The sequence below is a fragment of the Oncorhynchus clarkii genome, chromosome 3 (assembly GCF_045791955.1).
Source record: "Oncorhynchus clarkii lewisi isolate Uvic-CL-2024 chromosome 3, UVic_Ocla_1.0, whole genome shotgun sequence".
NCBI lineage: Eukaryota > Metazoa > Chordata > Actinopteri > Salmoniformes > Salmonidae > Oncorhynchus > Oncorhynchus clarkii.
The window spans coordinates 33688200-33826554 of record NC_092149.1 but is presented as its reverse complement, the minus strand read 5'-3'; the positions used below and the strand labels follow the sequence as shown (position 1 = coordinate 33826554).

The following is a 138355-nucleotide window of genomic DNA, read 5'->3' as shown; positions in this document are numbered from 1 at the left end:
GTACATCCAACCGGTCTCACAACCGCAGACCACGTGTATGGCGTTGTGTGGGCGAGCGGTTTGCTGAACAGAGTGCCCCATGGTGGCTGGTGTGGTTATGGTATGGGCAGGCATAAGCTATGGACAATGAACACAAGTGCATTTTATCGAGGGCCATTTGAATGCACAGAGATACCGTGAAAAGATCCCGAGGCCCATTGTCATGCCATTCATCCACCGCCATCACCTCGTGTTTCAGCATAATAATGCACGCCCCCATGTCGTAAGGATCAATACACAAATGTCCGTTCTTCCATGGCCTGCATACTCACCAGTCATGTCACCCACTGAGCACGTTAGGGATGCTCTGGATCAACGTGTACGACAGCATGTTCCAGTTCCCGCCAATATCCATCAACTTCGCACATCCATTGAAAAGGAATGGGACAACATTCCACAGGCCACAATTAACAGCCTGATCAACTCTATGCGAAGGAGATGTGTTGTGCTGAATGAGGCAAATGGTGGTCACACCCGATACTGATTGGTTTTCTGATGTCACGTTCTGACCTCTATTTCCTTTGTTTTTGTATTTATTTAGTATGGTCAGGGCGTGAGTTGGGTGGGCAGTCTATGTTTGTTTTTCTATGTTTTGGGTCAGTTCTATGTTTTCGGCCTAGTATGGTTCTCAATCAGAGGCAGGTGTCATTAGTTGTCTCTGATTGAGAATCATACTTAGGTAGCCTGGGTTTCACTGTTTGTTTGTGGGTGATTGTTCCTGTTTTTGTGTTTTGCACCAGACAGGGCTGTTTTGAGTTCTCACGTTTCTTGTTTTGTTTTCGTTAGTTTGTTCATGTATAGTTTCGTCAATAAATACAATGAACAACCACCACGCTGCGCTTTGGTCCGCCTTTACTTCACAAGAGGAGAACCGTTACAGAATCACCCACCGCAACAGGACCAAGCGGCGTGGTAACGGGCAACAGCGGCACAAGGAGGAATGGACTTGGGATGATGTGTTGGACGGCAAGGGTTGCTACACATGGGAGGAGATCCTGGCGGGAAAGGATCGCCTTCCATGGGAACAGGTGGAGGCAGCGAGGAGAGCAGAGGCAGCCGGAGAGAGGAGCCGGCGATATGAGGGAACACGGTTGGCAAGGAAGCCCGGGAGTCAGCCCCAAAAATTTCTTGGGGGGGGGCTAACAGGGAGTATGGCTACGCCAGGTAGGAGACCTGAGCCAACTTCCTGTGGTTACCGGGGGGCTAGAGAGACCGGGCAGGCACCGTGTTATGCTGTGGAGCGCACGGTGTCCCCAGTGCGGGTGCACAGCCCGGTGCGGTACATTCCAGCTCCGCGTATCGGCCGGGCTAGAGTGGGCATCGAGCCAAGTGCCATGAAGCCGGCTCTACGCATCTGGTCTCCAGTGCGTCTCCTTGGGCCGGCTTACATGGCACCAGCCTTGCGCACGGTGTCCCCGGTTCGCCTGCATAGCCCAGTGCGGGCTATTCCACCTCGCCGCACTGGCAGGGCGACCGGGACCATTCAACCGGGTAAGGTTGGGCAGGCTCGGTGCTCAAGAGCTCCAGTGCGCCTGCACGGCCCGGTCTATCCAGTACCACCTCCACACCCCAGCCCTCCGGTAGCAGCTCCCCGCACAAGGCTTCCTGTGCGTGTCCTCGGCCCAGTACCACCAGTGCCAGCACCACGCATCAGGCCTACAGTGCGCCTCGCCTGTCCAGCACTACCAGAGCCTTCCTCCTCTCCAGCGCTGCCGGAGTCTCCTGCCTGTTCGGCGCTAGGAGAGCTACTCAGCCCAGCGCCGCCAGCGCCGCCCGTCTGCCCAGCGCCATCTGAGCCGCCCGTCTGCCCAGCGCCGCCCGTCTGCCCAACGCCGCCAGCGCCGCCCGTCTGCCCAGCGCCGCCAGTGCCGCCCGTCTGCCCAGCGCCGCCAGTGCCGCCCGTCTACCCAGCGCCGCCAGTGCCGCCCGTCTGCCCAGCGCCGCCAGTGCCGCCCGTCTGCCCAGCGCCGCCAGTGCCGCCCGTCTGCCCAGCGCCGCCAGTGCCGCCCGTCTGCCCAGCGCCGCCAGTGCCGCCCGTCTGCCCAGCGCCGCCAGTGCCGCCCGTCTGCCCAGCGCCGCCAGTGCCGCCCGTCTGCCAGGAGCCGCCAATGCCGCCCGTCAGCCAGGGGCCGCCAGTGCCGCCCGTCAGCCAGGGGCCGCCAGTGCCGCCAGTCAGCCAGGGGCCGCCAGTGCCGCCAGTCAGCCAGGGGCCGCCAGTGCCGCCAGTCAACCAGGGGCCGCCAGTGCCGCCCGTCAGCCAGGGGCCGCCAGTGCCGCCAGTGCCGCCAGCCAGGGGCCGCCAGTGCCGCCAGTCAGCCAGGGGCCGCCAGTGCCGCCAGTCAACCAGGGGCCGCCAGTGCCGCCAGTCAGCCAGGGGCCGCCAGTGCCGCCAGTCAGCCAGGGGCCGCCAGTGCCGCCAGTCAGCCAGGGGCCGCTAGAGCCCCTCCGCCCGGAGCAGCTGCCCCTCTGTCCCGAGCAGCTGCCCCTCTGTCCCGATCAGCTGTCCCTCTGTCTCGAGCAGCTGTCCCTCTGTCCCGAGCAGCTGTCCCTCTGTCCCGAGCAGCTGTCCCTCTGTCCCGAGCAGCTGCTTCACCTCTGTCCCGAGCTGCCCCTCTGTCCCAAGCAGCCCCTCTGTCCAGTGGGGTCATTGAGAGGGGTGGGCATGGTGAGTAAGCCACGGAGGCGGACAATAAGGCGGACTGAGACAATGGTGAAGTGGGGTCCGCGTCCCGCGCCAGAGCCGCCACCGCGGACAGACGCCCACCCAGACCCTCCCCTATAGGTCAAGGTTTTGCGGCCGGAGTCCGCACCTTTGGGGGGGGGTACTGTCACGTTCTGACCTCTATTTCCTTTGTTTTTGTATTTATTTAGTATGGTCAGGGCGTGAGTTGGGTGGGCAGTCTATGTTTGTTTTTCTATGTTTTGGGTCAGTTCTATGTTTTCGGCCTAGTATGGTTCTCAATCAGAGGCAGGTGTCATTAGTTGTCTCTGATTGAGAATCATACTTAGGTAGCCTGGGTTTCACTGTTTGTTTGTGGGTGATTGTTCCTGTTTTTGTGTTTTGCACCAGACAGGGCTGTTTTGAGTTCTCACGTTTCTTGTTTTGTTTTCGTTAGTTTGTTCATGTATAGTTTCGTCAATAAATACAATGAACAACCACCACGCTGCGCTTTGGTCCGCCTTTACTTCACAAGAGGAGAACCGTTACATCTGATCCATGCCCCTACCTTTTTTTAAAGATATATGTGACCAACAGATGCATATCTGTGTTCCCTGTCATTTGAAATCCATAGATTAAGAGCTTAATGAATTTATTTAAATTGACTGATTTCCTTACATGAACTGTAAAATCTTTGAAATTGCTACATGTTGCGTTTATATTTTTGTTCAGTATAGTTACACTAGCAAAATGTTTTCTACTTATTCCGCAACTGCGTGTTACACTGTAACAAAGTCCACCACAGTTGTTACATTTTTGCAGTCACTACAGCTCTTCTGCAGAAATGTCATTGGTCATGTACGCTGCATACACAGTATAAGAAAGAATCTAAGGCAGGCGAGAGGACTTATAGACATGTTCCATAATTTGTCGCTGTATTACAGCAAGTTATTTCTGTCCTGGCATAAATTGGACAGGAGGATGATGATGAAGACTGAAATGATGACGGTGGCATGAACCTTGCACAAATCTTTCAATATCTACCGTGCGTGATCGACATATTCATTTATCAACGGACCTGAGTGCTTGGACCAAATGGATGCACTGACAGTTCAGGTCCTGGGGTTACAGTGACATTGCCTTGAGCTGTGTAATTGCATGGCAAATATTGGCACATATGTTAGGATGAATCAAGCTAACACAGTCTCGAAAGACAGTGAACTAACAAGCCCTTAGGCAAAATTCTGTTGAGTAGTATTGAGCCCATTCAAATTGCAAGAACCACAAGCCCAACTATTGACGTATATTACCAGGGGACACTACCTTTTAATCTTTGCTTTTTATCTTGACGTAGACCAGATAGAATGTACATAGTGATAATTTTCCCATGCCATGTAGGCCTACAGCTTTCCAGAGGTACGCCTACAAGTGACCCACAAGTAACCTAAAAATAAACCCTTGCGTAGACACAACTAGAAGACAATACCCAAATATTAACTAGCCAGTGGTGGAATAAGTACCCAATTGTCATATCTGAGCAAAAGTAAAGATACATTAATAATAATAAAGAATGACTAAAGTAAAAGTGAATATCACCCAGTAAAATACTACTTGAGTAAAAGTAAAACAATATTTGGTTTTAAAGATAAGTCTAAAAACTACATTGAATTGCTCAAATATACGTAAGTATCACAAGCAAAAGTTTATGCTATATTAAACAAACCAGACAGCACAGTGTTGTCACGACTTCCACCGAAGTCGGCTCCTCTCCTTGTTCGGGCAGCGTTCGGGGATCGACGTCACCGGCTTTCTAGCCATCGCCGCTCCATTTCTCATATTCCATTGGTTTTGTCTTGTTCCATTACACACCTGGTTTTCATTCCATAATTACTGCATGTATTTAGTCCTCTGTTCCCCTCAATTGTCTTTGTTTGTAATTGTTTGTTTGTTATGTGGATTATTGTCAGGCGCTTTACTTTTGCAATGTTCTGTGTTTTTGGCACGTTATTGTTTTTATGTGCTGAAATTTTTGGAACGGAAATAAAGTGCGCCTGTTCACTACACTCTGCTCTACTGCACCCGACTTCGCCTCCCGTACACACCCTTGACAAGTGTTCTTGTTTTTTTAATTGACGGATAGCCAGGGGCACACTCCAACACTCAGACATCATTTACAAATAAAGTATTTGTGTTATTGAGTTTGCCAGATCAGAGGCAGTGGAGGCAGAGGACATGGTTCCACATGTCACATGTCACCAGAGGGTGGCAGAGACTGTCCTCGAGAGATTAACGACACTCAGGTGTCCTATTTACTTATTATTATTTCTCTGTTAAAAGAAGTGTGTTTTTGGTTGTCCTTTGCTGAAGCTTGCCGTGTGCGATTGACTTCTGAGTGAGTTTTCGATACTTAATGTTTGTTGTTTTCCCAGTGATACTGAGATCCTTCCGTTACCGTTTCTCAGTAAAGTGTTATGTTTATCCTTAACCGCTGATTCCTTGTCTGGTCTCTTCTCTGAACCTGGGTCCAGATGCAGAGGAAACAGATACAGTAGTATCTATATCCACAGTTAAACGAGTCCTATATCGACATAACCTGACAGGCCGCTCAGCAAGGAAGAAGCCACTGCTCCAAAACCGCCATAAAAAAGTCTACGGTTTACAACTGCACATGGGGACAAAGATTGTACTTTTTGGAGAAATGTCCTCTGGTCTGGTGAAACAAAAATATAACTGTTTGGCCATAATGGCCATCGTTATGTTAGGAAGAAAAAGGGGGAGGCTTGCAAGCCGAAGAACACCATTCCAACCGTGAAGTACAGGGGTGGCAGCATCATGTTGTGGGGGTGATTTGCTGCAGGAGGGACTGGTGCACTTCACAAAATAGATGGCATCATGAGCCCTGACCTCAATCCTATAGAACATTTGTGGGCACAACTGAAAAAGCATGTGCGAGCAAGGAGGCCTACAAACCTGACTCAGTTACACCAGCTCTGTCAGGAGGAATGGGCCAAAATGTACCCAACTCATAGTGGGAAGCTTGTGGAATGGTTACTTTTTAAAAATGGTATAGAATCATCTTGATCCCCTCTGTTGAAGATGCTTGGACCTTCGTTTTTATATTTTCAGTGATATTGTTAACAAACACGCCCCCAATAAAGAAAATGATAATTAAAAACAGGTTCAGCCCCTGGTTCGACAATGATCTCACAGAGTTACTCCACCTCAAGAATTGCATTTGGCAAAAGCCTCGGCACACGCATAATCAGGCTGAGTGGCTATTGTTTAGGCACATGAGAAATAAGTGCACTCAGGCTTTCCGGAAGGCCAAAGTTAGTTACTTTAAGGAGCAGTTATCTCTCTGTGGGTCTAAGCCCAAGAAGTTCTGGAAAATAGTTAAATACCTAGAGAATAAACCCTACTCCTCACAGCTGCCCATGTCCCTTAATGTTGATGATGTGGTTGTTACTGACAAGAAGCACATGGCTGAGCTCTTTAATCACCACCTCATTAAGTCAGGATTCCTATTTGACTCAGCCACGCCTCCTTTCCCGTCCAACATTTCCTCATCTCCCATTCCTTCTAATGCGACTATCCCCGATGATTCTCCCTCTTTTTCCCCTGCCCCGCTACAATGTTTCTCCCTGCAGGCAGTCACTGAGTCCGAGGTACTAAAGGAGCTCTTTAAACTTGACCTCAAATAACCATTTGGGTCAGATGGGTTAGACACTTTCTTCTTTAAGTTTGCTTCCCCCTATCATTGCCAAGCCTATCTCCAACCTTTTTAACTTGTCTCTCCTTTCTGGGGAGGTTCCCATTGCTTGGAAGGCAGCCACTTTTTTTAAAGGGGGAGATCAAGCTGATCCAAACTGTTGTATGCCTATTTCTATTTTGTCCTGTTTATCAAAAGTGTTGGAAAAACTTGTCAATAATCAACTGACTGGCATTCTTGATGTCTATACTATTCTCTTGGGTATGCAATCTGGTTTCCCCTCAGGTTATGGATGTGTCACTGCAACCTTAAAGGTCCTCAATGATGTCACCATTGCCCTTGACTCTAAGCAATATTGTGCTGCTATTTATTGACTTAGCCAAAGCTTTTGATACAATGGACCATTCCATACTTGTGGGCCTGCTAAGCAGTATTGGTGTCTCTGAGGGGTCTTTGGCCTGGTTTGCTAACCACCTCCCTCAAAGAGTGCAGTGTATAAAGTCAGAAAATGTGCTGTCTCAGCCACTGCCTGTCACCAAGGTAGTACCCCAAGGATTGATCCTTGGCCCCCGCTCTTCTCAATTTACATCTACAACATAGCTCAAGCAGTAGGAAGCTCTCTCTCATCCATTTATATGCAGATGATAAAGTCTTATACTCAGCTAGACCCTCCCCGGATTTGGTGTTAAATGCTCTACAACAGTGTTAAATGCTCTACAACAAAGCTTTCTTAGTGTGCAACAAGCTTTCTCTGTCCTTAACCTTGTTCCGAACCTCTCCAAAACAAAGGTAATGTGGTTTGGTAAGAAGAACCCACAGGTGTTATTACTACCAAGTACTTGGGAGTATGGCTAGTTGATAAACTGTCCTTCTCTAAGCACATATCAAATCTAAATCTATAGTTAAATCTATACTTGGTTTCCTCTATCATAATCGCTCCTCTTTCACCCCAGCTGCCAAACTAACCCTGATTCAGGTGACCATCCTACCCATGCTAGACTACGGAGACGTAATTTATAGATCGGCATGTAAGGGTGCTCTCGAGCGGCTTGATGTTCTTTACCATTTGGTCATCAGATTTGCTACCAATGCTCCTTATAGGACACATCACTGCACTCAATACTCCTCTCTAAACTCGTCATCTCCTCTCTAAACTCGCAAGACCCACTGGTTGATGCTTATTTATTAAACCCTCTTAGGCCTCACTCCCCCCTATCTGAGATATCTACTGCAGCCCTCATCCTCCACATAAAACACCTGTTCTGCCAGTCACATTCTGTTAAAGGTCCCCAAAGCACACACATTCCTGGGTCGCTCCTCTTTTCAGCTTGCGGCAGCTAGCAACTGGAACGAGCTACAACAAACACTCAAACTGGACAGTTTTGTCTCAATCTCTTCATTCAAAGACTCAATCATGGACACTGTTACTGACAGTTGTGGCTGCTTTGTGTGATGCATTGTTGTCTCTACCTTCTTGCCCTTTGTGCTGTTGTCTGTGCCCAATAATGGTTGTACCATGTTTTGTGCTGCTACCATGTTGTGTTGCTACCAGGTTGTTGTTATGTTGTGTTGCTACCATGCTGTGTAGTCATGTGTTGCTGCCTTGCTATGTTGTTGTCTTAGGTCTCTATGTAGTGTTGCGTTGTCTCTCTTGTTGTGATGTGTGTTTTGTTCTATATTTATAATGTTTTTATTTTACATTTTTAATCCCAGGCCTCCGTCCCTTTTGGTAGGTCGTCACTGTAAATAGGAATTTGTTCTTAACTGACTTGCCAAGTTAAATAAAGGTTAATAAAATGAAATAAAAATCTTTACACCACTGTAACTAGCAAAGGGAAGTTAGACTTTTCCACTCAGCTTTGTTCTCAAGACGCAACACAGCCTATAACAGTGCCTGCTGGCAAATCACCTAAAGACAGTTCTTGCGTTTGTCTTTAAGTAAGTGTAATACTTGTTCTGTCAAGTAGGAAAACTCATTGTGGGACAACCGCATTGAGTGAAAGAGAAAAACGTATCTGACGACAAAATTACACTAAGCTCCTCGTGAAGCTTAGTGTAGCGTTACTGGCATGTGTGGCATGTCGTCATCAATATTTAAAGAGTAGGGGGCCTGTATTCATGAATCCTCTCAGGGTGGTAGTGCAGATCTAGGTTCAGATCCCCATGTCCATGTAATGTTACTCATTGTGATTTTGAATGTAAAATGCATCCTACATCAGCACTCCTACTCTGAGATGCTTTGGGAATATGGGCCCTGGTCCCAAAATCCTTGTGTAAGATAAAAGAAAAGTAGAGGCCTTTGAAGGTTTAAACCTTGAAACAGCCTTCCACTTGTGCCAGAAACTTGGACAGCGATGATGAACCTATTTTGCATGGTAAAGACAAATTTCTATAACCAAATGTGTGGCACAAATCCATCTCAAAACAAATAGTGCTATCTGAGAGCTTATTTGATTAATTTAAAGCAGGAAGCCAAAAGCAAACGCCTACAGTACATTGTTTACCTCATGAGTAGATGTGAGAGCAGGCAAAGTAGGGGTCAGTGGTTGTAAAGTGGTTAAAGTATCAAAGAGAGTTGTCTCTCCATCAAGCAGGGGTTGTTTTGCAGTGTTTATGGAGTTCGCATTGTAAGGGGTCACCAAAAGGCCTCAGTATCGTACTCTTTATCCACAGAAATAATTTAGCTGCAATACTTTTATTGAATACACTGTACCAGCTGTGAAGTATTTTAAGAGTTCTTCACATTTGAAGACATAAATAGAGAAAGATTTGTCTTTATTATGAATTAATTAATAGTTATCCAGTGATATATATCGATTCCAAGGATATTTGGGTTCTCTTCGACTGAATAGCCCATTCCAAACACAGGCCACATTGTCGGTGTGTGTTTGTGTGTATGTGTGTGAACTAAAGAGTGGTTTTGCATTAACACTTACAGTTGAATAGTTGCCCCCTGAGTCACGCCCCTCATGGACTTCCCCACCTACCCCATTAGCCCTGGACTGTGACCCACAGAATTGGTATAACCCACGAGTGTACAGACAGCAGGGAGGTTTATTTTTGGGCGACCCATCTGACACCACTTTCTCCATCTGTGCCTGGATAAACGAGGTCTCACTCCCCCACATACTGCCCACCTGTTGGAGCCGTTTTCTCCCTAACTGACAGGTCAGGACACACAGGTCTTTACCACATCCAATCTAACTTCCAGAAAACCGCCTTCATCTGCAGGGGTACACAGACAGTGTAGTTTCATAGTAAAGAATAACATAAGATACTGAAGCAGGAGATGCTTATCGACGACAAGCACAGACTCAACCAACACCTAATGTGAACCTCAAAGAGAAACAAAATCTAAACTCTACTGATTGAGACCAATGATTAACCAATACCTTACTAGGGATCAAGGACACACTTGAAATAGAAAGTGACGTGTTTGGCAGGCTGTGTGATTTCCCAACATCGATGTGTGAGCACAAATATCACAAATGGGCATGCAGTCTGAAACAGACATGTTTTCTCAGAAGCACTTCTGAACTTGACTATTTTCTCTGTGTCTCCGTGCCAGTATCTTTGCATGATATTGTTTTAAAGCCTTTGACCATCTGTTAATGGTTACCACAGCGTGGAGGGATCTACAGTTTAACAATACAGTTGGTCATGTGTCGATTATTGAACTACGAAGCATTGTGATGACATGAAGGCATTGTAGATTTATTTATTGAATTTATTTAAACAACATTTTCAAGATTCAGATCAATATCTCTGTAATGCTCAGACTATGTACGTGATGCACAGAGCAGTGATACATAGAGCACGTAGTGGTGCACACTTTCGCCGTTTCCTGCCCGGTAACAGCGGTGCGGGGAGACGGGGTTGGTTGGAGCCAAGACGCCATGCTATCGTCATATCCCACGTCAACTCCCAAATCCAGCCTCTACTCACTTTCCTACTCCACGCTGACACAACCGTGGCACCTGTTCCACGCTCTACAAAGCACTGCTATTCAATTACAGGCCTTTTTTTTTATGTGAGCCTCTTCCAACTACCCAGCTACAAAGGATCCCAGAAAGGTCAGCTTCAAAGAAGAGGCCTGTGAATTTAGATTGGATTTAAAGGATTCGAGTTGAGGACCCATAAAGGTCTAATTTTTCACCTAAGTATAGAGGCCTTTAACCTTTCTAACCGAATTTAAGGAGTTTATTGATTGCCCTGATTTAGGTGGGGAAATCCATAGATTTCACAATGTCCCATACAAATCATTAAGAGAAAACAAATAAATGAAACAACAGTTCAATGTCCATTACCCTCTGTTGACTGTCACTACTATTCAGCCCCCAAACTGCATTTGATTATGCTTGTCCGATCTGTTGTTGTTTGTGATGCATTGAAGGATGGGTTCTTTTTGTGCCACAAGGCTAAAATTAGCGACTTCAAGAATATAAAATGCCAGTGTGTAGTACATTTCACCATTTCAGTTGTAAATCCCTAAAGCCACAGACTGCCATCAGATGTGTTAACAATCTTTATATTTCAGGATGGTAGTGTTAGTTAGATGTCACATTTATTCATAATGAGTCCAGTAAATTGATATGCGATGTCTCTACCATCTGGCCAGTCCTATCGTAGTCCACAATCAGTCTGGACATCTCAAACTTTACCAAGTCGGGCTCCATGTGTCTCTCAGTCTCTTCGTCCCCTCTTCTTTGAAAGACAGGCCGGGGCTGACCTGAGGTTGGGTTGAGAGGATGAAACCGTTTGTGGGGGGCAGCTGCCCATGACTCCAGTCTGACTCCAGAGGGGCTGTCACCCAGCTGTTCGGAACCTCTTATCACCTCCCTGTTTCCAGGGACCTGAGGGCTCGGACCTCCTCAGACCACACCGCTCCGTGTCAGTGCTCAAAGGAGACGAGGGTCGGAACCCAAGAAGGTGCCATCTGATCTAAGATTTTATCGACCGTGTCATTAAAATCAACAGTCCAAATTTGCTGAGCAGACATATGACACGTAAAGTTGACACACAGATTTACGATCATCTTAATTGATGCAGTTCTTTGCCATTACATATCAAGAAATGTAGCACAGAAATGAAACCTACACCCTGGTAATGCTCCCAAACTGTTAGTTTAATCAGAAAAAAAATTTGACCGCAACTGGGTCTGCACTAGCATAAACCATCAAAGTGCTTAATTATTTAAAACAGTACATTACATACAGAGCATTCGGAAAGTATTCAGACCTTTTCACTTCTTCCACATGTATTTAGTTCCTCATCAATCTACACACAATCTACACCCATAATGACAAAGCAAAAACAGGTTTTTAGAAATGTTTGCAAATTTATTAAAAACAAATTACAGAAATACCTTATTTACATAAGTATTCAAACCCTTTGCTATGAGACTCGAAATTGAGCTCAGGTGCTTCCTGTTTCCATTGATCATCTTTCAGATGTTTCTACAATTTACAGCTCCAAGACAGGATACATTTTTTTGTAATTCATTATTTATTTAGTCTTTATGTAACTAGGCAAGTCAATTAAGACCAAATTCTCATTTACAATGACAGCCTACCGGGGAACAGTGGGTTAAGTGCCTTGTTCAGGGGGAGAACAACAGATTTTTACCTTGTCAGCTCGGGGATTCAATCCAGGAACCTTTCGGTTACTGGTCCAATGCTCTAACCACTAGGCTACCTGCCGCCCCTGATTTGTGTCAAGACACAGATCTGGGGGAGGGTCCCAAAAAATGCCTGCAGCATTGGCCTCCATCAAGAACACAGTGGCCTCCATCATTCTTAAATGGAAGAAGTTTGGAACCACCAAGACTCTTCCTAGAGCTGGCCGCCCGGCCAAAACTGAGTAATCGGGTGAAAAGTGCCTTGGTCATGGAGGGCAATGTTTTGCAAGACCAGCTCGACCAGCATAGACCAGCATAAACCAGTTTTGTCATATCAGCATGCCAGCATAAACTGGTCACCAGCATCACCAGCCTGACCAGCTGGTCGGCCAGCTTAACCAGCTAGACCAGGGGTGTCAAAGTCAAATGGACGGAGGGCCAAATAAAAAAATCAGCTACAAGACGAGGGCCGGACTGTTCGAATGTTCATTGAAAATTTTTTAAATGACGCATATAGTCTAGTGAACCTAATTGAACCTACTGAAAACCTAACAAATATATTACAATATGATCAGATAAATAAAGCAATATTTTCTTATGGCTCTGTCAGTAATCTTTAATTTTCAACAGACACAAAAGACAAATTTCCTTTATATAAATATCCCCATAACATGAACATTAAATGAAAGAAACCGGTATTCAAGGCACCATCAGTAGACTATATTTTCTATTTTAGCAAAAGTGGGCTAAATTTACTTCAAAGAAAAAACAATAATAGCAATTTTCTATCATCCACTCAACTGAAATATTTTTAAAATATAATTGGATTGAAATACAAAAAAATAAAGTGCAAAAATCTATTAATCAAAAACAACACTTTGTTTAAGGAGAAGTAACATGCAGTGAAAACAAATATTAAATTTTAACTTTTAAACTTGAACTGAGTAAAAACTCTAAATATGTGATTGCACAGTAATGTTCACTTGTTTGAGGTTGAGGGTGATACTTGGTGGTGTCCCATCTTTTCCACAAGTTCATCAATGTTCGGGGTAAGGCTCTGAGCTGAAGAAATCCTCAGAATTGAGTGGAGGTGTTCAGCAGTAAGTCGACTTCTGTGTGATGTTTTGTTCAGGTTCATCAAAGAAAACAGTTGTTCACACAGGTATGTGCTGCCAAACATAGACAACGTTTGAGCAGCCTGGATGCGCAGCTGGGGCATTGTGCCGGGGAGGAAACGGGCGAACTCCGCAGCACCCACTGCCGCATATTTTGCCCTCAGTGCATCATTGCATTGGAGGTCAATCAACTCCATTTGGAGGTTTGGTGGTGAGCTTTCCACGTCAACAGCAAATGGGTTACCGAGCAGTTCCAACCTGCTTTTTTGTGCTTCAAAGTCAGCAAATCGGCGTCGAAAGTCAGCGGCAAGCATACCTATTTTATCAGCCAACTGTGTGCTCGGGAACGCACTGGTAGAGAGCTTCTCTTTCATGGTCTGGCAGCTGGGAAAGTGGCTCAAATTTTCTTTCCGCATCTGCGTCTCCCACAGAGTCAGTTTGGTTTTAAATGCCTTCACTGTACTGTACATATCAGAGATGACACGATCCCGACCCTGCAGCTGCAAGTTTATTGCATTCAGATGACTCGTAATGTCACACAGAAAAGCCATTTCACACAGAAACATTTCGTCTCGGAGTTGTGTTGTGTCTTTCCCTTTGCTGTCCAAGAACAGACAAATCTCCTCACGAAGCTCGAAACATCTTTGAAGCACCTTTCCCTGGCTTAGCCATCGCACCTCTGTGTGATAAGGCAAATCACCATGCTCCGTTTCTAACTCCGTCAGAAATGCCTTGAACTGGCGGTGATTCAAACCTTTGGCTCTGATAAAGTTAACTGTGCGCGTGATGATGCTCATTACATGCTCCATTTTCAAGGCTTTACCGCACAACGCTTCCTGGTGTATGATACAATGATAAGCTGTCAGCTCACCTGTCGCGTTTTCCTCTTGCATCTTTTCCCGTATCTTCGCCACCAGTCCGCTCCTGTGTCCACACATCGCAGGTGCTCCGTCGGTTGTCAAACCCACGAGTTTTTCCCAAGGCAGCTCCATCTCATTTACACATCTTGACACCTCTTCATACAAATCATGCCCCGTAGTTGTGCCATGCATAGGACGTAAAGCCAAAAACTCCTCTGTCACGCTTAGGTTGGAGTCCACTCCGCGGATGAAAATTGACAACTGGGCAATGTCAGAAATGTCGGTGCTCTCATCCACAGCCAAGGAATATGCAATAAAATCTTTTCCCTTTTTCACAAGCTGCTCTTTTAGATTGATGGACAACTGGTCTACTCTCTCGGCAATGGTGTTTCTGCTCAGACTCACATTTAAAAAGAGTTGCCTTTTTTCTGGGCAAACTTCGTCACAAACTTTAATCATGCAGTTTTTGATGAAATCCCCCTCCGTAAATGGCCGGGCTGATTTAGCGATCTCTTCTGCCAAAATAAAACTGGCCTTGACAGCAGCCTGGCCTTGTGATTTGGCTTTTTTGAACAGAGCCTGTCGAGATTTGAGGCCTCGTTTTAATTCCTCTGCCTTTTGTAGCCTTTGTTCCATGTCCATATTCTTGTTTTTGTCCGCGTGTTTCGTTTCATAATGTCGTCTCAGATTATACTCTTTCAGTACCGCCACACTTTCTCCACACAGAAGACACACAGGTTTTCCAGCTACCTTCGTGAACATATACTCCGACTCCCACCTTGTTTGAAACCCCCGGTTCTCAGTATCCACCTTCCGTTTTGCCATTTTTGATGGGTATCTGAAAGTTAATTTTACTGTGATGCTGACGACTGCTGTGCCAATAAATATTGAAATGAAGCAGCCTACTGCTCGGTGCGTCACCTTTGCATTGTGGGAAATGTAGTATTGGTGCGTGTAAAAGATCTGCGGGCTGCCGGCTTGCTGCGGGCCGGTTCTAATAATAAATCAAGATCATCCCAGGGGCCGTAAAAAACCTTCTTGCGGGCCGGATGTGGCCCGCGGGCCTTGACTCTGACATATGTGAGCTAGACTATGCTAGTCAGACCAGCTTGACCAGCATAGACCATTATGAACCAGCATAGACCAGCTTGACATTTAGGATGGTCTATGTAGTTTTTTTCGCCAGGGAAGTCTGTCTCAGGTAGTAGTAGTGAGTTTGTTATTGTTCCGTCGCTGGCATTACTATGGTTCAGATTCCCAAAACTGCCCAAATATCATACATCTGGATTCAATTTGCAGAGCACGAGATTAAATATGAGTCTCCATTAACATGGCTAGCCTTTTCCTGAAAGCTAATTTAGGAGTCCATAGGTGAATGTAATGTTTTTATTTGATTTGATCCAGGGACTATAGTGATGCCTTTTGCATAGAGATGCACTGCCTGAAACCGCTGTGCCACTCGGCTGCCAAATGGCTTACATTTTTACTGTGCTACACTTGTCAAACTACTCTGAATTGTTTTTGCGGAATCTGTGCCTGACAGACATAATCGCTGTTACAATAGAATTGTTCCAATTTCATACATTCAAGGTGTACAGTAAGATGAGTAAAACTCAGCTATAATGGCATATGAATGATACCAAGTCTGCTAATTGTGTAAATGGTTATATGCAGTAGAAACAAAAAAGAAAGGTATAGTACTGTCTGTATGTACAGTTGTGAGGCAGTTTTGGCCAGTCATTAGATGGATGGACTGCCTGAGGATAATTTCATCCAGACACTAGGTGTACTTTAGAGCCTTGTCACTAACAGGATGCATTTTTTAAATTGTATATATTTTGATTATGTAGCTTCATTCTTTTCCTTATGTCAATTAGGTTAATATTGTGGAGTGACTACAATGTTGTTAGTCCATCCTCAGTTTTCTCCTACCACAGCCATTAAACTCTGTAACTGTTTTAATGTCATCATTGGCCTTGTGGTGAAATCTCTGATCAGTTTCCTTCCTCTCCGGCAACTGTATCTTTGTAGGGACTGGGTGTATTAATACACCATCCAAAGTGTAGTTAAGAGCTCCTTTGCCATAACAAAGGAGTTGAATACTTATTTACTCAAGACATTTCAGCTTTTCATTTGTAATTAATTTGTAAAAAAAAAAAAAAAAAAAAAGGAAAAACATAATACGACTTTGACATTTGCAGGCCAATGACAAAAAACTCTAAATTTAATCGATTTTAAATTCAGGCTGTAACGCAACAAAAAAACTGAAGTGGTTTGACAAATGTGATAGAAGATGTCAGCAGAAACGAAAACAAAGGACGAGACTGTATTTAACTGGGCCAAGGACAGTGGATACAGGATTAGCACTGGTTTCACTATTTATTCCCTCATGAGAATAATTAACCAACATACCAAGCATTTCTGGTCTTTAGAACTCTGGTGGAACAAACATAAATGAATGATGTAGCTGTCTCGTATTATGACTGGGAGGAACAGGACTAATACAGTGTAAGTAAACAGCGTCATTAGAAAAATAAGAAGAAGTCCACACAAGGAAGCTAATGTGTTTTCCAAAATACACCCTTTGCGTTGGAAACACGTATTTATGGGAAAGATGTTTGAAAATGGTATTTTGTTCTTAAATGATATTGTAAATGGTAATGGTAGAGTTATGTCCTTTATGGAGTTATCAGAATTGTACGGGAAGGTCTGCTCAATCCAAGAGTACAACCAATTGATTAGAGCATTGCCCCAAAAATGGAGGAGGCGGGTGGCAGCGGGAGGAGGTAGGGAACTGGTCTGTCTGCCCAATATAAAGGATCAAAACTGGTGGAGGAATTAACATAGCATAAATAGGAAAGTATACCAGTTTCATTTGAAGACCAGGATGTTGACAACTGTGCCATACAGATTGCAAAATAGTTGGGAAGGGATATTTGATGTACCAATTCCATGGTAAAGGGTGTATGAGTTGATATATATTTGTGCTTTTCAGCTAAAATTATTTTATAGAATTCTTGCCACCAACAAAATGTTGAATATTTGGGGCATACAATCATGGAAGCTCTGCAGATTTTGTTGTGAGGATACAGAATCAATAGACCATTTATTTTGGCATTGCCCTCAGGTAGCCTGTTTCTGGTCTCAGGTTCAGGAATGGCTGAAAATGCATAGCATTGATCTAAAATTGACAATGGAAATAGTACTGTTAGGAGATCTGGAGAGACCGGGTCAGTCAATTACTAATATACTAATACTCTTAGTAAAAGTATTTATCTTCAACACACAATCTGTAGATTCTATTCGATTAGATAGATTGAAATTGTACGTTAAACATCATAGCATAGTTGAAAGATATGTGTTGCGTAGAAACATGAAGTGGATGGTCAGCAGAGATAGATGGGATGGGCTGTGGGAAGCTGAGGGTTGGTATGTGGAATTGGAGACAAGTGGGAGTGGAGTTGCTGTGTGAGAGAGAGAATGATGGTCAAAAGATAAAGGGAAAAAAAGTCAAAATAAAACATAAAAAAGTACATTTGAATGACACTAAGTGGCAGTGTTTTTACAACTAATGCCAGTTTGCCTGAGGCTGATGCCATGCAGGTGTTTGTACACATGCCCATACACACACTCTCATTCAAATAAACACATACAAGAACACACACATACTGTGCATGTAATAGTGCAAGACATGCACATAAACACATATAGTTGGCATTGCTGTTATTATTTCAGTAGTCCTTGACGTCCTTTGTTTTAAATGTATTATTTTGCTAAAAATAATTGCATTGTTGTCTGCTGTTTTCTTCTGTCTATTCCTTTTTTCTCTTTAGTTTATTATATTGGTGCATTGGGGGGTTCTTGGGGGTGGGGAATAGAATTAATTGTATTTTTTCGAGTTTCACAAGATTGTGACCATGAAAAAGGAAACTGTGACATAGATTTTATATTACTATCATGCACGTGCACCATCACACATAAGGATGGCTCTGTTGCGGAAAGACTGATACATGTTTGATAGTGTCTTGATGCTGTATTGTTTGTCCTTCATGTTCTAATACTTTAATGATACCCCTTCCTTGTGTTTTTTTGTAATAAATAATACAACAACAAAAAAATACAAAAAAATAATAATAATGTTTTTGAACAGAACTGGCCAAAGCATAATAAGACAGTATGTAATTTCCTCTGTAGACTAGACCCACACAGTTTGGATTTCAGACTTAGAAAAGAGACTTTGTCATGTTGAACCTGAGCTACAGTGCCTTCAGAAAATATTCATACCCCTTGACTACTTCCACATTTTGTTGTGTTACAGCCTGAAATCAAAGTGTATTAAATGTGTTTGTTTTTTCTCACCCATATACACACAATAACCCATAATGACAAAGTGAAAACATGTTTTTAGACATTTTGCAAATGTATTGAAAATGTCATATCTAATTTACAAAAGTATTCACATCCCTGATGTGAATACTTTTGTAGAAGTACCTTTGGCAGCGAATACAGCCGTGAGACTTTCTGGGTAAATTTTTTAAGAGCTTTCCACACCTGAATTTGCCCATTATTCTTTAAAAAATTCTTCAAGCTCTGTCAAATTCATTGTTGATTATTGCTATAAAACCATTTTCAAGTAGATTTTAGTCAAAACTGTAACTCGGTCACTCCGGAACATTCGGTCCATAACGATTACAAGAATACCCATAACATGATGCAGCCACCACTATGCTTGAAAAGATGAAGAGTGGTAGTCAGTAATGTGTTGTATTGGATTTGTCCCAAATATAACAGTTTGTAATCAGGACAAAAAGTAAATTGCTTTGCAACATTTTTAATAGTATTACTTTAGAGCCTTGTTACAAACAGGATGCATTTTTGTTGTTGAATATTTTGATTATGTAGAGGCTTCCTTCTTTTTCTTATGTCAATTAGGTTAATATTGTGGAGTAACTACAATGTTTTTGGTCCATCCTCAGTTTTGTCCTACCACAGCCATTAAACTCTGTAACTGTTTTAATGTCATCATTGGCCTTTTGGTGAAATCTCTGATCGGTTTCCTTCCTCTCCGGCAAATGTATCTTTGTAGTGACTGGGTGTATTAATACACCATCCAAAGTGTAGTTAAGAACTCCACCATGCTGAAAGGGATATTCAATGTCAGCTTTTTACAATTTTTACCCATCTACCAATAGATCCCCTTTTTTTGCCAGGCATTGAAAAACCTCCCCGGTCTTTGTAGCTGAATCTGTGTTTGAAATTCACTGCTTGACTTAGGGACCTTACAGATAATTGTATGTGTGGGGTACAGAGATGAGGTAGTCATTCAAAAGTCATGTGAAACACTATTGTCTATGCAACTTATTATGTGACTTGTTAACAAACATATTTAGGTTTGCCATAACAAAGGAGTTGAATACTTATTTACTCAAGACATTTCAGCTTTTCATTTGTAATTAATTTGTAAAAAAATATATATATATGGAAAAACATAATACGACTTTGACATTATAGGGTATTGTTTGTAGGTCAATGACAAAAAACTCTAAATTTAATCGATTTTCAATTCAGGCTGTAACACAGCAAAAAAAACTCAAGTGGTTTGACAAATGTGATAGAAGCTGTCAGCAGAACTCTGGTGGAACAAACATAAATGAATGATGTTTCTGTCTCGTATTATGACTGGGAGGAACAGGACTAATACAGTGTAAGTAAACAGCGTCATTAGAAAAATAAGAAGAAGTCCACACAAGGAAGCTAATGTGTTTTCCAAAATACACCCTTTGCGTTGGAAACACGTGGGAGAAAATGAAAAACTAATAATGTTTTTGAAGAGAATCGGCCAACGCATTTGAGAACCGCATAAGACAGTATTTCATTTCCTCTGTAGACTAGACCCACACAGTTTGGATTTCAGACTTAGAAAAGAGACTTTGTCATGTTGAACCTGAGCTACAGTGCCTTCAGAAAGTATTCATACCCCTTGACTTCTTCCACATTTTGTTTTGCTACAGCCTGAATTCAAAGTGTATTAAATTTGTTTTGTTTTTTCACCCATCTACACACAATACCCCATAACGACAAAGTGAAAACATGCTTTTAGACATTTTTGCAAATCTATTGAAAATGTAATAACTAATTTACAAAAGTTTTCACATTGTCACGCCAAACAAAATGTTAACACTCTAGAGACCAATTTGACTGGTTAACTTCTCCCATTGCTCCAATTGCTCTGGGGCCTCACATGGGCTCTATCGTGGCTTTTTATTGCAGAATGTAGAACAATACTTGACATGGCAGCAGCAGAGAGCTCTGTAACATGGCTCAGCCATGTTATGCTTATCCACATTCCAGGAGGTGGCTTTGACACAGCTGAAATAGGCCTTTGAGAACAATACTTCAAGTCTGCTGGTATAAAGCTTCATTACTTGTATGAGCTTTCATAACCGCTTCATAATGGCTTCATAATGCCTTATACTTGAATGTTTCGGTAAAGTGTTATCGGGCCTTTTTGTGCATAGAGTCAATGGCTTGAGAAGGCTTAGCAACATAGGAGATTCTCTCTCTCTCCTGGCCCAGGCCTTCCTCATCTAAGTTTGGTTCTTAAGCCCCTACTTAGAGGTCACTGCCAAGAGCCCAGACCTAAATAGACTTCCCCTGTTATAATGCACTGCGGTGCACTCATAAAATAGGAACTCTCCCCGCGTGTGGCTCACACACAGCAGCTGGGTCAGTTGGAGTTACTGCTAAAGAGCAGTCTTTACGTCAAGCAGGGGAGGAGGGGAGTGGTGGTATTTGGGGGTACAACCATTTTCCACCTGGGGGACTTAAGAGGGAAAGCCTTGAGCTAAAATTGAATGGCAAAATATTTGACCTATATGAACCCCCCTGGGTGGAAAGGCCTGTGGGCGGGTTGGGTGGAACAAGCGGGAGGCGGATTTTGCCCTAATATGATTAGATTTATGTTGTTTATGGCTTTGTCCATAGCTGTAGTCGTAACTCATCTCAACGGAAAGGAACCGGCATCTGGCAAAGCCATTCAAACCTCTCCACCGACAACCAATACATGCTCAGAAAGTGAACTCAGAGGGGTCCAAGGCCACATGACACCTCTTGTGGTGGATTCTCCCCAAAGTAATTAATGAGATGTGAAATGAAAACCTGCTGTCAGGTTGTCCAACTTGCCTTTCATTGCCTTTGCAATGGAGTTCCTCCAATTTGATAGATCCTCGACCATGGAATACCAGACAGAGTAGCGTCACCCCATGATCAACTGGAATGTTCATCTTCAGACCCCAAATTCATGGGAGCACTTTGGCATGTTCCGGGCCTTCTTCCATGTAAGGACCAGGTAATGTGGCACAGATGTGAAGCATGATATCACACAAGTAGCAGCTGACACATGACATTTCCATCTACTATGTGCTGATAAAAGACATTTTCTTCATTGCGTTCACTGGGGTTTATATAAAACCCAGCTGATCCATATTAAACTCAGATCAGACTAAATGGAATGGGATTAGACATACTTCTGTAATTGACGGAATGCTTCTGCAACAGCCTCCTTCAACAACTAATAAGGCTTCAGCTTCTTCATAGCCAATATCTAAGTTTCTGTTGAACATTTCAGAGCTAGTCCTGGAGAGTTTGTGTGTAGAGAGAAAGAGAACAACACACACATCCGGCATGGAGCCGACATTATGCAAATGGTTGTGCGTTTGTGAAGCTCATTTCTCTGAGGACTGTGATAGTGTTGTAAACAATACAGGTGGTGCCACACAAAATACACAGTGTTCCTGTTAGGCAGGTTGTGTGTACGTGTGTGCGTGCATGCACGCGAGTGTGTGTTTGTAAGGAAGCATGGTATAGTACAAACCAGCTGCCTTCCCAAACTCTTAGGAAGAGCTAGAGACCCTAGGCCAGAGGGATGCCCAGAGGAGCAGATTTTATTGGGGGGGGGGGGGGGGGGGGGTTAGCTGAGACCTTGATTCTCGAAGGTTAACAAACTGAACCGTTTGCTCCATAGCGATAGGCTCAATCCCATGGTGGGAAGGTTGTGATCTGTTATTTCAATAAAGAAGTATACAAGCAGGCTCTATGGTCTGATACTGTAAACAGGTTTCTTTTCGCTTGAGGTGAAACATCACAAACACGTCCCTGATGGAACCCCATCTGCCTACACATTACACATGCACACGCACACACACGCACACATGCACTTGCACGCAAACACTCCACACAGACCCTTACCACAGGTGCACCCCAATTCCCCATCCCGCCACCACCCATGCACGATTGGGTAAAATGAGTGCCCGCGCAAATCCTACCATACCTCGGACACCCTATCTCCCAGGCCTGTCTGTCAACATTGCAGGCTATTAACGATCTCGCTTACCGTTAGCGTTACAGAGTATCACTGGTAACCGGAGATCGTGGGTGAGGGATGGGGCGACAGTGAACGCTCCTACGGTTTCCATCATAAAACGTTCATATGGCCTTTGCTGACACCCGAGAGTCCAGTTTGCTTTTTTTCTGGGAGGCTTGAGAATCATATAGCACATTGCTAATGCACCTCTAACACACACAGAGAGAGGTTCAAGGGGAGTTCATTTAAACTTAGTTTGATAATCATTTGGTCTGTGAATCTACTCCCACATCCCAAGTCATTTTGTTTTCTCTTTGGGTCCCCTCTGCCCTTTAGAAGTGCCCCCAGAAGCCAATCAATCAATCTCTCTCTCTCTCTCTCTCTTGCACTCTCTCTCTCGCTCTCTCATTCTCTCTCTCGCTCTCTCGCTCTCTCGCTCTCTCTCTTTCAACAGAAAACATTCTGCTCTTTTCTTGTAACGTTGAAACTGATTCGGCGGGGTGGGCATGCAATTAATCATGTTTATTTGTTAGTCTTTTCCCTCTCTCATTTATGAGACGGCATATTTTCAAAAGGCCATCTCCTTTGCCGTAACTTAATCGCAGCAATCAATGGCTGTACTTTATTTATGCCAGTCTCTAGGAGCTGAGGGCCTAGGCCCCAAGGTCCTTAGTCATGGCCTGACAAGCTCCACACCAGCACATAGACAGAGCCTCACAATCTCAGGGAAAGCTACAGTAATAACCTAACAGCTCAACTGCCGCGAAACGCATCAAACACAACACGTATTCAGCACCACTATTGCTGAAAGTTACAAAGGCATTGAAAGGGACCTAAAAACTCAATCCCTATAAGAAATATGTTCTGCTGTGTGTGAAGACATTAGCTGCTCTGCTACTCTAGCAGACCCGCTTTGGAGATGTGATCAGTCTGAAGAAGCAACCAAATACATGACAGCCACATTTTGACATATGCAGTCTTGAAAAAAAGGTGCTAAATAGAACCATATAGGGTTCTTTGGTTTGTCCCCATAGGGGAACCTTTTTTGAACCCTCTGTGAATGGTTCTACCTGGAACCCTATTAATGGTTTGCACCTGACGTCATAAACAGTGGTGCCTGCCGTGGTGCCCTCAATACTGCTGCCCAACTCGTTAGCATCATTCCATTAAAATCAGTTGCGAAGCGTTAGCATTAACACTATTTTCCTCAATAGTTCGCTGAATTAGCCAACATGCCTGTAATATGTTGTGCTGTCGAGTGTAACAATTGCACCGTAATGGAAAGGGTTATCTTCCATCGTATCCCAACCGATTTAGACCATCAGCAATGGTGACTTGCTGCCTTACGGATGGATGAATGGACTCCCACAAAGCACTCTCAGCTGTGCGGTGCACTTTTCATGTCTGGTAAGTCTTGTCACAGTTTGCGACCTAGCTATGTTTTCTGTTGTAAATCATCAACTTCATTAAATTCAACTTGTTCAGCATTGTTACTGTCATCAGTTAGCCACAATTGCTTTCTGATCACCTACCTAACATTAGCCAGCTAGCCATCTTTACATGACGACGGACACCTGAGGAAAGCATGAGGGAATGACGACAAAAGCTTCACACTGGCTACAGCCAAAATGAGGGCCATCCATATGTTTTTATCTACTATATATTTGCATTTTAATGAAATAACCTGCTAATCTATCTCTATTTTAAGAGTGGAGATTGGAGTTGATCTTTTGATTTCACTGCGAGCCTGCTAGCTACAGCAGTCTTGCAACTATTAAACTTACTCTGAACTAATTGCTATAAGAATAACAGGAAGCAGACTACATTTAGCTGATGCCAACTTCTGAATCTTTTCACAGGGAAAAGTGCCATCTACGTGCCATCTGTCTTCGCCCACCTTACATCCCATTAGAAAGACACCTGTGACTACATCCTAAACAAATTTGAAACCAGACAGGAGATGAAGAGGAAAACGAAAAGGGTAAAGGCTCCACTAGAGGCAGAGGAGGAGGCAGACGTCACAGGAGATCGACGTGGAGGCGAGTGTCACAACAATGCCCGCGGATTTGGGTAGACAGGGAGCTTGGAGGAAGAGGTTGTTAAACCCCAAACCTCGAGCAAAACTACTCCAATGACAAACATCACAACACAGGGAAGTACTTCATCTCTATCACCCCACTGGGAGTAATCTCTTTTGTTTGCAGAGGTGGAGTGGAAGGACCAGCGGCTAACAAATAACTGAGAACTCTGGGTTTATTGACAAACTGTCCCCAGAAGATGTTGTGCTGGCAGACAAAAGGCTTCACTGTGAGGGATTCAGTGGGTTTGGTAAATGCCCATCTAAAGATACCTGCCCATCTAAAGTCACAACTGTTTCCTGCAGAAGTGGAATTCACCAGGGTGTCTTGCTGCTGTTAGAATACATGCGGAGAGAGTGATAGGACTTGTGAGGAACAAGTACACAATCCTCCAAGGAACGACGCCAATTTTAACCTGGACAAGATTGTTCAGGTGTGTTTAAATCAAATTGTATTGGTCGCGTACACAGTTTAGCAGGTGTTACGGCGGGTGAAGAGAAATGCTGATGTTCCTAGTTCCTATCAATCAATGCACTAAATGTCAACAAGCATGTAATAATCGAAAATATTTTAGTACAGAATAGATATACTGAGAGCACAAAACATTAAAAGCCTCAATTCGTCGGGGCATGGACTCTACAAGGTGTTGAAAGCGTTCCACAGGGATGCTGGCCCATGTTGACTCCAATTTATTTATTTATTTATTTTACCTTTATTTAACTAGGCGAGTCACTTAAGAACAAATTCTTATTTACAATGACAGCCTACCAAAAGGCAAAAGGCCTCCTGCAGGGACGCAAGCTTGTATTTTTTGTTTTAAAGAACAAAAATAAAATATAGGACAAAACATTCATCATGACAAGAGAAACAACAGAACACTACATAAAAAGAGACCTAAAACAAGACAGCATGGCAGCAACACAACATCACAACATGGTAGAAACACAACATGGTAGCAGCACACCATGGTAGCAGCACAAAACACCATACACAAAACATTATTGGGCACAGACAACACCACAAAGGGCAAGAAGGTGGAGACAACAATACATCACGCAAAGCAGCCACAACTGTCAGTAAGTGTCCATAATTGAGTCTTTGAAGGAAGAGATTGAGATAAAACTGTCCAGTTTGAGTGTTTGTTGCAACTCGTTCCAGTTGCTAGCTGCAGTGAACTGAAAAGAGGAGCGACCCAGGGATGTGTGTGCTTTGGGGACCTTTAACAGAATGTGACTGGCAGAACAGGTGTTGTATGTGGAGGATGAGGGGTGCAGTAAATATCTCAGATAGGGGGAGTGAGGCCTAAGAGGGTTTTATAAATAAGCATCAACCAGTGGGTCTTGCGACGGGTGTACAGAGATGATGAGTCTAGAGTGGAGTATAGAGTGCAGTGATGTGTCCTATAAGGAGCATTGGTGGCAAATCTGATGGCTGAACGGTAAAGAACATCTAGCCGCTTAAAAGCACCCTCACCTGCCGATCTATGAATTACGTCTCTGTAATCTAGCATGGGTAGGATGGTCATCTGAATCAGGGTTAGTTTGGCAGCTGGGGGGAAAGAGGAGCGATTATGACAGAGGAAAACAAGTCTAGATTTAACCTTAGCTTGCAGCTTTGTGCTGAGAGAAGGACATTGTACCATCTAGCCATTCTCCCAAGGACTTGTATGAGGTGACTACCTCAAGCTCTAAACCCTTAGAGGTAGTAATCACACCAGTGGGGAGAGGGGAATTCTTCTTACCGAACCACATGATCTTTATTTTGGAGGTGTTGAGAACAAGGTTAAGGGCAGAGAAAGCTTGTTGGACAGTAAAAAAAACCTTGTTGTGGAGCGTTTAACACCAAATCCAGGGAGGGGCCAGTTGAGTATAAGACTGTATCATCTGCATATAAATGGATCAGAGATCTTCCTACTGCCTGAGCTATGTTGAGCATACTGAGCTATACTGAGCTATGTTGCTGATGTAAATTGAGAAGAGCGTGGGGCCTAGGATTGAGCCTTGGGGTACACTGCACTCTTTGCGAGAGGTAGTTAGCGAAAGCAGGCCAAAGACCCCGCAGGGATACCAATACTCCTTAGCCGGCCCACAAGAATGGAATGGTCTACCGTATCAAAAGCTTTGGCCAGGTCAATAAAAATAGCAGCACAACATTGCTTAGAATCAAGGGCAATGGTGACATCACTGAGGACCTTTAAGGTTGCAGTGACACATCCATAACCTGAGCCGAAACCAGATTGCATACCAGAGAGAATACTATAGACATCAAGAAAGCCAGTCAGTTGATTATTGACAAATTTTACCAACACTTTTGATTAACAGGGCAAAATAGAAATGTGCCTACAACAGTTAGGATCAGCTTGATCTCCCCATTTAAATAGCAGATGAGCTGTGGCTGCCTTCCAAGCAATGGGAACCTCCCCAGAGAGGAGAGACAGGTTAAAAAGGTCAGAGATATGCTTGGCGATGACAGCGAGCAGTAAACATAAAGAAGAAAGGGTCAAGTTTAAGGAGCTCCATTATTACCTCGGACTCAGTGAACACCTGCAGGGAGAAACTTTGTAGCGGGGCAGGGGGAAAAGCAGCATTGGGGCTAGTCGCATTAGAAGTGGTGGGAGATGAGGTAATGTTGGACAGGCAAGGAGGCATGGCTGAGTGAAATAGGAATCCTGACTTAATAAAGTGGTGATTAAAGAGCTCAGCCATGTGCTTCTTGACAGTAACAACCACATCATCAACATTAATCAAGGGACATGGGCAGCTGTGAAGAGGGGGGTTTATTCTCCAGGTCTTTAACCATTTCCAGAACTTCTTGGGGTTAGACCCACAGAGAGAGAACTGCTAGCCTTCCCGGATGAGAGGCTGCTGAGCCTTTTGCCAAATGCAATTCTTGAGGTGGAGAAACTCTGCAAGATCACAGTCAAAAATTTACATTTTCTTTATGGGGGGTGTGTTTGTTAACAATATAACAAAAGAAAGCCCAAGCGTCTTCAACAGAGGGGATCAAGCTTAATCTATACCAATTTAAGGAGGCCATGTAATGAAGGAAGGCTTGCTCATTAAAGTTTTTTAGCAATCATCTGTGACAAATCTGGACATGTCATTTCACTGAGCAGCCATTACGAACACAGGCTGTAAAACAGTGATCACTAAGGTCATTACAGAAAACACCAGACTGATACCTACCAGGATTATTTCTGAGGATAACATCCAGAAGAGTAGCCTTTTCTGGGTGTTTGGAGTCATACCTTGTGGGATTGGTAATAATCTGAGAAAGATTTATGGAGTCCCATTGCTTTAGGACTTTGTCAGGTGGTTTAAGCATGTGCCAGTTAAGGTCACCAAGCAGGACAAATTCATATTTAGTGTAATGGGCCAGGAGAGAGCTTAGGGCAGGTAGGGTACAGGCCGGTGCTGATGGAGGACAATAACACCCAGCAACAGTCAAAAAATAGCAATTTGAAAGTTTAATGCTTATAACCAGCAAATCAAATTGTTTGGGGACGTACTTGGTGGAGACAACCAAGCACTGAAGGTGATCCTTGGTAAAGATTGCCACTTACCCACCTTTGGAAGATCTGTCTTGCCGAAAAAGGTTATAACCAGAAAGGTTCAAATCAGTATTCAAAATACTCTTCCTTATCCACATAATCTGTAATGACCAACACATCTGATTTATGGCTGTGAACCCACACTTTCAATTGATCCATTTAAGGTAATACGCTTCTAGTGTTAACGTGCAGAAAATCCCGGGTTTTTACGAGAGCAGAAATCAGTGAAGCAGATATCAGAGCACAAGTCGGAGTTGGGGCTAGCAACAGTAGATGGGCCAGGGTGTACATGCACATTTCCAGATATCATCAGCATTAATACAATGAAGGCATGGCAGAGGACAGAGAGAGCTCAGCGCTGTTGATTTTTGACATTTGAATGTGCATTAGATGGCAATAAGATCATATTGTACAGCAATTTCATCAGATAACATGAATACAAAGCTGTGTGAAGTTGGCTGGATGTCCTTTGGGTGGTAGACTATTCATGACACACAGGAAAATGTTGACGTGAACAACCCAGCAGCATTGCAGTTCAGTCTATGTCATGGATAAAGCAGGCATTCATAATCTTTTGTACACTCAGGGTATAAATAGTATGTAAACATTATTAAAGTAACCAGCGGCCAATAACTATGTACATTACGTAGGGCATCAGTCCCTAAGGACACATCACTGCACTCTATACTCCTCTGTAAACTGGTCATCTCTGTATACCCATCGCAAGACCCACTGGTTGATGCTTATTTATAAAACCCTCTTAGGCCTCACTCCCTCCTATCTGAGATATCTACTGCAGCACTCATCCTCCACATACAACACCTGTTCTGCCAGTCACATTTTGTTAAAGGTCCCCAAAGCACACACATTCCTGGGTCGCTCCCCTTTTCAGTCCGCTGCAGCTAGCAACTGGAACGAGCTGCAACAAACACTCAAACTGGACAGTTTTATCTCAATCTCTTCATTCAAAGACTCAATCATGGACACTCTTACTGAAAGTTGTGGCTGTTTTGTGTGATGTATTGTTGTCTCCACCTTCTTGACCTTTGTGCTGTTGACTGTGCCCAATAATGTTTGTACCATGTTTTGTGCTGTTACCATGTTGTGTTGCTACCAAGTACTGTATTTAAGAATATTTATAAGTATAAATTAATTGTCTGTAAATAGTTTTGTTGCATCTTTCCTATATATATACATATACTGTATATAAATAACTATTTGTAATATCTTATGTTTTTCTTGTCTATTACTGTTCTGTACTTTGTCATGTATTTGTACGTTTTATGTGTACTAATAAACTAACCTAAACTAAACTTGGCAGATGGCAGGGTACTGGGCAGAGGCCATCTGGTGGTGGCTGTTTAACAGTCTGAATCCCTGGGAATAGAAGCTGTTTATCAGTCTTTCGGTTTGCGGATGGTGCAATTGACGTACCAGCCCAACAGGATGCTCTCAATGGTGCATCTGTAGTTCGTGAGGGTCTTAGGGTCCAAGACAAATTTCTTCAGCTTCCTGAGGCTGAGCTTCTTCATTTTGTTGACGTTGAGGGAGAGGTTATTTTCCTGGCACCACTCTGCCAAGGCACTCACATCCTCCCTGTGGGCTGTCTGTTGGAGATGTGCGTGGCCACACAGTCATGGTTGAACAGGGAGTACAGGACGGTGCTGAGCAAGCACCCCCGTGTTGAGGATCAGAGTGGCAGAGGTGTTGGTGCCTACCTTCAACACCTGTGGTCAGCCTGTCAGGAATACCAGGACCCAGTTGCACAGGGAGGGGTTCAGACCCTGAGCCCTGAGCTTAGGGATGAGCTTGGAGGGCACTATGGTGTTGAAGGCTGAGCTGTAGACGATGAACAGCATTCTTACATAGGTTTTCCTCTTGTCCAGGTGGGATAGGGCAGTGTGCAGTGCAATGGCGATTGCGTCGTCTGTGGATCTGTTGGGGCTATATGCAAATTGTAGTGGGTCTAGGGCAGTGGTTCCCAAACGTTTTGTTGTCCCGTACTCCTTCAAACATTCAACCTCCAGCTGCGTACCCCCTCTAGCACTTGGGTCAGCACACTCTCAAATGTTTGTTTTTTTACAATACATTTACTAAACATAAGAATGAGTGTGAGTTTGTGTCACAACCCGCCGCATGGGAAGTGACAAAGAGCTCTTATAGGACCAGGGCACAAATAATAATAGAATAATAATTTTGCTCTTTATTTAGCCATCTTACATATAAAACCTTATTTGTTCATCAAAAAATGTGAATAACTCACCACAGGCTAATGAGGAGGGTGTGTTTGAAAGGATGCACATAACTCTGTAATGTTGGGTTGTATTGGAGAGAGTCTCAGTCTTAAATCATTTTCCACACACAGTCTGTGTCTGTATTTAGTTTTCATGCTAGTGAGGGCCGAGAATCCACTCTCACATAGATATGTGGCTGCAAAGGGCATCAGTGTCTTAACAGCTCGATTTTCCAAGGCAGGATACTCTGAGCGCAGCCCAATCCAGAAATCTGGCAGTGGCTTCTGATTAAATACAAATTTCACAGAACCGCTTCTTGCAATTTCGAAAAAGAAAAAAAAAATCATGCAATGATGGAAAGACCTGTGTGTTGTCCTTGTTAATGCAGACAGAGAAGAGCTCCAACTTCTTAATCATAGCCTCATTTTTGTCCCGCACATTGAATATAGTTGCGGAGAGTCCCTGTAGTCCTAGATTCAGATCATTCAGGCGAGAAAAAACATCACCCAGATAGGCCAGTCGTGTGAGAAACGTGTCATCATACAAGCGGTCAGACAAGTGAAAATTATGGTCAGCAAAGAAAACTTTAAGCTCGTCTCTCAATTTGCCCCTTGACAACCAGCACACTTCTGTATTTTGTAAAAGCGTTAAATGGTTGCTGCCAATATCATTGCATATAGTAATGCAGAAAATACACGTGAGTTCAGCGGCCTTGCTTTCACAAAGTGAACCATTTTCACTGTAGTGTCCAAACCGTCTTTCAAGCTGTCAGGCATTCCCTTGGCAGCAAGAGCCACTCGGTGGATGCTGCAGTTTACCGGGAGCAACTGCTTACACGCGCGATACCACTCCACTATGTCTCCCTGCCATGGCTTTTGCACCATCATTGCACCATCAGTACATATAGCTTTGATGTTACAAAGCTGTCAAGTACTTAAAAAATATCCTCTCCTGTTGTCCTGGTTCCCAATGGTTTGCAGAAGAGGATGTCTTCCTTAATTGACCCCCCGTAAACGTAACGGACATAAACCAGGAGCTGTGCCAGGCCCGCCACGTCTGTTGATTCTTCCAGCTGTAACGCATACAATTCACTTCCTTGTATGCGAATCAGTAATTGTTTCAAAACATCTCCTGCCATGTTACTGATGCGTCGTGAAACAGTGTTGTTTGATGAAGTCATTGTCTGTATAGTTTTTTGGGCCTTTCCCCCCAGCATTGTTCCAGCTATATACGCGGCAGCAGGAAGAATTAAGCTCACCATATAAGACTCTTCTATCCCCTTCTCATTAATGGTATCTGTTGCTTTTATACATGCCTTACTACTTGAAAACATCTTAATTCTCGCTCCAAAAACACATTTTTCTAATTGGCATGTTTTATTTATAAATGTCTGCACAAGAGTGAAGGTTTCCCGCAAGAGAGTAACGGTTAATGTGATTGGATGTTAATGTTGGATATTGTTATTTCACTGAACACTAGATGGTAAAATTTTATTTTTGGCAGTGAAACGAGGCTACACAGGTGAGGAAAAAAAACATCACCCAAATGTATAGCGCCATTGTAAAATTGAAATGGACTGTTTGAAAATGTGAATCACATTTTTATTTGGCGTACCTCCGACAGTATTGCGCGTACCCCTGTTTGGGGATAGCTGGTCTAGGGTATGAAGTTGGTATGGTATAGCTGGGAATTGGTATAGCCTCTCAAAGCACATTATGATTAGTAATTTAGTTCAGTTACCTTGCTTTAATTCGGGGCCGGCAGCCTTGCGAGGTTTATCGAGCTTAAATGTCTTATTCACACCGGCCATGGAGATCGGGAGCACGCTGTCCTCATAAGCGGAGGGGGCCCACATCAGTGGCTCTGTGTCATTTTCCTCAAACCAGATTCTGTGCGGACAAATTACTTACTGTAATAAATTGTTGTAACAAAATCATCTACCTGTGTGTTACATAATTTTTTTATGCCATGTTCACATTTTTGTTATTTAGCAGGCAGTCTTACCAGAGTGCCTAGGGTTAAGTGCCTTGCTCAAGGGAACATTGGCAGATGTTGTCACCTAGTGGACTTGAACCAGCAACCTTTCAGTTACTAGCACAACGCTCTTAACCGCTAGACTACCTGCCACCCTTGTCTTGTGCTAGCAGATTTCATGCTGTAGGCTTCCTAATTTCCCATCATAAATCCGAAAATGTAAGAAATATGGCTGATTAACCTTTTCCATGTGGAAATAGTCCCATTATTTCGAGTTAATCGAGTAGAAAGATAACGTTTTAGTCAAATGCCAACTCTGGAAAGGCAACATTGATCTGTTTGTCCAGAAACACCACATCAAACATGAAAAGGCATCTGAAGGTTGTGCACAAAGGCACAAAGCTAGTTGCCAAAAGCTAGTTGCCAAATCCATGAAAGAGTAGAAATCTATACACATTTGTGAAAATAAACAGAAGCATCAATAATATTTCCAAGTGTAATTAAAAACGGCAATAATTCACATACTCTGAGTGTTCAAAGCACTAGGAACACCTGTGAAAGGTACGATCCCTCATTGATGTTGCTTGTTACATCCACTTCAATCAGTGTAGTTGAAGTGGAGGAGACAGGTTAAAGAATTTTAAGCCTTGAGACAATTGAGACTGGGTTTTTCATGCTCATCGGTGCCCCCTGTGTATCAAGAACAGTCCACCACCCAACTTTCAACACCTTGTCGAGTCCATGCCCCGATTAATTAAGGTTGTTCTGAGGGCTAAAGGGGGGGGGGTGTGCAACTTGGTATTAGGAAGGGGTTCCTAATAGTTGGGCAAGTGAATGGGCAACTGAATGTGAATGTGTAAAATAGTGAATGGGAAAGACAAAATATTTACAAGGCATTATTTTATGCATGATCAGAGATGGAAAGAGAGAAAAATAACCCATGGCGCCCAAAGCGTTTGGGGGAGAGAGAGAAAGAAAGCGAAAGAGAGAGAGTGACCACAGCAGGTCAGGAACAATTAAAGAGTGAGAGACAATCAACCCTTTTATATCCATTTGACCAGGTTTACATTCTAGATCTGAGCTGTTGCATTACTGTTAACTTCCAATCAGACATCAGACCTACGGGATGTTATCACAACAGAGATAGCACAGAGAGAATTCCTGAGAAGACAATTAAACCTCTTGCATAGAGTGTAGATAAGAGTCACTTCCAACATTAGACAACTATACAGATAGCCCTTACATTGCTGAAATAAGTCAATAAAATCAATGATGAGAGAATAGTCAGATTAACTAATGCCTGACATGAACATGGTCATGGTCATGTAGCAGGAAGATTGGAGTACTGTGAACTAAGAAGTTGTGAGTTCAAATCCCAGGGGGAGACATGTTGAATAATAATTACTGAATAAATGAACATGCACAATGTAGTCAAGGTGTGTCAAATATGTAAAGTAAGTTGAAATCACTGTGTGCGTGAGTATTTCTAATCTTGCCAACAGACAAAGAGCTATCAATGGTTCACCAATCAGGGCCTTTATTGGCTTGGCAACAGTAACAAGACTTGATGTGTAAAGTTGTTTTTTACACATAAATGTTCTTGTAACGTTCCAATGAAACATGTCTTGAACATTTTATGTTCCATGTATGTTTGGTGGGACGTTGATGGAATATTCTCCTAACCCACGGAAAACTGGACAGATTAAGGTTTTTCCCATGAAACATGTCTAGAACATTAATATCTTATATTCAGAGAACATGGTAACCACGCTCTGGGTAAATTCTATTTGAAATTAGTGAACGGTCTCTTAGAGACATGCCCTACACATCACAGGAACATTCCTATGAAAACGTTAGTTAATGACCTAATGAGAATCTTAAGGGAACGCTCTCTAAAGTTGTGGGAACGTTTGTTGTTAACTGGGGAGAGAGCCGTAAAGAAACTTTGTCTCATGAAGATGATACAGCTGCCCACAGGGTTCTATCACACCGCTTAACCACTTAACATCAGGAAACAAACAGAATAAAGGATCAAATAAAATAGCAAAGCTCACAAACAAACAACCAAAACACAGAGAAATAAATATTCCAAAAACAAAAAATCAGATTCAGCTGTGTTTAACAATCGTTGGCATAAAACATACACTGGTTGATATATGCCTACCGCATTGAGAAATAGCTTTTATGATATCCAAAACCTTGCTTCAGTGGTTTTCCTCTCTCGAAAGTGTGTGGCTTTTGGAGGAAAACAAAATGGCCACTCCCTCCAGGAGACATAGGGTCAGAGAGGAATGCTCTTCGGAAACCACAATGTGAGTCCCTTCTAGAATGCTCCAGGGCTGAATCTCATTTTCAAAGAGAGAAAGAGAGACAGAGAAACAACAAAATGTAAAAGATGTTTGGTTCTGATTATGCCACACTCCCGGTCCCATTCTTGCAGGTCATGGGATGGGATTTAGAGGTGGGCATGCACAGAAATTAAACATTGGCGTCAGTCACGGCACTGGAAATAGCATCTGGAGGATGGCCAGACCATTCCAGTATCTGCTGGTGTGGATCCATTTAGGCTTTAGCCGGTGGTCAAACTTGTGGGAAGAACACAATGGATTTTGGAATATTTCAAGTTCAACATTGAAGTCATGCCATGTTTCCTCCAATGATGGATAAACAATATTTGTATATCTATGGTTTTCTCTGTTAAGGCACCCAATGGCTCTCTTGGGCCTCACAGTGGCTGATAAATCAAATCAAATCAAATGTTATTTGTCACATGCGCCAAATACAACAGGTGTAGTAGACCTTACGTGAAATGCTGATTGAGTCTGTAATACCAACATGTTTCAAGCAGACCACCATAGTCCCTGTACCCAATAACACAAAGGCAACCTGTAGCACTCACGTCTGTAGCCATGAAGTGCTTTAAAAGGCCGGATAATGGCTCACATCAACACCATTATCCCAGAAACCCAAGACCCACTCCAATTTGCATACCGCCCAAACAGATCCACAGATGATGCAATCTCTATTGCACTCCACACTGCCCTTTCCCACCTGGACAAAAGGAACACTTATGTGAGAATGCTATTCATTGAGTACAGCTCAGCGTTCAACACCATAGTACCCACAAAGCTCATCACTAAGCCTTGGATCCTGGGGTAAAACACCTCCCTCTGCAACTGGATCCTGGACTTCCAGGGCCGCCCCCAGGTGGTGAGGGTAGGTAGCAACACATCTGCCACGCTGATCCTCAACACTGGAGCCCCCCAGGGGTACGTGCTCAGTCCCCTCGTGTACTCCCTGTTCACCCATGACTGCATGGCCAGGCATGACTCCAACACCATCATTAAGTTTGCAGACGACACAACAGTGGTAGGCCTGATCACCAACAGTGACGAGACAGCCTATAGGAAGGAGGTCAGAGACCTGGCCAGGTGGCGGCAGAATAACAACCTGTCCCTCAATGTAACTAAGACTAAGGAGATGAATGTGGATTACAGGAAAAGGAGGACCGTGCCCATTCTCATCGACGGGGCTGTAGTGGAGCAGGTTGAGAGCTTAAATTTCCTTGGTGTCCACATCACCAACATACTAGAATGGTCCAAACACACTAAGACAGTCGTGAAGATGGCACGACAAAGCCTATTCCTCCTCAGGAAACTAAAAGGATTTGGCATGGGTCCTGAGATCCTCAAAAGGTTCTACAGTTCCAACATCTAGAGCATCCTGACTGGTTGCATCACTGCCTGGAACGGCAATTGCTCGACCTCCGACAGCAAGGCACTACAGAGGGTAGTGCGTACGGCCTATTACATGACTGGGGCTAAGCTGACTACCACCCAGGACCTCTATACCAGGCGGTGTCAGAGGAAGGCCCTAAAAATTGTCAAAGACCCCAGCCACCCCAGTCATAGACTTTTCTCTCTACTACCGCATGGCAAGCGGTACTGGAGTGCCAAGTCTAGGACAAAAAGGCTTCTCAACAGTTTTTACCCACAAGCCATAAGACTCCTGAACAGGTAATCAAATGGCTTCCCGGACTATTTGCATTGTGTGCCCCCCCAAACCCCTCTTTTACACTGCTGCTACTCTCTGTTTATCATATATTCATAGTAACTTTAACTATACATTCATGTACATATGTACATACTACCTCAATTGGCCCGACCAACCAGTGCTCCAACCAGAAAGGCACGACATTCGCCCTCAGTTTAATGCCACCTGAGTCAGCTCTCCGTACTCGTCCTGAGGAGCGTGCTAGCCGTCTGGTGAAGACTGTACCGGCTCCATGCACCAGGTCTCCAGTACGCTTCCCCAGCCCTGTACGTCCTGTGCCAGCTCTCCGCACTCGCTTTGAGGAGCGTGTTATCGTTCCGGTACAATGTGTGCCGGTTCTAAGCACCGTGTCTCCAGTGCGCCTCCACAGCCCGGTACGTCCTGTGCCAGCTCCCCGCACTTGCCATGCGAAGGTTGTCATCTGTCCAGGACACGTTGTGCCAGCTACACGCTCCAGGCCTCCTGTGCGTCTCCCCAGCCATGTACGTCCTGCGCCAGCTCCACACACCAGGCCTCCTGTGCGTCTCCCCAGCCCGGTACGTCCTGTGCCAGCTCCACGCACCAGGCCTCCAGCAACGGTCTGCAGTCCAGAGCCTCCAGCGACAGTCTGCGGCCCGAGCCTCCAGTGATGATCTATGTCCCGAAGCCTCCAGTGATGATCCATGGCCCGAAGCCTCCAGTGATGATACATGGCCCGAAGCCTCCAGTGATGATCCATGGCCCGAAGCCTCCAGTGATGATCCATGGCCCGGCGACGATCTACGGTCCGGAGTCCCCGGTGACGATCTACGGTCCGGTGTCCCCGTCAACAATCTACGGTCCAGTTCCTACGGCGACGATCCACGGTCCGGAATCCCCGGCGACAATACAGGGTCCGGTTCCTCCGGCTACGATCCCCGCACCAGAGGCACCACCGAAGCTGGTAGATCCGCGAGCGGAGCGCGGTCTACGTCCCACACCGGAGCCGCCACCGAGGCTAGATGCCCACCCGGACCCTCCCCCATTGAGTCAGGTTTTGCGGCCGGAGTCCACAGATTTGGGGGGGTACTGTCACACCCTGACCTTAGAGAACCTTTTATTTCTCTAGTTTTGGTTAGGTCAGGGTGTGACTAGGGTGGGTAGTCTAGTTTTTTATTTTCTATGTTGGCCTGGTATTGTTCCCAATCAGAGGCAGCTGTCTATCGTTGTCTCTGATTGGGGATCATATTTAGGCAGCCTTTTCCCACCTGTTGTTTGTGGGATCTTGATTTTGTATGGTTGCTTTTTAGCCCTACAAAGCTGTACGTTTAGTTTGTTACTCTTTCTTGTTTTGTGCCGGTTATCATAAATAAAAAATTATTAACCTACCCCACGCTGCATCTTGGTCCGATCATCCTTCCAACAGCGATCGTGACACAATGTGTGGGGGCACCAGTGTCGAGGTAATTGAGGTAATATGTACATGTAGGTAGAGGTATTAAAATGACTATGCAGATAATAGTCAGATAATAACAGAGAATAGCAGCAGCATAGAAGGAGGGGGGGGGGGTAATGCAAATAGTCTGGGTAGCCATTTGATTATCTGTTGAAGACTAGTATGGCCTGGGGGTAGAAGCTGTTTAGAAGACTCTTGGACCTAGACTTGGCACTCCAGTACCACTTGCTGTGTGGTAGCAGAGAGAACAGTCCATGAATAGGGTGGCTGGAGTCTTTGACAATTTTTAGGGCCTTCCTGACACCCCCTGGTATAGAGGTCCTGGATGGCAGGAAGCTTGGCACCGGTGATGCACTGGGCCGTACGCACTACCCTCTGTAGTGCCTTGAGGTCAGAGGCCGAGCAGTTGCCATACCAGGCAGTGATGCAACCCGTCAGGATGCTCTTGATGGTGCAGCTGTAAAACCTTTTGAGGATCTGAGGACCTATGCCAAATCTTCCCTTTGTAGTCTGTAATAGTTTGCAAGCCCTGCCACATCTGACGAGCGTCAGAGCTATGGTAGTACCATTCAATCTTAGTCCTGTACTGACGCTTTGCCTGATTGATGGTTCGTTGTTGTGTAGACCCCAGATGTGTAGGGCTCTGAGCCTATTCTTACCAAACCAAATCATTCTGAATCTGATCAGTGCTAAATTAGTCCAATTGGAGAGCAGAAAAATGGTGGATGAAAGAGGCCAAAGCCAGAGACCACAACCTCAATGAGGAGGGAGGAGGTCACATTTCTGGGTCTCAAGTCAACATGATAAGAAATTGGAGGAAGAAAAATCATCCTAAAAAATTTGATGAAAGATGAATCTTCCTTCAACTATTAAAAACCTCAGTTCACAGTGATATAATATTGCAGTAAAATGCTGCTTTTCCTCTGATAATCCAAGGTCTATTTTCCATCCTAATGTTAGGTCTTATAAAATGTTGTAAAAGTGACACCTCTTCAATTCACACTCTATAAAGATAACTGAATAGATCAATGGACACTACTGTGTGGTCCTGTAGTTTACGGAGTGGCGCTCGACCTGCAACTGTAACCAAGGAGACATTAGTTTCAGCTGACTGGAGTTGTTTACAGTAGTTGCCCCAGGCCTCTCCATGGCACTAAGTGGAAACTGTCGTCCTTGAAGTGAGACATTGCTCTCCCTATCTCTTTCTTGCCTGAGGCAACCGAGGTGCACCCCCTGAAGACTTCTTCAGCATTTGATAGGTCACATTTTCCTAACTGAACTACAGGGTATTAACAAAATACAGATGCCTATTTGAGAGAGGAAGAGTGTAAGGCAAAAAGATCATGACACTGCAGAACATTTTCCAAAGTGCTTTCAGTTGGTATGAAAAAAATAGAAGATCTGTTATGAATGAGGATGTTGGACTAGGTAGACCAATTGTGTTCCCATTTCATTTTGAATGCAACTTGCTGTGACTTGATGACTGAATCAAAATGTGCTGCGTTGTTTAATGGGGTAATTGAAATCTGTAAGACAAAAAGCTATTGCGTAAGTGTGAATTTGTTTACATCTGAAATACAGGCATTTTGCCTACAGTTAGCCTGCAAAAAAACTTTTAATAGAAATTGGCTGCAAAAGTACATTGTGTTTGTGATCCTTCTAGTATTGCACGCAGAGGATTAAAATTCAACACAATACCATGTAGCTTATCAGAATAATGTGTACTATACACTCGCATTAAACACACTCAAAAAAGACTTCAGCACACTCACACACAAGCCATTTCTGTTGGCTGGTGAAGAGAAAATAAACAGGATGGTTGTGGTTTGTAATTGTCAAGCAGCAAAACAATAGCATTAATAAACCTCATATTTCTGAGTGGGACAGGAAAGACAGAAAAGAATCAGCAGGGAGCAGCAGTGATTCATACACTCTGAAAGTACAAAAACGCACATTTACATCTGCTATTTCTACATTCATTTCAAGATATTTGTCATGCCCTGACCTTAGAGATCCTTTTTATTTCTCTATTTTGGTTTGGTCAGGGCGTGGGTTGGGGTGGGCATTCTATGTTGTTTTTCTATGTTTTCTTTTCTATGCGTTTGGCCTGCTATGGTTCCCAATCAGAGGCAGCTGTCTATCGTTGTCTCTGATTGAGAACCATACTTAGGTAGCCTTTTCCCACCTGGTGTTTGTGGGTAATTGTTTTCTGTTTTTGTGTCTGCGCCAGACAGAACTGTTTTGGTATCATTTCGGTCTCTTTGTTGTTTTTGTCATTCAGTGTTCTGTTCTATTAAATAATCATGGACACTTACCACGCTGCGTTTTGGTCCGATCCTTCCTACTCCTCATCCGATGAAGACAAAAATTGTTACAATATTCCAGATATAGTATACAAATTGATTATGGAAGAATATAACTTATACATGACTCAGGAGCTTAGTTCAACTGTCTTACCCCACCAGAATGCAAAATATAAGCTTGTAAACAAATAAATCGTTAACAAACCCTGCATAGCCTAAAAATATAGTTTAAACTATAATTTTGATCTTATGGATGGTCAGTCCTTGCATCCATAGCTCTGTCTATGAATTTGAGAGTGGTTACATTTCTCCAGCCCCATCCCTAAGCTATTTACCAGATCAGTGGTGGAGTAACTGCTTTGTTAATGTTGCAACTGCAGATTGCTTTAAATTTTGGCAAAAAACAATTACATCGATTTTGTGATTGTTGATGGCACTACAAGCTCTTGACCAGTATAGCTGATAGAGATAGCATTCTAGTCTGGGGATTGACTAAAAAAACACTGTATATCTTTTCAGGTGCACAAGGGTCTTTAATGACAGCAGGGTAGGGGAACGTAAAGTGAAAGAGAAATTCGCTTTGGTTAGGAATTCTCATGAACAATCACCGGACGCAAAGCCAGTTCCTGTCTAGGTAGCTGTCGATATGGAGCAGCTACCTCTAATCCTGGAGGTCGTCTGACCCTGTGCCGCGAGAGCCAAAGCAACCCATCTGGCTTTGATTCCGCACCACATTTGGTTACTTAAGACAAACATTATGAATAGGATCAGCAGATACACTCCTAACACCTGACGTGAGGTCAGTTTTGCATTTTCTCGCCCTAATGGTGAAGGTTAGAATTGTGGGAGTGTAAGCTGATCCTAGACCTCACTGGTGGCTACTTACTTCTATGGGACTTTCTGTCAGTTTTCATCAGCCAACCATCTTAACTTCCATCAACAAATTCCTAATCCTCTAGACCAGGGATTCCCAAACACTCAGGCACCCCTTCCAGAAAAATGTGCAGGTTTAAAGCTTATTTCTTGCAAATCTACACGTTTTGTCAATGGGTGCAGAGAAATTGTTGCTGTTTTAAAGCTCATTCTTGCAATGCCATGTCTTACACTTATGTATGTGACTCAAACATTACAACAAAATTGATGGGCAAAAAAAAATAGCAAAAAATTATACTATTACAACTTTCAATAGTAAGTCGAAAGCCTGACTGAGTTCCTAAAGTTTGCGAACCACTGCTTTAGACAGCTGAACCACACCACACACAACTGTCCTGAAATGAAATCTAGCTGTGGGCCATCTGTTGAAAGTCTTTTGCAGAGTAGTATTCATACTCAGAAGAGGCCATGCCGCTTACATACCCTGCAGTCTACACCATATCTCACACTGATGCATCACCATCGCTGCTTCCACTAAATCCCATTCAGTTATGCAAGAAATTTGGAGAAGGAACCAAAAGTATTCACTTTGGTGATCTATTCTTTTAATCCTGGAGGTCGTCCGACCCTGGACCGCGAGAGCCAAAGCAACCCATCTGGCTTTGATTCCGCACCACATTTGGTTACTTAACTAAAGATAATCATATAATTATTTCCCACAGGCCTGCAGCTCAGAATAGAGCCTGTACTAAAAACCTAATAAGGTAGTCATTCGCATCAGATTTTGTGTTATTAACATCCCCCGCCCCCCCATCTGTCCGTCAAAGTGGTCCGATCCAATTATCACCTCGTTTGGCAGTTGATGCTGTGGAGGCCATAGAGCCTTGGCGTTCAGGGTTTGATGAGTGCATTCAAAATGTTCAGTTCAGAGTCTTAGCTACAGTGTGTACCAGTGCGGTTGTACCAAACAACCGGCTGTTTCTCTACACATGGCCAGCGATAGGGAGGGAGGGATGGAGCAGAGGGATGGGGGTCAAAGGGGAATCAGACTCATAGGAAGGGATTTATTCTTCCACTCCGCTACCCAGATGAAAACAGTTCATGTTTCCTGCACTTCTGAAATGAAACAACCCAACGAGAAGCGAATAAGGCTCACGGTGCTATTTGCGTACAACCGAAAAAGAGACCAACATTTTTCTCTCTCTCTTGTCCCCATAGCTACACCATTGCCGTGAGGTGAAACTGAACTGTAAGACACAATAACCACTGCTGTGCTGCTGTTTTGGAAAGGAAAATACTTTCTTTGCCATTTTTTTAAATTTTCGCTTGATGTTTTTTGACTGTGGAAAAAAAATGGTGGTCTCATTTTATACAATTTCCGAACACTGCCAGGAGAAATGCTTGGTTTGAATAGACCCACTGTTCTGCTCTGCTTGGCTCTGTTCTGTGCACATTTTCACTCCCACTAGGAGTCTGTGATGCTGGCTCCATGAGCTCTACTCTTGTGGCTCTTGGGCGCAGTCCAAAGTTAAGTTAAGCAGCATTACCCCCTTTCCTCACCTCTGCTCCATGGTGTAGACACATGTACTGTAAATGCACTCTCCGTGACACACATTCTGTATAGTGCAGACAGAAATGTTCACATGCACACACACTCACTACCCCTACACGTACGTGCATACCCACACCCAAATGCGTGCACATGCAAGTAAGCGCGAATGCACACACAGACAGAGACAGATAGGCAGACACACATACACACATTACAGACACACATATTCAAGTTTACCCTCACTATATACATTTGCATGTAAACTCAATTCCACACACTTAAAAACATAGTTTTGACAGCTCCAATCATTAGACGGGCGACCATCCAGGAGCCAGATTGAGAGGGCAAGTTTTCTATCAACGAGACAGAGGGCTCAAAGACTCTTGGCCTTCATAAAGTAGCTGTGCCGACGTGACACCGTTGTAAACTCGCCAGGCACTCTTAAAATCTTCCCTCTCATAAGTGGCTTTTAAGGTCTGAACGATGAAATAGTATACTCTACATCTGGTTCAATCTAAGGCCAGATATACAGTATTTTATCTCTTTTAATTTGTCTCTATCACATACTCATACGCTGGCGCGCACACACACACACACACACTGCTTTCCTTTTCAATCCCATATCTACATCCCATACCTTTGAGTCATCATGGCCATTGTATATTATATTAATTCAACCACACAGTCAAGCCTTGGTTCTTTATAGACTACCACACACAATCATGCACTGAACCACACACAGTACTCTTTGTCAGCAACATCCCACACATGCAACTAACTACCCACTAACAACATCTGCACTCCACAGCTGAGTCATATTGCTAGCTTAACCATCTGAGTAGAACTGAAAGATCTGGCAACGAAGATGTTGAAGAACACAACACTACATGAATCTGCTCTTCCTCCAGTTTGCATAATGTTAGACTAATGTTACCCCAGTCCCTTGATCCTACTAAAAGACAAGATGTTGCGCAAGTTGGACATCTCTCTGGTTTCACAATCATCTTTATGCAGGCTGATTCCTTACACTAGTGATATGGAGAGTTTTACTACCATCATGTGCAAAGATGTTTGGCTTTGCATGGGTATGTTGTATGACAGATGTAGGATATTCATTTGATCACCCTTTGCAGGAGAACTTTCATGCGATGCAGGAAATGTAAAGCTTGTATTGTAATTGACGTTTAAAAATACTTCCAAAGTGTGTAATTTCCACTTTGAAATTTCAGACTTGATTTTCCCTTACGAAAAATGTATCAACCCCTACAAAAATTTCCATTAATTATAATCCACATAATAATTCACATTTCCAAGGGCTGCAGGATTCTTTTCCTGCTGTTGCTAACTGGCTCAAATTAAGATCCTACATCTGTATTATGTGACTGTCCTGGAAATACAGTAGGTGGACTTGTAGATTACGGGCCGGTTCTCATCCAGTCTCTCCAGTCTGACTTCCTGAGTCCCAATGCCTGTGGAGATTGCCTCTCCCTATAGAATACTGATTTGGTGCCTCTCACACCAGATGAGGAACACATGTCTAGAAATCCGGTCGTTCTCTCTTCCCAGTTCTTTTCTCCCTATCTTTTTATGGAAAAGACAAACAGATGACAGAACAGAACAAATATATTTTGTGCAGAGGAAGGAGAATTCTCCCATGGTCATTTAAATAGGCTCCTGGACAGAATGAGGCCCATGAACTTAAACTTGAGCAGGTTTTATTGATTTTGGTACAAGCTGTCATGTGAGTGGCAATGGCCTGAAATGGCCTGCTCTTAGTTTTGCCCTGCTGAGCCTGGTCCTTTAGAATGACAAATGGCCTTAAGACTTCCAGTACTGTGGTCCTTGTTGACCTTTTTACGTGCAGTAAAGTCTATTGCCACAAGATATTCTCACCAGTACCTTTATTTAGCCAGGGGAGTTGGTTAAATATTTTTTTTTTAAGTTAAAGGGATACTTCAGAATTTTGGCAATGAGGCCTTTTATCTAATTCCCTAGAGTCAGATGAACTCGTGGATACCATTTTTATGTCTCTGTGTGCAGTTTGAAGGAAGATGCTAACTACAGCTAGCACAATTGCTAACTAGCATTAGCACAATGACTGGAGGTCTATGGGTATATGCTAGCATGCTAGTAGATACCCATAGACTTTCCGTTTTATGCTAACGGTAGTTAGCATTGGATCGCAAAACTACCTCTAACTTCATACTGGACACAGAGACGTAAAACTCTGGGGAAGTAGATAAAAGGCCAAAATCCTGAAGTATCCCTTTAAGTCGATCAAAAAGCATCGATGATGTTTGGGTGGTAGATCAAGAAGTGAGACGTTTCCAAGAAGGCAGAGGGATGGGGAGAGTGGAATACTGTGACCCAACGTAGACGGTTTGTGTGCTATGTCTTTCCATGATTGTAGGTTAGGTGGACAGTGCCATGTGGTGTGAAACAAATTCTTATTTACAATGACAAAAGCAGAATGCGACACAGCCGAGACAACAACACTCTCATAACCTATAATCAAACCCCCTCTGTTTTCTCCAGATTGATCTCTTTTGTTATTCAGTTGGTGTTTGCTACATAAGGGGAACCAGATCCACTTGGGAACACATTGTACTGCTCCTCTGTATGTCTGATGTGAACTGCCCCACTTCTCCTGAACAGTGTGTCCTATCCGCTTACAACCCTCCTTTACTATATTTACAGATGATCTTCCTAACATCAAGACCAATAGGCCATGCCAAAGGCCACATGTGTGAATGTGTGTGTTCTATATGTGTATCAGTGGAGGCTGGTGCGCGGAGCTATGGGAGGATGGGCTCATTGTAATGGCTGAAATGGAATCCAAGCTGGAATGAAGTCAAACGTGGTTTCAATATGTTTGATATCGTTCCTTTCATTCCATTCCAGCTAATACACTGAGTATGTCCTCCGATAGCGCCTCCCACCAGCCTCCACTGGTGTGTATGTGTGTGTATGTCTGTTCATATGTGAATGCATGACGCAGCGTGTATGTGTGTGTGCATGTGAGTATGAATGTGTGTATTTGTATCCCATCCTTCCGTGCTTATCACCCGGCTTGGCAGCACAAGAGGCTTCTAGACGATTAAATTGAACTAAATCAAGTCCAGACAGCCAGGCAGCAAGAGGGTCCACGATATCCAATGCCAACCAAACTGCTTTATTCACGCCAACCATCGGCAGCTATTTATTAGCTTGGCAAAATTTAGCAGTAGAACAGCTCCACTTTAAACCATAGGAGTCTGGAGCCTATTTGTGATGCAAATGTTCTGCTCACAACTTCTAGGAAGTGTACAGCATCCGTATTAGGGTCCCTGTATTGCTTCCAATGTGGGTGTACAAAAGAAGTCAGTTGGAATATTTTGAACCTGTAAGTACATCTGTGATATTATTGAGCCAGACACAACAAACTGAGAAAATAAAATGGAGGGTGGTGCTGACAGAAGTAGGGGGGAAATAGCTGAAATATGGGGGGTTGCTGACTACTAATGGCATTTCTATGAAAACACAAGCTTCATCCAATGTATACTTTTCCCAATGTATACTTACTAGTGTATCCGAAAGAAGAACACCTTCAGTTCTTAGCCCTGTGGGGAAACTTGACTTCTGTCCCCAGGACTCGCCACCTCTGGGAGTGTACAACCTGCCCTGAAATGGTTCATTTTTAATTAAGTGGGGCCCTCCAACTTGGGGGAGTAAAATGGACCAAGGGGTACTGTCTAGATATGGATGGGATCCATTGACAAGCTTTACTAGGTTGCCATGAGGTTATCTGAGGCACTTTGGTGGTTCAATTCTCTACCATTGGATTTGGACTCCACCTCATAGATTTAAAAGCATTGGAATGATCTGAGCATGGGTTAGAGGGAGTTTCCACCATATTTCCTACACCAATCGCATGCATTTAAATCTATGAGATGGAGTGAACGAATGCACTCCATTCAAACCGCAACCAGTGTTTAGACGTTTAGTGCCAAAGGTTTACCTGATAAGGACACTCAGCAGCTGGACCCTAATGAGAGATAGATGGGAGAACTGGGGGAAACCAGCATAAGACACCATGTGTTTGCATGTGAAAATTCCACTCTGCACTGTGTCTAGGGGATGTGGGATGTGTTCATATACGGTAATGTTAGAGTTTGCTACATTTTAAGTCCATTTGGGTTAAATTGTCACGCGCTGACCTGAGAGAGACGTTTTATGTCTCTATTTTGGTTTGGTCAGGGTGTGATTTGGGTGGGCATTCTATGTTTTGTTTTCAATGTTTCTTTATTTCTAAGTTTTGGCCTGGTATGGTTCTCAATCAGGGACAGCTGTCTATCGTTGTCTCTGATTGGGAATCATACTTAGGTAGCCCTTTTTTCCCCTCCTTCAGTGTGGGTAGTTGAGTTTGTTAGAGGCCTTATAGCTGAAGTTAAGCGTCACGGCCGTGTCCTTGGTTTGCTGGCTACATTTTCTATAAATAAAAGGAATATGTACCCACCACGCTGCACTTTGGTCCACTTTATACGACACCCATGACATCAATGTGAGGGAACTAGGGTGCTGTATTTTTTACTTTAAGGAGTGAGGTTAATCCTAAATTCAAACTCATACTACTTATAGTATTATTACCCTGACCTGCTGCAGACATACAGTGTATCTGCCAGTCATTTATTCCAGTTGGCAAAGCAAATTAAGATACAGGAGAAACATGCACTGTATATTTTTCCAGTTATGTAGCGTTACCAAAAATGGATGTTGCATCAGAGGCCAATCAGAGAGGCCAATCAGAGAGGCCAATCAGAGAGGCCAATCTGTGAAGCAGGATGCCCCAGAATCAGATACAGTAGTGCAGCTCATTGAGGTTGTGCAATATAACACTCTGGTTACTGATATGAAACATGATATACTATATGCTTGAGAGAGTTCTCACTGCACATTTCTGTCACACTAATCCCATTCACTCTTAATAACCTCTTAAAATGGTAATAACATACCGTACATTAAGAAGATCAAATGCAAATTAATCTAATTGAAAGAAATTGACCGGTCTGCAATCTAGAGACACTTTCATGTCCAGATTTGGCCAAAGAAGGACAATGTGGCAGTCAGTGACAATAAATATTTTTCTGTACGAAGGCCATATGTAAGGACGGCCATGTCACACCAAATACCCAGACCAGCAGACAGCCAGCCCATGTCTCTTTGGTGAGATGACTCCCTTTCCAATCACACGTCAGAGAGAGAGAGAGAGAGCGAGAGAGAGAGAGAGAGAGAGAGAGAGAGAGAGAGAGAGAGAGAGAGAGAGAGAGAGAGAGAGAGAGAGAGAGAGAGAGAGAGAGAGAGAGAGAGAGAGAATGCAAGGGGCACTATCCATTTTTAAGAGCTAGAACCATCTGTGTCTCACTTCCCTTTGGGAGACAGTGCAGACCGTAAATTACGAAGGAGAGAGAGGGGAGAAAGACTTTTCCATGGACCAGTGGAGAAAATTACAGGCCGGGGGAGGAGTCTTTCTGATTTTTTACCCTGAATGTCCCTCTTTTGTTTCTGTTTTTATGGAAATGTATTCCTATGGAAATGCATCCACATTGGACAACAACAACCAATGAAACATTGAACTGAATGGACGAACATACAAATACACTGATTTGGTGACTGAGTTTATCAGGAAGTGTATAGGAGATGTTGTACCCACTGTGACAATTAAAACCTACCCTAACAAGAAACCGTGGATAGATGGTAGCATTCGCGCAAAACAGAAAGTGCGAACCACAGCATTTAACCATGCAAGGTGACTGGGAATATGGTAGAATACAAACAGTGTAGTTATTCCCTCAGCAAGGCAATCAAACAGGCAAAACGTCTGTATAGAGACAAAGTGGAGTCGCAATTCAACGGCTCAGACACGAAACGTTTGTGGCAGGGTCTACCGACAATCACAGACAACAAAGAGAAAATCAGCCACGTCACAGACACCGACGTCTTGCTTCCAGACAAGCTAAACACTTTCTTTGCAGGCTTTGAGGATAACACAGTGCCACCGACGCGGCCCTCTACCAAGGACTGTGGGCTCTCCTTCTCCTTGGCCGATGTGAGTAAGACATTTAAGCGTGTTAACCCTCGCAAGGCTGGACACCACTGTTCCTGTACCCAAGAAAACAAAGTTAACTGAACTAAATGACTATTGCCCCGTAGCACTCATGAAATGCTTTGAGAGACTAGTCAAGGATCATATCACTTCTACCTTACCTGTCACCCTAGACCCACTTCAATTTACTTACTGCCCCAATAGATCCACATATGATGCAATCGCCATCACACTTCACACTGCCCTATCCCATCTAGACAAGAGGAATACATATGTAAGAATGCTGTTCATTAACTATAGTTCAGCATTCAACACCATAGTAACCTCCAAGCTCATTAAAATTGAAGCCCTGGGACTGAACCCCACCCTGTGCAACTGGGTCCTGGACTTCCTGACGGCCTGCCCCAAGGTGCTGAAGGTAGGAAACAACACTTCTACTTCGCTGATCCTCAACACTGGCGTCCCACAAGGGTGTGTGCTCAGTCCCCTTCTGTACTCCCTGTTCACCCATGACTGCGTAGCCAAGCACACCTCCAACTCAATCATCAAGTTTGCAGATGACACAACAGTAGTAGGCTTGATGACCAACAATGATGAGACAGCCTACAGGGAGGAGGTGAGGGCTCTGGGAGAGTGGTACCAGGAAAACATCAAGAAAACAAAGGAGATGATTGTTGACATCAGGAAACAGCAGAGGGCGCACCCCCCTATCCACATCGAAGGGACCGCAGTGTAGAAGATGCAAAGCTTCAAGTTCCTTGGCGTACACATCACTGACAAACTGAAATGGTCCACTCACACAGAAAGGAGGCTGAAGAAATGTGGCTTGTCAAATCAAATCAAATCAATCAAATTTTATTGGTCACAAACACATGGTTAGCAGATGTTAATGCGAGTGTAGCGAAATGCTTGTGCATTTCTGACAAAGTTCCGACCGTGCAGTAATATCTAACAAGTAATCTAACAATTTCACAACAACTACCTTATACACACAAGTGTAAAGGAATGAATAAGAATATGTACATATAAATATATGGATGAGCGATGGCCGAACGGCATAGGCAAGATGCAGTAGATGGTATAGAGTACAGTATATACATATGAGATGACTAATGTAGGGTATGTAAACATTATATAAAGTGGCATTGTTTAAAGTGACTCGTGATACATTTATTACATCCAATTTTGAATTATTAAAGTGGCTAGAGATTTTGAGTCAGTATGTTGGCAGCAGCCACTCAATGTTAGTGATGGCTGTTTTAACAGTCTGATGGCCTTGAGATAGAAGCTGTTCTTCAGTCTCGCAGTCCCAGCTTTGATGCACCTGTACTGACCTCACCTTCTGGATGATAGCAGGGTGAACAGGCAGAGTGGTTGTTGTCCTTGATGATCTTTTTAGCCTTCATGTGACATCGGGTGGTGTAGGTGTCCTGGAGAGCAGGTAGTTTACCCCCGGTGATGCGTTGTGCAGACCTCACTACCCTCTGGAGAGCCTTACGGTTGTGGGCGGCTCAGTTGCTGTACCAGGCGGTGATACAGCCCGCTGTTGCGCCTTCTTCACCATGCTGTCTGTGTGGGTGGACCGTTTCAGTTGCACTGTCTGAGCTAGAAGCACAAGCATTTCGCTACACCCGCAACAACATCTGCTAAGCACGTGTATGTGACCAATAACATTTGATTTTTTAAAATTTTGAAACAGGAATTACATTAAACCTAGGATGACTCTTTGCAATGAACAATTTTCCAATGTCAGTGGGTGATATAAACAGTTAAAGATGTGATGTAGAGATACCAGTAGTTGCAGAGGAGGTTTTTCGATAATCTTTTAAACTCCATAATCTGTCCCTGTCGCTGTCCTATGGTCACTGTCCAGGATAGTTTAATGATTACAGTAGACCAGGCCCTGCCAGTGCCAGAGGTGAAAAGGTGATGGTGGCATAGCGTGTGTGTTTGTTGTTCTTCTCGTCATTGACCTAGATAGAAGGCTACTTTGGGCCCATTGCAATGAAAAGGCAGAATTTAACACTCAGCTGTATGTTAGCGCTGCATTTCTTAAAAGGTAGGGTGCATTTGTTTCAGCTGGCGTTAGCTACTAGCCATGCAAGCATTTAATAACATTCCAAACCAAGTGTTGACCAAGTGAACCATTTCACCGACTCTCCCTGATCGGTGAAACGGCTTCTCCGTCTGAAGGCCTTTCCATGGCTCTTTTTTGACAGTGGTAGCTAACTCAGCCGCCAATCGCTCAGTCTCCGCTCTCTCTACTTTATATCTGCTGGCTTTTTTTGTTGTGTTATGTGTGTTCCTGCCTGTGCTAGATTAGTTCTCTGGTTAGATGGCGTTATGTATTTCCAAATCTTTGGTTTACTTTAATGTAAGCTAAGTGTTGATGGCAACTGGCTGACTCACGCGGTGCTAATGTAATGTTAACAAGCGGGTAGGGCTAATGTTAGCAGGCTAGTCGGGTTACCATTAGCAGGCGTTGGTAGATAACTCAGCCTTCAATCAGTAAGACTCCACACTCTACTTTATATCTGCTGGATTTTTTTGTTTGTTCTGTGGGTTCCTGCCTGTGCTAGACTAGTTGTTCTCTGGCTTACTACTGAGCTATGTCAACTGTGGTGGTTGGCTAGCTAGGCTAGTTAGCTATCAAGGCTAGCTAGTAGGCTAAAATAACTAACTTTAGCTGGCTGGCTAAAATAACTGCATATTCCAGTAAGATTATTTTTTAACTGCTTAGATGGCATTATGTGTTTCCAAAACGTTGGTGAACAGGCAGCTGCTCGAGTGGTTGTTGTCCTTGATGATCTTTTTGGCCTTCCTGTGACATCGGATGGGGTAGGTGTCCTGGAGAGCAGGTAGTTTACCCCCGGTGATGCTGCGTTGTGCAGACCTCACTACCCTCTGGAGAGCCTTACGGTTGTGGGCGGCTCAGTTGCTGTACCAGGCGGTGATACAGCCCGCTGTTGTGCCTTCTTCAACCTAGGATGACTCTTTGCAATGAACAATTTAGCTATGTCAACTGTGGTGGTTGGCTAGCTAGGCTAGTTAGCTATCAAGGCTAAAATAACTAACTTTAGCTGGCTGGCTAAAATAACTGCATATTCAGGTAAGATTATTTTTTAACTGCTTAGATGGTGTTATGTGTTTCCAAAACGTTGGTTTACTTTAAGCTTGTTGTTGATAGCAACTGGCCGACTAACTTAGTGCTAACTTAGTGCTAACGTAATGTTAGCAGGCTGGTAGGTCTAACGTTAGCAGGCTAGTAGGGCTAATGATAGCAGGCTTTGGGCCCTACTTTGGGCCCATCCATACAGTGCCTTGCGAAAGTATTCACCCCCCCTTGACATTTTTCCTATTTTGTTGCCTTACAACCTGGAATTAAAATAGATTTTGGGGGGGTTTATATCATTTGATTTACACAACATGCCTACCACTTTGAAGATGCAAAATATTTTTTATTGTGAAACGAACAAGAAATAAAACTTGAGTGTGCATAACCATTCACCCCCCAAAAGTCAATACTTTGTAGAGCCACCTGTTGCAGCAATTACTGCTGCAAGTCTCTTGGGGTGTGTCTCCATAAGCTTGGCACATCTAGCAACTGGGATTTTTGCCCATTCTTCAAGGCAAAACTGCTCCAGCTCCTTCAAGTTGGATGAGTTCCTGCTAGTGTACAGCAATCTTTAGGTCATACCACAGATTCTCATTTGGATTGAGGTCTGGGCTTTGACTAGGCCATTCCAAGACATTTAAATGTTTCCCCTTAAAGCACTCAAGTTTGGCTTTAGCAGTATGCTTAGGGTCATTGTTCTGCTGGAAGGTCAACCTCTGTCCAAGTCTCAAATCTCTGGAAGTCTGAAGCAGGTTTCCCTCAAGAATTTCCCTGTATTGGCCTCCCGGGTGGCGCAGTGGTTAAGGGCGCTGTACTGCAGCGCCAGCTGTGCCATCAGAGTCCCTGGGTTTGCGCCCAGGGACTCCGGCCGCGACCGGGAGGTCCGTGGGGCGATGCACAATTGGCCTAGCGTCGTCCGGGTTAGGGAGGGCTTGGTTGGTAGGGATGTCCTTGTCTCATCGCGCACCAGCGACTCCTGTGGCGGGTGCAGTGCGTGCTAACCAAGGTTGCCAGGTGCACGGTGTAGCCTCCGTCACATTGGTGCGGCTGGCTTCCGGGTTGGATGCGCGCTGTGTTAAGAAGCAGTGCGGCTGGTTGGGTTGTGTATCGGAGGACGCATGACTTTCAACCTTCGTCTCTCCCGAGCCCGTACGGGAGTTGTAGCAATGAGACAAGATAGTAGCTACTACAACAATTGGATACCATGAAAAAGGGGTAAAAAATCAAATTAAATAAAAATTCCCTGTATTTAGCGCCATCCATTTTTCCTTAAATTCTGACCGGTTTCCCTGCCGATGAAGAACATCCCCACAGCATGATGCTGCCACCACCATGCTTCACTGTGGTGTTCTCGGAGTGATGAGAGGTGTTGGGTTTGCGCCAGACATAGCGTTTTCCTTGATGGCCAAAAAGCTCAATTTTAGTCTCATCTGACCAGAGAATCTTCTTCCATATGTTTGGGGAGTCTCCCATTTTCCTTTTGTTCAACACCAAACATATTTGCTTTTTTTTTCTTCAAGCAATGGCTTTTTTTCTAGTCACTCTTCCGTAAAGCCCAGCTCTGTGGAGTGTATGGCTTAAAGTGGTCCCTATGGACAGATACTCCAATCTCCACTGTGGAGCTTTGCAGCTCCTTCAGGGTTATCTTTTGTCTCTTTGTTGCCTCTCTGATTAATACCCTTCTTGCCTGGTCTGTGAGTTTTGGTGGGCGACCCCTCTTGGCAAGTTTGTTGTGGCGCCATATTCTTTCCATGTTTTAATAATGGATTTAATGGTGCTCCGTGGGATGTTCAAAGTTTCTGATATTTTTTTAGAACCCAAGCCTGATCTGTACTTCTCCACAACTTTGCCCATGACCTGTTTGGAGTGCTCCTTGGTCTTCAGGGTGAATACTTTTGCAAGGCACTATTTTACATGTAGTTATGTTTATGCTCCCTACCGTTTAAATTGCTACTAAAAGAAAATGACAAACTTGCTTGCAACAACAAACCCACATGCCTTCTCAAACAGCTACAACTGTACATTAAGTCTTCTCTTGAGTTGGGCACGGGGATGGAACTGTTGAACATTTGATCTTGTGGACGTTTGTGTGTGTGTGTGTGTGAGTGTGTGTGTGTGTGTGTGTGTGTGTGTGTGTGTGTGTGTGTGTGTGTGTGTGTGTGTGTGTGTGTGTGTATTCCACATTGTTGCTATGGGGTAATTATGTTAGGGACAATAGAGGATGAATCACAATAATAGTTTTTTCCAAATAATAATAAATAATGTACATTTTGTAATGCCAATCCTGGTTATAGGTAACAATCCTTTGCAGGAACTGCCTATATATTTACACATATTACTCATTAAATGTGGAAATAAATTAAGATATGCATTATTTTTCATTATATACTGAACAAAAATATATACGCAACATGTAAAGTGTTGGTCCCATGTTTCATGAGCTGAAATAAAAGATCCCAGAACTGTTTCATACGCACAAAAGCTTAATTCTCTCAATTGTTGTGCATAAGTTTGTTTACATCCCTGTGAGTGAACATTTTTCCTTTGGCTAGATAATCCATCCACCTGACAGGTGCGACATATCAAGAAGCTGATTAAACAGCATGATCATTACACAGGTGCACCTTGTGCTGGCGACGATAAAAGGCCACTCTAAAATGTGCAGTTTTGTCACACAACACAATTACCACATATGTCTCAAGTTTTGAGGGAGTGTGCAATTGGTATGCTGACTGCAGGAATGTCCACCAGAGCTGTTGCCAGATAATTTAATATTCATTTCTCTACCATAAGCCGCCTCCAATGTTGTTTTAGAGAATATAGCAGTATGCCCAACCGTCCTCACAAACGCAGACCATGTGTAACAATGCCAGCCTAGGACCTCCACATCCAGCTTCTTCACCTGCGGGATCGTCTGAGAACAGCCACCCGGACAGCTTCTGTTCTGTGGGTGGCACTGTGTTCTCTTTTTAAAGGCCCTAGGATACTGGTGGACAGGGGTGATCTGCCAGTCACTGGGACGACAATCCAACTTGGGATGGTGGGAGGTTTTAGCTGGCGGAATAGTGGAGAACAATTGGAGGTTTACTCAGCAGCAGTGCAAATAACATGACACAGCTATATGGACAATCATTGTGGTACTTTTTAATTGTACGTTTCTAAACTTACAATTTGATAAATAGAGTTGAAACTTGTATCTCATTATGGTAAATGGTGAAGTAGTATAGCCAGTTATAACTGTAATGACTTAGCAGATAATAAGAAAAGACTATCAGTATTTACCCGGCTAAAAGAGGAGGAATATAATTTGTATTGTCTCATGGATTGACAAATACCGCTGTACTGTAGCTCGGCCACCTTCCACCACAGATATCTCTAGCTTTAACAGACGGATTTTGATTGGGATTGTTTTATTATGCCATTTAGTTTTCCACAGGGCCACAGGAATTGACTCAAGAGGGTTAAGGGAGCAGGACATTTTGGAAGCAATTGAGAACATCTGTGTTGTTGATCTTAATACCTATTGATGGTTTAAAGATGCACTATGTAGAAATCGCTCCTCCATTTCCTGGTTGCTAAAATTCGAATAGTTTGCCTAATTTGAGTTTGTGACAAAACAAGCAAGTATAGCATAGAGAATCATTGCACCATCTAAATGTATTTTCCATAACCAAACATATTGTATTTTCAGCTGTTTTAAGCTGGTGTTCAAAACCTAAAGTAAGATACAAAACTTAAGCACAGGAAGCATAAAAATAGCGCACATTGAACAGATCTACCGCTTCTTAGAATTGCTTTCAATGAGAATGACAGATCTATAACTCACACTTCTATGTGGATTTGGTCACATATTAACTTACATAATGCATCCCCCTCAAACAATTGAGTCTACTAATGAAACCAAGCATCAATTAATGAACCCAACATAATAAAGAAATCAAAATCAAAATCTGTCAGTTTATACTAGAGATATCTGCATCGAATGCGTCTCAATCCTATGGCGGCCTTACCCATCTGCGGTGGAAGGTGGCCAAGCTACAGTGGTGTTTGTCAGACCCTGAGACACCCCAACCCAAAAAATAGTTTTTTTCCCACAAAATGTCTGTAGCGTCTTAACAGTTTGGCCTACAAACTAATATGATCACTCTCTGGAATGATGAGACTCTCATGAACACAATTAATTTTGCGGTACCAGTTAAACAAATGAATGGAAGTATGGAGGTAGATTTGTGCCTACCCAATAAAAGGGGTTAAATACGTATCTTCTAGAGTTTTACAGTGCCTTGCGAAAGTATTCGGCCCCCTTGAACTTTGCAACCTTTTGCCACATTTCAGGCTTCAAACATAAAGATATAAAACTGTATTTTTTTGTGAAGAATCAACAACAAGTGGGACACAATCATGAAGTGGAACGACATTTATTGGATATTTCAAACTTTTTTAACAAATCAAAAACTGAAAAATTGGGCGTGCAAAATTATTCAGCCCCCTTAAGTTAATACTTTGTAGCGCCACCTTTTGCTGCGATTACAGCTGTAAGTCAATTGGGGTATGTCTCTATCAGTTTTGCACATCGAGAGACTGAAATTTTGTCCCATTCCTACTTGCAAAACAGCTCGAGGTCAGTGAGGTTGGATGGAGAGCATTTGTGAACAGCAGTTTTCAGTTCTTTCCACAGATTCTCGATTGGATTCAGGTCTGGACTTTGACTTGGCCATTCTAACACCTGGATATGTTTATTTTTGAACCATTCCATTGTAGATTTTGCATTATGTTTTGGATCATTGTCTTGTTGGAAGACAAATCTCCGTCCCAGTCTCAGGTCTTTTGCAGACTCCATCAGGTTTTCTTCCAGAATGGTCCTGTATTTGGCTCCATCCATCTTCCCATCAATTTTAACCATCTTCCCTGTCCCTGCTGAAGAAAAGCAGGCCAAAACCATGATGCTGCCACCACCATGTTTGACAGTGGGGATGGTGTGTTCAGCTGTGTTGCTTTTACGCCAAACATAACGTTTTGCATTGTTGCCAAAAAGTTCAATTTTGGTTTCATCTGACCAGAGCACCTTCTTCCACATGTTTGGTGTGTCTCCCAGGTGGCTTGTGGCAAACTTTAAACGACACTTTTTATGGATATCTTTAAGAAATAGCTTTCTTCTTGCCACTCTTCCATAAAGGCCAGATTTGTGCAATATACGACTGATTGTTGTCCTATGGACAGAGTCTCCCACCTCAGCTGTAGATCTCTGCAGTTCATCCAGAGTGATCATGGGCCTCTTGGCTGCATCTCTGATCAGTCTTCTCCTTGTATGAGCTGAAAGTTTAGAGGGACGGCCAGGTCTTGGTAGATTTGCAGTGGTCTGATACTCCTTCCATTTCAATATTATCGCTTGTACAGTGCTCCTTGGGATGTTTAAAGCTTGGGAAATCTTTTTGTATCCAAATCCGGCTTTAAACTTCTTCACAACAGTATCTCGGACCTGCCTGGTGTGTTCCTTGTTCTTCATGATGCTCTCTGCGCTTTTAACGGACCTCTGAGACTATCACAGTGCAGGTGCATTTATACGGAGACTTGATTACACACAGGTGGATTGTATTTATCATCATTAGTCATTTAGGTCAACATTGGATCATTCAGAGATCCTCAAAGAACTTCTGGAGAGAGTTTGCTGCACTGAAAGTAAAGGGGCTGATTAATTTTGCACGCCCAATTTTTCAGTTTTTGATTTGTTAAAAAAGTTTGAAATATCCAATAAATGTCGTTCCACTTCATGATTGTGTCCCACTTGTTGTTGATTCTTCACAAAAAAATACAGTTTTATATCTTTATGTTTGAAGCCTGAAATGTGGCAAAAGGTCGCAAAGTTCAAGGGGGCCGAATACTTTCGCAAGGCACTGTAAGAAATGGGCTATAGTAGTAAAGGCCCAATTCAATATTTTATCAAGTAATTCATTTAAAAAACTAATTATATCTAAAGGGGTCCTAAATTTTAAAAGCTATATAAGAAAGCTTTTTTTAAATACATATTTAAACCCATTTTTGGGGTCGGCACAGAACCAACTCTATACTTCCATACATTTTTTAAACTGGTACCGGTCACCTTCAGACGAGTCCCGTGATACTTGTCGCAGAGCAAAACAGAGACCACCGTCTTGTTCGTGAGAGTCTCATCTTTCCATAGAGACAGATACTTCAAAACCTTATTCCTTATGATACAATGTTTTACTGTCTTTTTTGCCATTTATAAATGTGTTATTCAATTCGTTTCTATGAGCTATAGTAGTAAAGGCCCCCCCCAACGGCTTAGACTTTTAGAGGTTAACGAGAGATCACCTCAAGATAGAACTGTGGCTAACATAAGCCCTTCATGTTTTTGGTTCTTGATTTGAAACAGGCCTTCTGAAGGCTGTAACTTTGGCAAACATGGAGTCCAACTAAAATAGACTGACATTTAAACGGGTATGCTTCGTGAAACAATGAGTTTCAGGCTACTAACAGCCCATCTATTTGCAAAAATGTCTAAAAACATGTTTTCACCATGTCATTATGGGGTATTGTGTTTAGATGGGTGAGAATTGTATTTTTTTCATTTAGGCTGTAACGCAACAAAATATGGAATAAGTCAAGGGGTATGAATACTTTCTGAAGGCACGGTAGTTAATTATTGTAGCCTTGGTGAGTAACCCCCACACATCAGACTTTGCCATATAATCCACCCACCCACCCCATCCCTGTCCTTGTCACGATCAAATGGTCCCTGTATAGGATCGCTTAATTATTACATTAGACAAAACCCTGCTAGTCCCAGCGGTGAAAAGGTGACGTTGACACAGTGTGTGTGGTTACGGTTCATTTCGCCATTGACAGGAATAGGTATATCAGTTTGGCCTGTTAACAAACACAGGCTGACCCAAATATAGGGTCCACCTAAGGTTGCCGTTTTTTGGGGTAATGTGCTATGTAGGCCTTACAAAATTATGCAAGCACTTGACTGTGCAGATAATGGGGTAAACATGGCAGTTTGGTAATACGGGACAGTTGGTGATCAGTAAATAGGTACATTATTTCGGCTTGTTTTCAGCTATTTGTTCAGCGTTAGTTGATTGCAATATACTAATGACTGACTGAGGGTGTGTGTGTGTGCGTGTGCGTATGTGCGCATGCGTGTGCGCACAGTGAGATGCACTGAGCTGTCTATTGTAATGGGGGTGTTGATGTTGTGCTGACTCACACGACTCATGAGATGCACTGAGCTGTCTATTGTAATGGGGGTGTTGATGTTGTGTTGACTCACACCGACTCATTATGAGATGCACTGAGCTGTCTATTGTAATGGGGGTGTTGATATTGTGTTGACTCACACCGACTCATTATGAGATGCACTGAGCTGTCTATTGTAATGGGGGTGTTGATGTTGTGCTGACTCACACCGACTCATTATGAGATGCACTGAGCTGTCTATTGTAATGTGGGTGTTGCTGTTGTGTTGACTCACACTGACTCATTATGAGATTCACTGAGCTGTCTATTGTAATGGGGGTGTTGATGTTGTGCTGACTCACACCGACTCATTATGAGATGCACTGAGCTGTCTATTGTAATGTGGGTGTTGATGTTGTGTTGACACACACCGACTCATTATGAGAGCTCTCCTTGGCATTCATGGCGTTTCTGTTGTTTCAACAGTGACTGTATCATACATGACCTGCTGACTTGTCTTGAGACCAGATCTGAGCTAATGGAGTTAGTTAGCTTCGGATTTGGTAATAGCACTTCCAGGTCCATTTGCTGATTAATAATATAACTTTTTTAGCAATTTTGTTTTATTAAGTTGTTTGTTTCAGTGTTTTAACATAAATCACAGAGGTTCCACAGGTCCAGTACATTTCCAGCCTGTATATCTCTCTGATTGATTTTGTGCTGTTTGTTTTGCTTAACAGTGAACTTTCCAACTAGCATTATCAGGACCGCTGGTTTCCCAACTCTACTGCTGGGAAGTAACACACCCCCTGGGGGAGTCACCACCGGAACCCCTCCCACAGAATGTGCTAAGCCTAGAGAGGATAAAAGCCAAGGTTGGAGAGTGAAGGCACTATCACAGACCCAAAATCAGTGGTGGAGATGTGGGTCGGCAACTTGCTGTGTCAGGCCGCTCTGGTTGTAGCCCTCTCCTTACCCACCTTATCTGATGGAGCTGCTCTACAAGTGTTGTCAGCTCCTAACCTGCTTCGTGTTGGCAGTAATGAGAACATCTTTGTGGAGTCTCAAGACCATACAGGAGGTCCCCTGAATGTTAAGATCATGGTGAAAAACCACCCTACGCAGAGCAAAGAGCTGGTCTCTAAATTAGTGGTTCTGGATCAAGCAAACAACTTTCAGGCTATGACACAACTGGTCATCCCAGAGGGGGACCACTTTGTGGATGACCCCAAGCAGAAGCAGTATGTGGTCCTGCAGGCCCAGTTCCCTGACCGCCTCCTGGAGAAGGTTGTCCTGGTCTCCTTCCAGTCTGGATACATCTTCATCCAGACTGACAAGACCATTTACACACCGGCCAGCCCCGTCTACTACAGAGTGTTCTCTATGACTCCTGGCCTGGAGCCTCTGACCAGGGAGATATTTGAGGACAAAGAAGTTGCCAAGAACAAAGAGATCGCAGTCTCTGTGGAGATCATGACTCCTGAAAACATCACCATCTTCAGGGAGATCGTCAACCCAGATAAGGGAGTCAAATCTGGACAGTTCATTCTCCCTGCGATCGTCAGTTTCGGGACATGGCATGTGGTCACGAGGTTCCAAAGCACTCCTCAGATGACCTTCTCATCTGACTTTGAGGTCAAGGAGTATGTTCTGCCCAGCTTCGAAGTTAGTCTGACCCCAGGTAAAGCCTTCTTCTACATCGACGACAAAGACTTGACCGTTGACATCACTGCCAGGTATCTATATGGTAAGGAAGTGACAGGGACAGGCTATGTGGTGTTTGGTGTCATCACAACAGAGAATGAAAAAAAGAGCTTCCCCGCCTCTCTGCAGAGAGTAGAGATCAGAGAAGGTAAAGGAGTGGCTTGTCTGAAAAAGGAACACATCACACAGACTTTCGAAAACATCCATAATCTGGTCAAACAATCCATCTTTGTATCAGTCAGCGTGTTAACAGAGGGTGGGGGTGAGATGGTAGAGGCAGAGAAGAGAGGGATCCAGATCGTCACTTCGCCATACACCATCCTCTTCAAGAGAACTCCCAAATACTTCAAACCTGGCATGCCCTTTGATGTCTCGGTTTACATTACGAATCCCGACAACTCTCCAGCCAATGGAGTGGAGATTGAGGTGGCTCCAGATAATGCTAAAGGGGTGACCAGGGCTAATGGCTTTGCCAAAGTTACACTTAACACCATGGCATCAGCCAAAGAGCTGCCAATCACTGTGAAGACCAAGGTCCGGGGTATCCTCCACACCAGACAGGCGGAGGCCACCATGAAGGCTCTCCCCTACAGGACTTCCACCGGGAACTTCCTCCATGTTGGGGTTGACTCTAATGAGCTGAAAATAGGAGACCCCATTAAGATCAATCTGAACCTGGGACCCCTCACCATACAAAACCATGACCTTACATACATGTTCCTGAGTAGAGGTCAGCTGGTGAAAGTGGGCAGATTCAGAAGACAGGGCAATGCGCTGGTGACACTGTCAGTGCCCGTCTCCAAGGAAATGCTTCCGTCGTTCCGCATTATAGCGTACTACCATGTGGGAACAGATGACCTGGTGGCAGACTCTGTCTGGGTTGACGTCAAGGTCTCTTGCATGGGCTCGCTGAAAGTGACGTCGACCAGGCCCAAGGCATCCTATGAGCCTCGTAAGGCTTTCAGTCTGACCATCACTGGAGACCCGGGAGCTAAAGTAGGACTGGTGGCTGTTGACAAGGGAGTCTACGTTCTCAACAACAAACACCGTCTCACACAGACCAAGATCTGGGACACCATAGAGAAGCATGATACAGGATGTACAGCTGGAGGGGGAGCAGACAATATGGGGGTGTTCTACGATGCTGGTCTGGTATTTGAGACCAACACCGCTAAAGGGACTGGGATCAGAACAGACCCCAGCTGTCCTGTTAGTTCCAGGCGGAGACGAGCAGTGACCATCAGTGACGTCATCACTACTATGGCCAGTAAGTACAATGGTCTGGCCAAGGAGTGTTGTGTGGATGGGATGAGGGACAATACCATGATGTACACCTGTGACAGACGGGCCCAGTACATCATAGATGGGGATGTCTGCATCCAAGCCTTCCTCGTCTGCTGCAATGAGATGGCCACAAAAAAGGATGAATTCAAACAGGATTCACTGCTGCTCTCACGCAGTGAAGAGGAGGATGATGATGCTTTCATGCGGTCTGAAGACATTGTGTCTCGTAGTCAGTTCCCTGAGAGCTGGATGTGGGAAGACACCAATCTTCCTGAATGCACCGCCCAAGATAAGCACTGTGAGACCACGTCTATAACAAAGAACAACTTCCTGAAAGATTCCATCACAACCTGGCAGATAACAGCCATCAGCCTGTCTAAAACTCATAGCATCTGTGTGGCAGATCCGTTTGAGATGATAGTTCGAAAGGATTTCTTTATTGACCTAAAGCTGCCCTACTCAGCTGTCCGCAACGAACAGCTGGAGGTCAAAGCAATCCTCCACAACTACAGCGAAGACCCCATCACTGTGCGTGTTGAGCTGATGGAGAATGGCGAGGTGTGCAGCTCGGCAAGCAAGAAGGGTAAGTACAGGCAGGAAGTGAACATGGACGCCATGTCCACCCGGGTTGTCCCCTATGTCATCATCCCTATGAAGCTGGGCCTGCACTCCATTGAGGTCAAGGCATCAGTGAAAAACTCTGGCAGCAATGACGGTGTGAAGAGGGACCTGCGCGTTGTGGCTGAGGGAGTGCTGGTCAAGAAGGAAAACAACGTACACCTGAACCCGGTTAAACATGGTGGTGAGCAGACGGCACACATACCCAGTGGAGTGCCCCGGAACCAGGTGCCAAACTCTGATGCTGACACACTGATCAGTGTGACAGGTGGAGAGCAGACCAGTGTGCTGGTGGAGCAGGCCATCAGTGGAGACTCTCTGGGCAATCTGATAGTTCAGCCAGTCGGATGTGGGGAACAGAACATGATCTACATGACCTTGCCTGTCATTGCTACACACTACTTGGACAACACCAAAAAGTGGGAGGATATTGGCCTGGACAGAAGGAACACAGCCATCAAGTACATCACCATTGGTTACCAACGTGAGCTGGCCTACCGTAAAGAAGATGGCTCCTACGCTGCCTGGATCCACACAAAGAGCAGCACCTGGCTGACAGCGTATGTAGTCAAGGTGTTTGCCATGTCCAGTACATTGATCAGTGTTCAGGAAAATGTGCTATGTAGTGCTGTCAAGTGGCTGATCTTGAACACACAACAGCCAGACGGCATCTTCAATGAGTTTGCTCCTGTCTACCACTCAGAGATGACGGGTAACGTGAGGGGTTCGGACAGTGATGCATCTATGACAGCCTTTGTTCTCATCGCCATGCAGGAAGCAAGCTCACTGTGTGAGAAGTCTGTCAACAGCCTACCAGGCAGTATGGATAAGGCAGTAGTGTATCTCGAGAAGCGTCTTCCGCACCTCACGAACCCCTATGCTGTAGCTATGACTTCCTATGCTCTGGCCAATGCAGGGAAACTCAAAAAGGAGACCCTACTGAAGTTCGCCTCTCCACAGCTGGACCACTGGCCAGTCCCAGGTGGTCACCAGTACACGCTGGAGGCCACTTCGTATGCCCTGCTTGCCCTGGTCAAGGTGAAGGCCTTCGAAGAGGCCGGCCCAATAGTCAGGTGGCTTAACAATCAGAAGAAAGTGGGAGGGGGATACGGATCCACACAGTCCACCATCATGGTGTTCCAGGCTGTGGCTGAGTATTGGAGCAACGTGAAGGACCTGAAAGACATTGACTTGAACATCAACCTAGAGGTGGCCGGCAGGGCATCAGTCACCAAGTGGTCCATCAACAACAAGAACCAGTTCCACACTCGTACAGACAAGGTCAACTCCATAGACAAGGACTTGACAGTAAAAGCCTCAGGAAATGGTGAGGCGACCTTGTCGGTGGTGACACTGTACTATGCCCTGCCAGAAGAGAAGGCCAGTGACTGTGAAAACTTTAACCTCTATGTCCTCCTCACTAAGATGGACAAAACAAGCCACGAGGATGCCATGGAGTCGTTTATGCTCACTGTTGAGGTGTTGTATCGTAACTCAGAGAGAGATGCGACCATGTCTATCCTGGACATCGGCTTGCTGACCGGCTTCATCGTAGACATAGGTGATCTGAAAAGGTTGTCCAAGGGGAGGGAGCGCTACATAGAGAAGTTTGAGATGGACAAAGTTCTGTCTGAAAGAGGATCTCTCATCCTCTATTTGGACAAGGTGTCCCATAAGTTAGCAGACAGAATATCCTTCAAGATTCACAGAGTACAGGAAGTAGGAGTTCTACAGCCTGCTGCCATCTCTGTATACGAATACTACAACCAAAAGCACTGTGTCAAGTTCTACCACCCACAGAGGGAGGGTGGAACTCTGAGCAGACTGTGTCTTGGAGACGTGTGCACGTGTGCTGAAGAGAGCTGCAGTATGCAGAAGAAAGATGAGCCTGATGTCAACCGCATAGACAAAGCCTGCGGCGCGGGACTGGATTATGTTTACAAAGCTACGGTGGTGCACTCTAAGCTGACGACACACGCAGATACATACACCATGAAGATCGATGACGTCGTCAAGCCAGGTACTGATGAGGTAATAGCGGGAAGGAATCGTGACTTCATGGGGCTATCTTACTGTAGAGAGGCTCTGGGTCTAAAGCAGGGGAAAACATACATGATTATGGGGAAGTCTGAAGACCTGCACAGAGTGGAGGAAAATGGACTGTTGCAGTACAAGTATGTCCTAGGAGAACAGACATGGGTAGAGTACTGGCCCTCACAACAAGAGTGCACGTCCAGAGACTACAGAATAGTCTGTCTGGGCATCGATGAGTTCATTAACCAGATCACAACGTTCGGCTGCCCTGTTTAGTTTCTCTTCTTGTTTTGTTAAATTTACATTTTTGTAACATTTCAATCCAGGTTGCATGCCCTGTCATAACTCATTGTAACCTTGAGAGTGTATGACGATGAGTTTGACCACTTTGAATATATTCTGAAGCTGACCCGTAAATGATGTACACTGTGCACAATAAAGCTGTTTGGGAAATAAAATGAAAAAAGTTAACCTATGATGATGACGACTGCAAATGGCACACTTACACTTCCATTTATATGTGCCATTTGCAGTCATCATCGTCATAGATTACTATGCCATAGCTACATTTTCTATGCCTTTATTTTAGCACTAAAATTACCCCTGCCTGCTATAATAAGCATGAAAGAAATGCATTAAAAAAAACGTTGTCTCATTCCTTTGTGTGCGTACCACCAGTCATTTTGTGGATTTAATTGTTTATTGGTTTTAAACACCAATCAAAGACTACTTCAGTTTAAAGTTGAGTGGGATGATAACTGTTTTTGTTCTCATTCTGGTCCATATGGTAAATCAGTACTATGCATCTTTCAACACTTCATCATTGTTTTTACCAAATGCGATCAGGATTAGCAAACATTTTCTCCTGCCCCATACGTTACTCAGCAAATAAGATGCACTGTATACAAGTCAGTCAGGGTAATAGACACTTTGATCACTGCTTTTACCTATGTGGAGACTTGTTTATAGAAACAAGATGATTTATAATCAGGGGTTAATTTATTATGAGCAATGTAAGCCTTGGGGATGACACAGCCGGAGTGTTTGAAGGACATTGCAGTCTCAATCAGTGAAGATTAAAGACAAAAATATCAATATTCACCCCACATTAACCATAGCCCAACATCCTCACTTCCTGAACCCAGATGACAAAGCCTGGTGCTAACATGCGTCCTTTGTCCTGATCTTGTCAACATTCTGATTGTGTCCACATTTTTTGACAGGTGTAGACAATCAAAATACACATTGTGAACTAATTGTAATCAGATCTTTCTGACCACATCCGGAGGTAGTCAGGCAGGCAGGAATTTAATTTGTATTTATTTTATTTAACATTTACATAACTAGGCAAGTCAGTTAAGAACCAATTCTTATTTACAATGACAGCCTACACTGCATTGTATATTACAAGTGTACAGATCTGGTTGGTGAAACAATTTAACTCATCATTATAGCCAAAGTAAAATGATTGACTAAGGATGACATTATTTTGAAACAATATCTCTCTTTAATACATGGAAGGACTAGGAAATATCGGCACAATGCTGAGAGAATGGACAGATAACACATTTTAATACCATTTAATATTTTAACAAACCTAACGCAATGGTCAATCTAAGCGCAGGCAATAGTGCTATTAGTTCAAGGTCCCTCACTGGCCAATCAGAACGTGCTCCAAGGCGAAATATGTAGTTGCTTCCGGTTGAGTATTTACAGTTTTTTATGTATTGCCTTGGAATCAACTCCAATTCCAATGTTAGTCCATCGTAGTCTGTTAAATGGCTTACAGAAATGAAATAACAAACTATAGACCTATCCCATCTTTGCTAAATAGGCTAACTTGAACCCATTTGCAGTCCACATTGTTCTAAATAATTGCATGGCCTCAATCTCATTCACACTGATATAGGGGCTAGGCCTAGTGTAAATTGCGTTATGGCGGCGCATGGACATGCCAAACATTGTCAATAGGCAAGATTAAATTCATTATTGATAAGGCCTAAAAAGAGAACAAATAATTCTAATCAAATTCTAAATAAAAGGAAACAAATGGTTTTAAATAGGAAAATGGTATGTTTGAATCAATGTTATTGTTTCGACGTCATAGACTAAGTCAAATAACATACAGTCCCAGTCAAAGGTTTGGACACACCTACTCATTCAAGGGTTTTTCTTTATTTGTACTATTTTCTACATTGTAGAATAATAGTGAAGACATCAAAACTATGAAATAACACATATGGAATCATGTTGTAAGCAAAAAAGTTTTAAACAAATCCAAATATATTTTATATTTGAGATTCTTCAAAGTAGCCACCATTTGCCTTGATGACAGCTTTGCACGCTCTTGGCATTCTCTCAACCAGCTTCACCTGGATTGCATTTCAAATAACAGGTGTGCCTTGTTAAAAGTTAATTTGTGGAATGTATTTATTTCATTATGCATTTGAGCCAATCAGTTGTGTTGTGACAAGGTAGGGTTGGTATACAGAAGATAGCCCTATTTGGAAAAAGAACAAGTCAATATTATGGAAGAACAGTTCAAATAAGCAAAGAGAAACGACAGTCTATCATTACTTTAAGACATGAAGGTCAGTCAATCCGGAAAATGTCAAGAACTTTGTGTTGTCGCAAAAACCATCAAGCCCTATGATGAAACTGGCTCTCATGAAGACCGCCACAGGAAAGGAAGACCCAGAGTTACCTCTGCTGCAGAGGATAAGGTCATTAGAGTTACCAGGCTCCGAAATTCCAGCCCAAATAGTTCAACACATCTCAACATTAACTGTTCAGAGGAGACTACGGGAATCAGGCCTTTATGGCTGAATTGCTGCAAAGAAACCACTACTAAAGGACACCAGTAAGAAGAAGAGACTTGCTTGGGCCAAGAAACACGAGCAATGGACATTAGACCAAATTTGAGATTTTTGGTTCCAACCACCGTGTCTTTGTGAGACGCAGAGTAGGTGAACTGATGATCTGTGCATCTATGGTTACCACCGTGAAGAATGGAGGAGGAGGTGTGATGGTGTGGGAGTGCTTTGTTGGTGACACTGTCAGTGATTTATTTAGAATTCAAGGCACACTTAACCAGCGTGGCTACCACAGCATTCCGCAGCGATAGACCATCCCATCTGTTTTGCGCTTTGTGGGACTATCATTTGTTTTTCAATAGGACAATGACCCAACACACCTCCAGGCAGAGTAAGGGATATTTGACGAAGAAGGAGAGTGATGGAGTGCTGCATCAGATGACCTGGACTCCACAATCACCCGACCTTGTTACACAGGCCAGGGGGAGCTTGGGCAGGTAAGCAGGTCCAAAGCGGAATCCAAGGAAGCAGTAGGGCGGGGGTCCAGGGAAGCAGGACTGACGAGGTGAGGGACTGACAACAGGGACCAGAGTCAGAGCAGACGGAATGAGCAGAGACTACAATCTGGCAGTGTGGAAGTGGCAGGGCTGAGTATTTGTAGAGGTCTTGATTATGGAACAGGTTGCAGCTGGTGGGGATCTGCTCTGACTCCAGCACACCTGTCTCCACTCACACAATCAGATACACCCATACAGAGAGAGGAATGGAGAGAGCAATGGGGGAGTGGCAGAAGGTTAGGGAGACACAGGATGAGAAGTAGAGGGTGTGGCAGGGGCAGATGTAACATACCTCAACCCAATTGAGATGGTTTGGGATGAGTTGGACCGCAGGGTAAAGGAAAAGCAGACAAGTGCTCAGCATATGTGGGAACTCCTTCAAGACTGTTGGAAAAGCATTCCATGTGAAGCTGGTTGAGAGAATTCCAAGAGTGTACAAATCAATATATTTAGATTTTTTTTAAACACTTTACTTTTTAAACACGTTACTATACGATTCCATGTGTGTTATTTCATAGTTTATGTCTTCACTATTAATCTACAATGTAGAAAAAAAAGTAAAAATAAAGACAAACCCTTAAATGAGTAAGTGGGTCCAAACTTTTGACTTGTACTGTATGTCTAATTAAATATTAAATTCAGCATAATTTCAACCACCATACACTGAGCATACCAAACATTAGGAACACCTTCCTAATGTTGAGTTGCACCCTCCCATTTTGCCCTCAAAACAGCCTCAGTTTGTTGGAGCATGGACTCTACAAGGTGTCGAAAGAGTTCCAAAGGAATGCTGGCCCAAGTTGACTCCAATGCTTTCCACAGTTGTGTCAAGTTGTCTGGATATCCTTTGGGTGGTGGACTATTCTTGATACACACAGGAAACTGTTGAGCGTGAAAAACCCAGCAGCGTTGCAACTCTTGACACAAACTGGTGCACCTGGCACCTTCTACCATACCCTGTTAAAAGGCACTTAAATCTTTGGTCTTGCCCATTCACCTTCTGAATGGCACACCTAAACAATCCATGTCTCCATTGTCTCAAGGCTTAAAAATCCTTCTTCAACCTGTCCCCTCCTCTTCATCTACATTGACTTAAGTGGATTTAACAAGTGATAAGAGATCATAGCTTTCACGTGGTCAGTCTATGTCATGGGAAGAGCAGGTGTTCTTAATGTCTTGTATACGCAGTGTATAATGAATATAGAATGAAAACCATTTTTATTTTTCTATGTGGAATCTTCAACGCAATTTCTACATATACATTGTTCTGATGATTATGTTGAAATTAGATTGATGGAACAACCTGTTTGTCAGGTTAAGTAAATGTATTTAAGTTTAAGCTTATTCTCATTTCATTGTTTACAACACTGGTTGAAATGAAATGAAAACAGTACCGTTTGATGACCTTTTGTTTTCATCCAATGTATTTCCCACACTGATTCCATGTCACAATACGTTGACAAATTACACTGAAACAATGATGATTCAACCTGTGTGTGCCCAGGTGAGAAGGTCCAGGGGGTCAATCTTATGTGGTTTAGGAGATACAAGGTACTTCCAGTTGTGTTGAAATACCTGGCATCAGAGTTGAATATGAGAGAAACAGCATGCCTGCTCACTTTTCAAGTGCTCAACTCTGAGAAAGTACATTTCCTTTGCTGCTCAACTGGAAAAGTAACTTGTGTCAAATATACTGCAAGCCTTGACCACCACTTCTATCACGACTATGATCACTTCCTGTCCCTTTGCTAAGTTTAGCCTCCCAGGGGTGGGCAATTCCAGTCCTCGTGGGACTGATTGGTGTCACAGTTTTGCCCCTGCCCCAGCTAACACACCTGACTCCAATAATCACCTAATCATGATCTTCAGTTTAGAATGCAATATGATTAATCAGCTGTGTTTGCTGGGGATGGTAAAAAAGTGTGACACTAATCAGGCCCTCAAGGACTGGAGTTTAACCTGACCCAGTAAGGTGAGCAGCAGGGCAGTGTGGGTAACCAGAAGTGGGTGTCACGCTTTGATTATATTTTTTTTATATTTTTTAATCAGACCAAATAGGAGATAACTCAGAGGCCACTCCCCTACTCCTTCAAACTTTCCAGGGTCCCAGAGCAGCTGCTCTTACTATGATCCGAGAGGTGGGAGTCATTTATATAATCATTTTTCGATGGAGGATAAATTAAGAATGGTAAGATTTAGTGCTGGTCTAGAAACAGGAACTGAGCAGGCCACAGGTAGGAAGATTAAATTATACAGTAACATATTGTCTAGAAAATGTAATTTATTTTGTTTAAAAACCGAGGGTAATTGAAAGTTCACACCCAGAAAGGTTTTTCAAACCATTTGAAAAATGTTTAAACTACTGGCTCATATGGTGTCAACATTCAAACCAGGTTATTTTTCAATTTAAGCGCTAAAGTTGGGTGGATGATGGTGGTGATATGAAAAACAACTTGTACAAGATAAAAGTAGTGTGTTACAGAGCTGCCTTGCATAACCCAGTGGAAAATAAGACACTACAGGTGCAACCCAGACAACTGTGCAGGGAGTCCGCCTGTACTACTCCACTGAATTATAACCCTTGTACCGAGGGCCTGATTTAGCTAGCCAATAATAACACAGGCTTGTGCTATGGAGGAGCCCCTTTCTACTTTACATGTATCTGGCCATCATATTCTTTCCTTTATTGGAAGGCATCCAAGAGGCAGTGCTACAGCAGCCTACAGCAGCACATTACTACTGTAGCCATAGAAATAGAATGACTAGAACATTACACTTATGGGTGCACTTAACAGTATCTCAATGATTGTACTCTGCTACTGAAGGTGCAATGGGATTAATAGGGAATTACTAGAATGAGAAGTCCGTCAGACAGCATTTTGACAGTACACTCAATATGAGGTAATTATATTTCTATGACTGTAGATGTCAAGCCTAGTCCTGCTCCCTCCCTCCGGCGCTCGACGTCTCCGGGTCGACTAACCACCAGTCCTGGCAACCCACATTGCGCACACCTGCTCCCCATCACTAAGCACACCTGGACTTCATCAACACCCTGATTAATCTCCCTTCATTTAGCCCTCACCTACTTGAGTCATCAGGTAGTATTGGTTCTGTTTTCATTTCCAGACGCTGCTCTTGTTTTATTACGCTCTATGTTCATTATTATTAAACTGACGATCTGCACCTGCTTCCTTTCTGCGTCGTCGTTACAGTAGCCTGCTACTGATGTGCAGTGAAATATAGTTGATACCCAGCTATCCCTGCGAACTGAAAATAACCAACACCCTGCAAGCTGGCAAAATTGAAGCCTGAGGCTGTGCTGAGCTAACGGCTGGGGATGTCGTAAACCATGTCCACTGTCAGCGTCGAAATTAAGAGACAAACAGATCCAGCAAATCAAGGCTGTGTCACCGGCCGAATCCGAGACGTGAATGCCTTGGTATAACCATGGTATATGGTGCAGTGAGTCAGTGACAACATCGAGCCGGGCTCCACAAGGGGGCTTAGCCCCCCCTCAGTTGAAACTTGTGCCACCTCAGTTTACATTTTCTGTATCTATATAAAAATAGCAACAACAACAAATCCAATGATTGAGTTGTCACTCAATTGCATGCGAAATCTGTATCTGTTTGTGTGTAGGGGGGGCTACGGAAAGCCACGGGGTGGTTAGGTATGACGCTGCTCATCTAGGGTAGGCTATGTGAATAGTGGGATACACCTCCGCCTGTAATATTTGATTTTGATTTATAAAGACTGGGTCAAGTTTACAGTTCAAGCTGCTTCACTCAACTCTGCCTCACGCCCCACCACTACAGAGTTTAGTAAGCTTCTTAGCCAGCTGTAAAAGCCGTTGGTGTTATTAGCCTATTTCACTCTAACCAGCTAATCTGCCATCTGCCAATGGATATCAGAAATCAAAGCACTCAGGCCGCCGCCAAGCCCAGCAGTGATGATGCTTCCCGAGCTCCAGCTAGCCTTCCATTAGTACCGCCAAGATAAAGGCTCCACAGCCTGCTCCACCTACAACTGTTCCAGATATTGGAACAGAGGAGCCAGCCCAGGTTAGCCTATAGAATCCTACCCTAGCTGCAGGTTTTCTGTTCAAAAATGTTGTTTTAGTAGCAACTGGTTCATAGGAAGAGAGTGGCTGGAATACTCGGTTACTGCAGATGCGTCACTTCTTGGTCAAAAGCACTCAATGGTCTCAGCATTTAAATGTTTATTGTGGTATAGTGTGATATAAGAAGAATTCAGCATCATTTCAATGCAAGAACCCAAATGGGTATAGCTACATATGGGTATGTTTCATCATATAAATAGACCAATAAAAGTAGAATGTAGGCTATTGCTTTTTGTGGTTGTAAATGGAACTGTATGTATTGGAAACGTGTTTATAGTAGGCCTGCATTGCTTAATTGATTACGATCTAATTTGTCTCCCTGCAAGGAGCCACCATTAGAAGACGAGGAGTTACTGCAATGTCCTATGGAGGGACTCCATACCCTGGCAGAACGCCATGACCAGGCATTCGATACATTGCTGGAGTAATTCTGCAGATTCCCTACTTGGCAGCGGGTCACACCCGTAGTCTCCCAGCCTAACCCAGTGTCCCGAGAACCCTGCTTACCTCCAGCTGTGCTGGAGATTCAGGAACCTGCCGGGCTTTTCTCTCCCTGTGCTTCATCATTTTCGAGCTGCAGCCTTCTTCGTTCCCCTCAGACGGATCAAGGATAGCGTACATCATAACGCTGATGTCCGGGAGGGCACTCGCCTGAACCACAACGGTGTGGGAGTAACAGTCCGCGTCTGCCTCAGTCTGGAAGAGTTTGTGGCGGAAGTTTGGAGGGTTTTTGATTCTCCGTTGTCCGGGAGAGAGGCTGCTCGTAAACTACTCCAGCAGTACTCTGGTGGGCCATACGGAGAACTTTTCCTCTCCTCTTATTCGCGTCCCTTTCCATGCCATGTTGCTGTCGGGGAGCCAGTCGAAATCTCTCTGGGTTCTCATCGACTCTGAAGCTGATGAGAGTATTTTGGATGCTACCCTGGCGTCCAAGCTGGGCATCCACACTCAGCCCCTCTCCACTCCCATGGATGTTAAAAGCGCTGGACGAATGCTCTATAGGCCGGGTCACTCACAACACCACTCCCATTAACCTACGAGTATCTGGGAACCAAAGCGAGGCAATCCAATTTATGCTGATTAAGTTTCCTCAGGTTCCCGTGATATTGAGATTCTTGAGGCTCCAGTGACACAATCCCATCATGGGCTGGAGCCCGTTCTGCCACACCCATTGTCTGAAGTCAGCGATACGCCATCCCATCTGGTTTGCGCTTGTGGGACTATCATTTGTTTTTCAACAGGACAATGACCCAACACACTTCCAGGCAGTGTAAGGGCTATTTGGCCAAGAAGGAGAGCGATAGAGAGCTGCATCAGATGACCTGGCCTCCACAGTCACCCATCCTCAATCCAATTGAGATGGCTTGGGATGAGTTGGACCTCAGAGTGAAGGAAAAGCAGCCAACAAGTGCTCCGCATATGTAGGAACTCATTCAAGACTGTTGGAAAATCATTCCAGGTGAAACTGGTTGAGAGAATGCCAAGAGTGTGCAACGCTGTCATCAAGGCAAAGGCTGGCTACTTGGAAGAATATAAAATACATTTTGATTTGTTTAGCACTTTTTTTGGTTTCAACATGATTCCATATGTGTTATTTCATAGTTTTGATGTCTTCAATATTATTCTACAATGTAGACAATAGTACAAATAAAGAAAAACCCTTGAATAAGTAGCTGTGTCCAAACATTTGACTGGTACTGTATCTATAAAGCTCAAGCTTCACTTCTCAACAACACCAGTCTGTTCTAACTTAACACCAACATGCTTTTATTCACAATGTCGTGCACCCAAAGTTAACATTTTCATTTCTTCAGAGGACTGCAATGTGTGTGCCGGTTGTCACAGACCTAAAGGACCGGAGGGCCCACACCACTCTACATCAACCCAGGGGGACCTCATCAAGGAGTTTCCCAAGAAAATGCCTGAGTGAAAATCAACTCCAAAGGTTGGTCAGAGGCCATAAGAACCCGAGGGTCCACACTCAAAGAGTTAATATGCCTGCATGAAAATTAACTCCAAAAGTTGTGACAATGCTCCAGCTGATACCTTTCTAGAGTCAGCTACTCCCCATGGGACGTGGGCTCTGAGACCTCCCTGGAACTTCAAACAGCAACTCCATAACAACAGGCACTGTAGGGAGGTGAGGTTCTGGTGTGTGTGTGTGAGCGTGTGATGGGTTTGGGGCAGCTGTTAGAAACCCTTGTCTCTCATCAGAGCAGTTGAGGCCAGGTCTGCTTGGAGGTGGAACACCACCTACAGGGATAAAGAAATGGTCTAATTTGGAGTACCTTCCTTTCTGTGGCATGCCATTAATGCGTTGCCATCAGATAGCAGCTGTGTAAAGGGGTCCTGTTGTTGTTGCTGAGCAGATAAAGGGTGCAATGTACTGTAAGAGGTGTGTGTGTGTGTGTGTGCGTGACTGTGTGTGTTTGAACACTAAACAGAAGTTGGTCTCTCGGGTTTTTCATGGTTCAGATGCAGGCATGGCTTGACCCCTCACTGACCTGTCTACCTCGTTAAATCCGGCAGGCGCAGATGACACATTTGCGCTTCCACACCGTTTACAAGATTCCACGGGTCAAAAGGTGCAGGGGGTTTACGACAAGAACAACAGCGGACGCAAGTTGTACCACGTCGTGAACGGGAAGTGAGGCAGACTTAGACATAACTGCCAAAGGCATCAGGCTTTTTACAGTAGTTGGATAGGTAATGGGTAGTATAACAGACAACGAAGGTTGATCTTAGAATACCCAGATAAAATGACAGTCATAGAGTACTGAATTAGCTCTGTTAATTCCTATATTACCGTTCTCTATAAGGCTAACTCCTATGGACTTCTCCACCCTGTGAAGAGGAATGCGATCTAAGAATAGGGTTGATATGGCAACACCTCCAGTACACCTATCAGCAGGCCAGCCGGGCAGCTCTCTGTCCGCCGACGAGGAGATAATAGACCGACAGATCAAAGTGACATTGCCAAATCTGCACCGCCACTATGCCACCAAGCCCTGCTATCCCAGGAGGGTGAGTGGCAGGCCCTAACTCTGACCGACAGGCACCTTTATCCTGCTCCATGTCCATCAGAGCCTCGTAAATATAACGAACACACAAACACCCACACCACACACTCTCTCTCACACACACACACACCTCCATTTTTCACCCTCCATTCTCTGAGAATGAATTCAGCACCGTGGCATTGCCCACTGTCCCTTCCATTAGTCATTACTTGCCTGCTGACATCTGCCTAAAAATAGTGCCCCTCACCCTCTAGGCAGCACTATGGGCAACTGGGTCTTGACTTGGATCAAGGGAGGGAACACACTAAAGCTTGACTACAACTATACAATTTCTATTGACTATTTTATGACTGTCTTTTAGATATGTTTGGGATTTGAATGTGTGAATCGCTATCTCTCTATATGACACACACTGTCTTTCTCTGGTTTCGCCTTTAGGCTCCACCATTGACTGAGAGCAGTCGAGGTTGGCGGGAGGAGCTATAGGAGGACGGGCTCATTGCAATGGCTAACATGGAATAAATGGAACGGGATCAAACATATGGAAACCACGTTTGACTGTTCCATTAATTCCATTCCAACCATTACAATGAGCCCGTCCTCCTATAGCTCCTCTCACCAGCCTCCACTGACAGAGTGAACATGTGTGGGGAAATGTGATCTGTGGTTTGACACCTCTATGTTGCATGGCTGCCCTCTGCTGGGCCGGATGAATACAGCTGTTAAATAGATTTTCTAGTGACTATTCTAATCTAAGCAACTGCGTCAGTCGGCTAGATGTTATCCAGTGAGAAGATTTATACGGTTAGATAATGTGCTCATAAAAATCTAGTTGATACTCTATAGGGACACGTAAACATTCTATCAATATTCACTGATCCAACTACACAGGAGAGGTTAAGTCAATAAGAAAACCATTATGTCATTGTTTCAAGACATGAATCAGGCACTACCCGAGAAACCAAACTAAATGAGTCAAAGACAGAGAAGAGATTCTCAAAACTTTAGAGGCATTACACTGACTTCTCAACACACCAGTAGTGTGGCGAAGGCAACTCTGTGTTTGAAGTAACAAGTCAAACACACTTCTCCCTGGCCAAGTCCATTACTGTCTAGCAATAAGTCATAGACATTATTCATTAGTCTCGCCACAGTGCGTTAGCGGTTCTAAGTCATATTAGTCAAATGAGTTACGTGTGATGAGCGGTACTGCATGCGTTTACGTTGGGGAGCGGAGGGACATAAATCGTGATGGTAATAGAGTCCAGCTGCTTTTGCAGGAAAAACAAATGACAAACAGCAAATGGCGAACGTTCATCAACATTGTCAGCCCCCCTCTCACCACCAGAATGTGGGAACAGTGGGGGGCTGATGGGGTAAGGGCATGGACACCCACTGGGTTTTGGGAAAAGAAGACTAAATTGAAGGGGACAGCTGAGCTAAGTCACTGTACCCCCCCCCCCCCCCCCCCCCCCCCCCCCCTAAAAGACAGCCTCTCTCTCAACCATCTCCAGATCTGGTTATCTGGTGGTTGTGTGGCATTGTATTTTGTTGCTCAGGCTGTCAACAGCGTGTCTAAATACGTTGGCATTGGACTTTGAAGGCCAGCTTAAAAGGGGGAAATATTTCCTAACTGTACTACTTAGTGAAACGTCGTGCGCTATGTCCGATGTGTCGGTTCCTGATAAGTGACGGCCATTGAGAGAATCAATGAGCACATTCAACCTCAACATACTCTACAGTGTGTCTGTCTTTTCAGCCTGGTCTCGCCAGTTTTGTAACAATAGCGTTTTCTTTGTCGTCTTTTTGCTGGTTTCAAGTCTCATTCCAAATCTCAGCCAACAAACGAAGGAAAACTAAACCACAGACAACTGGACAACAATTTCCTCTTTAATAAGACTCCGATACTCCCTCTGACCCTTTAACACACAACAACATATATTTATAGCATATACACACACCAGCATTTCATTTTCAAACGCATTCGAATCTGTGGAATCTCAATGGAGGAGGCAACGTATCATGCTTCTTGCTCAGGTTTAGAAAACTCAACTGCACGGTGACTTTTTTTATATGGTGGGATGGGATGCCCTTGTGTACATTCCGTTTCAACACTGATTAAACTGAATGGATCACTGAATCTGGAGTACCCATGTGCGTGCTGTTTTTCGTTCAACTGATCCCTTGTTCATTTCTATATTCACTTCAGAGTACAATCAATCATAATTGAGGAGTGGAACGGCTAAAACAGAAAACCTGTCGACACAGGACTCCTTGGAGACAGCTGACACTGTGCTGCAACAATGTAATTCTTACATTGTCAAAACGTTGTCAAACGTCTTCTTCGGTATTTTGGAGACCTATTTGCAGGGAAGCTCCATTTACAGAACATTTACATTTTTTTTTTTACAGAGGCCATATCATTATGTTTTCAATACATATTAGTTACTGGGCAAACCTTGAAAGGCAGGAGTTAAGTAAACATTGGGCTTCCTTTTCATAAATTCATACACTATTTATTCCACAGACCCCTCCCTCCTTTAGTCCAACGCTCACGTTTTCATTTACATTATTCACATAAAACTGTACCTAGTCTTTACATTTCTCTTCAACTTAAATAAACTAAACATTAAACAAAAAAGCCAATTCATTTCTCTTTCAACTCATCATTATAATAACAATTACTCATTAGTGTCAAATGTGTATTTTTTTCCCCCCTCAGGACTGGTGAAATTTACCATGGACGATACTGTTATGGAAGAATTGATGCTGTGATATCTTCTACCATCTACAAATGGGAACACTGATGCACCCTGTCGGGTGGCGATGATGTCATATCCTGTTTTGTATTTTGCTTGTCTTTTTTTGCTTCTTCATCTTCTTCTGCCCTTTTCCCAGGCAAAGTTTATGTTTTTTGGGGCCTAGAAAGCAGTCTGATTGGTTTGGCACATGTCATAGGGAAAGTGCCCATTTGGGAAGAAAGGGGCTCTCTACCCATACGAGCGGAGGCTGGGTTCGGGAAGGTGGGGGGGCCTAAGAATCGCCTTCGTGAGTGGCACACCTCACAGGACCTCTGGAGAGATAATAGAAGGAGAGGACAAGATGAGGGTCAGTTTCAACACAGTGATACGCCACACAACAAGGGAAAAACACCAGCGATCCAAAACGGTGTCCATTTTGAGCCGTTCTGAATGCGCCATCTGAATGGTGTGCCAAAATGGTCGCCAATTTGAGCATTTGTAAATGTGTGAGGAGGACCCACCCTCACTGACCCTGCTAATGACAAGGCGTGACAACCCTTGACCTGGCTACAATACTACATTTGAAAAGGTCCTGAGTGCATGTCACGCAGGGCATGAGCCCATAAGGCTTTATAGGTGTGTTTTTATAGGGAAATGAAGAGGCTAATCAAACCAAGCAGCAGATGCTCCAGACAGAATCCTGACTCCTTTCAATGGCAGACCATCAACGAACATTCAGTCGCACATCATGTGAGTGAGTGATAGCTAGCTAGCGCTACGAGTGTGATAAACACAGCGTGATTGACGCTAACAGTAGCAATAGATTGACAGAGGCACCTGTCAGGCTGCTAAACGGTCCACCACAATAGCTCACGAGTATCGCCATTTGAATTAGCCCCCGGAGGTATGTTTAGAAATAAACATGTCCCCGATTGCCAATCTATGGAATTACATCGTAACATTCAATCAGCGTCAATGCATTAATCTCCCCAGTCACAAACCCCCAGCCCCACGGCCATAAACGAAATAACCCCTCCAAGTCATCATGGTAAGAGAGTGCGGGTTATGCAGACAGGGCAGATTAGAAATGTGATGTTAACTTGTGAAAGACTGAGACTGTGACTTGAAGGCAGTGTGAGTGGCAGAGTGAATTCACTCTGATTAAAGTGGTTCATATTGTTGGAGCTCGTGTGGCTGAAGCTCTGCAGCTGGGTGACCCTCTTCTGTTAGCTTTGGATATAATTTATGACCTGCTGGCAGGCTGGCAGGTGGGGACTTAGTCCTAAGGGGAGGGGCAGTAATGCTGACCACGCCGCGGGGAGGAGGGGGTGGGGGATGGGGGTACATAACTGGCCCGGGGTTCTGTTTCCATCCCTGGCAGCTAGCTAGCTCCCCAACACTCATGGAATTCAACACTGGGTGTTGAGTGCAGCAACCAGAGCTCCGGGAGCGAAAGCCGTCGGTATTAAGATACCTCACTCCCCCTCCTCCCCTCTGTGTCCCCTTAGGCCCTCTGGGGGCTGGAGGATTCCCTCTGTCACCCTCTACCTCCCTTTCTCTCCCCCTCTCTTTCCCTAGGGACACTCACGTACGCACGGGTGACGAATTGCAACTGAGACGGCACTAAACTGACCTACTCAGTCGGATGGCTCTTCATTGCCAAGGACAACACTACGAACCCATGGTTCCGCTTTATGGCACGTTGTGAACCCTGGCCCTAATGTGAGAAGTCAACCGCCAGAGTAGATGCGAGACCATGATTTTTGCTGTAATTGAACCCCAGCTTAATCTATAGTTAAGAACACTGTAAAAAAACAAATCCTTCAAAGTCTTCGGAGGTTGAGGACACTGAGATACGATTCCTTGCTTGGATCCCTGCAAATATTGGCAGAGCTGATATAATATTATTAGGTTAAGTTGTCATTTGAGAGCAGTTTCCAAGACACAGATTCCAAGACACAGATTAAGCCTGGTGTTAGACTGAAAAGCATGTTCAATGGAGATTCTCTATTCAAATGCATTTCAGTCCAAGACTAAACATAATCTGTGTCCGGGAAACTGTCCCTTGGAGTGCCCTCTCTCTCCCTCTGTCAATGTACCTGCGACATGCTGAGGCTTCATGGGGCCCACTTTTTTCAGGAAGGGCTCCTCACTTTCAAAGGCCAGGATTGGCTCAGTGGGCATGTCGCTCTCTGATTTCTCCCGCCCCCCATTGCTGCTGTTGCCTTGATTGGCTAGCTGGATGATCTCCTCAAAGTGTGCGTTGTCCCCCTTGCTAGGCAGGCCATTCTCGTGACTGGCTGGCTGGACACCGTTGACCACATGGACCGTGGAGCTGTGGGAGGGAGATGGTTACGGTGGGAGGGAGGGTGAAACATGGTTACAGATCAAAAGGACTACGGCCCCAAGGGGTTCAGTTGCAGATTTTCCCCTCGGGCCTGTTCAGGAAGATGTAACATTATACTGTAGATATAACGTAGATAGAAATGTCTACAAATGTGTAGAACAGAAATGATTGTCAGATAGATAGATAGATATAGAGCTGTCGCCATTCTATCTGCAACATTCATAACGTTTGACATCACAGAACTGAAGTCCTCAAACTTTGAATTACACTATCCCTCACAAACAAACAACATATTTCAATAGATAAATAAACCATATCTCTACTCTTCTACTGTAGGCCTATGTATTGAGGCTCTCTGTTTTCTTTTGTGGTTTGAAACCATACAAAATCGGCACAAGTCTTGATTAGAAGGCATCCAATACTGCTGGTTTCTGGTTTGCTTCTTTTCTAGAGCACATGGTGGTCTTGTTATAACAATAGTACACAGCTCGCTGTTTTACATTTCTAACACAAGAGGAAATAGAGGACATGGTTGTTGAACCTTTACCTGTCTCTCTCACCACTATGGTCGTTCTCTGTGTTCTTGTTGATCTCTGGGCTTGGCTGGTAATCAGCAGAGGCTGCGGAAACAAATAAAATCCACTGTAAAACACACACTCAGTTCTCCGGGCCACCCTGAAGCAAGCACAGACAGAACTCAATATGCAGGAGGGATCCAACCAGTGCTGGATTCATGATTACATACTGCGGCTGTGTGTGTGTGTTTCTGTATGTGTGTGTGTGTGTATGTATGTGTGTGCGTATGTGCATGTGTGTGTGCGCACGTGTTTGTGTGAGTATGTCCAAAGGCCTGATTGGAGAGGAGCAACGCCACCCGACTTGCCTGGACTCCCAACCACATCAGTGCCTCCAGAAATGGTTTCCACCATGCTGGAATCCTGGCCACATGGACCCAAATCCCCTATTCTCCCCCTACTCATCCTTCTCATCTGTAAATGTTATGTGCGTACGTGTGTATGTGCGTGTGTCTCTGGTCAAATGGGGATGGGGGTTGTATTTATTGTGTCTTTTCTGTTAGAAGAAAACTGAATTGAATGTGGTGAGTTGTCCATTTACAGTCACTAATCCAACCCTGCAATGCAATGCATTGCCATAAGATATTCCCATAAACTGAAAATCCCCCAGACTGGGTTTGGACTGCAAACAATAAGCACACACATGGGTTATACTGTCCTAAATGAAAGCAGTGAGGCTGAGATTCTAACAATGGTATTAAATACTCTTCATATGAGAAGGGAACACAATGCAGATGGCGATGAAACAAAGACCAACATTCTACGTAACAGGAGAGAGGACCCTTTTAATCCTTTGATCCATTTTGTCCGTAACTATCGCACTTTACTAGCAGCACCCTATATTTATTTCATTCATGCTTTTAGCCTAGTCTAATTAGATAATTGTGCTGTTTTTGACTGTGCATGTTCATATGTATGTTTATATTGTTTTATTGTTTGAGAGCTCTTACGAAACGTGTATTTTGGTACTTACAAACGGGTTAGATAAACTTGACAAGGTACTGAAGCTAAACTGAGAGGGGGAAAAGGTAGAAGTTCAGTCCCTGCATTCTAGTCAACAATATTCCTATTATATAGGAAGAGGAAGGGAATAGATCAGTGAGCTACTTCTTTTATTTCTATATCGGGCCTAAACGTAAGCAACACACAGTCGGCTAAATCCTTCTTTAATTTATGGGTGTGTAACTTGGAATTTGGCCTAAATCATGGGGATTTGCAATATCATTTTGAGTGAACAAATGTCAAAGTTAACATTAAGACTGATACAGCCATCCAATCAAAGAAGCCATATTATCCCACTGGGCACACACTGGTTGAATCAACGTGGAATAGACGTCTGTGCCCAGTGAGATTGAATTAGTTTATTAAACAAGTCAGTATCTAGAGCTGAACTTCTCCATTAATGTGGCAGTGAAACAGGCTGGAAAAGGACCAGGGACACAGCCCACTGATATTTGAATCCGTTCCCCACGGATATCATTGATGAATTAATGTAAATCATGATGTTTTTATTTAACTAGACAAATCAGTTAAGAACAAATTATTATTTACAATGACGGCCTACACCGGACAAACGTGCGTGATACAGCCTGGATTCGAACCAGTGTCTGTAGTGACGCAGTGCCTTAGACCGCTGCGCCACTCTGGAGCCCAATACACTTACAATACATTTCCTTTCAGGATTAATTGGGATGAATTGTTTGACTCAGAATCCAAACATCGATTTCCTGAACACGAGCAATATAATGAACAAAGATGGACGCCGTTTACACTGCTTTTCATTTTCTGCTTACCTTTGCTGCTCTCGGCCGCTTTGCCATTGACTTGAGAGGGAGGTGGGGACTTGGTGTCTTTCTATACAGAGATAGAGTATCACGTGTTACATGCATTTTAAATCGAGTGAAGTGCATTGCCATTGTGCCTTCACAACAAACGTACCTTTTCCCCGCCGTCTGTCTTGCGCGTCCTCTTCATGATCTGCTCGAGACGCTAAGGAAGAAGGCACAACGACGACAACGGTCAGAGAGAGGGAAAATACTAAGAATGTTAACAAGATGCAGATTAAGTGCTCAGTTCCCATGGGTTGAATCCAGTAATACAGTAACTGTGCAGTAACTTAATCTCAATGGACTCCTTGTTGGCACCGAACAAACACCCAAATCCTACCTGGTACAAGATATTTATTTAACCTTTATTTAATTAACCAGGCAAGTCCGTTAAGACCAAATTCTTATTTACAATGATGGCCTAGCTGAATGCAAGATAGCCATGATGCTAAGAGAAGAGCTAGCTGCCATAAATCAAGTAAAACATACAGATATCCTAGATTTGAGGCAGCTCTGATGTTGAGTTGTGATACATGCTATTGGTAAAGTGGAAGGTTAGGTGATCCGTGTGTGTGTGTCACAGGAGGTCGGTGGCACCTTAATTGGGGAGGACGGGTTCGTGGTAATGGCTGGAGCGGAATAAGTGGAAGGGTATCAAATGCATCAAAAGGGATACCGAGTCAGTTGTACAACTGATGCCATTCCATGTGTTCCGTTCCAGCCATTATTATGAGCTGTCCTCCCCTCAGCAGCCTCCACCGGTGTGCGTGATCCATAGAATCCATACTCAGTCAGGTATGTAACAGCAGCTGTGGACCAGTGTGCAGAGGCATGTGACTCAGCAGGGGTTTGGGTAGAGGACATACTGTTCTTGTGCAGTAAACACCACTAGAGCCTGGCTCAACACACAATGTGGAGCTGCTTCGGCCAGCTGAGCTGCATGGGCCGAGGGAGGGAGGGAGGGAGAGACCGAAGGGGGGAGAATAGGAGAGTGAGGGACGAAGGTGGACAAGAGACAGACGGAAAGAGAGGGTGAGTGAGTGAGAGAGAGAGAGCAGACTCACTCAGAGCATGGTCCGACTGCGAGTGGTACGCCAGGTGTGGGCAGAACACATAACCCTGGACCGCACACTGAACTGGGCCAGTTAAGACTCACTCTCCACCATAACTGTTTTATATATAGCCTGAGGTCTTGGACCTAGTATATAATCTTCCGCTCAAACAAACAGAGACTGTAAGCCATATTAAATCAAAACAAGTAGCCAGGATAAGCCAGCATCATTCTTTTTGGTGACAGAATAATGAGAGTTGATATTATGTTCAACAAATCCTTGTCTAACTAGTGAAACAAAAAGAAACGTAACCAGAAGCTAAATCAAGCATGCTTCCCTGTTGCTACTGGAACAATGTGACTTTTGACTGATCCCGCAATAATAACCGTTTTGATTGAATAAGGCCCTGTGTGTGCTTACTGTAATGTAAACATTTCCCTCTGTGCCTTTTGGAATATGTACAGCACAGAAGAAATACAGTAGTCTGCAAGTCTGTTACGGTGCCAGTCTGTTTGGCAGGACAATTCTATAAGATGGCAATAGTGCAGAAACAGTCTGTTTGGCGTGACAATGGCTGGAATTCGATAGGAGTTGGCTATACACACAGATATGGGTACCAGGGTAGAGAGGACGCTGGTGGGGTATACTCATGTAGTAGAATGAATGCATGGACCTTTTCTTACCTTCTTCCTCTCCAGTCTCTCCTGCTCCTCCTTCAGGAAGTGTTTCTCTCTGTCCAGACGCTGTTTCTCGGCCTCCTCCTTGGCCTTAGCCTCAGCCTCCTCTCTCTGGAAAGCATACAGATTACAATGTGGTATGCCCTTCCCTTATAGAGAAAACAAAAAAAAACAATCATTTCACATGTGTTTTTGGGACACTTTACATGTGCTCACGTGCTTCCGCGGGCGTGGTTTCATGTTAGCACGTGTTGCTTTACGCGTTGTCACATGTTATCGCATTAACTTCACGTAAGATGACGCGGGATCACATGAAAATGTTTTTTATTTTTTGGGGGGAACAATTCACATGGGACCACATGTGAGATTCATGTGAAATCCGTAAGGGTTACCATAGAGATACATTATATTATTGACCAAGATGACGGCCCTTTCAGTCACACTGCTGGGAAAACCAATGTCCATTCTAGTGTTGACACTTCACTGACAGCGCACTAGAGGGTATCAAAGGGTCTTCAGCCAGAGAAAAGCACCACGTAGACAGGGACAGAAACCACACAAACCCAGGGGCAGCTCCTATCACGCAGTCCATGTTGACACCTTCAAACAAACACTTCTGTGAATCACAGTGTTTTCCGGCTGACTGACTGACATCTGTTCGTCGGGATCCTGGACCTCGACTGCTCCTAAGCAACGGCGGTGAAACCATTGGTAAACACGGGAAGTTGTCGGGGAGTCAAACAGACTCAGGCCTTTTCTGCTGATCTCCAAAGAGTGAAAGGGGCCATTCAATGTGCCATTAATGTCAATGTCTGTAGCCATTGGGAAAATGTTGACCGACGCTAACGACAAATCACATTGGTTGAAATTGATTTGAACAAATATACGAAACAAGGTTGATTATGAGTTATGTCTTATCAAATGAGGTCAGGTAGATGACAAACTTGGCTAAAGTAGTGATATGGGACAGACAGGGTTACAGAAGGCTCTCTGTCACAAAGCAGGTGGACAATAAGAAAAGCAGACGGACAGACAGATGGACAGACACAGCCCCTCCGTGTGTGTAGACTAGACCCCTCCGTGTGTGTAGACTAGCCCCCTTCGTGTGTGTAGACTAGCCCCCTCCGTGTGTGTAGACTAGCCCCCTCCGTGTGTATAGACTAGCCCCCTCCGTGTGTATAGACTAGCCCCCTCCTTGTGTATAGACTAGCCCCCTCCGTGTGTATAGACTAGCCCCCTCCGTGTGTATAGACTAGCCCCCTCCTTGTGTATAGACTAGCCCCCTCCGTGTGTATAGACTAGCCCCCTCCTTGTGTATAGACTAGCCCCCTCCGTGTGCATAGACTAGCCCCCTCCGTGTGTATAGACTAGCCCCCTCCGTGTGTATAGACTAGCCCCCTCCGTGTGTATAGACTAGCCCCCTCCGTGTGTATAGACCTAGCCCCCTCCGTGTGTGTAGACCTAGCCCCCTCCGTGTGTGTAGACCTAGCCCCCTCTGTGTGTGTAGACCTAGCCCCCTCTGTGTGTGTAGACCTAGCCCCCTCCGTGTGTGTAGACCTAGCCCCCTCCGTGTGTGTAGACCTAGCCCCCTCCGTGTGTATAGACTAGCCCCCTCCGTGTGTATAGACGAGCCCCCTCCGTGTGTATAGACTAGCCCCCTCCGTGTGTATAGACGAGCCCCCTCCGTGTGTATAGACTAGCCCCCTCCGTGTGTATAGACTAGCCCCCTCCGTGTGTATAGACCTAGCCCCCTCCGTGTGTGTAGACCTAGCCCCCTCCGTGTGTGTAGACCTAGCCCCCTCCGTGTGTGTAGACCTAGCCCCCTCTGTGTGTGTAGACCTAGCCCCCTCTGTGTGTGTAGACCTAGCCCCCTCTGTGTGTGTAGACCTAGCCCACCCGTGTGTGTAGACCTAGCCCTCTCTGTCTGCTGGCAGTTGGGGGTGCTTGTTCACCTGTTTCTGTAGGCGCTCATTCTCGTCCTGCTCTGCCCTGGCTCTCTCCTGCGCCTCCTTCTCCTCATCCACACGCTGGGCCTCGTCTCTCAGGCGCTGCTCCTCAGCCATGAGGCGCGCCTCCTCCTCTCTGCGCTGGCTCTCCTCCGCCTCTCGCAGCTTACGCTCCTCTCGCAGGACCCTGAGCCAAGGGCGACAAGCATTTAGCAATCCTACCTATAACGCAGTCTCCTCCCCACCTTCGCTGTGTCGCCATGAGTCTAGCGAGCAATACAACCTATAATGTATCGCCAGGGGCACTCTATCCAACCAGTCTACCAATCAAAGCATAGGCGTATTTACAAATGTGCAGTGCCTTCGGAAAGCATGACTTTTCCCACATTTTGTTATGTTACAGCCTTATTCTAAATCAGATTTTTTTTTAAACTAAATCCTCATCAATCTACACACAATACCCCAGAATGACAAAGCGAAAACAGGTTTTTAGACGTTTTTGCAACTGTATAAAAAAAACAAAAAAAACATAAGTATTCAGAGCCTTTGCTATGAGACTTGAAATTGAGCTCAGGTGCATCCTGTTTCCATTCATCATCCTTGAGATGTTTCTACAACTTGCTGTGGTAAATTCAACTGATTGGACATGATTTGGAAAGGCACACACCTGTCTATATAAGGTCCCACAGTTGACAGTGCATGTCATAGCTAAAACCAAGCCATGAGGTCAAAGAAATTGTCCGTAGAGCTCAGAGACAGGATTGTGTCGAGGCACAGATCTGGGGAAGGGTACCAAAACATTTCTGCAGCATTGAAGGTCCCCAAGAACACAGTGGCCTCCATTATTCTTGAATGGAAGAAGTTTGGAACCACCAACACAGTTTTGGAACCGCCAAAGTGAGCAATCGCGGAAGAAGGGTCTTGGTCAGGGAGGTGACCAAGAACCCGATGGTCACTCTGACAGAGCTATAGAGTTCCTCTGTGGAGATGAGAGAACCTTCCAGAAGGACAACCATCTCTGCAACACTCCACCAATCAGGCCTTTATGGTAGAGTGGCCAAACGGAAGCCACTCCTCAGTAAAAGCCACGTGACAGCCCGCTTGGAGTTTGCCAAAAGGCACCTAAAGACTCTGACCATGAGAAACAAGATTCTCTGGTCTGATGAAACCGAGATTGAACTCTTTGGCCTGAATGGCGAGCGTCACGTCTGGATAAAACCTGGCCCCATCCCTACGGTGAAGCATGGTGGTGGCAGCATGATGCTGTGGGGATGTTTTTCCGCGGCAAGAAATGGGAGACTAGTCAGGATCAAGGCAAATATGAACGGAGCAAAGTACAGAGAGATCCTTGATATAAACCTGCTCCAGAGCACTCAGGACCTCAGACTGGGACGAAGGTTCACCTTCCAACAGGACAACAACCCTAAGCACACAGCCAAGTCAACGCAGGAGTGGCTTGAGAGGATCTGCAGAGAAGAATGGGAGAAACTCCCCAAATACATGTGTGCGAAGATTGTAGCGTCATACCCAAGAAGACTCAAGGCTGTAATCGCTGCCAAAGGTGCTTCAACAAAGTATTGAGTAAAGGGTCTGAATACTTATGTAAATGTGATATTTCATTTTTTTAAAACTGTTTTTGATTTGTCATTATGGGGTATTGTCTGTAGATTGATGAGGGGGGAAAAAAAACAATTTAATCAATTTTAGAATAAGGCTGTAACCTAACAAAATGTGGAAAAAGTCAAGGGTTCTGAATACTTTCTGAAGGCCCTGTATACATTTAGATTTAGAATAAATCCGTTACCATGTGCTCTAGCTTAAAGAGTGAATCTTTGTCATTGTACTACACTGGCAATATCTGTGTCAGCAAAATATAAAGTTCAACACAATCAGGAAATGAAACTATTCTATAAGGAAATAGTTGCCTGCTGATAAAATGGAGAGGAACAGAGCGCAAAAGGAGCCCGTTGCCCAGCCTGACAGCTGTCACAACATAAATACCCAGTGGTCACATAGTAACTATGGTCAACTTGCTACAATAGGCTGACACGGGAAATCCTTATTAGCTCATAAACCTGAGCGGAGGGGGGCAACTTAAGCCGTTACACAAATGTCAACAGCTCCACACCTCCGGGGGGTAATACGAGCACCACACATACTGTATCATAGACAGCGCTGAGTGGTCTAATTCTGCCGTGCATATGACACGGTGGAGAACTGTATTGTACCCCATATGTTGATGCTTTACACATGGAATTATTCAAATTGTGATGTGCTGCCATGGTTACTTCCACCCTGTCCCTTCGAGCTGGTAAGACATAGGTTGTCTTTACAGTAGAAAGGATAACGGTCGAATCCTCCAACCAAAATTTCAGGAATTTTGCAACCCGACTAGACACTGCTGTGGCTCTCTCCAGTGTGGGTTTATGTACTGCAAATGAGGATAATATGATTCTCACTTCTCTCTCTCCTCCAGCTCGCGTTTCTCCTGCTCCTCCCGCTCCCTCTGCTCTCGGGCCTGCCTCCTCTTCTCGGCCAGGATCCGGGCGGCCTCCTCTGGGTTGTTAGTGCCCGCCATGGGCTTGGCTGATGAGGAGGCTGGGGCTGGGGACGATGCAGGGACACTGGGGGTTGATTGGGCGGAAGGAGGGACCTCAGCGGGAGCGGCGCTGGCCGTCGTGATTGGTGTACTCAGTGAAGGGGGCGTGGCCAGAGCGGAGGATACCACGATTGAAGGAACGGGGGAGCCTGGCGAGAGAATCGAGCAGGAAAAGAGGAGAAGAATGGGAAAATACAATAAGAGTTTTCTAAAGACAAATCACTGTTCACACTATCGTCTTCTTTAAGCTGAAACACTGATAAAACTGTGTAATTACATTAAGACAATTACACTAGACCTCTGGTCTAGATTCCTCTTGGTTGATGTGAGACACGCTGTGATGTTCTTAATTCAAACAGTGGCAAAATATGGAAACGTTGGCCATTTTTGGATTCTGTAAACTTGTAATTATAGCATTTTTCAGTAATTAACACCCCCTCTACTGTTCCTCGCTGTGTGTGAAGGAGAGAAAGACAGAGAAGCTGTGTAACTCACTTAACGAGCTGGCATTGTCGGCGTGCCTAATTAACCACGCCGGTAATCATCCCGTGGTTGGGCCGGCGCTACAGTGCACTGACACGCGCGCACGTACGCGCGCACACATTCACTTTTTCCAGTTTGAGTTTCAAGTTCACTCTTCTCAGCCATGGGAACAACTGAGCCAAACCACAAAGAACTGAAGAAGCATAGTATGAACCAGCCGTGGCAGGGCCTATAGAAAACAGACACACTAAAAATCCAACTTTTGTCAGGGGGAAATGAAAAGGTACTGAATTATATGGGTATATAGTGTTCTCACGGCTCGTGTGCCAAGTGCATACAAATATATCAGATTCTAAATTATCTAGGGTGAGTGAGTCCATATTTTTCAAACCATTTTTCAAACCATTACAAGCCACACCATAACTAGACGGAAGACAGGACTTCCATTCACAGAGCTTAATGTCAATGTAAATATAACTGGTTTAAAATGTGATATAACACAGGAACTACACTGGGGCATTGCAGAAGCAGTGGGTTGTTTCCCTGCTACACTGGAAGCTTAACTTAAGACCAACGAAGAGCAGAGGCCGAACCACTTTATCAAGTGAGCTACTTAGAAATCTTGAAAATAGAACCAGAGAGTCATTTGACACTGAGCAGCGCAAGCCTGTCGCGAACCGCACTGCCTATGCCCGTTTTTCATTGAAATGAAAAGGAGTGTCTCGCGCTCGCCAAGAGTTACACGTCTAGTGTTACAAATGAACTCTTTCCAACAACATAAACAATACATCCCCCCCCTTAAAGTGAATGTGGTTACGCTGATTAAGCCCTTTTAAAATGATCCTGCACCGTTGTGATCCCTGTAAGAGGAGTACACTTTACTTACACTCTCCACCTGGGGGTACTAACTACCTACTGCATACTCACTCTTGCCTTTGGGCTCCTCGGGCGTGGCTGACCTACGGCCGCGGGTCTCCCTGGCCCTCTCCAGGGGAACGGGGGAGGAGGTGCGCCCATGGTCCACCCGGGCCGGGGTCCTAGCCCTCTTGGGCCGGGTCTTGGGGGTGGAGGGGCTAGCCCGGGCTGAAGAGGGGGGTTTGGGGGAGGCAGCGGGGCTGGGAGAGGAGGAGGAAGGTCTTGCTCTAGGAGTAGTGGCGGGTGAGGCAGCCCGCTGTCTGGATAAGGGACTAGGACTGGAGGGAGGGAGGGAGGGAGGTTAAGAGAGCTATTATGTTAGACATGAATACAAACAGTATGTCGGACAAATCATTAAAAATCATTAGAAATATGCAAATAATAATAAGCAAACAACAGGTAAGTAAAGGTTAGTCGAACATTTAGTCATATCCAGCCCTAGGGATGAAAAAATTGTCCATCTCTATACCCAATCAAGCAAGGAGACTACCACTAATACCTCCACTGCAGTAATACTATTAATATGGTTTCTGTTACATATGTGCCTCCCTAACCTCAAGTCTCAGACAGCAGTCAATAAACATGACCTCACCAGGTAGCAGGGTCAGACACGACACAGCCTAACACGTGTAACATTGTGTGGTCTGTGACGGAGCATTATGGGATGGTTTCCCAGCAGTAGACAGGGTAATAGTCGCCGCTCGGAGGGGAAAGTCCCATTATACCAGAGTGGTGTGTGTGTGTGTGTGTACTTCTCTTCCTTAAGGCATCTGGCATTCTCATCTCTCTCTCAAGTCAATCCCAAGGGCTTTATTGGCATTGGAAACACGTTAACGTTGCCAAAGCAAGTGAAGTAGATAATATACAAAAGTGAAATATATAACAAACATTACCTCTCTCTCTCCTCTCTCTTCTCTCTCTCTCTTCTCTCTCTCTCTCCCCCTCTCTCTCTCCCCCTCTCTCTCTCTCTCTCTCTTCTCTCTCTCTCTCTCCCCCTCTCTCTCTCTCCTCTCTCTCTCCTCTCTCTCTCTCTTCTCTCTCTCTCTCTCTCCTCTCTCTTCTCTCTCTCCTCTCTCTCTCTCTCTCTCTCTCTTCTCTCTCTCTCCTCTCTCTCTCCTCTCTCTCTCTCTCTCTCTCTCTCTCGCTCTCTCTTCTCTCTCTCTCCTCTCTCTTCTCTCTCTCCCCCCCCTCTCTCTCTCTTCTCTCTCTCTCTATCCTCTCTCTCTCTCTCCTCTCTCTCTCTTCTCTCTCCTCTCTCTCTCTTCTCTCTCTCTCTCTCTCTCTCTCTCTCTCTCTCTCTCTCTCCTCTCTCCCTCTCTCTCTCCCTCTCTCTCTAGACCCTTTTGTTAAGTCAGAGCACTCGTTCTTTCTCTCTCTTCCCTCCATCTGTCAGTGAGCCCCATCCATTTCCACGTCCCGCGGCCGGCTATGATTAACGCGCTGGATAAATATCCTTCGGCTCGGGGGCCTCATGCTTTTAAGTCTTAGCCTGAGTTCACTTAAACGCACAGACACGCTGGTTTTACCATCTGTACTCACAGTCAGGGTTATCTTTGTCTCTTACTGTATCCCTAAGCTTAGCAAACACTCTAAGCTCTAATCTTAGTCTTATACCCTATTCACACTATAATGTCGACCCAATCTACATATGATGTGCTGGCTTGTATATGTTCTTTAAACGTTGTCCTTTCCTGCAAGTTTTCAACAACTATGGTGGATGTGTAACCAGGCCAATACAGTACAGCTGGGCTTGGCTTGGTTCGGCTCAGTAGTGTGTAAAGGGTGTTTAGTGCTGTACTGTGCCAAAGGCAGATACCGTAGATCCGTGTGAGAGCAGGTTACCTGGGGTCCGGTCTGTGTCTCATGCTAGGTAAGGACTGTCTCTTCTTCAGCACCTTGTCTTTGCTGAGAGCACTCTTCTCCTTTTCATTCTCCCGCTCCTTGTCCTTCTTCTCTTTCTTTTTCTTCTCTATCTGTGGATAAAAACATCTCTCTCTCAAAACCAAAAGATACACAGTACATTCGAGCTTATTCAAAGTGCCAAACGGTGTTCTATTGTGTTTAAACGGCAAGGGATGGTAGTAGTCGGCGCTCCAGATTTCGGACCATGCAGGCCTGCAGGCAACAGGGGTCAAGTCCGGTCTGTCTGTGCCCTTCACTCTCTATGACCCTCTTTCGATGTGTATCTCTCTATCTACTCTCCTCTCTATCCAGTCAATGAAATTGAAAAATACGAAAGGAAAGAAAATAGGGGTGGTTGACGTACCGGCGTGGAGTCGCGTCGGCGCTGGGTGATGTCGGGCGTGCTGGACGTCACCCTCCAGCGGTCGGAGCAGCGGTGGTGGGGCCGGTGGGCACACAGCATCAGCGGGCTGGCCGAGGCCGAACGAGGGCATAGGGGCGACTCTGGAGGGGAAGGGAAGGAGAGGCACATAGAGAGCAGGCGAGAGAAGGAAGGAAGATAAATAAATACGACACCCATCTCTGAAAACGCAAGCAGAGCACAGGCAACACAGGTATTCATTGTCACGCATCACTTCACATACCCGAAATGAGTGTTTCTCAAACCTCTTGTCGGTGCCCCTCAAACGTTTCACAATTGTGTCGTGTCCAGAATTATCGTAGTTCATAAGCTCATTCAAGGGTTTGATGATTAGTTGACAAGTGGAATCAGATGTGCTAGCTCTGACTGGAACAAATGATCAAATACATGGAAGTGCTGGGGGCCAAGAGGAGAGGTTGGACGAATGCTGTTCTAAATGACAAACAACCCCGCCAATAGCAGGTCTCATCTATCACAGTGGGAGTGTGATAACTACTTACGGCCTTTACCGTTGCTGAGCACGCTGGCGACGCTGCGGCTACGGGCCAGAAAGGACAGGGTGGGCGTCATCAGTCGGTCCACAATGCTGCTCTCCCACGGGCTCAGCTGGAGGCTACGGGCTGCGGGATGGGACAAAACACGACCAATTTTATCACATATATTCAAAGTCCTACGCTGGCCTTAAGGGGCAAACCAGCTTGATTTTCAAAGCCGGTTTGCCTCTTAGAGCCACCGTGAATATCTCCACTTCTGTCTCGCCATGTCAGACGACCTCAGTGTTCAAACAGTATTAAAATGTACCTTATTACCCACTAGCTGTTTGATAACTATTGAAACCCCATTTTAGTTAATGACTCAAACGTAATGATCCAATATGGCATTCTCATCACAGTGTCACATATATACGAAATACCGACATTGAGCTAAGCTTTGCTCTCGGTTAGCTTTTCCAGGTTGTATATTATAACGACAGATCAAATAAGACAATACCTCACCCGCATAAGCCCTTGTGTCTCTAGTAAACACGCACACCAGATAAAGCGTCAAACCAAACCCAGGCCTACGCCCCATTCTTATGCTCTATGGGGAAATGGTGGGTTCCATGTTAGACTGGAACACTTCCAGACGCATAATAACATGAGAGGGAGGAAGAACACAACCTGCATGCCAGAGCAGTATAAAGTAAGCACTGCCAGAGCTAGCAACAACCCCTCTGGCTATCGAGGCAGCAGTTCAGAACATGGACATTGAGGAGAGGGAAGAGAGAGAGGAGAGGGAAGAGAGAGAGGAGAGAAGTCCACTGCAGAGGTTTGCTCTGGGTCTTTTACGGTGCACCAAATCACGTCCCACTTCCCTATTAAACCTGCCCCGAAGGACAATACGGTTATCCAGCAGAGAGGGAAAGAGAGAGAGAGAGAGAGAGAAAGTGGGCGAGAGAGAGACTGAAGTAAAAAAAAAAAAGAGAGGAGAGTGAGCTTTTGATAGACAATGAGTGAGACAAAAGAACAGGGGGTAGAGGAGAAAGAAGAGGGGTAGAGACAGAGAGGAAGAGACGAGAGAGGGGAAGAAGAGAGAGGCGATCGTGAAAGACAGGGTAGGTGGAGAGGAGGCAGAGGAAAAGAGGGAGAGGGTTACACTTTCAGCAGAGTCGCCTTAATCTATTTTCAAGCATCACAGGTGTTCCTGTGGAGTTTTCAGAATGCATTTTCTCTGAAAACGCTGACTCATCCTTTAGTTGCCGACTTTAAAAAATTCTAAACACTAAAGTTCCTATGTGTTCACACCGGCACACTGCAACCTACTTAGACATGTACTTATGAAAGAACTCTGTACCTGCAGTGGCGTTCTAGGTGCACTGAAACACCTCTGACTTGTGTGAGTAACTCTGAATATGAGTTACAATATTCCGCATAGTACCGTGTATTTACTTCGGGTTAGCCTAGGCCTGAAAACCCATTCATCCTCATCATCATCACCATCACCATTCAAGACATTGACCAAGACTTTCCAGTGAGTGAAAAAGCATCTGCTGACACACAAACCAAAGAGCACGAAATGACCATCACCAGCAAATGAATAACCCAATAACACCAAAAAAATGTGGGACATAAAATATGAAGACAGCGTAAATGAACCCATATATTCACACCAAAGTATGAAGTATATAAATGCAGGGACTGAATGCAGAGGGAGGGAGAAAAACCATAACCCATGAACCACAGAAGAAAAAAAACTAGGGTGGATTTGAATTTGGAAGGTGAAAATGATTCGGTAGGCAACCATCGAACACAGACAGGCGATTGGATTGGAGACAGTTGGGAGGGAAAAAAACGGTGGAGAAAAAAAACGTGAGGGAACGGATATGAAAAGTGGGCGTTCCCGGAAAAGGGGGCCTGACGTGTCTTACTTCTGTTGGGGGAGGTCCAGAGGGTGGCGGAGGACTTGGAGAGTCTCTTGTTTATAACCGAGTCCACGTGTTTGGGCAGGTTGACCGCCGACACCGAGCATCTGCCTGCGAAGCCAAGAGAGTAGTCCAGAGAGATGGTGGGTCACACTGTTTCACACAGGGGAGGGAGACCTCCAGGATGTGTCACGGTGAAATCAATCCCCCCCCCCCACACACTCGTACATACATACAGCAAACATCCAAATACCAAAACGGTGTATTTCCAGAGGGCAACTATTTCTGATTCAATAAAGAAACAAAATAATAAAATCTCTGTGTTGAACGTTTCCCATCTGACAGTGTTATTTTACATTCCTTTCCACATGGAGACGACGGAAAACAGAATAGAAATTCTAACTGTCAAAGTGTCATGTCAAAGTATACTTCGAGGAGCCTCCACCAAAAATGTAATACAATCTGAAAACAGACAATTGATGGTAGAGGGAAATAGCGCAGCCTTTTCTACCCACTAAAAAAATATATATATATTTAAAGAAATATTGTGTTGAGTCTACTGGGTCATGCGTCATTCAGTTCGGTGTTCATATTCAAAATGGATACACTTGGACTGTTTGTGACAGTGACACCAAAACACTGAAAACGACTGACTATCAATGGCCTGTGAACACATATGTCGAACCTGCAATGACATGGTTAGAATGTAAAAGAGTACAAGTCCCATCATTGTCCCAAACCAGAGCTCTGCTGTACACAAAGTAGTAACATGATGTACTACACAAATGAATACCAACGTCAGTCAACACAACTGACACACGTGTAACACAACTGACACACGTGTAACACAACTGACACACATGTAACACAACTGACACCTAGTGGAGGGAAGTACTAAGACAACCCCCACTGATTAAACACCATTCCCCCCCCTCAGACCCTCTAACAGAGACTAATCGAGTGAACATTGTGCCCTTCATTAAATGCCACTAGACATACGACAGTATGACAGTACAGTCTAATGTTAATGGGGGAATTGGTTGTCTCTGTCTCTGACCTAAATGTCCCTCGTCAGATATGGGTTGCAGTTAGAGATGGGCAGGGAGAGGTCTTTTTTCTGCAGGCCAATATAGCATTCTGCTGCCTCTTCCTAAATAACTCCTCAGTATGGATCCTCAGTAGTCCACTGTATCCTGTTTGTTAACGCTTGTTACGGTTCAGTCTTTTCCTCTTTTTTTCTACCTTTCGGTCTTTGACAGCACTGGGTCTGAAAGAGGAGGCTGGGGGGTCCCAGATTTGTTTGGCTGTCTTGCCAACGTCTATGTTCATTGTGACCATAAGAGTTGGCATGGGGTGGAGAACAGCAGGAAGAGAGAGAGCGAAAGAGAGAGACCTCCCTGCTTCATACACCTCTTACCAAGTACATTGCTGTTACCGACTCCATTTGACTTGAAGGGGGATTTGGCGACGTGAATCAATGCTAGCGAAACATGAATTGCCCACTATTCTGAGGTGTGTTGATGGTTGATAACGCCCCGCTTACTGCAGGCTCTAAAGTACCAGCAAACGGAATCACATTGACCAATACTTTATCTGTATCTAGGGGCTAACGACCCTGAATGAAACATCCAGTCATGCAGTGGCCTGTATGTGCCTGAGGTTCGTCGTGCACATACAGTCTGTAACCCTGCTTGCGGGGGTTCGAATCCCGGGTCGAACCCTTCACGCTACTTATATTCATTCTAGCTGTCTCCCCTTCATTCCTGTCAATAAAATATGAATAATATAAAATCCTTGAAATAAAAAATGAAGAATCCCCAGAGACCCTACAGAAACTTGACCATTGAGTATGTCGCATAAACGCAGACCGGGAAAACATTGGTCAGAATTGTTAGTGACTCGCAGGGCATCACTACATATCTGGCACCATCACAGCCCCCCCCCCCCCCCCCCACACACACACACACACACATATACACCTCAACCATGCCTGGACATCTCATTTTCACCTCAGCCTTGTCATTACCCAGCTATTTCCTTGCGGAATGAAGCCAATGTTCCCTCCGTCTACAGGGAAATTAGACTGCTGTAGTGTAGCACATCCCAGCAAGAGCTGATAGGGACATCAACCCACCTGTCGTGTGTGTGTGTGTGTGTGTGTGTGTGTGTGTGTGTGTGTGTGTGTGTGTGTGTGTGTGTGTGGACCATGTGAAAAGAAATGATCCGAGCCCAAAAACAGTCGTTTGGCTCGGCAAGCTAGTGCCCAGTGTGTGTAGGCGAGGCAGTTGTCTTTTGAAGGAAGGAGAGGCTTCGGGCAGTGTCTGGGTCGGTGGGCTCTGGTTCTGGGTTCCTGTTTCAGCGGTAGGTACTCACTTTCTCTCTGGCTAGAGTTCTGGCCGAGGCCTCCGGCCCAGGACAGTCTCTGCTGGCGGATCTCAGCCCAGGTCTTCTTCGTGGACCGCTGGAGGGCAGCCTTATAACGCTCCTTCATACCAAACATGGAGAAATACTAGGTTAGCACTAGTTAATCATTCTCTGACTCATTCTCTTCTTGTTACCCATTCTCTAGTTTTGTTAAGGCGGTGGAATTCCACCACTCCTTTAGTATTTTTCCGACCTTCATTGAGACAGTGTGGAAATAGATGGGGGAGATGGGGATAGTAGAAGGGAAAGCAGGAAAGGCGGACGTGGGGATTGAGCCCACGATCACCGGGGCTCTAATATTGGCTTGCTGTGAGGAGTGTTACCACCCGTTCTGGGGTGAAGTTTCCCTTAGGTAACAGATCTAGGATCAGCTGCCCCTCCCCCAATACTAACCTTTGCCGTTAGTGAGGAAAATGCTAAACTGACTTAAGATTAGCGTCTAAGGGTACTTCACCCTTCTCCCTCACAACCGACCTTGTTCTTCTCTAGTTTCTGTTTCTGCCTCTCCTCCAGGGCGGCGCGACGTTTCTCTGTCTTGATCCGCTGCTCCTCCAGCTTCCTGCGCCGCTCGTCCAGCTGGCTCTCCCTCAGCTGCCGGGCCTTTTCCTCTTTCTCCAGCCATTGGGACTTCTTCGCCGCTACGGGAGAACCAAATCAGGAGGGTTAGAGAGGCAAGATAACAAATTGGGATCAAGAGAGAACTCTCTCTCTCTCTCTCTCTCTCTCTCTCTCTTTGAGGCCCTGTTCAAATATTTCAAAAGTGCATCCTTCATTTCTCCCTTCCTTGAGGCAATCACTGATTGGAAATGACTGGACAAGTGAAAGCCACGTGGGGGAGCATTCTCTCTCTTCCTGTCCCACTTATTTGAGAATCTTATATTCTCTCTTTGAATAAAATACCCTTGCAGCTGATAGGTAGAGCCCTGTTGCACTGTCAGATGTTGACCAACATTTTAATGTTGTTTTCCTATGGACAGAAAAATAAATCCCTTGTGTTTTAATCTGTTTCAATAAAAAACAGTACTCCTTCCAAACCCAGATCTATGATAAATAGTATTTGAAGTACTTTTAAATAAAACACAAATGCCTCTTCACTCTGATGTTGACGGTGCTTTAAAATCTCAAATCCCACAAAATGTGGGATGTGTGAAGTAGTGTTTCTTTTCAACAGGGAAATTCCACTATCCCACAGATATAAATTGAATTACTTCACTTTGCACAGAGCGACACAGAGGCAGCGTTATGCAAGGTTCGGCTGATACCCTTGGACTGACACTTCACCACGTTAATCGCATCAAGCGGCGGTTTCAATAAACTGCACAATAAACTTTGATATGGTAAGCGTCCCCACCCCCTGAGCCATTCAAAGAGGGCTTATAAGGTGGTATTACGCCACCATCTCTATGACTGCCTCTGCGTCTCAAATAGCATCGTATTCCCTGCATAGTGCACTACTTTATGACCAGAGCTCTATAGGGACTTAATTAAGGCACTAAATAGGCAATAGAGTGCCATTTGGGACACACGGTGCTTCTCTCTCTTTGCACATAAGCGACTATATCTTTTGGCTTTATTGAATAAACCCCAATGAAGGATCAGGTTCTTTTGGGGGGGGGGGGTACTTGATGCAACAAAAACGAGTAGTTATCCGATTACATTAGGGGAATACTGGGGCAACATTGAAGGCAAACGCTTAGATTTATCGCAAAGCGCACAGCTGTGCTTTTATTTGAGAGGAGTAGGCTCAAAAAGCACCATCACACCATGCCACAGCAGGCCAGAGGGCCCCAGCGCTAACAAAATGAGTTCCCACGTCTTATCTGCTACAGTGAGAGTGCATTTCGCTACAACGTAATTCAAATGTAATAACAGTAGTTTAACTCCAGTAAGGCAAGGGCATATTATTAACTTCTGCCGAGGCAAAGCTTCGAGGGCTAGCAGCAGAGGTAATTGCGTGTAGACTGTCTCGGAGATTCAGCCTTGTGGAAATCTGAAGTATGGGGAGTGAGAAGGAGGGAGTGTGGGAGAAGGGAAGAGGAAGGAGAAGCGAGGCTTCCAGTGTCCACAGAGGCTACATGTCAGGGCTGGCTATGGATGGAGATTTACACAGCTCTCGCCTCCACTGACTCAAAAGGCACAGCGACTTGTCACAGTGAGAGCATGACAGACTGCACACCGCCCTCACACGTCAAATATGTGACAGTGTGAGTGTGACACTGACAAGGCCCACGTGAGATCTCGGCACATTGCCAGGGAGCAGCACAGTGGCTGGGCTAGCCTAGAACACACATAGCATTGAGGAGTAGGAGAAAGATAACGCCATAGGGATTTTTTGTTTGAATGCTGATGTCAAATAGACAATTATTTTGTACGATAAATGGATACTTTCAGTTAATAACTGGTCTTAGGTCATTTACTAACATCCCCATGTGATCTGATATCAGTTTTGACGTGGTTTGAATAGGATGGCGTAGTGGCAGTTGAGCCAATAAAAAGGTGTGTGTGTGTGTGTGTGTGTATATTGAAGAGATCAACAGCACTGCATTCCCCCTGTGGATGTGACTTAAATACGATCTTCCCTACATTGACACTCAACATCTATGTCTGCTAGGCAGCGGCTAGAACCGGGAAATAATCAGTTACTGAGTCCTGTTCCCTCCCTGTCCACATGAAGTATGCATTACACTCTACAGAGCGCCAAGAACGGACAACTCATATGGTCACAGGGCCAAACACGTCTTCTTGCGGCTTCGTGAACATTTCATGCATTACTCAGCAGAGGCCTATCAAAACACTAAAACATACAGGGAGAAAATCCGATCTTGTTTGAGGGGGGTGGGGGGGGGGGGGTGGGGGGGGTACACACACAAAAAAATGGCACTTTATAGCCTACATTTGAAGAAGACACAATACACTCCAGATGTTGATACTTTAAAAGACTGGCCTTGTTAGCCGGGATTGCCTCCTAGCTGGGATTGCAAACACAAGTTTATAGATTGAATCTCTGTGAATGAAGGAATTAGATCAGGGGAGAAACCCTCTGTCTGGCCTCCTGCCCCAGTGGACTGACAATTAGACTGATCCATAATGGTATAACCCATTTTAGCCAAGATCTACTACACTTTACTACGATGATGAAGGCTGGATTTACCAGAAGGCATATAGGTTACTTCTATGAGGTTCTTTACTTAAGCAGCTCCCAGCTTTGTACTCCCAATTGTGACAACGGGACAACGAACATGACCTTTATAGTAAAAACGTGTCTCTCATGACAGACTGTTGACATAAATGTTTACTCATGAAGTAGCTGGCCAGGAAATGTGCGATTTGGATCTGGGTTCCCGAGATTAAGTATAAACACATTTGCCGTTTAGCAAGGGTGATGTGACTTTTGATTCCTATCCTCTCTTTATAATTCCTGTATAAAATGGCAAAATAACTGCATATAGTGGTCATAAATTATACGATTATACAGGTAACTGACAAAATAAAGGAAACACCGACATAAAGTGTCTTAATACGAGACGCCAGAACAGCATCAATGCACCTTGGCATAGATCCTACTAGTGTCTGGAACTATTTTGGAGGGATGCGACACCATTCTTCCACAATAAATTCCATAATTTGTTGTTTTGTTGATGGTGGTGGAAAACGCTGTCTCAGGCGCCGTTACAGAACCTACCATAAGTGTCCAATTGGGTTGAGATGTGATGACTGAGACGGCCATGGCAAATGTTTTACATCGTTTTCATGCTCATCAAACCATTCAGTGACCACTCGTGCCTATGGAGGGGGACATTCTCATCCTATGGGGGCATAGCCATGGTAGCCAAAATAATGCCCCAAAAAACGGCCTGCCCAATAAGTTTATACATGATGGGATGATATAATGCTTAATTAACTCAAGGACAACACCTGTGTGGAAACACCTAGTTTGTATCATTTACTCAACATGGAAGGAAAATACGTGATGGAAGTAGACACTAGGCTAACGTCCTACGAAAAAAAATGTGCCCCAACAATGTGGGGCTGGTAAAATGACCATATAACTGTGTAACCGACGGTTACAGATGAAGACCGTCATGAAAATAAAATAACCCTCAAAACTATATAAAAAATAATAATATATATATATATATACTGTATATATATACAAACTTGTGGAACGAACAGCTGACTGAAGACCGGACGGCCGAGCATTCATGAGGTTGAGTCCGTTTATGCGGTAACATGGACAATTTACAGCGTTGCGCTTTGTTGAAACAAGCAAGGTGTTGTAGCAAACGAGTCTTCGGTTGCCTAGGCAACGCCCCCCTCCCTGCAGCAGCAGCTCACAAAGAAATAGAATGAATAGAATGGGCTTGGATCCTCTAACCCTGGCAACTTGACTGATAAACTCATTGGTACACTCACAATGGCTGCCTGGTACCCGTGAAGCAATCATTTCCATGGTAATGTAGAAAGTTCATTAAAAAATAAAATTGTAGAGAGGGTGATTGAACAACAAACATACACAATTGTTCAACTCAATCAAGGTAACAGGTCAAAACTGCAGGTCAAGACAACGAGAATCACCACCACCACCACCACCACCACCACCACCTACCACCATGGACACATAGGGTGTGGTTTACCTTGTATCTGGCCGAGCTTGTCTGGAGGGGAGATGGGCGAAAGAGAAGACAAGAGCAACTGTCAATCATGCAAAGCAGTGCACATCACCAGGGTGTCACTAGAGCCAAGGACAGTGTGGCTTGTGAAACAAACAAACAACAACACTCAAGCGGGTGACAGGCAGACATCTTGACTGACAAAAGAAATAGAGCCAGAGAATTGTTAAGGCAACTTGAAGAAGGGCATTGACTTATGCTACTATCAATTGAAAACAAGTTGGTATCAATTGACGTTAGGTTAAACATATAGGTTCAGAGCTGGGGATCGTTAAAGCGTTTGTGAGTTCAAACAAAAAGGGGTTAGCTAGGCTATTGTTTTAATAAAATGCAGATGAACATTCATTTGGTGCTCGCACGTTGAAAACTGTAATGTGTCTTGAAAGCCAAATACTAAATCATTGGCTTGGTTTTCGTTCTCATTGAAGTGCTCAGCTTGAGCTTGAGCCACAGCCTAGGTTGGTTTGACGTTCCTTCAACGTTTCCCCAAATGTTTATGCGATACATGTGCACACCATGTGTCGGCCAGAAAACAAAGCCAACGCAGACACAACCTACAACATAAATCTGCCACCACCCCTTACCCACCAACACTAGGGGGCATCCTCTCCCTGTGTACAGAGTTTCCTCCTCTCAACCTCCATCTCAGCTTACCCAGATATTTGGCCTTCTCCTCTCTCCGCTCCTTGGCCAGCTTCTGTCTGTCCTCTGACTTCACTGCGTCTAGGGTGAGAATGAGACAACGAGAGACAGAGCGAGGAAGTGAATGTGAGAGGTCATTGTACACAGAGAAAAGAGCGCCAATCCAGCCCCACATCTGCAGAGCGATAAAACGCTGGAAGCTGGCAGTCAAATCTGGCAACTTTCCTAGAGCCAGAGCCAGATAGAGACTCCACCCTAGTGTCTAATAGAAGTGAATGAGCAATGTGGGAAAACACTCTGATTAGGACTGGTGGTTAGTCACACCATGGCACACCTTGTCTACAGTGTCCTGGTGAGGATTCATGATCGAACATGTAATTGCATTCAGTTAAGTAACACACCTAAACCTAGACAGGATATGGCTATAAACAGGGTTTATTTTTCACTTGTGCCAAGTCAACCATGTTCTTTCAGCATTCAATGTAGCCGTTTAGTGGCTTATAGGAAATGCGAACCACATAAACAACCACGTTGGGGAAGGGAGAGATGTTCTTTGTCCAACTTCGGGACAAATAAAAACACTGTACATCAGAACAATCCATTTCTATAGAGGTCCTCTTCCATCTTCAAGCAGAGCTGTCTTGCAAGTCACTGTGTATGTTCAAAAGTCTCTGATTGGTGCTGACTGGAAAAAGTGTCGATTCATCTTTTCCCACTGTAGCATCTCTGGTGTCTGCATTCCTCTGAGCACCTTAACTCATGCCTGGAGGGCATAGTCCTACTGTTACAGGAATTCTACTGCACCCTTCTGGGTTGTCTGCTATGGATTCCATGTGGAACACTGCCACCGAGCCATAACCAATTACCAATTTCACCCCAATTGCTTTTGAATGATAATCAAAAAAACTATTCATATAATTAGACGATCATGCTGCATATGATTCATTGCATAATTATGACCTAAGCAACAACTCCCTGGATGAAAACACCATACCGTAATTACTATGATGTCATTCTCAAATGCCAAGCACCAATTACTAACGTTTCGCGACAATTGATCGGCATTTAACTGGCCAAGTTGAATTCTACTGTGTGTGTGTGAAGGCTTCCAGCGTCATCTTCCATCCATTCCTTCCATGCACAGACCATATGTTGTACATCCATGTCACGATTCATACTTCAGTGGATTCTAACACATTAAAACACAATCATCACAGTGCTGAAACAATCCGCCAGACAGGACAGAACAGCAGCGGCCTCCCTATAATATCCTCTGACCCACTTTGAAACTACGTCTGATTATGTATAGTGCTGTAAAATGCGCTAGTGTGTGTGTGTGTGTGTGTGTGTGTGTGTGTGTGTGTGTGTGTGTATGTGTATATATATATATATGTAGGCCCTGACCATCACGATGAGTCACCCACAGGAGCCTCCGAGACAGAAACAGAATCAAGCTGACCCAGAAACACTGCAGCGTGTTTGGGTTCCAGACTGTTAGCAGTGTACTCCTCAAATCTCAACAATATGGTTCTCTGTCATCTGTTTTACTTGCCTTTTTGAAAGGAATAGAGGAGCAGTTTGATCCATAGATGTCATGGCAGACTGTAAAGACAAAGTAGCTAGCTAGCGCACACAGGATTTGGTTCTGGGGTCCGAGTTGAATGTATAGGGAACTTTTGTCCGGGCATATCCAATTGGTATCCTTTAAAATGGACCACTTCTCTCATTGGACAAAGATGGGCATAGTTTTCTGGCTATACAGTGCCTTCAGTAAGCATTCATATTATTTCATATTTTGTTGTGTTACCGCCTGAATTCACCCATCTACACACAATAGCCCATAATGATAATGGTGAAAACATGTTTTTAGAAATTTGTGCACTCACTTGGTCACTCAGGAACATTCATTGTCTTCTTGGTACGCAAATCCAGTGTAGATTTGGCCTTGTGTTTTAGGCTATTGTTTTGTGTACAGGCTTCCTTCTTTTCACTCTGTCAATTAGGTTAGTTAGTATTGTGGAGTAACTACGGTGTTTTTGATCCATCCTCAGTTTGCTCCTATCACAGCTATTAAACTCTGAAACTGTCACCCTTTGCCTCATGGTGAAATCCCTGAGAGGTTTCCTTCCTCTCCGGCAACTGAGTTAGGAAGGACGCCTTTATCTTTGTAGTGACTGGGTGTATTGATGCACCATCCAAATTGTAATTAATAACTTGCTCAAATGAATATTCAATGTCTGCTTTTTTTAGGTGCCCTTCTTTGCGGGGCAATTGGAAAACATCCCTGGTCTTTGTGATTGAATCTGTGTTTGAAATTCCCTGCTTGAATGAGGGACCTTGCAGATAATTGTATGTGTGGGGTTCAGAGATGATGTTGTCACGCCCTGACCTGAGATATCTCTGTTTTCTTTATATTTTGTTTAGGTCGGGGTGTGACTAGGGTGGATACGCTAGTTTTGTATTGTCTAGGGGTTTTGTATTGTCTAGGGTTTTTGTATGTCTAGGGTTTGGTAGGTCTAGGTATTTGTATGTTTATGGTGGCCTGATATGGTTCCCAATCAGAGGCAGCTGTTTATCGTTTATCATATTTAGGTAGCCATTTCCCGTTGGTGTTTGTGGGATCTTGTTCTATGTTTAGTTGCCTGTCTGCACTATTCATATCGCTTCACGGTTTGTTTTGTTAGTTTGTTCAGTGTTTCATTCTTTAGATAAAGTAGAATGTACGTATACCACGCTGCGCCTCGGTCTCATTCGTATGACGAACATGACACATACATTTACTCCTGAACTTATTTAGGCTTGCCATAACAAAGGGGTTGAATACTTATTGACTCAAACATTTGTTAAAATTTCCAAAAACATGATTCTACTTTGACATTATGCAGTATTGTGTGGAGGCCTGTGACAAAACATCTAAATTGAATCCATTTTAAATTGAAAGCTGTAACACAACAAAATGTGGAAAAAGACAAGGAGTGTGAATACTTTCTGAAGGCACTGTATTTATGTCCATGGGAAATCCACAAGAAAGTGTTACAGTAAAAACCAATTCTCCATAGCAACAATTAACAAGTGCCATGGAGAGGGGTTTGGGGGAGCTGTTTGGGGGAGCTGTTTGGGGGAGCTGTGTGTGTGTGTGTGTGTGTGTGTGTGTGTGTGTGTGTGTGTGTGTGTGTGTGTGTGTGTGTGTGTGTGTGTGTGTGTGTGTGTGTGTGTGTGTGTGGTTGGCTGAACTGAAGCAGCAGGGCCCCCTGACAGTGAAGAGTAAAATCCCTGTCCCTTTAATGATCTCTTGAAAACCTCCCGGGAGGCAACGGACCACCGGTGGCCAAATGCCATGAGCTGTCAGACCCAAGGCTGAGATTTGCCAAAGTATAATTAAAGCGGACATTATGGAGGTAGTGCTCCCAAATGCATGCCTTGACATTTAATTGAGCTAATTAAGACCTGCAGACTGTTCCTGTCCTTTTCCTCCTACCCTCGGGGTAAGATATAACACAGAAGTTAGCTTGCATGACTGAGCAGAAAGGCAACCTGATAGAGAGGAAGTGACAAAAGCCCTTTTAGAATGTGCTGTCTCAGAAGTGTGTTGACTTATTGGTGCTCAAATGCTTCCAATAGACCTTCCAGAGACATAACATTATAATCCTTGTCATAAGACACTACAAAGGCTTATGATAGGTTATAAAGCATTATACCTGTCGGCTTTAAGTAAATTGCTACCGATATCTTTTACTTTACAAAAGCTGATCTGAGATCTGTTATCTACTGAGGGATCCTGCAGTTAAATTAGAATGTCGCTAAAATGAGCTCCTTGATCTGACTGTATCGGATCTGGCACACCAAAACCAGTATTCTAATTTGGTGTTATTGTGATCATCTGGGGAAGTTAGTCAGTAGAACTAATTTGGATTAGCTCTGCCACCTCACGCTACAGTTAAATAGACCATGACCACAATCAATAGATGAATGGGCAAAGAATAAAATGGGCAGAAAGGAAGTAAGACTATGTTCACAAATCCCCCCCAAACATATTTCTTAGTGTTTGAATGTGCTACAGTGCTGGGGCCAGGACAAGTAGTGGCATTGTGGAAACAAATGTTGTGGTGGTGCAACAGCGGGTCAAGCTAGGCTAAATGCCCCCCCTGGCATCACTCAGTGAAATGTGATGCCCAGTCAGATTAATTCCTCCAACTTTTATTAGAGACCGGAGGTGATTAGCAAGCAGGCTAGCTATAGCCTGTTAGCGATTAGCCTGCTAGCAAATACATTCTTGTCCAGAGCGATTTACATTAGTGAGTGCATACATTTTCATACTGTTTCCCCGTGGGAATCGAACTCACAACCCTGGCGTGCCATGCTCTACCAACTGAGCTACACACAAATAGCATTAGTCATCCACTCAACATTGCATCAGAAATTACAACAACAACAAACAAAAAACATTTTGGCCAAATTCTATAAACCTACTGCAAAACAATTCTAGCTTAATGGATTTTGTCATGTGAGCTGTAAGCGCTGTAACTAACCCCCTGCACCAGGTCTATTGGATTTACCCCCAGCACTGAAAGCCTGTGGTCAGGATCATTCTGGACTGAACCATGTCCCCCCCCCCGAGGGGTCGGATGACATCACTTGAGTGCTGAGGTAATTGCTTAATAATCACAGGAAGATAGCCTTTATTACACAATCATGGACATCTAATGCTGTGTTTGTGTTCATACCCCTGAAAATGGTCATAAACTACTTCAAATGCTCTATGGTAGATAGAAACACATACTAATGGGCATAGGTGGAAAAAGTACCCAATTGTCATACTTGCATAAATGTAAAGAATCTTAATAGAAAATGACTCAAGTAAAAGTGAAAGTCACCCAGTAAAATACTACTTAGGTAAAAGTCTAAAAGTATTTGTATTTAAATATACTAAGGTATCGAAAATAAATGTAACTGCAAAATATACTTAAGTAGTAAAAGTAAAAGTATAAATCATTTCAAATTGCTTATATTCAGCAAACCAGACGGCACTGTTTTCTTGTTTTGTTTTATTGACAGATAGCCAGGGGCACGGTTCCACACTCAGGCATCTTTGCAAATTAAGTGTTTAGTGAGTCCGCCAGATCAGACTGGCGACTTACCTTTATTAGGTTTGGAGCTAGGACTTGAGCCAGGCATGGGCAACGTCGGTGTAGCAGGTGACTTCGGGATGACGTCCAGTTTTGTGTGGGTCCCCACTTTCTTTTCTTTGTCCTTTTTCGTGTAGGTTTCCATTATCTGGGCTGGGCCTGTTTTATAGGGGCTTGTCAACCCCTCAGTGTCTTCCTTTGTGGGGCTTGGGTCCTGCGCCGGGTGGGGAGCTGGTCGGAGAAAGAGAGAGGAAGAAGACAGGTGAGAAAATGGCAGAGTGAGAAGCGTTAACACACCACAATATAGTGATGGAATTCAACCTTTCCTCATTCCAAAACAGCAGCTTGTCTGGAAGTGGGTCTGAGTGATGTTGTATTGATCTACTTTATAGTCTCTAGAAGGTAACAGGGGCAACAAGTGGAATCAAGGTTGATTAGGAAACCCCTTGTCCATGGAGGAACTTTATATAGCACAATGCTTATGATCATAAAATGCTTAGGATCCCATAACATGTTCACTGTACATACATACTGTACCAGCAAGTCATAGTATGAGATCAAAATGTGTTGTGGTCTCTGCTGAGCTACTCAACTAACTCTCAGCCTCAATAATGTAAAACAATAAACACACAAGAATGATAAAGCACATCATGACAATAACGATATGTTAATACAGGTAACGAGTGGAGGACAGAGGAGCCTCTTAAAGAAGAAGTTACAGGTCTGTGAGAGCCAGAAATCTTGCTTGTTTGTAGGTGACCAAATACTTATTTTCCACCATAATTTGCAAATAAATTCATAAAAAATCCTACAATGTGATTTTCTGGATTTATTTTCTCATTTTGTCTGTCATAGTTGAAGTGTACCTATGATGAAAATTACAGGCCTCTCTCATCTTTTTAAGTGGGAGAACTTGCACAATTGGTGGCTGACTAAATACTTGTTTTGCCCCACTGTACATCTCACCCACTGGCAAACCTTAAAAGAGTCTAAATGACTCAAGATATGCTTAGTCCACTAAGCACTCTAATAGCTACAAGATCTCGGTTCGCTGGTCTGCTTCTCTAACTTTACCCCACGCTCCTCTCCCAGAACGTCCGGCTGATTCATCGACAGTCAGGGCTGAGTGAATTCTCTCCCTGGCAGAACAAACAAGGCAATTGCCTGTCTGCCTCTTGATGATTCTACCGGGGAGGAGCGGATTGATTTAGAGAGGGGGGGGGGGGGACAAAATACATGCAGGTTCCTCTCTTTATGACAAAAGTCATCCTTAATTTAGCCAAACAGAACATTTTAAAGGTGTAGTTTCATCCTAAAAAGTATTGTCTGTCTTTTTGAGTATACTGAACACGGATTAGGTGGCACAAAGTTTGTTATTGTGTGTGTACAGCTTAATTGGGCCTTGATTGTGTGTGCATTTCCTCCTGTGACCACAATGGAATCACAGGTTGCACCTGCAAAAACCTTTAGGCATAGAAACAGTTGGACAGGGTGTTGGACAGCGTGTTGGTTGCGAGAGCTCTACGACTGGGTCAGTGCCTCAGTGGCAGTGTGACTCACACTTGGCAGCTTGAGCCTGAAGCTCCCTGCTCAAACATAACTTTGCCCAGGCTCTGGAGGCCTCACAAAGTCCTAGGGGGGAATATTTGGCTCCTTTGTCCACTCAGCACTGTCGCCCTACATTCCTTATGCAACACTCAGCATTGAGCCGAGTTTCTTCCACATAGTCTCTCAGGGTAAACACTGGGGCAACGTGCTTTAAATGATTCATTCAGGGCTAAAAACAATGACGGTGGAGGAGGTATGTCACAAAGGACCACAGACAGGACATGTACTCTCTTCTGTGCAACACAGTGGCAAGTATGATAATGCCACACAGCGCAGCAATGCTGGAAGAAGCAAATAGTGTATGACTTTGGGAAGTCATTTTGATGTACTTAGTATCGAACCTAGTTGCATGTAGCCTATACAGTATAGCTATATTGTTTTGAATTGTACTCTGATACTGAACAGTCGGCGGGTATAGAAATTGAATGACTAGAATGGTCATGCCCATCTAGCCATTCTATTTCTATGGGAACAAGTCTCCTCCATATTGACATTGTCGTTCTCAGTCACCTGCCATCTGTCGTACAGTCTACCTCAATCAATCAATCAAATGTATTTATAAAGCCCTTCTTACATCAGCTGATGTCACAAAGTGCCGTACAGAAACCCCGCCTAAAACCCCAAACAGCAAGCAATGCAGGTGTAGACCTGCACGGTGGCTAGGAAAAACTCCCTAGAAAGGCCTAGGAGACACACACCTGGCACAGAGAGACAGACACAGCTGACCAGACCTCCTCCATCACATACACTATGTATTTTTGTGGGATGCTGGCAGGCACCTGGCTGAGCGAAACCTGTGTGAATTACACATGTTATGGTCTGCTGGAGGCAGTGATGAAAATAAGACTGGCATTCGGGCAATCTGCTGCTTACCTCCGCAAATAAGAGAGTCAACAGGGAGGACCAATGCATTATTACCAGAAAAAAAAGAAGGACCCACTCCATGAAGCATAGCGTACAGTGGGGAGAACAAGTATTTGATACACTGCCCGATTTTGCAGGTTTTCCTACTTACAAAGCATGTAGAGGTCTGTATTTTTATCATAGGTACACTTCAACTGTGAGAGATGAGGTCTAAAACAAAAATCCAGAAAATCACATTGTATGATTTTTAAGACCAACCAGCTGAGATGAGACAGATACACAGCGGTCTCCTTTTGAAAGCCTGCCACTGTTAAATAAGTACTGGGCCAGCGAGGTGGATGAGCTTAGTGATATACTCAGAGAGAGAGGAGCCATTGTATGGCACTGGGCCTGCTGCCAAACCCACTGCAATGACAGGGAGAAGAGTCAGAGGGTAAGATATATAGAGAGGGGGAAACAGAAAGAGGGCACAGAGCGAGGGCAGAGATAGGGGGGGGGGGAGATGGAGAGGGGGAGAGAGCAAGAGAGAGAGGAGATATAAAAAGGGAGGTATATGGAGAAAGGGAGAGAGAAACAGAAAGAGGGACAGAGAGAGAGAGCGTGCAGAGGATGACAACTAGAATCCCTCATCATAAGGGGAGTTAGTAGGTGGCCAAATTAGATACACACCACAAACCCATGTGAAACCAAACAAATAAGTGAAAATAAGTTCAACCAAAACAGAAAGCCTAGCCTACACAGAATAAAAACAGAACTGCATGTCCTGACAGAATAACACTGAGTGAAGGAATCACACAGCTTCCCCATTCGAGAGCAAAAGTAGATGGCAGAGCCCATATATAATTGCGGGTTTGAGACTATTTTGGCTAAAGCCAAATGGGTGAAGTCACTCTCAAGTCTCAACCACCCCAAATTACCACCACCGGGCTTCCTTTTCCTTCCTCCTCTCTCCTCCCTCTTATGCTCTGACAATGTGGGAGCTTGTGATGTCATACACATGGGACAGTGAGAAATCTGGAACTATGTAATGATCAAGCTAACCCCTCTTTCCACCCTGGCTCCGTCACAGACTTCAGACAAAGACAGACCACATCTCAATGGATCAAACTGACTCACGAGGAGGAGACAAAGTGTCCCGAAGAGACAATATCACAATGCCCCAAAACCAGAAAATTGCAGTCGTATTGAGCAAAGTTATTCAACTAACGTTGTGAACCCCAGCCAACACATCACACAACCGCAACATTGGTAGGTGAAAAAAATACACTCATCCCCCCCCCCCCCCCCCCTCTTTCTTACTATTTTACCCTACTTCACATCTAGTCACACACGTACATGTTACATTCCCTGGGCTAGATATGGCAAGGTAGAATCCAAAGGTCACAGTCTTTGACAGACAGGAACTGTGTTGCTCTCATATACCCCTGAGGGAGCATATCATAGCAAACTCATTAACACCTGAGGACTATTGTCATCAACAACACAATGGGTAGCAGTGCTGAGTGCGACCGCTCTGATAATCGCCGTTGGTATATACAGTGTAGAGTCTATGATGTAAATGTGCAAGAAAGCCCGGTCTGCAGGCACAGTGTTCAGTAGGCTGAATACAAATGAAACCTTAGCGTAAGCGAAAGCGTAAGAGTTGGAGGAAATGAGAGGTGTTGTTTTGTGTTGTGCTGCAGGCCAGGGGAGGTTTGGCTGATTAATATTCCATGGTGTTTTGGTGCAGTGGATAGAAACGAGGGACATTATGGACTTGATATTCTGGCTGCCTGCATCCCTGCGCTTCCCAACAGAGAAAGGATGGCTGATACAAAAACCAAGAGAACAGACACTCTGTTGCTCTCTGAATAATATTCTATGTGGTATTGACATTTAGTAATCCGTGCCCAGAGTATGAGTGCTGATCTAGGATCAGTTTGGACTTTGATATCATCATGAATAAGATGCCATGGACAAACATGACCTGATCCTAGATCAGCACTCCTACTCTAAGATGCTTTATGAATACAGGCCCTGAGCAACAAGCCTGGTAACCCCATGCCAGTTACCCTGCCCGCAAACAGGATTGGGGCACAGCACAGCAACCAAACGTTAACACGCTACCTGCAATTTAACTCACTGTACTTTTCAAAATGCAAATCCGATATTTGCACAGATGTACTCAATGAATTCCGACATAACCATTACTTGATTTACTGTCGAGTAACCATTCAAATGCTTCCTTCTGGCGTCGCACAGCGACCCAAGTCATCTGAGCGTTAACACATCTAAAACAACTTCTAAAAAGGGAATGCAATAAGCATGTCATGAGGTAGACACTGCTGTCCAACCGGTGTGTTTTCAAGTGCGAATTGTCTTCGAAATAGCTGTTTCACAATCATTCCGCCACGTTACTACTCGCAGAATAAACTGGAACTTTGTTGAGTGAGCAATAGGCACGTTCTTTGTTTGGTCTCTCTACATTTTGAAGAGACCAAATACAGTACCTTGAAGCACTCCCTTTTCGCCATTACCTTCACAGTACTGTAATGTCTCCCCTGAATCTTTCTAACCTGGGAGAACCTACAGTCAAAACCCATGAGAGAGCCTTTCTCCCTCTTTACAAGGCGGTCACCATTTACATGATTCATAATACATGTTGCATAAATCAATCCACAGCCACCTCTCTACTCAACACGGAAAATCCCTTTGGCACAGTATATCATTGAGTGAGACTCGATAAAAAGAGAGAACAAGGCAAGGCATTTACAGTGCAATTCAATGCTCGATAACAGCATTTTACACGTGCACACACACAATTAATGTGTTTTTATGCTACTTGGAGTGTTCCTACCACTCTAACAGCCGCCTTGCACAGACCCTGAGAAGTGCCACTAGAATCAGTCTAAATAATGAACACTATGACACTGCAGATTTCCATGTTGAGGGGTCGCTACTTTCTATCAAACCTGGGTTCAAATACTATTTTAAATCTTTCAAATACTTTGAGATTTTGCTTCAGCCTGCCTGGAGTACACGATGGGCAGTTTTTGCACTTGTTTCGACTATTCTAAAATGGTCCCATTGTGCCAGTCAAGCTCAATAAAACACAGCTAATGTACTTGAAATGCTTTCGAATAGTATTCGAGCCCAGGCCTGCAATGGCTATATATAGACAAACAGTGAAAAGCAGAGGGGTGAGCAGGCCAGGCCAGGGCCTAGAAGGTTGGACAGACGAGCATCAGGAATCTGAGGCATGCTGGTCCTGTACACTGGGGTGTCCAGTTCACGCGTCTGTCTGTGTGTCTGCCCTGTACTCCATGACCTCTCTCTCTAGGCCCTTTGTGTCCCCCGTGTCCAGCGTGTGTCAAACCAGTGTCTTATGTGTGTTTTTTCCCTGGAAGACACATAAGACAGGAAAGCTACTGTTACACTTACAACCCTTACAAAAACAAACACAGCAAAAAAAATCACACAGGCACGCTCGTACATTACACACAAACAACCATACTCATTGAATTAAATCTTACGTCTCGTCTTATCTTAAATGACATGTTAAGAATCAATGGGCAGCAAAGCAGCTCTAATTTGTCTCACCGTGTCTTCCTGTCGGAGGCAGGGGAGAGGACTGAGGAGTGTTGTGGTTCCAAAATAAGCTATGTAGAGCTCTACGTTAAATAGCCTTTTCCAATCACCTCAATTATTTATGGGATGCTGTCTAAGCCAAGCCTATATCGGCAAGGGACCACAAAAGCTCTCGAGGGAGAGACCAGTGCCCAGTGCTCAGGGCAAGGTAATGCTAATATTATATCGCTGAATGTTCTTTTTTTTCTTTTCTACATTTGCAAACATTTCTACAAACCTGTTTTTGCTTTGTCATTATGGGGTATTGTTTGTAGATTGATGATGGGAAAAAACTATTGAAAAAATGTTAGAATAAGGCTGTAACATAACAAAATGTGGGAAAAGTCAAGGGGTCTGAATGCACTGTAGTTAGGGATAAGCTAAGTTAGGGATAAGTCACTAGGCAACAGGATAGATAGTAAACAGCAGCAGCAGCTTATGTGATGAGTCAAAAGAGTGCAAAATATATAAATAGTTAACCAATAGCTACCCAGACTAAATATTTAGCAGTCTTATGGCTTGTGGGTAGAGGCTGTTCAAGGTCCTGTTGGTTCCAGACTTGGTGCATCAGTACCACTTGCTGTGCAGTAGCAGAGAGAACAGTCTATTACTTGGGTAGATGGAGTCTTTGACAATTGTTTGGGCCTTTCTCTGACACCGCCTGGTATAGAGGTGATATATACTGGGCCGTACGCACTCTACCAATGTCCACTCTAAGCTGCGCACGTGCGCAGTAGCCTCGAGACTGTATCAGCCCACAGAGCGAAGCACGAGATTGAACTTCACTCAACTTTCTAGAGCAGTGGTCGCCAACCGGTCGATCGACAAGGCATTCCTAGTCGATAGCCAAATATTTCTGTAAAAAAACAAACGATAAAGCCTTGTGTTCCTATTTTGTTTTATCCATCTTGGGCGGTTAGCGGTAGGTGCACCCGATTCAGCTGCCCTGCGTGCTGGGTAGGCAAACTGTTGCTATTTTTAACCATTTCATGTGTCTGAAGGTACAAACTCTGCTGTCCTTGCGGGCCCGGGGAGCAAATCAAGTGCACTATGGGCCTAACGCTGGCCAATCGGATGGCTCAGATCACCGTGTTTGCAGTAACGTAGCAGGCATAACAGAAAGCTACAGCAAACTTGATACTGTGATATTTCAAAACGTTTAAAACCATGACTAGAGAGAGACTGTCAACGAATACAGCAAAGAGTGAGTTCATGTTTAAGTTCTCAGCACTGTCAACACTTTGTATTCAACACTTTTATCAGCCATAAAATGCTCATTCTTCCTACTTCCACTCAGAGCTACAACAAGCACTGCAGCAGTAATGAATGAGTAGGAACGTGTATCTATAGGCTTGCGTTGTTGTTATTATTAGTGGCTTGGGTCTTTTTTAATATTGAGTAATATTTCACTTTCTCTGTTCATAGGAGTAACAACAACAAAATAATGCGGTGCGACTCGAGTTCTGCCATCAGCTGGTGTTTCTTTTTGGTCAGTGTCAGTGGAGGAAAGGGAACACGTAGGGACGTTAAGAGGCAAACCTTCAGTCTGCTGCTCTCTCCCTCCGCTGAGACTGACCATCAGATGCAGGCACCATCAGCTCAGTAAAATAAAAACAAAAAGCTAATTATATAAATGTATGCTCACTCAGCTGTGCCTCACAAGTAATACAACAACGGATCTATTACCGGTGTGATCATATAGTCTACCTCAAATTTTGAAATATAATTTTTTTAAATGTCCCAAACAACAATGCATTGGAAGGGCAATTCAAGCTAATATGCGGTGATAATGTATTGGGCCTATAGCTTATTGCACAAACCTCATTGCTACAGTACTGTTTTAATGGGTTAATGTTGCATAGGCTAACGTTTTTTAAGTCATGTTGTAAAAAAATCTGAGCTATAGATCTCGGCTTGCATTTTGACTCACAAAGTGATCTTGCCCCAGAAAAGGTTGTTGACCACTGTTCTAGAGTTTTTCCTGTTAACACTATCAACGTTTCCCTTTATCTTGGCAATTGTGATTGAATCAACGCAATATTAGCCATTTTCAGTGCAACATACTGAAACAAAACAAACTATGCAATATATTTTGTTGTAGTCAGAAAGCATCGGAGTAGGATTCTATTGCATTGACACGGACTACTCAGCCCGTACTCTACACAGACCGGTTCGGCATAAACAATCAGAGCTGCAGTAGGCCTATATGCAAATAGACCATTGCCATATATGGATCTGTGCCATTTACTTAGAACTGGACTGTGTTTACAGCATGAGCGGTAGTGAGTAGATGAGCTTGTTTTGAGATCAAAGCAAAAGCTGCATGTAGCAACGTATGCACATTGAGCTTTTTATTGTCTTAAAGGGGCAGTGTGGTATTTTGAGACCGGCTTGAATAAGCTAAGTAGCCAATAGGAAGAGGGTAGAGAGAGTTGTCTGAATGTCACGACTTCCGCCGAAGTCGGCCCTTCTCCTTGTTCGGCGGTCGACGTCACCGGCTTTCTAGTCACTACCGATCCATTTTTCTGTTTCGTTTTGTTTTGTCTGATTACACACACACCTGTTTTACATTCCCTCATTACATTCCCTATTTAACCATCTGACATATATTTCTGTTCTGTCCATGATTTTTCATGTCGTTAGTGGTTGTGTTTGTGTTAGAGTTGTGTTGTATGTTCCTATTTGGAATTTTGCTTTATTCTTTTAGTAAACTCAGTTGGATTACTCTATACCTGTGTCCTGCGCCTGACTCCGCTTTCACTCTGCACCCAATCCCTGACAGAATCATGGACCATTCAAATGGAGTCAGCAGGTACAGCCAGCCCTTCTCTCCCAGTAGAGGAGCGCGTTCAGCAGCACACGACCATGTTAAACCGGCTAGGGACAGCCATGGATCGCGTGTTGCAAACTATGGACAGATGGGAGAGAGGAAACTGTCCTGTCAACGCTACTACACCTCCACCCGCGCCTCAACCTACACCGATGTCCACGCCTCCGTAGTCAAGTCCCAGTGGGATTCAGCTCTCGCTCCCAAGAGCGTATGACGGATCAGTTTCCGGGTGCCAGGGGTTCCTACTCCAGCTGGAGCTCTACCTGGCAGCTGTTTAGCCGGCTCCTTCCGGACGCGAGAAAGTGGGCCTGCCTGACTGGAAAAGCCCTGGAGTGGGCCAACGTCATCTGGAGAAGGGAAGGTTCGACTCTGGATGACTACGAGGACTTCTCCCGCCGCTTCCGGGTAGTTTTTGATCAACCACCTGAAGGGAGAGCGGTGGGAGAGAGATTGTTTAATCTAATACAAGGGATGAGGAGCGCTCAAGAGTTCGCACTGGACTTCCGAACTCTGGCAGCTGGTGTGGGATGGAGTGAGCGGGCCCTGATCGACCACTACAGGTGTAGTTTACGTGAGGACGTTCATAGGGAGCTAGCCTGCAGGGACACTACTCTCAACCTGGACCAGCTGGTGAACTTGTCTATCCGGCTGGATAACCTGTTGGCCTCCCGTGGACGTCTGGATCGGGGTCCGCCCGTTCCATTACCCAGCACATTGGATCCCACATCTATGGGGTTAGGAGAGGCTGCTATGAGGGGGACCGGAGGGGGGACCATTCCCTGCACCAACTGTGGCCGCAGAGGGCACACTGCTGGTCGGTGCTGGGGTGGTTCTCCAGGAAGTCGAGGTAGCAGGCGGAGCACTGGTGGGTCATCCCAGGTGAGTAACATGTGGTTACCTACAGAATTTCCCGAGTTCTCCCCACATTCCCAGCATAAGGCACTAGTAGATTCAGGCGCAGCTGGGAACTTTATTGACCGCTCCTTGGCACATAGATTAGGGATTCCTATTGTTCCTGTTGATGTTCCCTTCCCTGTACATGCCTTAGATAGTCGTCCTTTGGGGTTGGGGCTAATTGGGGACGTCACAGCGCCCATTGCTATGAGAACGCAGGGGGGTCACGAGGAGAGAATTAGTCTCTTCCTGATCGATTCTCCTGCGTTTCCTGTTGTATTGGGTCTTCCTTGGTTGGCCTCTCTTATTTCGTGGCAACAGAGGGCTCTCAAGGAATGGTCCTGTCAGTGTTCAGGGAGGTGTGTTGGTGTTTCCTTAGGTGCCACTACGGTGGAGAGTCCAAACCAGGTTTCCACCATGCACATTCCCCCTGAATATGCCGATTTGGCACTCGCGTTCTGTCTCAGCGCTCGGGTACGCCACTAAAGCTCCGCCCTGTGTATTCTTTTCGAAGAAGCTCAGCCCGGCGGAGTGAAACTATGATGTGGGGGACCGGGAGTTGTTAGCTGTTGTCATGGCTCTGAATGCGTGGAGACATTGGCTTGAAGGGGCTAGACACCCTTTTCTCATTTGGACTGACCACCGCAATCTGGAATACATTCGAGCAGCGAGGAGACTGAACCCTCGTCAAGCAAGGTGGGCCATGTTTTTTACCCGTTTCGTTTTCACCCTTTCCTACAAACCAGGTTCCCAGAACGTGAAGGCAGACGCACTGTCCCGGCTGTATGATACAGAGGAGCGGTCCACGGATCCCACTCCCATAATTCCAGCTTCTCGCCTGGTGGCACCTGTGGTATGGGAGGTGGACGCGGACATCGAGCGGGCGTCTCGTGCAGAGCCCACTCCCCCTGAGTGTCCAGCTGGGCGTCTGTACGTTCCGTTTGATGTCCGCGATCATTTGATCTGTTGGGCTCACACGTCACCCTCCTCTGGTCATCCTGGCATTGGTCGGACGGTACGCTGCCTTGCTGGGAAGTATTGCCACTTTAGCTAAGGACGTGAAGGTGTATGTTTCCTCCTGTTCGGTATGCGCACAGTGCAAGGCACCTAGACACCTGCCCAGAGAGAAATTACAACCCCTTCCCATTCCACAATGACCATGGTCACACCTATCAGTGGATTTCGTGACGGATCTTCCCCCATCGCGGGGTAACACCACGATTCTGGTCGTTGTGGATCAGTTTTCTAAGTCCTGTCGCCTTCTTCCTTTACCCGGGCTCCCTACGGCTCTACAGACTGTGGAGGCCCTTTTCACCCACGTATCCCGGCACAATGGGGTGCCTGAGGATATAGTTTCTGATCGGGGTCCCCAATTCACGTCTAGAGTATGGAAGGTATTTATGGAACGCCTGTGCGAATACTAGAGATTGCGTCATCTGTGGATCTGTTGGGGCAACCTGTGAATTGGAGTAGGTCCATGGTGTCTGGAATGATGGTGTTGATGTGAGCCATGACCAGCCTTTCAAAACATTTCATGGCTGTGAGTGCTACAGGGCGATGGTCATTTAAACAGGTTACCATGGTGTTCATGGATACAGGCACTATGGTGGTCTGCTTGAAACATGTAGGTTTTACAGACTGGGTCAGGGAGAGGTTGAAAATATCAGTGAAAACAATTGCCAGCTGGTCAGCGCATGCTCTATGTACGTGTCCTGGTAATCCGTCTGGCCCCGCTGCCTTGTGAATGTTAACCTGTTTAAAGGTCTACCTCACATCGGCTACAGAGAGTGAGATCACACAGTCATCCGGAACAGCTGGTGCACTCATGCATGGTTCAGTGTTGCTTGCCTCGAAGCGAGCATAGAAGGAATTTAGCTCATCTGGTAGGCTCGCTTCACTGGGCAGCTCACGGCTGGGTTTCCCTTTGTAATCCATGATAGTTTGCAAGCCTGCCACATCCGACGAGCATTACAGCTGGCGTAGTAGGATTAGATCTTAGTCCTGTATTGACATTTTGACTGTTCGATGGCACGTCGGAGGTCGTAGCGGGATTTCTTATAAGTGCCCGGATTAGTGTCCCGCTCCTTGAAAGTGGCAGCTGTAGCATTTAGCTTAGTGCGGATGTCACCTGTAATACATGGCTTCTGATTGGCTGATTGGGATTTATATGTACGGTCACTGTTGGGATGACGTCGTCGATGCACTTATTATTGAAGCCGGTGACTGACATGATAAACTCCTCAATGTTCCTGGAACCTATTCCAGTCTGTGCTAGCGAAACAGTCCTGTAGCTTAGCATCTGGTTCATCGGACCACTTCCGTATTGAGCGAGTCACAAGTACTTCCTGTTTGAGTTTTTGCTTGTAAGAAGGAATCAGATAGAGTTATGATCAGATTTGCCAAATGGAGGAGGGCAAGGGAGAGATTTGTATGCGTTTCTATGTGTGGAGTAAAGGTGATCTAGAGTTTTTTCACCTCTAGTTGCACAGGTGACATGCTGGTAAAAATAAGGTAAAACAGATTTCAGTTAACCTGCATTAAAATCACTGGCCACTAGGGGCGTCCCCTCTGGTATCAGAATACAGAGGTTTGGTCTGTTTAAAGAGGCTGAGGACATCAGGGCTTTGCTGCACTGCATATTTTCCAGGTCCAGAGGTAAATTGTACATTCACTGCTCTGCCTCTTCTAAGTGGCTTTCCATATCATGGTCTGGCTGGGAAAACGGCTGCATATAGTAGCTGCTGATGCCACTGAGATGCCAATTCCATCAATGTGAGTGAGTCATACCAAATACTTGTCTCAAATCAAAGCACTTTACATAAAAATGACTGATGTGATATATGTGATTAAAAAATGACAGAAAAGGCCCCAAGGTCTGACAATCAAAAAATAAAAATTTACGCATGCGTGCTTCTATTTTCAAAGCCCAAAATACATATGAAAGCTGTAAATGCCATCAAACAATAAACAGGTCATGATTGTGTCCTTGACAAGTTGATCCCTTTAGAATGTAAGGTATTTCATATCTCAACACTGTTCACTCGGGCCTTAAGTAACTGCCTAAATCAGCTGTGCCAATCTGGGTGCCTGAGGCCCTGGCAGTTGTAAAAAAGTGGGGAATTCGGACTGTGTGTGTGTGTGTGTGTGGGGGGGGGTTTGTGTGTGTGTTCCACACCCTGTCTGTTGGCTACCTGTTCTTCAAACTCCGGCTCATGTGATTGTGAGATTGTGAGGCGGCGTCATCATGCAGTCATTGAGGAACAAAGAGCAATGATGTTGTCTCATCCACAACGCAAACATATGACTCAAACTCCAAAGTATGACAAAAATGTATCCCAAAAACATTACTCAATTACAGCTGAGAGTAGATTGTTTCTTTGGAAGCAAACCATCACATAAGGCAATGGGAATGTGAAACTAAGAAATGCCCTAGCCTGGTCCCAAATCAGTTTGTGCTGTCTTTAGTGCCTTGTCACGCCAAACAATGACCATAGGATTTATCAAGAAAAAGAAAATATATCGGACCAGGCTTGGATTCCCGCTATCCACAGCAAAGAACATGGGTAAAACCCATGTAGATCCTGGTCCCAGGACATCAACCAATTAGATCAGATACAAACACAGCCGGTCACTCATTTGCACCCAAACATCAAATCCCGGGTATTATCATGGGCACTGGCATGGCCCAGGACATGATGGAAATATAGGACAGGGAGGGAATGAAATATTCATAGATCCAAGCATTGCTCTCTCAAGCACATCTCTCTTCCCGTCTCCTGCCAAACCAGGCAAAATAGGACCGAGCACAGCAAGACAACCACTGGTAATAAATCAGGGCTAGTGATATGTGGACTTGGAACTGACTCGCAAAATAGAAGCCCAAGAATAAAAATAGACTTCAAACCGAACTTGCCAGAAAAAGAGCACTGAGTAAACAGGGTGGGAACTCTCTCTTGGTTCTCTTGCAAAAATGGAAATGAGGCAAACAACAGGCTAGGAAACAGCATCGTGTCCCGAACCGTGAAATCAGAGAGTGGAAAGGGAAAAGGGCTGCATCGAAAAAGAGTAAAAAGGAACTCGGGAGGCCGCAAGAGAATAGGTCTGCATCTCATTTGAATGGGACAGGGAACTAATGAATTACCTCACCGTCACCCCCCTCACTCCTCTCTCGGCCCCCACACTCTCACCCTGGATGGGGTGATGTAAGGGGCTATGAAGGGGCCCCAGACAAATTGGAAGAGCAGTGTAAACAACAACAAATTCTGTGCCAGAAGGCTCTCACTGTGTGTGTGTGTAATAAAAGTTCCAACTATCGGGCTTGCCAGCCTGCGAAATGAGTGTATTTGTACTTTGTTTTCAAGTTCCTAGAGTTCAAGCGACGATGGGTGTGAGAGAGAAATAGATAACAGATAAATCACATTAGCACAATCAACACAACATTGCAGGTTACTTTTTAATAACTCCACAAAATAGAATTGCTTGCTTGTGCCTGGCATTTTGCTAACTGCTTTCCTCCCAAGCTCTGTCATCCTTTTCAAATACATCGTGGTGATGAAATGCCCAGCAGACGCACACACACACACACACAAACAAACACACACACACACCAGTATTTGATTGGTTGAGATACCCAGCAGTAATAGGGAGTGATAGGACCTTCACACTCAAGCCACCCTCAACTGGATAACTGGTCCATGCAGCTTGGCTGCCATCCATTCATAACTGAGCAGTCTATCCAGCAGTCAGCCATGGCAACCTGCTCCAACACCCCCTTGGGGGTTGGGAGCAGCAGCCCAGATTAATCCTCCACTGGTCTATGAGAGGTGGCCTCATGGCACCAAATACAGCCCTGTCACAACGCGTTTACACAGAGGCGGGACGGGGCATTAGCTAGGAGGAGTAACTGTTGAGTAGCTGTAAATGGTGCAGACTTAAGTTTCGATGTGTACAAACCCTCTACAAACAAACTCAACTGATTGTGCCAAAGTCCCCTTAATTGAACAGTCAATATTTAATGGAGCGTTTGAAGACGGACCTCAAGATGTACCTGACTAGCAGGGATCTCATTGACAACGCTGTTCTAGGAAGTGAGTAGTGACTGGCTGGGTAACATACAAAATGGACGTATCAAAAGTAATATGAAAAATACATGAAAAAGGGAAAGAAAATGAAAAAACGGTAACAAAGTGTAATGCAATAGTGAAATTAACGCAGCATCACATTCCAAGCCCTAAACAGCCCTATCATAGACTTAAACTGGTAGATAGAGGGGGTTTACATCAGATAATCAGATACAGTCTAAACAGCCATGCTTACAATAGAGACTTCAATCGCATGACCTTGTTGTTGGCCAGATGGCCATTACAAAACCCGGCTGTGCCTGGATGGCTGGTTCGTCACGACAAAACCGCATTGAACATCTCTGCTTTCTGCTATTCCTCTTCTCTCTGTACATCCCCAACGAGTGACACAGACAAAATTCCTATCCTCTCCCAGAGGGTCAGCAGTGGTTTGGAGCCAGCAGACGGCGAGACGAACAAAAGAGCTGGTTCAAAGTGTTTCTCTGTGGAAAAGCGGACGACAACGCTAAATTCCACACGCTTGCACATGCTGTGGCTAGATCGTACACGGATGAAAACCAGGCGCCATATTGGTGTCATTTTGTTTTATTGTGACTTTGTTGACAGATGCTGGAGATGTCTGGGACTATGGGTGTTCCCGCGTGAGGTTGTTTCGTTCAAACATAAGTCCTTTTCAGGGCCATTACTTCAGGCAAACGACATCAGGTTCCAGCAGCAATCATGTGAACAGTCTCAACACCAAACATACAATAAAGGAGAGTCCAAAAGTCCTTGTTCGTTACTGTATGGTGTTAGGTCCCGCCCAACTGTTCAGAGATTCTCTGCATAATGGCAAGAGCTGTAATTATAGCTTCCACAAGAACACAACAGACCATAAGAGTAATGTGTAATCTCTCAAGGTCTAGACTCTTAGAAAAAAAGGTTCCAAAAGGGTTATTTGGATGTCCCCATAGGAGAACCCTTTTTGGTTCCAGGTAGAAACCATTTTATGTTCCATGAAGAACCCTCTGTGGAAAGGGTTTTACATGGAACTCAAAGGGGTTCTACCTGGAGCCAAACGGATTCTACTTGGAACCAAAAAGGGTTCTTCAAAATGTCCTGCAAAAAATATAAGGTTTAGTGCCAAAAGGAGCCCTTGTTCAATATTCTCCAATGGGAGATATGTTTTTCCTGTAGTCCCGCCCATTAAGTGCTCTCAATACATATCACCCAACATACCAGTTACAGCCCATCAGAGCTGCTAACAGGGGAAAGGGTCTGTCTGTCCGCCTATCGGCTCTTTCACAACAGATGAGATCATTACACTGCCTGACACACCAGAGCGTTCTTTGCGCTCAACTCAGCTGTGAGTTAAAAAACACCATGGACTCAGTTATGGCTATCATAAACGTTACGCAATCAACAGCTAGCCCGCAACATTGCTTGTTGCGTAAGTCTGCTGAGCATCATGATCTACTTTTACGTAATGACGTTCGGTGGCTAAGCAAGGGTAATAACGCTGTCAAGAGAGCAGCCCGTGTGAGCTCAGGGAGGAGAGAGTTGCTTTTGCTTGCTCTAGCGAAAACGCTTGATTTGAGCCCACGCCGCAGAATATAATAGAACAGAATATGATGCTGGTCAAGTGAGATATGCCATTCATAAAATGCTTCCTATGTGTAAACAAAAACAAAAGATGAAGTAATGTCTGTAAAAAGGACAGGAAAGTAGAAAAGATTTAATGTGATGCAGGTCAACTGAGTTATAAGTACAAATGTGTTCCATTATTTAAACAATTTGATGCACTGAATAAGGCTAATCTTAAAGCTATTCAAATGAACTTTTAGCAACATTTAACTTGAATAAAGGTGCTTTATAAGATTATAATTGTGCTAGTGAATTGTTTTTTTATACCGGTCTTAGGAAGAGTAATCTCATGTAGAAAATGTCTGGCCCCCTTGTAAAAAAAACTTTTTCAAATCTGGCCCGTGTAAGAACATGTTTGAATAGCCCTGGTGTACAGCCTCCATCATCCACAACATGGGAGGCTAGTGAAACTTGTGACTATTTTAGGACAGTTGGCAACTATCTTCCATGGAGCCAAGGTTCGGGACTATGAACCTGTGGATCAATAATACAACAGGACACTTGGTGGACAGTCAGAGGTTGAGTTCAAAGTGCTTTATAAACCAATAAACGACTACCACAACATTTGGTTCAAGATATTTCTGACAAGATGGCCACCACCACCAAATGATCTTTCTGATCGGTGCAGGGGGGAGAACACATTGAGGTGGCCTATAAGAACAGTACCAATTCCTTTAGCTGAACAGGGCCTGGGTCTAATATTAGCTGATGGGTCTGGTGACTGGGACTTTAAGAAGACCAAGAGAGCACAGAGCAGCCTGTCTGGGCTATTTTGAGAGGAGAGGAAATGGCAGGATAGGAAGCAGCTATGGAGTTCAGAGCTAGTTTCTTACCATTACCCTTCGCATTCAGCAACGACCTAGTCAGGGAAGTGGGGTACAGCTGTTTGGTGATATAATTAGGCCACGGCACCACGCCATGCGCTCAGAGTTATTCTGAAGTTACTTAGGAGTGACAGAGATAGAGAAAGAGAGAGAGAATGAGGGGGTGGGAAGAGAGAATTAAAAAGACGAAGGTTTGTAAATAGCCGATGTGTGCGTTTCATGGCCCCTCGTGTTTTGAGAGTGAGGGGTCAGGCGGTCAGCTATTAGACAGCATGTGGCTCTGGTATACGGTCACTTCCTCTCTGTGTCCTTTTGGTTTGAAATTCCTATGTAGCACACTGTCGAGACCTTACAACACTGTTTGTCCAATGTTTTGGATGACACATTCATGAATGCATGAGCTCTTCCGACAATCTACATTTACAAACCTGGATGTACACAGCAATTACCTTTACTTTATAGGGAACCACTCCACCATAAATTAGCTGTTTGTATTAGATTGTATGTTACATTTAACTCAGCCACTCAATTTACTTCAAAGCACTTCGTTGTCATCTGCTATTAGCCTTTAATCACTATATCTGAAGCTTTGGAGTTAAAGTTCCAATGATAGGTCTAGAACCATCTGAAACATCAATGGTCTCTTATTTCAGAAGGCTAGTATTATGTGGGGAAGACCAAAGGGATTGAAGAGGCTACCCCAACTGCCAGGCCCTGTTAAAAGCGTGACTAATAACATATTTAATGGGGCTGTGAATGCACATGAATACACATACAACTTAAGTGCTTAAGAGACCAAATTAACTTCATAAGCATGGGTTGACAAAAAAAACGATCACATTAATTTTAAAAGCAATGGTCTTGCTCCCGAATTAACATAACAAATGTTTGGTTCTAGTTCTGGCAGCAAAATTCAGAGCATAAAAGGTTGAAAGGTAAAAAATAACTATTGTATAAAAATAACAAAAAAATAACTACTGTGTATGTAAAATGTGTATAAGATGTATAAATTGAAAGTAAAAGCCGAGGTGTTTATTAGTTTACTCCAATTGGGGGATCGGCGGTAGGGTTTGCGGGGAATAATAATAAAGGTATATTATTTTTTAAAGTATGTATGTCTATATAGGTATGTGTATGTATATATGTGTATATGTATGCATGTGTGTATGGATATATATATATATATTTACCCCAAAAATATATGGGGGATTGGAAATGATGCAGACAATTACATTGATGGAACCAATATTCTTTCCGGTTCTAGTTCTGATCGGTTCTAGTTCTGGCAGCATAAAAGGTTGAAAGGTAACTATTTCCGCCGTTTTCACACTTTTCACACCTTTTGAGCGTGTCTGAGGCGGAATTCCACAAAAGTGCATCAATAAAACCTATTATCAGATAAATATAACAACGCTTAGTCGTTACCTTAAGTGGGGTCAAAAGTTCACAAAAATAAACAGAAACTGTGTCTGATTAATTCAGTCAAAAACGCTTAAATATCCACACACAGCCTGATAAAATATTGTGGAACCTTAAGAGTTTGCACAGTTTGAGTGAGTTTCCAGTGAGGTGGGCTAGAGGGCTACCTCCACTCCCCTGTGAGAAGTCAGTGTCTGAGGTAAGTGTGAATGGTGTGATTTACACCAGCTGGGTGCTGTAGAGGGGTCCATAGCTGACATGATGCTATCTCAATGTGTGGGGATTCGGAAGTTTAGCCCTGGTGAAGATATCTTTTCACTGAGCTCTCCTTCATCTCTTTACCTCTTCTCCCCCATCTCTTTGCCTCTTCTTTACCTCTTCTCCTCCCTCATTGAAACTCTTCCTCTGAGGGAGAAACACCACGCTGAAAACATACACAAAAGCACACACACACACACATGCCCGCTAGCACGCACAAACACACAAACAGGGAGGCCCCTGCACTGGAAGAAAGAGAGAAATGCCACCCAAACATTGTTAGCACTGGGAGAACATTAGACTCTCTGGCGACACAGACGTGCCTGTTGTTTAAAGACCTGACTCCAAACACTACGAATATGGCATGACTTCTGTCACTCCGTGGCCTCTCCCTCTCTTTTCTTCTTCTCTCTCCCGTCCTAATTCAAAACCACCTTGTCTGTGCATTTTGCTGAGCCTTTTTGCACATGTGAGAGAGGACTACTTCTTAACCCTCTATCCTTCTAAATCATCCTCCCTCCTGCACCAACAACATACCAGCATTACTAGGGCCCAGAGTTTTCCCTGGTTAGGTTGAGTGGTCTGGAAAACTCCTGTTCCTATACTACAAACTTAGAAGGGTAACTCTTTCCATCAGCATGCGAGCAACGAGCCATACCACTTAAATAGGATCGCAAAGTAAAGCCTTCTCCTTATTCTGCTGATTTTATTTCCAAATTCTATAGGGGATTTAGGATTTGCCTAATCCTATTAACCATGCAAAAACTTTTGAATTCTTCCCAAAAAGTAAACCCGATTAAGATGTTGGGAAACAGGGCATTTGATTGGCAACGTAATCTTGGGTAGAAGAACCATTCATATGGAATTAACTGGATTATACTGGATATAGAGCGTTCATCCTTCCGGACGGTCTTCCTTCTGCACTGTAACCGGTAATAAATAAATGAGATGATAAAACAGAGGAGTGAAATGATAAATGAGATTATATAACGAACAAGACATTCTATTGGCTCGCCATCTCTCTCGTCCTCCCTCAAATCAAGAGATTGAAAATGGGCCCCCTTTTTGAAATCTCACTCTGTGAGCAAATTGAAATCTTCAGAGGATGAATTATTTCTGTGCTAGCCGGAAGCTCATCGACACACACAGCAGCAAAAACACGTCTTTACTAGACCAGCTTTGAAGTTGATGAAGCGAAGGGACACTGCAACAACTAGGCTATAGTAGGATGCACAGTCCACATCAAGGGGGGGGGGGGGGGGGGGGGGGGGGGGGAGTACGGCACATGACATAATAAAAAAATAATACTAACATTTGTTTTAATGCCTTAGGCCGCTGCGCCACTCGGGAGGCCCCAGCAAATTCATTTTAACAAACAATTGGTCCCCTGAAAAATGCGTCCCTCCGATGAATTTAAAAATCCTGATGTGGCCCTCGAGCCAAAAAGTTTGCCCACCCCTGGTCTACATAGTCTCATCCACTCGCTGACTCATTCACTATGCAGGAATAATGTATGGTAATATCCATATGTCCAGTTGAAATGAAGTATTTTCTGAGGAAAGTAATGCGAAACAAGTTGATCCAACAATGACAGTGTTAGAAGCTCAAGATGATCCCGTAAGATGATCACATCCCCACAAATATTACCCCATATATCAAATCTGACACCTAAAATGTGGCTAGAAGACCAATCTTAGGCTACACCTCTATACGACAGCAATGTTTACATTTGTGATCACCCTTACACATATATATATTTTTAAATCAGGTGGGAAAAAAACATGTTTTTCAGAAATGTTTGACGTTTCAAATGTACATTTTTGTGGATTTTATTTACCCAACACGTATATTTTTCACATTTTCACCACTTTCAGCTACATCTGGTCTCCCGTCCTGGGCTGACCAGAACCAACCCTGTTTAGCTTCAGAAGGAAACCAGCAGTGGGATGCAGGGTGCTATGTTGCTGAAAGGAATGTACCACAACTTGCAACTAGAAAAAAGGCAGGAAAAGCAAAGGCCAGGGTAACATAACCAAAGATAAGTCAAATTGCAGGAAAGAGGGAGGCGTTTTATTTAGTTGCTCATACATTTAAAAAGAAAACTGAAACACAAAATGTTGCATCCATTTACAATGAATTTGCTCTCGCATTTAACAAGTATTTCCTTGCTATACTATACCGTGTTTGTTTACATTTACTTTGTTTACAAACATTGGAGTTTTCTTACATGTGAAACTGAAAATTGGATTGCACGTGCAACACAGCATTCCTAACCTAGCCTACAATGTATGCTGTGTGGATAATGGTATTCATTGCCCTTGACAATCAACAGTTCACGGTTGTGGGTGATGTTGGATTTTGCGACTGGTCGAGCACCAGTACGCACTAACGTTACCAAGTGCGATATTTTTCAGATGTTGCCCTACCGGAGTAACACATAATAGCGTCCCTGCTGTTAGCTTCACGACATATTATGGAACGTTGTTTGGGGCTTTGCGTGTCAAAAAAGATGCACGTCAAATAACACTATTTGACAATAACCCTATTTGAAGTGTTAAATAAGCTTTTAATTTGAAACGCCAAATAACACAGTTCTATTATAGAATGTTGTGTGTTCTGCAAGCCAAGTGCCACCACTAATATCCGTAGCACTGTCAAAGCTGTACAAAAAAGACTGCAAACAAGCAAACACCGGCCATGAACGATGTGTTGACAATACCGCGTTGGTAATAAAGCATTTTTTGATCGAACGCAACTTCTGGGGTAGCTAGCTAGCTTTAGCTTGGTACCTAGCTTGCACCAATACAACCAGCCTGAAAACAATGACCAGTGAAAACAGTCATTTTCACTACTCTTAGCAATGATTTTGGAATCCTTGTGAGTAAGTATTAGCTAGGTAGCCACTTGTTGTTTGCCTATTGAAATTGAACTTCAGTTCATGAAAATAAATAGCTAGCCAGCTACTTAACCCTGTTGCCCATAGCCGGGCTATGCGTTGTGAAGCTAGCCACAGTAAGTATTAGGCACAATAGTGGAATTTGCGGTTTGCCTTCAAAATAAAAGTACCTATTTCAAAGTGATGCAGAAGGTCACAATTGGTGGAATCATGCCATAATTAGACAAGATAATATTAAACAAGGTAGGAATGTGAAGCAATGAAATGGGGTATCAGTCTACTCTGTGTTACCCACAGAACACAACTGTGAAGAGTTTACGCAAATATTGCGTTGTAGCTCTTATCGCGGGACTGTGACTGTGTGAAATCACCTCCCCAGTTGGCCTATTGTGAGTATTGACATTCATATTGCACTGTACAGCTTTACACAAGGATTGGGGATCAATGAAGCGGGGTAACCGTCTCCTCAATACCAAATATATTTTTTCCCAACATCCTCCTCAGAGTTATCAGACTCCAAAACATCCACGCGGTATTGTTTTTCCTCGGGAATATTGTTCAATGCACATATGTTGACAATAAATGTGGCTCAATTCACAGTTGTTTCAGAGTCCCGCAATAAGAGCTACGATGCTAATGTTCTCTGGGTGTCACTGAGTAGACTGATACCCCATGTCATTGATCCACAAGCCATAGGTAAGGCTGTACGATGAAATAAGTATGCCCCCAATGCAATGCCCCCAATGCAATGACCAGCACTGTAGGTGCGCAAGACAACTTTTCCAGCATCATAGCATACATATTGTTGTGACATATGAAATACGAGTGATAGTGTAATCAATGTGTAATAACTATGTAAAAAATGTATGAACGTGTTAAATTATTATGTGATGTGCAGTCACATTCAGGTCCTGATTGGTCAACAAGCTTATTTGACACTATAACACTATTTGACGTGTATCTTTCTTGACAGGCAAAGACGCAAACGGCGTTCCATAGAAAGCCTGGTTGAGAATGAAATAACTGAACAAATGAACAATGAAACAGCACAGCAAGTAAATGGAAGAAATAGGTTTGGTCATGTTTTACGGGTAATGGGGACATACGTAAATGCCAACAAAATAACTTTTTGGTCTGTGTGGTGTGTGTGTGTAACCTTTATTTGACTAGGCATGTCAGGCATGTCAAAAAATGTTAAATATTGGTTATCTGTATCGGGGTTTTTTTGGCAAGGAAAATATCGGATATCGGTATCGGGCAAAAATGTGGTATCGGTCTATCACTACTGGAAAGTGTGTCGATGTGAGACTCTTAGCCCACCAATCTCTAACTAATTCACAAATATACTCACTAATGCAGCTTTCTCTCCAGAAAATGGGACACTGGCTTCCTGCAGCTGAAGCTGTGCCTGCGTAGCTAGCTGAGTGATCCTTATTCACTGCAGGCCTGATAGCCTGACAGGGGTGGTGGTACTTGGGCTCCCTGACGGGGTTACACAATAGAAAAAGTCCTGTCAGACGCTGCGATTTGTTTCCCTGTCAGTCTGCTGAGACTCTTCATCCTCCAGGATGACGAGCGTGTTTGTACAAACCAGGGTTAGTAACAGTAGGCTACAACATGGAACTCAGTGAACAAGCTATAAAGCTTTAGGCAGAAGACACACTCGCTCATCTAGGCTCAAATATCTCCATAACAATGCTAGTACAGTCACAGCAATATTTGCTATTGATTAATGAGGCAACTTACATGTATAGTGCCATTTGGAATAAACGCACAACAAACAGTATTCACCTTGAAGTTCACTGATCTGTTGGTTAGATCTATCAGTTACACACTTGACATTTACAGTAAATATCGGAACATGCCAGTACGAAACACATCGATATTCACATGATCTGCCTCCAGAGTTCACACGTCAAGATGGCTTCTCCTTACTTTGCTCCTCACAGGTACCTGACAAGTTATTCAGATATATGATATACCCTGTACTGTCTGTGACGTCTACAGTAACCATTTCAGACAAGTGTTATTTTTATAGCCCTCTCTGATGGGTAGAGCATATTCTGTGTGTGTGTGTGTGTGTGTGTGTGTGTGTGTGTGTGTGTGTGTGTGTGTGTGTGTACGTGAGTGCGTCCGCATGCGTTTGTGTGTGTGTGTGTGTGTGTGTTATGGTTAGAGTGCACTAGCAATGGTATAGCTAGCCACGAAAAAGAAAGAAAGCTCTTGATTCCAGTCAGCCCGCCTCAGATTTGCAGGTTAACAACAGGGAACGGATTAGAGAGAAAGACCAAATGGTTGCCGACTCCAAGGGCATGGAACGAGTGGCAGACTGGCGGTGCAGAGAAAAGGAGAGCTCAGAGGGGCGAGTGCCTGAATGCAAATCTAGGCCGCGTCCCAAATATTCCCTATATAGCACCCTACTTTTGACCAGAGCCCTTACAGTGCACTACATAGGAAATAAGGTGCCATTTGGGACACAGCCCCTAAAGAAAATAAGGATTAGAAGATGTCCTGACGGTCCTGACGGAGGCAGAATTCCACAATGCCTGGGTCGGACTAAAGAGACTACTACAGCAGCCCCACTGCAAGGGCCTCTGATTCACAGTTCACACCAGTGAGTGGATCCTATCAACGGTATTCTATGCGACTTGGTAGTTGAACGTAGTAGCGTTAGCGAGCATACACAATGCACTTCAGAGGCACATTCTGCCAACAAGAATGGGTAACTCCCTGATTCTTCTGAAGGGAGGACACAGAAAAACATATCTGGCTTTGGTTAGCAACAAAGGTGGTCTGTCCTCCAAGGTGTGAATGAATGACTGCCACAATAACCTATTCAAAATTCTCCAACCAGACCAATATAAACGACGATGACATTCAAATATTGATTGAGTGTTCTGAAGTTGGGGAAAATCCCTTCTATAAATGTGCTCACACGACAACAGAGTTCGGCTAGGGCTTGACAAGTAGCTCACCCTTCATGCTTGAGGAATGCGACGATGAAGATTAACTAAGATCTTTTACAGGACCAGTCAGTCAGAGAGGGCAGCGAGCATTGAGTCATCGCTTTGTTACATTTTTAGCTTGTGTAACATGTTCCTCGTGAATCATCCCAGACAGCTTCAGAAACAGCTTCTGCTCGTTGTCAAGGGGCGGAGATCATAGAAGAAGAATTCTGTAGGCTACAGTGCACATAATGAGGATGGCGCGTTTCCTGGACACGGCCTTCAATGACATAGCCAGATTGGTGTGTGCTGTAGCCAACTCCTATGGTCATTGTCATCCAAGGACCATATGAGGTTGGCAAGACCACACAAACAGATCTGGCACCAGGCTATCAATGACATAGCTGCTAGATAGATACATCAGGGTCTGGTCAAGGTTTCCACGGTCAACAGGGTGGAGCTCCATTCTTATGAATCTCAGCCAAAACAAGTAACAACCCACCCATCCAGCAGCCCACAGGAAGTAGGAAGGAAGCTCTTGGTTGGACACTGTTGGCCATGTTGTGTGTGTTTGACCTACTAGCAGAGCAGGGTAATGGATCAATGCAATGGTTCTAGCTCTTAGACAACCTCAGTTGAACATCACCTCACCTGCATTATGACACAACTATCTCCTATCATGAATTGCCTGAGAATCTGGGTAATTCCATCTTCCTTCTGGGGAGTTTTCGTTTTGAGAATCTTACCTATCCGCCCCCGGCCGCTTTATTCTTTACTGGGAGTGTTATTACTCACACAGAGGTAATTGGCCAACAGGCTATTACACAAAATAGGGCCTAGTGATTATCAGGTATGTATGATTCAGAGAGAAAGTGCATTGTCCTCTATTTCACAATAAACCTTCACAATAAACCTACAATAAACCTATATTCATGTATTCAAATAGAGCTGCTTATCTGGCTGTGTGAAGTGGAACATTAAAATAGCCACTGACACTCTCTTAATTGGATGGCACCAATGGCTGTGCTCTGGTCTTCAGTCTAAAAGTCCTTCACTCGCTCATAATTATACTTCATAATAGTCCTTATGCATTATGATGACACATGAAAAGCCATCGAGGCGAGGAGGCATATCCCGAACAATGCGACAATCCATGCTACTCTGATCATCTCTCATCTGACAAATACAGGGTTATGGTGTGTGTGTGTGTGTGTGTGTGTGTGTGTGTGTGTGTGTGTGTGTGTGTGTGTGTGTGTACCCGAAGGGAATGCACAACTGCACTCATACTCCTGCCACATCCATTTTGACCGGTCACTGTTAAACACTCTGATGCAAAAGCCCACTGACAGAATACTGTTTATAATATCCAGTGGATAACTTTGTCCTTGAACACTAGCTAGTCACAGATTGTAATTTGCACATTTAAAATCATAGCACTTCAAGAGTAAATAAATCAATCTGGCCAGATGATGAAGTTGGCTCCTGCCTGCACTTTGGCTCTGCACTTTTGATGAAAGGGCATCTGATCACAGTAGGCTAAATCACAGTACTCATGTGTATTCATTTACAGATCAGAAGGCACCTGGGTTAAAGATATATGAACCATGAATCCCTGCATTAGAACTGGGCTAGTCAAGATCAAATGGCACAGAACAGAAGCCATTCATTATCTGGTTGATGGGTGCTCATGTGATAAACCGGTTGAGGGGAAAACGGAACGGATGCCAGACCGGTGACCTCATAATGTAAACATGGGGGGGGGGGGGGGGGGGGATTGCCCCATCAAGCGCGCTGTATTAATTATTTTTAATTTAGTTTTGATCGAATGGACAGTGTTTGGGTCAGGCTGTTAGAGACACTAATCATACATTTGTTGAGAAACCTGTTGAGGAAAATCCAATGATTTAAACCCAGTATATTCTCATGTGTTGTTGTTGTCATACGGATTAGAGAAGAATTAACAGTGTGGCAGTAGACTATGCTGTATTGTGGAAGTAGACTAGGCTGTCTTGTGGAGCCTTTTTGGACGGAAGCTCTGCTTCCTCTAGTTCCTTCCTTTTGACTAGGCTAATAATCAACATTTAGACAGATCGTCGACATGTGTTGTTACACGTTTATAGCGTGGAAATATCCCGTATTAGACTACTCCACACATAGCCTAACAATGATACAGATGAGAAGAAATTAAACTCGTTTGATCTCAAACCATGTCGCATTCACACGCACAGCGACCGTGCAAATAACCGGTATAATGATCATTCGATTAAAAAAAAGTTTTGTCGGGAGATACGTGAGAAACGTGAGAAAGGCCACCAGAAAATCCTCAAATTCATTGACAGGTCGAACAACAAACGTTTCAACGCGCGTTATATGTCCACGAGGTTCAATAAAAGAATAGGTAACTTACATATTGCTTCAGGCAACGCATTTCCCACCAAATCGGTGTCGAGGTCTTTGCTTTGCATTTTATTCATTCAATCATGCGCTTTTCGGCTCGTCCTCTCCCGACCGTATGTATACTCATTCCTCAAACAGAAGGGAAACTTGGTTGAGTCACTCTAGTTGCTCACCAGCGCGCACAGACTACCCCTATTTCCAAATGGAAAACGCTGGATACGCATCGGGTAGGCAGCACTCTTTCGGAAAAAACGGTGCCACACACAGAATAACAATGTGGTTGGTTGGAAACTATTTTGGCTGCAATACCATCAACGTTCCTAAATTGCTTAGGATCAGAAAGATATAGAGGGGGAGGAGAGAGGGGAAATAAGTAAACCCACACAACAGCTGACGGTATGGTATGCTCATTGTACGGACAGTCGGATGCAGGCCTCCGGATCGGACTGTTCCATAGCCAGTAGGGGTGTGAATATGTTATGGAGCACGTTTATTTTCAATCTTTATACCGCATTATCTAATTTACAACGAATAACATATGTTTTGTATTATTATGTTGTAAATACTTATATTTGAATATGTACATGTTTAAACGTGTTTAATCAAATACTTCACATATGATACAAATGTATACCCCTTTCATTCCAAATGGAGCCAACCGTCCATAAAATAATACAACCTCTGGTCCATTCCAGTGTAAAGTATTTCAATGCTTTTCATGTGTTGAATGCCTGACCACTGCTTCAACGATGCTATCACCCAAACAACATTGAAAACAAATGTTTTTAAATATATTTTTTAGAGGTCACATATGGTAGCCTAATTATTATACTATAACCCCCTTGGGAGGTGCCGTGGCAGAGATCTTTGTGGGCTATCCTCGGCCTTGTCTCAGGATGGTAAGTTGGTGGTTGAAGATATCCCTCTTGTGGTGTGAGGGCTGTGCTTTGGCAAAGTGGATGGGGTTATATCCTTCCTGTTTGGCCCTGTCCGGGGGTATCATCGGATGGGGCCACAGTGTCTCCTGACCCCTCCTTTCTCAGCCTCCAGTATTTATGCTGCAGTAGTTTATGTGTCGGGGTGCTAGGGTCAGTTTGTTATATCTGGAGTACTTCTCCTGTCTTATCCGATGTCCTGTGTGAATTTAAGTATGCTCTCTCTAATTGTCTCTTTCTCTCTTTCTTTCTCTCTCTCGGAGGACCTGAGCCTTAGGACCATGCCTCAGGACTACCTGGCTTTATGACTGTCCCCAGTCCACCTGGCCGTGCTGCTGCTCCAGTTTCAACTGTTCTGCAGGCGGTTATGGAACCCTGACCTGTTCACCGGACGTGCTACCTGTCCCAGACCTGCTGTTTTCAACTCTCTAGAGACAGCAGGAGTGGTAGAGATACTCTTAATGATCGGCTATGAAAAGGCAACTGACATTTACTCCTGAGGTGCTGACTTGCTGCACCCTCGACAACTACTGTGATTATTATTATTTGACCCTGCTGGTCATTTATGGACATTTGAACATCTTGTCCATGTTCTGTTATAATCTCCACCCGGCACAGCCAGAAGAGGACTGGCCACCCCTCATAGCCTGGTTCCTCTCTAGGTTTCTTCCTAGGTTTTGGCCTTTCTAGGGAGTTTTTCCTAGCCACCGTGCTTCTACACCTGCATCGCTTGCTGTTTGGGGTTTTAGGCTGGGTTTCTGTACAGCACTTTGAGATATCAGCTGATGTAAGAAGGGCTATATAAATACATTTGATTAAATTGTATTTTATTTATTAGTGCATCACCTGGTAGACTAGCCTATCAGGTGACGCACACGGACAAAAAAAAACAAAAAAAAAACTATCACACACACACGCTGTGCATGTCATATAGAGAGACATTGAACCACTGGTCACTTCTCGTTTTAACACTGAGTATTTATAAACTGTATTCGCGACATCGCTCATTCTAATATTTATACTACTGTACTTTGTATTCTGCTACATTGTTTATACAGACCACATATGTATTCATGTAATGGATTATTGACATAGTTCACTCTAATATAGCCTAGGAGGAGTATTTCTGTCTGTAATAAAGCCCTTTTGTGGGGGAAAAACTCATTCCGATTGGCTGGGTCTGTCTCCCCAGTGGTGGGTGGGCCCATGCCCAGTAATGTGCAATCCATAGATTAGGGCCTAATGAATGTATTTCAATTGACAGATTTCCTTCTATGAACTGTAACTCAGTAAAATCTTTGCAATTGTTGCATGTTGAGTTTATATTTCTGTTCTCCATATTTTGGCACACTTATTGTCCTGCTATTGACCATGAAAAAGTGAAACCTAAAGTATAATTCACTCTCCAGAAGTGTTTAAATACTATCATCTCTCGCCAGGGGCGCAACTTTGGATTTAGAAGTGGGGAGGACATAATTATTATTATTATTTTTTATCCAGTCGAATAAACACTCCAAACAGACTACCCGACCACTCAGAGGCGTCCGCATGGGCCTAAAGCACACCATTGCCTCGTTTGGTATCACATTCCAATTATAAAACTGGGGGGGACAAAGGTGCCATTTCAGAATGTGTCCCCTTCCTCGTCCTCGTCCCCAGGGAAAGTTGCTACCCTGTCTCTGGAAGAAATTAAAATGAGACTGCTGTCTAAATTCAGTTGTTACTCTATGTTGGCATGGCCAAAAGTCAGGCTAAGATTTTGCCCTATGATTAATGCCTTAGTCTTAGTCTGCACAATTTCAAAACAACGTCAAGACACCACAGTGACCACTCTCTCTGGGACTACACGTTTGTAGAAGTTTGTGAAAGACCCCACAAGTTCAAGGCCATCATCAATGGAAACTGACCATATAAAATGCGACATTGCACCATGTGAGAATGATATTCTCTGAACACATGTTTTGTTCAAAACTCTCATGTGTGCATCTCAGGTAGGCCTAGACTGACCCTAAGTCCCTAGGAATTATGTTACCAACATGCACAACCTAAATCTCTTGACCTTTGACTCAGGAGTGGGATGTACACTCACTTTAATTAGGATTCTCATCACAGTGTGTAAAAGATGCTGATTCCGTCGACCGTTCCTGTCTGAGGGATTAGACATTTGCTGGGGATTTGGACTGTGAGGGCACATGCAGTGAGAACAAGAGAAGAGGGTGCACAGCAGCACAATTATTGGCACATGGTTTAGCATACCAACACACAATAATTGGCATGAAACATGTTTCTCCTTTATAGTAAAATAATGGAACATTTCGGCAAATTATATGATAAAGTTATCTTTCACACATTGATACGATATATAACGTTCTTTGTAGAGAGACAACTCCAGTCCGTGTTCTTGTGTGTGAATCTGACCTTTTGTTTTGCTGTGATGGATCGGATTTATATCAGGACTTGTTAAACAAGTTCCACCCAAGATAAGA

At 44.3% G+C, this 138355-nt stretch overlaps 2 protein-coding genes across 10 annotated transcripts; one reads left to right on the top strand and one right to left on the bottom strand.

The window, feature by feature from the left end:
• The first annotated feature begins 50441 nt into the window (after positions 1–50441).
• Positions 50442–65086, top strand: LOC139393719 (complement C3-like). The gene is made up of 2 exons (XM_071142075.1): positions 50442–50533; positions 59530–65086. Exon 2 carries the CDS (start codon positions 59711–59713, stop codon positions 64703–64705), a length of 4995 nt encoding a protein of 1664 aa, XP_070998176.1. The 5' UTR covers positions 50442–50533; positions 59530–59710; the 3' UTR covers positions 64706–65086.
• Positions 65087–76811: 11725 nt separating this feature from the next.
• Positions 76812–135129, bottom strand: LOC139393663 (MAP7 domain-containing protein 1-like). Of its 9 annotated transcripts, none has more exons than XR_011629795.1 (19): positions 134945–135129; positions 107702–107920; positions 102576–102644; positions 101886–101906; positions 97726–97889; positions 97201–97312; positions 94834–94938; positions 92927–93046; positions 92370–92509; positions 91946–92076; positions 90116–90381; positions 88566–88854; positions 86113–86293; positions 84167–84309; positions 82544–82594; positions 82399–82459; positions 80578–80650; positions 79783–80018; positions 76812–78015 (listed from the first exon to the last, which is right to left on the bottom strand). XR_011629795.1 is itself a non-coding variant. In XM_071142008.1 (19 exons), exons 1-19 carry the CDS (start codon positions 135009–135011, stop codon positions 78005–78007), a joined length of 2421 nt encoding a protein of 806 aa, XP_070998109.1. In that variant the 5' UTR covers positions 135012–135129; the 3' UTR covers positions 76812–78004. The 9 variants fall into 9 exon arrangements, 8 of the variants coding, with proteins under 8 accessions (XP_070998109.1, XP_070998116.1, XP_070998124.1 ...); XM_071142008.1 differs by having other exon boundaries at positions 84167–84271; XM_071142015.1 differs by having other exon boundaries at positions 84167–84271; positions 90122–90381.
• Positions 135130–138355: the final 3226 nt, after the last annotated feature.

What these genes read in the sequence shown, in the direction of transcription:
- LOC139393719 (XM_071142075.1), top strand. Translation starts at nt 59,711, where the DNA reads ATGTGGGTCGGCAACTTGCTGTGTCAGGCCGCTCTGGTTGTAGCCCTC.
- LOC139393663 (XM_071142008.1), bottom strand. Translation starts at nt 135,011, where the DNA reads ATGAATAAAATGCAAAGCAAAGACCTCGACACCGATTTGGTGGGAAAT. An exon ending in GGAGAAGGCCAAATATCTGG is followed by an intron (nt 101,907 to 102,575) that starts GTAAGCTGAGAT and finishes TCTCCCCTCCAG; the next exon opens with ACAAGCTCGGCCAGATACAA. An exon ending in GCTCAGCAACGGTAAAGGCC is followed by an intron (nt 92,510 to 92,926) that starts GTAAGTAGTTAT and finishes CTTCCCCTCCAG; the next exon opens with AGTCGCCCCTATGCCCTCGT.